Source organism: Fringilla coelebs (assembly GCF_963513975.1).
Source record: "Fringilla coelebs genome assembly, chromosome: 5".
NCBI classification, from domain to species: Eukaryota; Metazoa; Chordata; class Aves; order Passeriformes; family Fringillidae; genus Fringilla; species Fringilla coelebs.
The window spans coordinates 14,565,064-14,666,655 of NC_140033.1; the positions used below are offsets into that span (position 1 = coordinate 14,565,064).

General features: G+C 38.6%; 2 protein-coding genes across 2 annotated transcripts; one reads left to right on the forward strand and one right to left on the reverse strand.

The window, feature by feature from the left end:
• The first annotated feature begins 9,097 nt into the window (after window positions 1–9,097).
• ERGIC2 (ERGIC and golgi 2) lies at window positions 9,098–30,181 on the forward strand. The gene is made up of 14 exons (XM_084205836.1): window positions 9,098–9,271; window positions 11,428–11,573; window positions 14,322–14,430; window positions 15,928–15,974; window positions 16,987–17,057; window positions 17,625–17,665; window positions 18,375–18,476; window positions 19,851–19,946; window positions 20,722–20,777; window positions 21,738–21,836; window positions 22,937–23,034; window positions 26,347–26,509; window positions 27,336–27,415; window positions 28,203–30,181. Exons 2-14 carry the CDS (start codon window positions 11,468–11,470, stop codon window positions 28,266–28,268), a joined length of 1,134 nt encoding a protein of 377 aa, XP_084061962.1. The 5' UTR covers window positions 9,098–9,271; window positions 11,428–11,467; the 3' UTR covers window positions 28,269–30,181.
• A 7,555-nt stretch (window positions 30,182–37,736) lies between these two features.
• LRRK2 (leucine rich repeat kinase 2) lies at window positions 37,737–101,003 on the reverse strand. Its single transcript, XM_084205354.1, has 51 exons — window positions 100,834–101,003; window positions 100,663–100,748; window positions 96,614–96,720; window positions 93,432–93,520; window positions 92,914–93,048; window positions 91,127–91,261; window positions 87,532–87,663; window positions 85,063–85,182; window positions 83,815–83,939; window positions 83,188–83,267; window positions 82,344–82,450; window positions 80,583–80,712; window positions 79,906–80,030; window positions 78,148–78,281; window positions 76,464–76,608; window positions 76,046–76,185; window positions 74,596–74,724; window positions 74,344–74,514; window positions 72,837–73,092; window positions 72,421–72,609; window positions 70,915–71,036; window positions 70,110–70,179; window positions 69,432–69,652; window positions 68,656–68,906; window positions 67,342–67,490; window positions 65,520–65,613; window positions 64,301–64,487; window positions 63,735–63,916; window positions 62,987–63,216; window positions 61,858–61,985; window positions 60,588–60,806; window positions 58,323–58,524; window positions 57,612–57,700; window positions 56,856–57,043; window positions 55,784–55,938; window positions 54,777–54,923; window positions 54,432–54,623; window positions 53,544–53,690; window positions 53,108–53,208; window positions 52,745–52,935; window positions 51,940–52,100; window positions 50,958–51,128; window positions 49,511–49,611; window positions 48,864–49,058; window positions 47,688–47,881; window positions 47,325–47,397; window positions 46,474–46,658; window positions 45,539–45,691; window positions 44,619–44,827; window positions 41,333–41,407; window positions 37,737–39,438 (listed from the first exon to the last, which is right to left on the reverse strand). The coding sequence occupies exons 1-51, from the start codon at window positions 100,991–100,993 to the stop codon at window positions 39,317–39,319; spliced, it is 7,599 nt and encodes a 2,532-aa protein (XP_084061480.1). The 5' UTR covers window positions 100,994–101,003; the 3' UTR covers window positions 37,737–39,316.
• Between the last annotated feature and the right edge of the window lie 589 nt (window positions 101,004–101,592).

Consider the following 101,592-nt stretch of genomic DNA (forward strand, 5'->3'; position numbering starts at 1 on the left):
CAAAAAGCTCCAATTCTTGAGGTTCATATGGTGCCTCAGGGAGATATTTGATCCAGACACCCCATCCCTCAGTGGGACTGATAATGAATCGTGAAAAATCTAGAGAGACATTTTCTGGTATTGGCCAATTTTCAACCGGCAAGCCGACCAAGCAGGTTGAAAATGGCTTTTCTGGAACTTAATAAGACATACAAATGGTATCCAAGCCTGATGCATTGGCCAAGGTCACCCAAACATTGGTTTTTGGTTGACTCATGGGCAGGTTCACGTTACTTAAGGCAAACAACGAAGCAATAAGGAACAAGTATGATATTTGATGTCGTTTCATATTTCTTTTAGGTTTCCTTTCTCATTCAAGGCACCCTTTTTTTTTTTTTTTTCCCCAATTCCATCCTGGGACATTTCAAAAATTCAATGGCCTTATACCTTGTATGAAATTCTGAATTGTAACACGATCCACACTGCACTCTTATTAACAAGGCTCTATGATACCAACGATTCCCACACTTTTTGCATTGGCATATAAAACCCAAAGTTCACAATCTTCTGTGGGTGAAACACGTGATGTCAGAACCACCCCACAGTCCATATCTGTGTGTCCTCCTCTCTGCCTGTGGAGTGGTCAGCATTTTCTTGTATTCTATAGAGTTTCACATTCTTAACTGAAACCCTCCTAGACTCTGTACCTGTTAAAATACAAGCAAACCCACACCCCCACCAGGGACTGGAAGGTTTTCTTAAAATCCTGGAAGTGAAGAATGGGCCTTGATATAAGAAACAAAATATTGATTAATTCTCTTTTGTGAAGTTGTATAGAGACATATAAAATTACAACGTAAGTTGTCATTACTAGTCATTCTTTAGTTATGGGTATGAGGGAACAGCAGAGCAAAACAATGCATGTAGTGAAGAAGAAAGAGACAGCAATTAGGAATTAATCAGATAATACACACAATCAATAACAGATGTTATTATTTAATTAGCAAGCACTATAACACTGAACTGTCACCCCAGAGCCTGCAATAGCTGATAAACCACAAATCAGTAGAGAATTGGAAAATCATGTCCGAATAATGGTTCTCCAAGCTCACTTTAAAAGTAGGTTCAGCTGTCATATTGATAAGGTCAAATTGCCAAGACAAAGTGACTTGAATCTTATTTTGATGCAGAAAACATCTAAGTTTGTCATGAATCATCCCATCCAGGTAGAGGGCCTGGTCATAGCCCAAACTCTTAACTGGTGGATGTCAGTTGACATATTTTTAAATAAGGCTCTTAAGAATAGCAGTTATGAGTAAAAACCTTAGTGTCAAAAACTAATCAAACAATCTCGTAGTTGAATCCCTCCAAAGTTTCCTTCAGGACAGAGATTCTTTGAACACAGCAAACCTCTTCTTCAAAGATCTGAAAGTGGTCATAGAAAGGACTACGAGTCTGGATCTGGACACTGAAAGTGTGAAGGTGGAGGAAATACAGCTGAATGAGAGACTGATTACCTAGTACAACACCCAAAAAAAGAGAAGAGCTGGACTCTCCACTGGAGTGCTTCTGTAATAATAACTGAAGAAAGCCACAAGACTAGCTGTCTGGATAGAGGAGATGTATAAGCAGCTAGAAAACACAAAAGCAGGATCCTGAAGAGACATGTGTCTTGTACATGATCACACAAAGAGATGGTAAAGCACATGAAAGCCAGCTGTAAATACTATAACAATACCTTATAAATAATGCTTATCACAAAAATTAGTGAGTTCATATTATACAATCAATACATTAGCAGCAAGGGTTCAAAGGGGTTAAGACAACATTTTTTAAACATTCACGTATTATTAATAACAGATTATGGATTTACATCTATATTATATTTAGAATGGCATTGATTTGCATAGTGTTTTCCAGTTTTACATCTAGGGTATTAATTAGGTTGCTTTATATTTCTTGTGGGCTCTGAGCAATATTTGCTTATATGTTTGCATTGTGGCAGTCTATAGATTAAATGAACGGCTCAGATATCCCTTGTCTTATTTCTGTAAATGTGCCCTCTGGGCTTCCAGTAGGTTGGATTTGCAGGATTGCTTTTTCTGAATGAATACTTGATTTAAAATTCGAAAAGTCTCTTGTGTCTGGAGGAAATAAATTTGGTTCTTTCTCTGGATATAGTCGAGCTACATCCTGTGAATTTGTTTCCTCTGCGTGCGTTTCTGTGCAAAACTGTAATTCTTTTTTACTTGCATAATAGAAGTGACCAGAGGTGGCACTGTAGGGGGAGGTCGGCAGTCTCGATGGTTACAAAATGGGGTCCGCATGGGGTCGCCATCTTGTTGTACGGCAACTTCCTGTGGGCGCCGCCATATTGTCCCAAGAGAGCATGCTCAGTAATGCTGTAAGAGTTCTTGGTACGGCCTTCCCGGTTTAGGACCTGGACGCGAGAGTTTTTACTGAAATTTTCAGTTAAAACTTCAAGGGGGCTGCTGTCCTCCCCAGGACCGCCACTCCACACGCCATCAGGTTCGCGCACGGGGTCGAGGGAGTTACCCGTGGGCTCCATATCACTGGATGGAGCTCGCAGCCTCCCTACCCCCGGGCAGGGATTTTCTCTCTCCCTCCGTGCAGTATTACAAGCGGCCGCAGGTGGCGTGAGCAGTGGGGGTCAAAGATGGCACCTGCTGTTAACCAGGAAAAATTCCAGAGATAAGATTACTAGCTTTGCAGTTTAACGGAACGTCAATAATTACACGGCATGTTCGAAGGAAAACAGCTGCAACCTTATCTCTCTTAGGAGGAAGATAAAAAAGCCGAATATCAACAGAGTCCTAGAGTTCAGAGAAGTTCTTAATTACTCAAAGTATTAAATCTTTTAATCAAGAATTTAATGTTATCAGTCTTTAGTTTAGTATAACACATCCCTTTTTTTTCTGACACATCTCAACTCGTGTCTCTTTGCGAACTGGACATTACATTTCTCACTGTATCTCAATAATCCTGAGCGTACCTGACTTCTGCCCGCAGTTTCTCCTCCTCGGTTTCCGCATTCAGTGATTGTCCAGCAGTGACGCATCCTGGTTCCACCATTTCAACAGCCTCTAGGGATTTCTGAGTTCCTTTTCTTCCTTTTTTTTTTCCCCGACAATTTTTCCCGCTTCCTTCCAGCTGCTCATTATCTCTCTTTCTTCAGGGAGGTCCCGACCCTGATAGGCGCCCTCCTCACATGGGATCACCACTAAATGTGGATTCTTTTGCTTCTTTTTTTCTGCCAAGGTTGGGATTAAATTGTTAGATGGTATTTCTTGTTCAGACTCAGATGTTTATTAGTTCTTATCTATGTTACAGTCTCACAAGCTGTGAGTTCTACAGCACTTAACTCTAACAAGGTTAAAATAGAGATGTATCTCTCTCTTTACAAGGTCTTTTAAGGAGAAACTGACCAATTAAGAAATGACACCTAAATTATTTTTACTTTTAACCCAATAACCAACCACCCGTGCCCTGCAATGCGGACTTTTTTATCCAATTACACAATACCACCCAAACCCATGAAGAAGAAGGTAAAGAAGGACCAGCCTCTGCCCTTAAACCTCCATCTTGCTTTATATATATTACTATATTCTATAACCTTAAACTCTAAGTTTTCCACCATGTGATATTACACACTTCTATTCAAACTACACAGTGATAATCCCAGTTCTATCATAAATTTTGTAAGCTTTCTCAATGGCCTCAGGTCAAATGTAGTGTTCGCTTGGGTGTCTGTCTGTCAGCACAGAAGGTCTAAAATTCTCAGCAACCAGGGTTCCAACACTAGTAAAGAACTGTTATTCCTATTCCCATATCTTTGCCTGAGAGCCTCTTAGTTTCAAAATTTAATAATTTAGAGGGAGGGGGTTTACATTCTCCATTTCAAAGAAGACTCCTGCCCTCCCTAGCAGACACCTGTCTTTCAAACCAAGACAACCGTTCACTCTTAGGCTCCTCACCTTCCCTCACTCTCTTTCGGCCGCATATTCTCCGCAACTGGGGACCGAGTTTGCCTTCTGTGACTTGCAGTTTAGTTCTCACTGTGTGCACGCTTTCTTCCAGGAGTTGTGTTTGTTTCTATGAGTTCTGTGCCACCTGCGCGCATGCACTCGCTGCCCAGGCTCCTCTTCTCCAGCTGTCTCTCGTCTCTGCTTGCTCCGCGCTGATCCTGCAGGTGTCTGTAGCCTTAGCTTTTTGCTACTTTGTATATTTGCTGCTTGAATTTCTTTTTCCTGCTGATCCTGTGGCCAGCGATGCTGATGATGGTTGTGTTCATGTGCTGTGTCTCATCTTGCTGCTGGCTGCTGTTCGCTACTGCCTCGGCCATACTCGCGGCCAGCTGCAATCTTCCTTTTGTAACTTTGTATATTCTGTCTCTAAGTCTTGTTTGGCCACCCAGCCCCGTAGTTGGCTTGGCTCATTTCATCTTCTTTCTCAACAGGCTGTTTGTCTCGCATTGGTCACATCTTCAGGGTCACCATATGTTGGAATAAATCAGCCAAGACTCCATTTTCTTCATGCAGAAAGCCAATTCTTTATTCACAAAGCTCATATTTATAGGAAATATCAGAAGGCACTGTGTTCAATCTAATTGGTCAGCAATACAGTGAAACTCAGTTCATTGGTCACTAGGGGTTATTGTAAATGTCTATCAAATGTTCTCTCTCTAGACATGTTTACATTTTTCCTTTGTGGGTTCCCATGGGACAAATCTTATTGCTCACACAGGTGCATTTGTTTTTCACCCTCAGAATAGATTGTTGTGTTAAATGAACTTCTCATTCTCAACATAGCTTCACATGGGAACTTGCAAATTGCTTGTTAGCTGCACTTAGAAGAAATGACAGGCCAGCTTTGGCAATTTTAGCAGAGTGAGGCCTGATTTCATAGGGCCTTTGTTTTATAATCCTACCTGTCTACGACATTTAAAGAGCCCAAACAGATAAATGCACATACTACACAGAGTTTACAATAACTTGGGGGAAATATGCTGATTTCTGTTGACTAAGCATCACCTTATATGTATACTACAAATATAGAATTCTAACACCACAAGTGTCACTACAACTTGAATTTTTTTGATAAAATACTAGTAAGACTATGTCATACTATTTATGAATATACTAGTATCACTATCACCTCACATACGGCTTATCCAGACCTCTCCCAAACCCTGAGAAAGAATTTAGTGTCTTTAATGCAGTTAACAAATAGCAATGTGTTTCCTCTATCAAGGCAAATGGTTCTTGTCCCTCCACTATGCCAGCTAACACCATTCTCAACCAGCTAACCCTGCAGAAGGCCAAATACCTCCTACCATACATGTTTTTATGACTAGTGATATTTTTCAATAATAAGTTTATGCTGCGATCAAGCAAGCTTGTAGCAAAGGAGTAAAATATACTATATTTGTGAATACGGCTTCAAAGAAATTTTCAGAAACCTGCTTATTAATGGTCATGTGTTTTTTCAGGAAAACTGTGTTCCAAAGAACAGAAAATAGAACATTAAAAGAAAAGAAATACTGAAGGTCACAACATATGCTAGTGTGTCTTTGTCTCCTCTTGGCCTTGTGCTATATTTAGACAATTCAAGAACATTATGTGGAAGGATTAGCATTTTTATGTAACTTAATCAATTATCAAAATATTTCTGTTTTGTAATCATGATCTAATTACTAAAAATAGCCAAGCAGTAAAAGATTTGGTTTATTACAACCTGACATTTGTAATCTGGGCAGGAATTCAATTCAGTGAGCAATGCTCTTTTCCTCCCCCCAGTTACCATACAATCTATCAACAGCATACAGCAAATCTCTGCTGAAAGACAACTTCGAGTGGGTTATCTGTCTGCACCAAACAATTTAAACTCTTAGGAAAAGGACAAAAATCCCAGGAAGATTACACTGTAACATTTTTCAACCACAGCTTTCACAGTACTTTGCTGTAACACAACACAGTTCTTACCTCAGCTGACTTGTGAGCTCCCCATGAGCTTCATGAAACAGCTGTATTTGCTGCAATATATACATATGCAATATATATTCATATGCTGTATATATGCCATGCAGCTGTATATATGCTATATATAATTGCATCTTAAATTAGCTAAGTCACAGAAATATTCAATATAAGAATTAGGATTATTTATCTTTTAAAAAATTGTAGTGGTAAGTAATTATGTATGAAAACAGTGGTCACTATGTAGAACAAAGCCATTCTGTTTACACAATAGGGAATGGGATTGCTTCAGGTTGCCTCAGTAGTTTTAACACCGTCCTCCTTTCAGTGAGCAGGACTCTTCTTCTTCTGAGACCCTATGACAAGAAATCTTCACTAGGATAATTTTAAAAAAGATCTCTCAGAAGACCAGAAATCGGGTTGAGTTGGAAAACTGATGTGATAGAAAGACCAAGTCTTCCATCAACAGCTTATTTTTATTGGCAGCAGCTCGACAGACGAAGAACATGGCAGCCCGTGAGTAAACCCCGCGGCAGTGACCACCCGCGGTACCGCACTGTGCCCCCCGCTCCCTCCCGGCTCCGGGCGGGCACCCGCCGCCTCAGCAGCGGGCAGCGGGCGTGCCCCGGGCGGGGCCGCGGGCGGCCGGAGCTCCCTTCGCCTCCTCCCGGTTCCTGGAGCGTGGATCCTCCTCATTGGCCGAGGGCGCCCCGCCCCAGCCCGCTCCAAGGCGCCGGGGCCCCTCACGGCCGCCCCTCACAGACACTGCGGCCGCTGCTGGCCGCCCTCGCTGTCCCTTGGCTGCCCCTCCCTCATGCCAAATCCTTTCCAATCTTCCCAGCCCTCACCTCTCAACCTCCAGGACTTTCTTCTCCTCCACCCCCTTTCCAGCCACTCCCACCGTTCATCTCCATATTCGTTCTTTTGCACCTGTTTCCTCTGCCCCTCCTTCTCCTTCCTAAATGCCACCTCGATGCCTCCACGTTCCGGTAAAGCGGCTGCTCTCTCTCTGAATCCCTGCCTCGCCTCACCCCCTGCAGGCGCTCCTGGCCGATCCCACTCGTGCTATCCAGCCTTTCCCTCGCCCTTTCGCGCTAACAAAATGCTTTTTCAGCTACCATGAACCGCCTGTGCAGGCAACTGTAGCAGCAGTAAACGATGGGGCTTATGTGTAGTCTCGACATGCTTTATTCAGGTTTTGATTTTAGTTTGTATATCCTGCGCATGGTTTCCAGCTTTTTAACTAAAGCTGAAGTGTGTTGAAGGGCAGGTGGGCGATATCTGTGCATGTTTATATTTGTTTCTCTTGTTTGGTCTACTACTGTGCCCTTTGTTATTGTCTTTGATAATCAGCCCATACTCCTATGATTTTTTTTTTCTGTCCTACGTAATTTGTGGTTTGCTAAACCATACGGCCATGAGATGTGGTTTCCTCTTTACACACATCAAAGGACTTCATAAATCACCAGTGTTAAGAAGTGCTGGGGTTTTTGGGAAGACAGTCGTATTTTTGCATAGGTGGCTGCATTTAAGTCTGGGGGTGCTTTCGGATCCTATAAAATACTGAACTGAATCAAACGTGTACAGCAGCAGCGGAGGGGCAGTCTGTTGGCGTACCTGCATGGTTTGCTCTTGGCAGCTGAATTTCTTCTTCCTTGTCAGGCTCCCTGAGGTTATTTGGCAGATACTTATAGGCTGCCACGACTTAGGCGTGATCAGGAGAGCAGAAAACACATGGGAAAGGAGCAAGGTTTGAATTGGAGTAGTCTGGTACTTGATGGGTGCAGTGCAATTACTGTTGTGTCTCTTTAGCACAGTGCAGTCAAATCCATAGTGTTAGTGTAATGGAGAGTGTTATCATTATATAAATTTTCTCTGATTTTCCTAAATTCTGAATTTTTTTCCCTGTGTTTTCCCTCATAAAATCTCATGGAGACATCTGTAGTTATGAATAAGACTACAGTGGTGCAAAGCTGCAAGCAGTTTTGTGGCAGAAGTGCCACTTCTCTGTAAGAGGCATCTCAGTGTGATGTTGTGCACTAAGCCTGAGCCCATGTTTGTCTGTGAGCAGATGAGATTGTTTGCCTGTGAAAACATCTGTCGAGCATCTCTGCTGCACAGCTAATAACCACATCTATCAGTTTCTTCTTCCAAACCTCAGTGCCGAGAGCATTGCAAGAGAAAATAGGGCTTAGACAGAAAAATCCCTGGCTGCTGAATTATACCCTAGCCATGTCAAAGTAAGAGCTTTATGTGCCTAAAGCTGCTTGCTCTTTCTGAGATGAGGGAACAAATGCACAATAAACATATTTTTAGCCTGGTTATTTATCTCTTGTAATATTATACTTCCCCCCTCCTCTTTTTTTCTTTTTGACTGTCTGATCCAGTTGTTATTACAGTTCCTAAAATGATGGAAACAGACTGATCACAATTCAGTGGGTCAGCTACTTGTGGGCAGGGTGGCAGTAGCATGATGTGACTTGCTAGGATTGTAAGGAAAAATCTGGAGATAAACGAATGCTGCAGTTACTAAGGCAAAAAGCTTGTGGAGAGGCAGTTAATTCCACTAGCACAGGGAAAATAACTGAGATTTTGGGTAGATGTGAGCCCTCTTAATTTTTCCACTTCAAGTCTGAAGACTGGCTTGTGGGCTTAAAATCTTTCCTTCCCCACTGTTATAGGTCACTGTCTTAAAGCCTTTTTCTTCTTAATCCAAGATGCTGCCCCTTTCCAAACGCTGCCTGCTTCTATATCCACAGTGGCCAAACCAGTATTAACACTGCAAGCCGCGTGTCAGCCCTTAATCAGTTTGCTTTGGAAGGTACATGTCATCCATCGCGTTAAAAGATCACTAAGTACCTCGCACGGTCACGGATGCTCCGGAGCAGCACATCGGAGTGGCACTGCCATGCCCGGGAGCCCACGCGCCTGCGGGACCGGCTGCTGGGCTGTGCAGGGAGCCCTGCGAGCGGCGCGGGGCCGCACTCCCTGCGGCTCCGGAGGCTCCGCTCCCCGGTACGGCCCGCCCCCGCCGTGTCCATGCGCGCCTGCTCCGGCTCGTCCCGGGCCGCGGCGGCCGGCGCATGCCCGGGGGCTGCGAGCATGCGCGCAGGGGCGGGCGGGGCGCTCCGCCGCTCCCGTCGGCCCGCGGCTCCCGCCGGGCGTCGGCGGCGGAGCGAGCCCGCCCCGGCCGGCGGTGCCATGCTCAGCGGGGCGGGCGCCGGGCAGCGCGTTGTGGCTCGTCTCCCCCGTCTGGCCTCGCCCGCGGCGCTGCGCAGCGGCGGCAGAAGCGAGAGGTAGGGGAGGGCGGGGGCGCGGCCTGTCCCGTCCCGCGGGCTGCCCCGTCCCGCGGCTGCCCGGTGCGTGGCGGCGGTGGGGAGCGCCCGCGGCCCGCACAGGTGTGCGGGCTCCGAGCTGGCGGCCGGGGCCTCCCTCGGCGTGGGAAGCTGGGCCCGAGCCCCCGGCAGGGGGTTCAGGCGTGGGTCCGCTCCGCGCCCGTGGGAGCGGGTGTTGGGACGCGCCGCAGCGGCTTCGCTGCCTAGTTGTCTGGGGAAGAGAAAACTGCCCGAGCCCCTCAGCTGGGACGGAGTTGCCCTGGCTTCGAGCGGGCCTCTGGTCTTGAGTGGCATTTGTGCTGTGCTTTGTCCCTTATTTATCGTGAATAATAATACTTATGCTGTTTCTTAACGCAATTGGCTCTTGGATTCATAATCGGTTACTTTCATAGCGATGGACTCCATATTGCTGGTGTGTCTGTAGTACATGTGTGGAGATGGGCAGGGGGAAGGCATCAGGTCTCCATCTGGGTTTGTAGCTGAAAGTGAGTCTGTGTGGGATTAAAAAAACCAATGAACAGATTGCATATTTCTATCTGGATTACAAAAATCCACATACTTACTGATGCAGTGTGATTTAGAAAGCTTTTTAGTAAAGTGCTCTCAAATTCCCTGTGTTTATCTTTTGCCTCTTTACGGTGTGCTCATACACATGCGATAGCGGGGAAGATATGCAGAAGATGAAAGGGTGCTATGTTGGCTTCCTTGCTATATGTGTAGGATAACAGGCAAGCCCCACTGGTGTTTCCTCTGTGCTAAATCATGTTATGACTTCAGTTGTGTCCAAGCAGCTGCTTTGCCTAATCTGTGCTTCCTGATTATTTTTTTAACGCTGTATAACTAAAAGCCTGTTCCAGCACTTATCTTCTCTGCCCACTCCTGTTGGGGTTTCTTTGAATCCTGTGCAACACACACGGTACCATTTTGTTGATCTCTGCAGCCTGACCAAGTGCAGAGTCTGTGTCTGAAGTTAATTTGTGTAATGAGAAAGTTGAAGGCATAGATGATTTTTCTTGTGTGAACTTTCATTTCCAGTAGAGCCTATTGCTTTGTTATTACAAGGTGCAAAGCCTGCTCAGCACCAGGAAGGGGCAGAGCAGGGAGTAAATCTTGAGTAATTTCACTAGGACATGCCAGAGACTTGATGTTCTCTTGAAACAGGGTAGATGAGTTCACAGGTTTTTCTACAAGATGATGGTGAGAGCTGTCTCACTGTGTCGGCAGTGTAGTTTAGCTTGCCCACCTTATAGTGTTTAAATAAGGATGACATATTCTCAGTAGATGCATGATGGTTTTCATAGCTTCAGCAATTCAGGGTGAAGTTCAGCAGTTCCCCAGAAGAAAAACAACAGTGTCAACTTGTTAAAACTTGCAGTGTATTGGCAGGACCAGGCTGTGAGCATATTGCATGATTTGGAAATGGTTTGAGACAGTATTTCCAGGCCAAGCTGCTTTTCTCAGCATCTTGCTGCTTAACATGACTCCAAGCAGAGATCATATCATGTACAGACATTTTTCTGAAGGATGGAGTTAGGATTTGATCCTCGACTTGCTTTGGGAAGTATTTTTATAGAGGAAAAAAAAGTGGTCATTTTATGATCATAATATTCTACACTTGTAAAAATGTGAAATGCACCTTTTTTTTCCTTTAAGATATAATTTGTGCCCACATTGGCCAAATGTAGGAGCCCAGAGCTGTCTGACATCCTCTGAAGTTTATGCAGCCTGTTAGATATTTCCTCCTAAGTCACTGACTTCTCAGTGCACTCTCAGGTCTGTTTAGCAGATTTACTTCTGGACTGAGTTTGATTTTTTTTTTAAAACTTAAAATGTGATATATATCTATGTGATATATACTACCAATAAGAACTTAATTGAGAAAGAAATTATTATTAATTAAATGGTGGATGTGCTGGATGTGGCTGGACTGTAAGCAGCAGTGTCCAGGCCAATCTTAACAATTTTCTTGAAGTCAGAGTGACCATCCAGTTGTCCAGCATGTATTTCTTGAAAACATATTTCTGGGGTTTGAATTGCCTTATTATTGCTTATGTTAAAGCCAGTCAGTTTGAGCAATCTTGCTTGTGTCTTTTAATCACAATTTTTTCTCACATTAGAGGGGGTATATGAAGGAGGAGGTGGAGGAGTGTGCTGAAGATGAGGCGACTGAATCGGAAGAAGACCTTGAATTTGATGAAAGAATTGGATGCCTTTCCAAAGGTTCCTGAAAGCTATGTGGAGACTTCGGCCAGCGGAGGCACAGGTAGGCCTTGTTGAGATGCTGATACTGATAGAAACTTCAGCATGAGGAAGACAGGCATCTCTGTTCACTTGAACTAGCCAAAATTGGTTTCTTGAATGCTTTGGTGGACTGACTGAGCTCATCCCTTCAAGTAAAGACATAGTATCTTATGCAAGCTGATGCATCCATCTGTTCATCCAATCTCTCTGAAGGGAGATTTTTGTATAAAGCTGGTGAGACTGAACCCAATGTAAAAGTTAGAAATAAAAACTTCTAACCAGTTGCAACTGGAAGTGCACTGTGCCAAGGCTGTAATAAAACTTTCTCATTTGTTGTCTCACCAAGCTCTTTTCTTGGTGTCAGGTTTCTGCGTGAGACTGAGTGAGCATGACCTGAAATGATGGTGGGATTCAACACTATGCTTTTGTAAAAGTAGAATAATATTCTCCAGAGACAGATAAGTTTAGCATCAGGATGAAGAGCAGTTTTCGAAAGCTTTTCTCTTGAAGGTGTACTAGATTTTAAGAGTAAGGAAAGCCCTTTGAAGAACTAAACACTTTAATCCAGGACTTGAGCTTGTACTTTGCCTGTTTGTCACTTGAGCATCTCTGAAAAAGCTGAAACTGTAAAAAAGACCTTTCTTTATGTATCTGATCATAAATTTAAATTGAACTGAGTTAGAAGTAGCTTGATTTGAAAATAGTGACTTCATCTCTTGGACTATTGGAATTATTTGCAGATAGGAAACTGATAGCACTTAGAAGTGGAGGACAAAAATCTCTCTTGTGTGTGATTGTGCCTGAAACTCAGTTGAATAAAAAAGTTGAGGAAGCAATTGCAACCCACAGATAAGCCTTTGAAGTTGTTATGCCTCTTATAGTGTAGAAGGAAATATCAGAAGGTTCTATATTACTTTGCTGTTTCCTCAAGTGCACTGTTAATAATTAAAGGACTATTGTATATTAAATAATGTCTAAGAAGTATTTAAATAATTCTTTGTTAATGTCAGTCCCAGTTCCTGAGGAAACAAGTATATTGTTTCTATGTTGTAATTTGGATAAAAACACCAAATGCTTAAAGAATCCTTTTATGTAGTACAGCACCATCCTTCATGAGACCTTTGCTTTGGTGAATGGTGCCTTAAGGATTTCTCAGCCCCAAAAGTTACTTTAACATCTTTGGTTTTATCCCAGTAACCTTATAAATGACAATATAGGATTGTCTTTTTCTGTGCTATTGTGAAATCTGAGTGTAGTATTCCTGTTTAATTCAGGATTAAAGTGTCAGGCTTGCTTTCTTTAGATAGGGATCTAAAACATACCAAGACTCTATTCTCAGACTTTCACGGCCTTCAAATCCATTGCTGAAGGAGTACTGGTCTCTCAAACAGGCTGAGACTCCAGGTCTGGGGCTGGGAGACCCTTCAGGAAAGAAAATTCTGCAAGACTTTCTTTTCCTGTTCAGATCCACACATAAATTTGCTCAGAATTATCCAGACAACAGCTGTGGCTCTTACTGTGTTTCTGTGGCTCTGGATAGCTGATATGGCTCCAGCTGTCCTATTGTTGCACAGCCAGGGTGAGCCTGGCCTACTGGTTCCAGAAGGAAATTGAGAGCCAGAATAATTAACTGATTAGTGCAGTTGACATGAAGGGTTTGGTGTGTGTATTGTTACATAGTGCCAGCTGAAAGCTGGAACTGGAAACATTGCTGATCGATACAACAGCCAATGGCTTCTTTCCTGATCCCCAAGGACAGGGCCTTTATTCTCTGCTCCCACCTCTGGCTTGGGGACCACTGTGTAGGGAGTTGAAGCCTATCAACAATGGGCTTGTTTTTTCTCTAGTTGCCCTTCGCAGGTTCCATAGAGATATTCCGCAGAACGTAAATGAAAACACCTACAGTGCCAATAAGCTGTACAGATTGCTACTATGCTCCATAGCTGAAGTGTTTTCAAGCTTATAAAAGCCATGATTTAATAAAAGGGGCATAGCAGGTGCTTCTGTGCATCTATTACTGTGTTTCTGACTGTGCAGCAGGGTGATCTTCCCCTTGCACTTACAACTTTGCAAATGTGATGAGTAGGCTGCCTTGGAGATAAGTGAAGCACATGTACCACTAAAATACACCAATTAGTTTTCATTCTAAAAATAATTTCAAGTTCTTCACTCATTGGTGGAATGAATAGCTTGTTGCCAGAGAGAGACTTTGTTTGAAATATTGGGGTGGGAGTAATGACTATGCTGCTATACACAAGTAATATAATGCATCTTATTTCTGTTGTCTGCCAGCTTATTGAATCTAAAACCTGATATAAAAAAATTGTTATAAAAACTTAACTTGTAGACAAGTGGAGGAATTTTAAGATGTACTACCTTCTTCTTTCATGTTGGAAGTTAGGACTGAGTTTCCCTAGACCATCCCTGAGAGTGATTTGTGTGTGCTTTATATGTGGAGGACAATCTAGCCTGTTCTTAGATTTTCCATACAGGGATTTCACAGCCTCCTAATCATTCCAGTATTTGACTGTACTTTAAAAGTACTTTCTTGATGCAAAGGTAGGACTTAATCTTTTCCACTCCTGTCTGAAAACAAATACTATCATGATGAAGATAACTTTCTAAGAGCAGGTTTTGGATTTTTAAATCAAAGATAGCAGTGTTTTACTGGTAATGCTCAACTTCTGGAATTGTTAGAATTTTGCTCTGCTTATGTTTCTGAATAATATTTCTCACAGTCTGAATTTCTACCTTTTTTTCCTCTGACCAGTTTCTCTGATAGCATTTACAACGATAGCTTTCCTGACTATAATGGAGTTCATGGTGTACCGGGACACATGGATGAAATATGAATATGAAGTAGACAAGGATTTTACTAGGTAAGATTATTTTTTATAATTCTTTTTAAAATGTTAGTTGCCTGCATTTCAGGAAAAATAGATTTAAAATGTTCATGTGACTTGAAAGCAATTCATAATTGAAATTGCAAATTAAATACTGCAGGGATTTGATTTTTCATGTGTTGATTGTTTTGGGGCTTTTTCTTCTATGTAGTATATAAATAAGATAAATTGAGATTTCTGAAATGAAGAAGTCAAAATAGTATAGGTTTGTTATTGAAGGAGCTCCCTTAGGAGTTACTTGGTAACAATTCAGAGAACACAGTGAGATGTAACTCTGCATCAGGGAGGTAAACCCACCCCCTGTGGCTGGAGGCTTTCTCCAGTTCATGTGGTTAGTAGGTTGCCATTGTACTTTGTGCTGCTGGAGGTGAGCCTGAAGCACTTAGAACTCTGACGGCGTTATCTAGAGGTTGCTTCTAATTTCGTCTCCAGATACAGCCCCCCTGAAGATGTGTTTGCTCTTTGTTTCGTGTGCCTGTCAGGACTTGTTTGCCTTTCTTCCAGGGCTTGTTTGCCTTTCTTCCAGGGTTCCACTCAGTAGTCCCTGTGAAGTTAATGCAGATTTTGTGCCCTGAACACCTTTAAATATTATGTGTCTGTGTCATGGTTTGACTCTGGCACCCACGAACTGAACTGACTGAAACTGAGCTGAAATAACCTTAACAGCTGTTTGGGTAGTTGCTGTGGTAACAGGCTAAAGATACATATATTAATTGGATGTCTGGTACATCAGAAATAAAGAAGGTTTCTGTAATGAAAAACAAAAAAGGAAAAATTTGAAGGAGCTGCATCAAAAACTCAAATGTTAGTAACTCCATTCAGACAGCTGGGATTTCACATTTAGGTCTTTGCTAAAGTAGGTTATATCCCAAGTGAAGCCATCACGTGGGAAGGGTAGTCTAACAGTTAAGAGACTGTTACCTGTTTTGGGGTATGTCCTACTACAGATTTCGTAGTTTCATTGTGGGCTAATCACTCTGCCTGTGGTTCTTCACAGTTTGAGCCAATGGAGACTGGTATAATTTTAACTGCTTTTCTCCTCTCTACTGACCCTGTCTGACCCAAGTTGAGCCAGTGTTGAATCCCTTGCTTATGTGATTTGCTTGAGGTCAGCTAAGTCCTGGAAGAAGCTCCCTGAGAACAGAATCCTGTGACTGTAGTGAGGGAGTTTATTCCTTATAGTTTAAATTACTTTTGTGAAACTAACATGAAAACCAACAGGAAATACCCAGAATATTGGGGAATGCCACACACTCAGACTTTTGGTGCGATGGAGGTTATCTCTTTAAGTCACAAGTGCTTTAAGGTGCTCTAAAAATCCATGTTGCCTCACCCAAATTTTAAACAGCTTTATATTTATTAGTATAAATTTTGGTACTTTTTACTGTATTGCTGCAAGTAGTCTGAGATTTTTTTCTTGATATTTGTACTCAATGTTACTTAATGTATTTTTGCCTTTTTTTTTCTTTCCAGTAAATTAAGGATCAATATTGATATTACAGTTGCCATGAGGTGTCAGTGTAAGTATTCCATCAATGAAAGTTTTTAAACACTTTAAATTCTCTTCAGAGAGCACACTTGCTCACAATATAGTTGGATATTGTTCAGAGTATTTTACTAGTGTCATTTCTTCTGATCTTAATGCCATGTAGTGATCTTGATGGCATATGACTAATTGAAGAAATGTAAGAAATGTAAAGAAGAATATCTTTGCCATCTCATTCTTCTCTTGCAGAGCCTTGCTTTGTCTGTTAGCAGGAACAGGATCTGTTGTTCAGTCTCTCATTAGCTGAAAAATTCTAAAAGCTCATTGTGAGACACAAATCAGCAGCAGAAATTTATAATGATTTCTATTTATTTATGAACTTGAGATATATTAAGCTGGTCTGCTGTTCAGCAGCACTGAAACCATCACGTAATTTCATCCTGCTAGTGAACATAAGAGGGATGCCTTCCTTATTAAAGGCAATAGTCAGTGTTATTCTGACATAATTCAGGTAATGAACTTAAATTGTGTTCAGTCTTGCTTGTCCTGGACTGAGAGAAGAGAAAATACTACTTCTACCAGGAACGCAAGTAAATCTTTAGGATGCACTTTTGTTGCCTAGCTTAAACCTTGCATTAATTTTAATTATAAACCTTGCATTAATATTAATTAGTGTAATTAGCATTAATTGTATGTCAGTGGGTTTTTTTGTTATTTTTTGCAAATTAACTTTTATCCTCTGATTTGACTAGTCTTGGTCTCTGTTCAGTGCTTGTAAAGCAGGAGAGAATATTTATGCATAGCAGATCCTCGAAAGCTTGTATGTGTAGTTCATACAACTTCTCTGTAGGTGCTGTCAGTGAGAAAATACTGCAGATATGAAGAGGTTTTGGTCAATGTCCATCAGCTGATACTGAAGGTTGAATAGGTTGAAGGAACAATAACATATGCTGAAGTTTATCACTGTGAAACTTCATTTCAACTTGAATTTTTTTTGCTTGTCCTTGATCGTCTGTATGACTTCATATTCTCCCTGTTTAAAATAGATGTGGGGGCTGATGTTCTGGATTTAGCAGAAACAATGGTTGCCTCTGCAGATGGGTTAATCTATGAACCAGTAAGTTGATTCTGACCTTTTTATTTAAAAATTGAATTCCTCTTGGTGCAAAGCATTACTGGGCTAGTTAGCTTGCTTGTGTTTTTTTTTTCCTCCACCAACGTCTTGGAGGAACGTTCCGTAGTTGATCTCTGTTGGCCATAGCTTCTAGGTACATTTGAGCATTAATTGCAATTGAATTTACTGAGTACATTTGTGTTAACCAATATTTGAATTTGAACTTGGTGAACAGATGTTACTAGTGATCCTGTAATGCTGATGAAGGATAGCAAGACTGGTGGCTTGTCTCTGGTGCTTCATATGGGATGAACCTAGAAATATGCAATCTGAACCTGGACCCTTGTCTTTCAAAGATTGTTCCTTTGCAATTCTGGGTGGGAAGGGACAGAATTTTTTATACTTGAGCACAAAATGTGTTATTTAAACTGCAAAGTCCTTTCATAAACTATTCTGTGGTACCTAGTGTGAAATTGATTATAGCTCTGTACCCACACTGTAATTCTCTTCTGGGTTTCATGGAAGGGTTACATTCTGTGTGTTTGATTAGATGTGTTATTTTTGTTTCAGGTACCATTTGAGCTCACACCACAACAGAAAGAATTGCAAAGGTAAAGCACTGATAGGCATGTTTATGGTTTGTATTATTTGTACTGGAAGTGACTTTGAAGTACACCAGAAGTACATGACACAGCTCTGTCTTGAGTCTAATAGCTCCCGCTTGTAATTTAAGAATGCAAACCTGCAAAAAGATACTAAGTTACTTTGCTTTCCTCATCATTTAAGATCCCTATTATGGAAAAAGAAGATTGGCTTAGGACTTAGTTGTTCAATGGGATCATGTAGCTGCAAGCCAAGATGTATGGACTCGCTCAGCTTCTGTTTCCAAATGAATGTAATAGCACAAGTTAAAATCATGGAATCAAATGTGTAAAATTTATCTAAATGTCAAGGCCGAACCATTGTAACAAATTGGCACTTTCTTGCAAAAACAAATTAATTATTTCCTATAACTTAATTGACAGTGTTTATCACTTTAATATCTTGGTATTGTGTGTACCCACTATAGTGATAATCTTGTAATAGTACTGAAGCTTATTTGGGTGTCTGCCTAGTTTTAGTATTTTGGTAAAACACTGCTCTGAACACCTGAGCTTTAAATTCTGTATAAAATACTATTCCCAAAGTTTAATATAATGCTTTATTACTGTAGTAAATTTTGCTAAGTTCCTGACTTGCAACCTGCAATTGAAGGCAGTGATGAATTGTGAAGCTATATTTTGTTTTACTGTTGATTTTACACTTGTCTCTAATCTTTAGGATGCTGCAACTAATTCAGAGTAGGCTGCAGGAAGAACACTCTCTTCAAGATGTGATATTCAAAAGTGCATTTAAAAGTGCTTCTACAGCACTGCCACCACGGTAAGAAAAACTGGAATTTTGTGAAATTGTGAAATTATTGCCCTTTCCTCCAACCCTGTGAATTAGACTTAAGGTTTTATTGTGGTTATTATTCCACCCTACCCCCAGAAGACAAGGTTGTAAGAAAAGATCTCGCTGCTTTTTAATGAATTTTAAAATAGTGTACATGATACTTGCTTTGGAGAACTGTTGTTTTATGAAAACCTCTGGGGTTTCCAAACTGGAGAAGTGTTCCAGATTTTGTGTGTGGGCTTACATGTACAGATATAGACATGAGCAAATATATGCACACACCTTTTTATTCCATGTGGTTTGATGCCTCCTTCTTAATGGGAATTAGTAATGCCACAGCAATACTAAACAAGAGTCTTTTTTTAAAACTACCTTTCTGTCCACAGCTTTTAAAAGTAGTGCTGCTATTACCTGTGTCATAATGCTTCATAAATTTAAAAGAATCAATCTTTGAGTACACATATGTTTTGTTAATTAATTCCTGTCTCTAAGATAACACTTTTAAGATTGTGTGGAGAAAACTTGCTGTTTGCACTTAATTCTAGCTACTCAGAAATGTTAAGAGATTAGTGCATAAAATGTTTGGTCTGCTGAATCTAGATGCTATGTGATTTTACTTTTCCCCCCCCAAGGGAAAAACACTTTCTACATAAAAGCTGAAATTCTCTCTGCTTAGAAACAGCACTAAACAAAAAAATACTGAATAAAACAAAGCCAACACCAAAGCTGCCATACACACTTCCTGTGTTGTAATCTCCCTTCTGAGGATCAAATGTGTTCCTCCTTCCTAAGGCAAGCCTGAAGATGGCTCAAAAAAATCTTTTTTTCTTATTTGCTTGATGTCTTTAGATTAATTAAATCCTTCTGTGCCTTTGTGTTGCTTGTTAGTGCAGTATTCGAAATGGTATTTATGCTTGAGATGTGTTTAAAAAAAGTTGGTTTTCATCTCCCTCTAAAGAGCAGATTTGGAAATAGATTTTGTGGTGTGGACATCACAACATGAGTAAGGAGTGGAAGCTTTTGTAAAGAATGAAGTTGAAAGCTCTTCTTGCTACAGTGCTGTTCATGTGACCAAAACGTATTTGGTTCTGTTTATTGTAGCATTAAAAATAAGGCTTTAAAATAAGCATTAAAAGGCCAGATCTCCAAATACAAGTATGAATGAAAGCTCATTGATTTCATCAAACTGACCTTTACTAGTTTCCCTCCCTTCCACCATCTCTGCTATAATTCCAGAAGAATGCAATAAGGACAGGTAGATGACAATGCTGTGTCTTTTTTAGAGGTCTAACTGTACTGCTGTTATTTCTGCAAGACAGTGGATATTTTCAAGTACTTTCAATGTTGTTTTTATTTAAACAGGGAAGATAATTCATTACAGTCTCCAGATGCATGCAGAATTCATGGTCATCTCTATGTCAATAAAGTGGCAGGGAACTTTCACATAACTGTGGGCAAGTATGTTCTGTGCAATTCCTGAAAATAAAAAAAATCCCTTAACTTCTACATTCTATATAGTGCATGTATGTATATGTGTGTGTGCTTTTATGCTTCAGTTAATGACTGGGTTTTATTGACTTTTCTGTACTCATGCTTGGTATTTTTTCCTATGTAATACCTATTCTTGCACTGCTAATTTTCTTCATAAATTCTTCATAATGCAGTGCAGTGCATTGTTGCATGTAGTGTAGTCATTACGAATTTCAGTGTTTTATAGGATGGAAACTCTTGAAATGCTTTGTCAGAGAGCAAATACAAAGTGAACAAATATGAACAAATACGGTCAAACTTTTGTTAGTCACTTGAGCAGTTCTGCAGCTTTTCCTATCATAGGACTTGGTGACTCTTCCAGAAGTGTAGTGATTTGATGAGTTCTTGATTTTCTAAAAATGCAAGACAGTAGTTTTGTGTAAGAGGGTTTTGGTGAGTCCAAGATTCCTGACCTTACTGTTCAGTCTGTCTGTAATTGACAATAATAAAAATGTAATATTTAGGTTTTATATAGATATATGCAATAGATATCAGTCTTTAAAACATACATACATATATCTATATCTAGATATCTTTTAATATATATGTATGTATGTTAAATATACCTAAGCCATATATATGTTATATTATACATATGAGAATATGTACATATTTTATAAAGTATTTATTAAAATAGAGGAGGAAAAGCAATTTTTCTACATAGTCCTCTGTGGATTCATAAAACATTTGTTGCTTTCTTTAGGGCAATACCACACCCTCGAGGCCATGCACACTTGGCAGCCCTTGTAAGCCATGAGTGTAAGTTCCTTCTGTCATCTCCATACCAACATGATTTATTTCAGTCAGAGTGCTGCCTCCTAGTTCATGTTAGGTTGCTGTTTTAAAGATGTTCTAGCTGTGCAATTGCACTGCAAAAACAAAGTAAAGAATATTCTTTGCAATGATCTGAGTCTGTAACAATTTGCTTTGCATACATTTAACACTATTGGGATTATCTTTAGGTTGCTTCTATAGTACTGATAACACTGGACACTCAGATGTACTTTGATGATACATAGATAGTATATGAAATTCCTGTATTTCAGTCCAAGCTACCTCTTTCCTCGAAGACCTTTTTAAAAGGTTAACAATTTCTAAACTTTTTCCTTAGAAACTTAATTTTTGGATTATGAATCTAGATATTAAATGTGTTTTGCTGTCTTATTTAATGTGAAGCGAAGGTGACTTACTGTGAAAAATTAACTTGACTAAACCAGTTACAGTTGGTTAAGCCTCCAAATGTCTGGCCATGAATTTATGTTAACACAACTTTATTAATTTTATGCATCTTAAGTACCAGCCAAATAGGCAGTGTAGTGACTTGGCAGCTGCCTTATACTTCCTCTGTACATTTGATTTACTAAACTTTTATATTTTTGGTGCAATTGCTTACAAGAACGTGAACTGTAGAATAATGGAAGTATTTGGCCAACTAGAAATTCTCAGTTATAAAATTATAACTCTGTTCAGCTCCACTGTTGATTCAAGTATAGTTGCAATTTGGTTTAGAAGCTCTTTTCTAGAAAAATTTAACTTTTTTGCTAAGTATTTTGGATTTGAGTTTTCTTTGAAGTGTGGGTAGATCCAATGATGTATACAGTGTTTTTTTGTAAATGCATTAATTAGAATATTTCAGTGTTGGAAAATGGGTGCATCTTTTTCTCTAAGTACAGAATCTCATAGTTTAAAAATGCTTAATTTCTCTATATTGTCTTTCAGCCTATAACTTCTCCCATAGAATAGATCATTTGTCATTTGGAGAGCTTATTCCAGGAATTATTAATCCCTTGGATGGAACAGAAAAAATTGCATCAGATCGTAAGTGTTGTGTGTTTTAAAAAAATCTTGTTTTGTTGAGTTTCCCAATAGTTACATTTAAAGTATTATCATTTCTCATAAATGTTGTGATTGACAAGCAGCATGTCAGGCTAAATTTGGTAGTGAGCAATGCCCTGTTTAGTTACCTACATGACATCTTAAATGTCATTTCTTTCTAATACTTGAACTGCTGTTCTGTGCTGTTTCCTTGAAGATGATTTATGTTTTTTCCCAGGTTTGTTATGTTGAAGTTACACTATGTCTGGCCATATTGCAGCAGTATGTTACAGTGGAGAATCATAGATCTGATTGTTGCCATGATGGGGAAAAAATAAGCCTGATTTGGTTTAAAAAATAGCTCCAGAGTCTTGGTTTGTCCCTTCCAAAGTGTGTTTTGTGATGAAACATGATGGGTTTGTGTAGCACTTTGTTTCCTCATGTATAAATAAAGGACCGTAGTAACCTACTTCATCCCACCACTGGCATTCCCTGTGAGAGTGAAGTCCAGAACCTTCTACAGCCACTGTTGTCTCAAAGCTAATCAGTTCCTTGGCTCTTACAGCCAGAATGGTTTAGTGTAGCTGACATGCATTGCTTCAGTCTATTTGTGTTAATTCCCTTAGGGAATTGCAGAAAGAGCAAATGGATGAGCATGCTGATGGCTCTAGAATGGAGAGAAAATATTTAACCACGTTAGAACGGCTTCCAGCAATGTAGATACAATTCAATGGCCAAAATCTATTCAGACCACTTTGAGATTTGTATATATCATGAAACATGTGACAGTGTGAAACTTGTTGTAGAGCCCTGGAAAACACTACTTGTGTGTTTCATTTGAAGCTTTGAGTGGCGTGACCTTAGTGAGTCTTTTCATTACATGGAAAAAAAGTAAATTTCTGAGTTTAAATATGTCTTTTCCATGGAAACTAGCTTTGTGCAGATGGTGCTGAAGCAGTTTTGGCAGTGCTGGCATTCCTTGAAGAATGTCCCTAGTGCAAATGGCTTAGCTGATTTATTATTTCTATGATTTATTTGTGAATATCTCAGATGGCCTTTGACTCTATTCCTGATTCAACAGTCTAAGATTTTTTTTCTTCTAGACAATCAGATGTTCCAATATTTTATCACAGTTGTGCCAACCAAACTCCATACATACAAAATTTCAGCAGAAACTCATCAATTTTCAGTGACAGAAAGGGTAAGTAGAAGAAAGATAAAAAATCTAAAAGTGATTGTTCATAACAAAAGTTCAAACATAGTACCATGGTTTTGAAAAGTACTCTAGCAGGAAGAGACTGTTTGTAGAACATTCTAATACACTAGATTCATCTGTAAATCATACAGTGGTAATGGTAGAAAAAATAAATATATATGCTTGTTGACACATGCAAACTACTTCTAATAATGTTTTGTGTCTATAAATCTGGAGTCTGATATTAGAATTAATGATAGATGGCAATTTCCACTTCACTGGAATAGTGGTAGTGGTGAAATCCTCCAAATTGTAGGTCTGTAACCTAGAGTGTAGGTTAATTCACCTTTAGCTTTTTATCCATGTGGGAAGCCAACAAACATGCAGCTTCCTTGAATATCCTGAACTTGGTTGTGGAGCATAAGAAACAGAAACAGGTAGTTTGTATGAAAAACTGATCACACAGTAAGTGTCTCAGCTGTCTTGTTTAACCTTTGTTGAACCACCAAATTTAATTACTCTCAAGACTAGAGAGCTTCCACTTCTGGGTTTTGAGAGGCTTTTAATTCTGAATCCATAACAAGGGTAGTTAATGCAGCATTGTATATATCATAAAGTACTAATTTAAAGACTGCTGTGAATAGGAAAAAAGCCTTGCATGAACTGGCTAGATGTCTGATTTTCAGATACTGAACTGTGTTTTCATGTTTTATTCAAAAGCCAAAGGAAAAAAAATTTTGTGAAAAGTTAATTAAAAATGACAGATAAAGTGAGAGGTGAGAAGAGAGCCTTGGGCTGAAAGAAAATGTGGGTATTAGTAGGATGGAAATTAACTGTATTTACAGCTTGTGATGCTCTCCAATAATTTTTTATTTCCTCAAAATTCCGTGTTATGCTTCTGAAAAATACTGAAGTAGGGGAAGTAGGATAGAGGCGATGTCTCAGTGTTCAACTTCAGACATGCAGGCCACTGAGGGGAAAGGTTGCTCCAGAACTCATGAAAACTGGACTAAGGAGAGAATGAAAAGGAATTTCATCATGCAATATACTCCCACCTCCTGCTGGTTTAGCAATATGCTTTGTGTTTTCTCTGCACAATCTGCAACACCTAAGGCATCCCTTAGACTTCTCTAAGCCAGTCAACAGCTTGTCTTATTGTTCCTTTTTTTTCATCTTGTATTCAGTTTTTTTCTCTTCCTGTGTAACAGTGGTTCTTTCAATTAACTGTCCAGTCCAAGTTAGCTCTTCAGTTTTTAGTGGGGATGTATTTTTATAAAAATTGCTACAACCACGCATTATTTTGGAGAAGATCCTGTAAGTCATGGAGATAAAGTGTCCATTAGTACTTGTTTGCTCTTGCTGCCTCAGTAGGCAACCCTGTTGCTTCCAAAGCTTATTTGTGTTTACTCTTAGGGAACCAAATACTTCTGTTAGATGAGCTGAGAAAGGTTACTAAGAAGAATAATTCACTGAACACCTTAGTGCACTTATTTTGAAAGTGTAGGCACATATGCAGACATGGAAAAAGGTGGTCAGACAGCCATGGCTCAAACTGAAATGCATTGAGGTTTAATTACCAGTGTTGGGCACATGGGGAAGCAGAGTTTGAGAAGTGTGGGCTGAATCTTCTCCACTATTCTTGATGGTTGAGGTACTGTAGTTATTTATGTTAAAAAGATTTAATTCTAGCAATGCTTCACTGAGCTATGTGATGCAAGGTTAGTAATTTTAGAAAGACTTTTAGAAGTTAAATCTTCAGCAGTAGAAGCTGGAAGCAGATCAAAATGGTTTGCAGAAAAAAAATTATGTTTCTTTTAAGGGTGGAGTTTTGTATGTTCTATTTAACTTCATATTCTTTTCCCACCACTTGACCTCAAAAGACCAGTAAGGCTTAGGGAAATAACAGAGGAAAAACAAACAAAAGTACAGTTTTGTGCTTTGCCAGTGGCAAGATTCTGTTTAACTACCTTTAGTCTTCTCTTCCTTTTTAGTATGACTGATCATCCATCTCCAAATGCTGACAGTTGTCATGCTTTGAAATATGGAAAGCGTTTCCTACTGGTCTGTTTTATTTAACTATTGCAAAGTTTATGGGAACTGTTATCATTACTGATACATTATTTTGGCATCCTTTTAATTTTGGTGTGGTAGCATAAAAAGCAATATGGTTTTTGACAATGTTAGCTAACTGAAGAAGTTGCTTAACCTGCAATTTCCAAAGTGGTATTTTGCTTTTTATTTTGTACCATATTTATGTGTTTTTTGAGCACAAACTGTTAAATATACAGAGAAATGAAGCTATGATATATTGCCTTTCTGCTCAGTCCTTTTTATCTTGTCTTTTTGGTTCTTACTTGCTTAGGCATGGCTGAGTTTGTCTTCAGTCCCTTATGTTCTTTTCTGCTGTCCTTACGTATTTTCAGCCAGACTTACCTGGCACTGCATGTATCAGCACCTTTCACTATCAATAAAACAGACAGCAGACTTTTGAAAGAAGCTTGTGTTGAGGTGTGTTCTGTCCTGAAACCTTTTTTAAAAAGTAGGTATTTATAGCAGCCACACTCTCCTCCTTGGTGTCTTTTGGTTTGAGAATTTGGCAAATGAAAAGAAACTAGAAATTTCTCAGATTAGGACTGAGGTGCTGGGCAGTCATAGTGAGTTTGGGGTATTTATTTATTTATTTATTTATGGAGGTGTATTTCTTGCTGTGTGACTGTTGTCTGATATGATGTAATTGACAAAAAGTTTGAAAAGAGGCTTTTGCCAAGAAAGGTTGGACCAAGTGTTCCTCAAGGTGCCTTCCAACCTGGTATTCTATGATTTATTTAAATCCTCTGGGGATTCTGTCATTGCTAAGGCTGTTGAATAAAGTAAATCTCATCAAGGCCTCACACTGAGTTAAGTGATTCATAGTGGCTGATAAAGTAGGAAGAGCTGTGGCAAGTATTACACCAGTGCACTCCCCTGAGTTCACAGGCTAGGCCAGGAATGTGGCATTATTCTCATAGGTACCAACACCAATCCAGTTATAAAAATCCTGTTTAAAGGACTATGTGAGCAAGTCTTGAGAAAATAGTACCAAAGCACAATAGTGAATATTGATATGCAGCACAGCAGACCAGTGACCAGGAAAGTAAATTTTTAGTTCATGATGTTTGACTTTTAGAAGGTACTGATCAAAGTGTCCTTGATATTCTCCAGTCTTCTGTTCATTCCTAACTCTGATTAAATAACTCACTGTCATCCCATCTTGTAACACTGATTTTCTTGTGACTAATAACAAGTGTGACTAACAAGTGTTTCTGTCTTTTCTTTCAGGAAAGAGTAATTAACCATGCAGCTGGCAGCCATGGGGTGTCAGGAATATTCATGAAATACGACATCAGTTCACTTATGGTGACGGTGACAGAAGAACACATGCCTTTTTGGCAGTTCTTAGTGAGGCTCTGTGGCATTATTGGGGGAATTTTTTCAACTACAGGTGATTATCAGTGCCTTCCTTCTTAAATTCTACTGCCTTTTTTTTTATCGTGGTGATTGCTATGGATGAGTTACAGGGAGTCCTATTAATAGGTTTAAGACAAAGTGCTTGTTTGTGTGCATTGAAATGTGCCATGAATGCTGCTCAGTTTTGGTGTCCCAATATGGCATTTCTGGTGTTGTGAGGGCCTGTTGTTTCCTTTTTGGTAACTATAGCAAAATTAATTTACTCCTGGAAGAGCAAGGCTATATCTGTCTATATATATATAGATATCTATGTATATGTGTGTACACACACACACACACTGATATTCTGTGTATTTCCTATTGTTGGGATCCAGTAATTAAATCCGTGACAAAAGTTGAGATAAAATTTCCATCTGAAGTAATTGGAAGATTTTCCTTGTCAATGGATTTACTTCATCAAAGAAAGTGAACTAAGACAATTCACTTACTGGTCAAGACACAACAGGGAGTTTGGATTACGAGTTATTTCTTTCCTTGGCTCTAATTGGAAGAGAGCTCAGTAAAGAGGCTTCAAGCTAAGAGCTGCTTTCAAAGTAGATATTTCTGTCCCACACAATATATTTTCACCCATGAAAGCTGGCAAAGGGAATTACATTTACTTGGTAGCTTTGCTTTCTTGATGCATTTCTGACTGTTAGAATTTTGCCCTGCCCTGCTTTTGATATATCCGTTCTTCAAATTAATTTCTCAGTGTTTTGTGTATGGGTTTACTGCACTGTGTCCTATCTAAGTATGGTACATAGCTTTCTTGCAATGCTTCCATAAATACTTGTTTGTTTAAATCTTGTTTGATGTTGCAGGAATTTTACATGGCTTTGGAAGATTTGTAGCAGAAATTATTTTTTGCCGTTTCAGACTGGGCTCTTACAGATCCACATCGGTAAGGACAACTTTCTCTAAGTATTTCTCTAAGTTATAGAGCTGAGGATGGATGATAAGGACAGCTTTGGGACTTGGTCCCAGTAGAATTTAAGATATTTACAACAGACCCTCCCCTTGACATTCATATTAGCAGAGATTCAACATCTTTTAAAAATAGCTGGAAAACTTAAAATGTAAGGAAGTAGAGTTCTCTAACAAACTGAATTAATGCAGCTGAGTCTCTTTAGATGTCTTACATTCCCTTCACTGTCTTTACTATATTCTTTTTATTTTCATATTGCTCCAAAAATTACATGTTTCCCAGGTCTGGTCAGTCTCCCTGTCCTGGTTTTGGTTTTACATCTCCTTTTGCTTGGTCTGCACACTGAAGAAGAGGCACTGTGTGCTGGAGGGGTTCGGTGGTGCTCCTTATTGCTCTGCAGGCTACTGCCAAGCTGTGTGAAAGAGCTGAGCCTTCACCTTTCCCTTCTTTAGGCAATAAGAGAATTGCTTCTCTAGCAACTACTTGATTTTACATTACTTTTATTTTTCCCATTTAAGCCTGTAGATACCTTTGAGACTTCTGCCTTTCTCTCAAATTTGGCTGAAGTTTGCCAGCTGGCAAGGTTATGTGAGAGAGGAGAGAGGAAAGAAGGCAACCAAATTTGTATAATATTTCTGTGAGAGGCCGGGTAAAAGGGATCCAGGAAATGTGCAAGGATAAAGAAATGCGTGCTTTTGAGGAGGGAGGGTTGAGATTCTGTTTCTGGTCAAGCCATTAATAACACCTTCTTTTCTTTCACCAGGTTCCCCTTCCTGATGGCCACACAAGCAACCACTTACCTCTAATTACAGACAATAATACACATTAGCCTCCTGAGAGAATTTTTTTCTTCCTGCCTGATACAGACTTTTTTATAATAAAGAAAACATTGTGCAATATCCCGAGACAGTGCTGATGGGCAGCAAAAATTGGAGCCTTTACAAAAAAAAAAAAACTCCAACAAAACAATTTGTGTAATTTCTGTCTTTGAGTGCACATGGAGACATAGGAAATTGTGAGACCAGTGAGGTGGATGATCTTCTGGAGAGCGAAGGAGTGTTGCTGCCAATACAGTATTCGTGGTCGAGCTGAACGTCTTTGTGGTGGCTGCCCGTGACCACTGAAGCATCTCAGTGATGCCTGGGAAGGCTGCAGGCCCCAAGGAGAAAAGAGTTCAAGTGGGATGTGTGGAAGGGCTGGTAGCAGCCACAGAGGGACAGTAACAGAGCTGGAGTTTCTCTTAAGTGTGCAAATGAGGGGTTGGCTTTTCTTGTTTTTTTATAATGCCGGGGCTGAGGGCTAAGATGTCTTTTACACATCTGGGGAGCGATCCTAGAAAATCCTGAAGAAGATAGAACAAGAGAGTAAGTAAGGTGGAGCCCAAGCTGTGATGTTGGGCACAACCATTGCCTTTGTGCAGCCCCACCATTCCTTAGTGGAAGAAACATGGAGCAGAGGAGTTCTTCTGTGTTTTCACACAGCCACTGTGCCAGCAGTGAGTGTCACTTCTGGCATTGGTGCAGAAGCACCCAAGGACTCCAAGAATGTGCTCCAGCCTGGACAGCTTTTGGACTTGGAATAAGAAGCCCTTTAAGTAAGGCATTTGACTGTGGTCTTGATAGAAGCCAAGACTCCCTAGTAAAAAAGTCAGGAAATCTTTGTATGCCTCTTTCTTGGTAAAGAAATTGCTCTGATGGAATCTTTGTTGTAGCTGTGCTGCTCATGTGGGAGCCATGGGAGCATCCACATCCTGGAAATGGAGAGGGGAAGGGAGAAGGGGACAAGAAGCTGGCAGTTCAGGCTGGTTGGGAAGTCTGCTAGGCCAGGCACGGGGGTGTGGAGCTGGTAGTAGGTGACTTCAGGGAATCTGAATCATATTGCTGCAGACAGGTGAGGAGACAGGATCTGCAGAACTAATCCTTGCTGTTCGTTAAGGTTTTTGTAAATTAAATGGAGAGAGCAATATTGTAAATAGGCTACTGAGAAAGAATGTTATTAATGCAAATGGTGCTTTGGGAAATGGAACATCATGTTACTGCTGAACTACTGGTGTACACCTGTGGTTGAACAGTTACTCCACCAGTGTAAAAAATTATTAATATGATTCCTTCTCAGTAAAACTGATTTAATAATATGTTAGAAGATGATGCTGATCCTGGCCTTACTCACCATGGAATTAATATTTTAATTAAGAGGACTAATTACAGAAAAATAAAAAACTCTGTGGAATTGTCAGATTTTGCTGACTTTCATTAATGTACTTTCTAGGACACTTGGACTTTGTTGATTAGCATGGTGTTAATAACACAGCTGATTTGCTATGCAAAGTGAAGGGCTTCCTAAAAAGAAATGAAATAGTAAATAAAATGTGGGAAATAAGGAAAGATTGTTGAATTTGGCTATTGAGAAAAAAGTTCAAGGAAGCTGGGTCCTTGGGGATGACAGCCAGGTTTGAGGTTTTCTCTTTTGTGCTTTGTTTTTTAACATTGATTAATCAAACTCCAGCAGCTTGAGAAGCTCTTTGGTTCACGTTTCTTTTTGGGATTTCCTTCTGAGGTTTCTTTCCTGCTTTTGCTGAGACTGGTTCTGCTTTGGGCTTTTCCTAACACTTGTTTCTTATCTGCCTGGAACAGACTGTACTGGTGGGAGAGACTGATCTCCATTGACTTTCTGTAGCAGAACTTTAAATGTTTTCTATTCTCACATAAAAGAGCAAAGCAGCTTGATGTGTCTTAAATCCTTGTGTGGCATATTCATGTTGTTTTATCTAAAAAAAGCTTGTGTGAGGGCTGGTTGCTAATGGAAGAAAATTTATGATCAGATGTGAGGTACTGTGTTGCAAAGTGAATGCAGGATCAGTTTGACCCTGTGCTTTTTGCTCTCTCTCCACAGCAAATTTGGTAGTTGGAGCAGTACTGCTGACTCTGGTACCATGTATTGTCAGCACCTTAACCAGCATGTGCAGCAAAGTCCTGAAGAAAATAATATAATAGTTTATTGCAGGGACTTTCTTTTGGGTAACATTTATTTGCATTATGCAAAAGTGAGTGTAGGATGAAAAAAATGGGAGGAATGAGTGTCCCAAGGGAAACAGAAGCCCAGAGGTTGATGTGATGTGTATTTTCTGAAAGGGGGTAACAGATAAAAATACCCTTTTTGGGGTTAGGAAAGATGGTCAAAATTATGGATTTTTATCCTTTGCTCCTACACAGTGGTGAGGAGAGAGAGCCCAGGGGAGGACAGTTTTAACCTTTATCAGGTGTGTTTGCAGCACACCATTTGCACACCGGTGTCCGTCTGGCCAACAACTCTTCCTCTCTCCCAGCCAGTGTGGTTTAGGTTGTGTCCTGCTGCTGCCCTGCTCCCCCAGGGAGAGGCTGTTAGCAGAGCCCTGTCACCGTGCCTGCCTCTCAGACCTGGAGTGCTGTGCCTGGGAGGGGTGTCCCCTCAGTGCACCCCAGTATTGTAGGAAGCTGTGCCAGACCCAAGGGGTGGGCAGGGGATGGGAACAGATTTTGCTCCAGTGACAGTTTTATGGCTCAAGGGGAAGCACCAGTCTGGGTTTTTAACAGAACAGACCAACTTTGGCCACCTCACCTGCAAGCCAGCACCACACAGCATTGACAAGACGTTACCATAAAATCTCTGAATTACGACAATACTTCTTGGGTGTGGAAGTATCTTGGCAAAAGGTTTCTGACTAGAGAAAGGAAAAGGCAAGACTGTAGCCATCTCTGGCACTGCAGGAGTCCCTCAGTAAGGGCTTGCTAGCCCTTATGGTACAGCAGAAGGTGGGTTGAGATTTCAGTGTGCAGGGAGGCTGTTGGGGGCAGGTACTGGCTCTGTGGACAAGTCAGCAAAAGCAAACAGGCAGGGCAGAGGCAGACTGTGATCCAAACCTGCAGCTGTGAGAGAGAACATCAGGGGGGAAATCAATTGTGAGCTGAGAGAAGGGGTAAATTAATGTAAATTAATGTAACTTATAATAATAATAGTGCTTCTAGGTGAGTGTGCTGTGCTCTTGAGTTGTGTATGAGGGGCTGCAGTGGGTGTGGGTGGGCAGTGTGATGGGGAGGCTGTGGGAGTCAGGCTGGCATGGATGCCGCTGTACTTACGGCTGCCATCTTTCTTACCACCTTTGTTTTGTGCATTGGTGCCTACTGCAGCCACAAGAACACAGTGAAGTGGGGATAGGAATGGAAATTTCTCTACATCAGGCTCTTTTCATTCTTTTCCCTGACTTTTCTAGCAGATGTTCTGGAACTCTTGCTAGTAGAGAAATGGGGAGGAAATGAATGTCTGTCTGTAGCTGGAAAGGGATTTGGTTAAGAGATGTAGCAGGCATTTTTTAAAAAAGCAAACCCAACCTGCTTTCCCCTGAAATTCTCATCCTAGATACAGGGAAGTAATTTGAAAGAAAATTCACCTCTTTCCCTCTCAAAAGCTCTGTGGTGAGCAGGTATGGGGCTCAGCCTTTCTCTGCAGCTGCTGGCTCTTGGGATGGTCCATGGCAGTACAGGGACATGTGCTGATGGAATCAGTCTGCATAGAACTGAGCAATGACCTTCCTTCCTGCCCTGCGCAGGATCTTTCTAAGCTTTTCAGGGACTGATGTGACAAACCAAGCCCTAAGTAGAGGGCGTAGTTGCTTAGGAAGGGTCAGAGGCTGATTGTATTTGGTGTGTAAATGCAGCTGTGATTAACTGAACAGACAAAACCAAGGTCAGGGAGGCAGCTGTTGCCTTGTCCTTTTGCTGTTGAGTTCTCTGTGAGAGGATCTGTTGCTAAGGATGTCTTGTGTAAGGATGCAGTGACACTGAAGCAGGAGGAGGTCACATCTCCAGTGGCACTGATGATACTAAAGCTCTTTGCTCCCTGTTTCTTCAGAGGCAGCCAAATGCTGCAGCTTTCTTCTGGGAAGATGAGAAAGGAGAACAGCTAATTTGGGGATACTTGCTTGCCTTTTTTAAAAGGTGCCCCTGAAGCTGGGGTTTATTTGCACCTTCCTTACTCAGATTGGTGCAAAGATAAAGACATTCTTGTAAAGACATTATTTTTCTGCTAATGCTCAGTGAATGCAAATTGTGTCTGATATTTGGCCTTGGCAGTGAACCTGCTGGTTAGAGAAAATGTCCTTGCTTGCAATATAAGGTTAATGTTCAGCAGTTAATGCTTCAAGGAGCCTTAAGTGACTTTGCCTACTGCCTTTTGTGCACTGGCAAGGGTTTGACAGTGCAGGTCTGTCCACCATCTGTCCTTCCACGCAGTGCTTGCTAGAGCACTGGCATGCCTTTGACCTGACTTAGATAAAAGCATGTGAAATACTTCATATTTTCTGCCATAGTTTAGCATCATTTCCAAAGCATTTCTGGTTGCTGCTGGCTCAGGAGATAGGCAGCATCACCTTTCCCTGCCTTCCAGAGGAGTTTTGTAAGAGCTGGTACATGAATTAATCAAAACATCAATCTTCAAGGCTGGGCAGTATAGCCTTCCCTGGGTGAGAGCTGAAGGCATGCTTGGAAAACATATGTCTCTGTGGGGCTTCCACTTACCAAAATTGAAGCAAAATCTCATTGTGGCTTGGTTTGTGGGTTTTTTTGTTATGCTCTGCATGAAGAAATATGCAGAGTTGCAGGACCAGTAACTTTATTTGTGAAAGAATGAAACAAAGACTGGTTTGGGGTCAGGAGGACCCTGGTGTGGTCTGGGTACAGGAGGCCATGGCAAACAGCTGCTGGCCAGGCTGGCCAGCAAAGCAGATTTCAGACTCTTTCAGTGGGACCAGTTGCTCTGCAGCAGCTGCTTCTGAGTCCCTGCAGAGCCCAGGTGGTTTTGTCTCTTGCTGGGTTTAACTGTAATAGCCACAAAAATAGAACTGAAAGGGTTTGGCGTTGTTGGGTTTTACCCTTGAAAATTTTCCTGTAATTACAAGGTGAGAGTGTATTTTGCCATGAGATTGTCTAGTTGTAGAATGTTCAGCACGTAGGACTATTTTGGAAAAGAAAAAAAAAAGCAGAGGGAGCTGAGTTTTGACTCATGGATTACATTTGAAAATTACTGTTTATCAAAGCATAATTCCCTGGCTGGTGGTTATTAAATGTGACTGTGAACAACAGTGGCATTTAAACTGAGCAGGGCCACTGCACAGGGCAGGGTGGCCCCAGCCTTTGGCTCTGCATGCATCGGGTGCTGCTGTTGCTGTGCTTCAGCCGGTAGTGTGGGCTCTAGTGGGACCTTCCTTGAAGTCTAGAAATTCACTTTGCAAATTTTGAACTTCACTGGAATAATAGGAAGCTCATTAAACCTTCACTTACGCATATGTGGTTTAACAGCATCCTTTGAGTTTCACTTGAACCTGATGGTGCTTGACTAATGCAAAGGAGTAGTCACTGTAGCAGTCTCTGGAGGCTTGTGGAGAGAGAAAATACTTTTTACATGGCCAGCATCACCTCAGGGGGAATGGACTGGCTTTCAGTCCTCCACCAGCAGCACCTGAACCCACCCTCTGCGTGGCAAACTGCAGCCTCTGCTGCTGCTCATCCAATGCCTCATAGCTTTGAGACGTCCTGCAGCTTTTAAAAAATATTTATTTCTTGTGATCTCTGAGGATACTGGTTTGAAGCTGTCATTTCTGGGCCTCAGCCTTAGCTCAGTTTATTTAAACCCAAATGCAGAGCCCAGGCGCCTGGCAGATGGCGGCGGGGGTGGATGTTTCTTGTAACTCCACAGAAAACAGATGTTTTCAAGGCAACTGCAGAGGTGTCGTGGCAAGAAAAAGCAGAAGTGAGACTCTCCGACTTTACACTGGTGTATTTATAGTGAAAAGTGCCAGCTGTTTCAGTGGGTCACTCTCCATGGCCCGTCGCAGCTCGCTGTGTGCTCAGGGCACGATGGCGCTGTGCGGGCCGGGCTCTGCCGGGACCCCGAGCAGGGGAGGAGGCGGCGGTGCTGCAGCCGTGTGACCCCGTGAGCTGCGCCACCGCTCCCGGTCACTGCGTGCGGCTGATGGGGGCCTCTCCCTCCCTGCTGTGTGAGCCTGTGGCTCATCCTTCGCTTAAAAAGGGAGCTTGCCGTGAAGGGCTGTGTCCCCTTTGCAGCCCGCTTAAACAGCTCTGCAGAGGCGAGGTGGTGCAGGGCCAGCGCGGTGCCCCAGAGAGGGAGCCGCGGCCGGGGCAGGCCGGGCTGCTCCTGCACGGGAGGTGTTGGCACAGAAGGAGCTGGAAGCGCCCGGTGGGATGCAGCCCCATGTCGCTGGAGGGGATTCCAGCCTGCTCGCTCCTGCCCAGGCTCCTTGAGCACCGGGCAGCGTTTGGCCGCCTTTCCTGCCCGACCTCGCCGCTGGGGAGGGCCCTGAGGGGATCCGTGAGGCGGCACTTGGCAGCACCAAAGCCGGGCCCCGGCCACCGCAGCGCTGCCGGCTCGGCTGCTGAGCACCGACGCTGCCAGCTTTTGCTTGTTATTTATTTCTCTCTCTCTCTCTCTCTTTCCCCCCCTTGCTTTCTTTCCCGACTCCCTTTCCTACAGAATGGTTTCAAAGCTTCTCGGCTGGGTGGCAGCGGTGTCACAGCCCCCTGGCCAGCAGAGCCTGCCCCTCGCCCAGGTACAGCTGTGCCGTCAGGAGCCAGGGCCAGGCCAAGGCACGGAAAAAAATGGTTCAGAAAAGGCAAAACACTAAAATGGCCCCAGGAAATTTTAATTTCTTTCCCTTCTTCTGTCTGCTTTAACTTTTCAGGTCAGTAACATTAATGGGCTGTGGTGAAGTAAATAATCACGTACGCCAAAGACAGCGCATTGATTTGTTAAGTCTCTCCTCACTAATTAGTGACAGCCTTTGTAGGGACTGACAGCAGCACTTAAACCTCTGGCAGCAGAAAGGCAAAGCAACACAGTAGAAAGGGAAAAAAGAAAAGACCTTTGCTTGCTTTTTGACTTTCATCCTGTTTTTACTAGAATCATATTGGTATAGTTTAAAAAATTGCTGTTTTAAAAATAGATCTATTGGTGTATCATAAATTTTAATAACCTTTAAAAAATAATTCCAGTTTATTGCTCAGATGAAACAACCCATGTAAAAAGGTAGGTACCAGTTAGCATCAAGGTCACTGCAGAGGAAAAAGTTATATCACCATTTAATAATTCTTGTAATTCTGCTGCTTAATTGAACAAGGACCAGTGTAAGTATTGAGGAGTCTTGCTGAGGTGCCTAAAGCTCAAGGCACAGCTGTTCTCATCTCACAGGTGCAGCAAAGAACATTCCTGACTCTGTCTGTTAGAAATTCCACCTGAGTTCACTTCTAAATTTTTGGTAAATGAGGTTTCCCGTTGCTAATACAACAATAACTAATACATCTTGTGGTTTCTTTCTCTTAAAATAATGAATTTAAAATTGTTATGATTCTCCATTATCATGTGATTATGCTACTCTGTATTTATAAACTAATTATTGCAAAGACACATGCCTATCTAATTAAAAAAAAAAAAAAAGAGAAGTTACCAAATAGTATGCTGGCAGCTAGTGAGTTATACCTGTTCAAAGGCCATGAAGAAGGCTTTATATAAGAGAATGTGCAGGTCAGTACAGTCCTGGGATGAGTTCATAATGTGGATAAAGAACTAATTGAGACAGAAATAACAGAATACTTGCTAGTTTTGATCAGGAAATTTGGTTCTCTTAAGGCAGGTAAGGGGAGCTCTTTTCAGATATTTTAAATTAATGACAAAAGCCAGCTAATAAGTGAGAAAAATTGTTCATATGCTTTTCTACTTGAAAGACTAATACAAAACTACAACTGTCACTGTCTTTTCCTTATTCACTGAGGCTCATTGTTTTCCCTTTCTCATGTCTCTGGTATCTGAAGTGTTCATTGTAAAATGGATTATTTGTCTTGCAAACGCCCACATTTGGGTGTTAAACCACACCTGAGAGGCCTCATTCTCTCTCCTCCCTTATATGTCCCAGTTTTGCTCCTAAGTGGTGCATGAAGAAGTAATAGGGTAATAATATGGACACTAAAGAGAGTTCAGAGGAATGCCAGAACATAATACCAAAAGTGCATAAAATCAGGCTGTGCAGCTTGTTTACAGTGGAGTTGACAGGAACTCCTTGTAAAAGAAATGAGGTTAAAATTAATGACCAGGTGAATCTGCATATGTAATTTATCAGAGCAAGCAACCAATAAAAAAGAATTACGCTAATTATAAAGTCAGTAGCACAGGAGGGGAAGGATACTTTTAAAAAACCCCAACATATCCAATCAAGCATTCAGCTCACTGTGTATGTTTAGTCTCCTTGCCTTTAGGTTTAAAGCCCAGTACCCTCTAGGGTAGTGAGGGACATGGGGTTACTCACCTGTCCCAGCTCAGCTGTTCAGTCACACCACACCACTTGTTTCCCATGAGCAAAAAGGCTCTTTTCTGAAGTAAGGGTTATCTGTTTTCACATGTTGGATGTTATCATAAGCATGCAAAAAACTATATCTGACAGAACTTGTTCTCTTATGTGATCAACTTGCACTGATTTTCAAACAGCTCCACTGAAACCGGAGTGAACACAAATTTATGGATTTTTTTTCCCTCTTTCCTTATAAGTTTGTCGTAGAGATGTTCCTGGGAACAGGATTCCTTATAGTGCAGGTTTCAATGGTGCTGTTCCTGCCCTTGGTAACAGGTGCCATCTGGGGAGGGGATGCCAGTTCCCTGAGTGCTTCGGACAAGAAGCACCAAGATAAGATGTTGTCTAAATATTTTCTTGCAGTACTGAAAAGTGTTTGGTGAGGATGTAGTGGGATCACTGGGCTCTGTGTGAATGAGCACTGTATTGTTAAACAGTCCCAGTAGGTTACCACCATGACAGAATTTTTCTCTCCAGCCACAGATAAATCAGCAGTGGCCAGTTGAGTTGGGTTTGCAATGAGCTCCTGACTCTCTTTTGGCTGCTGTTTCTTTTATTCTTTGCCCTCCCTGTAATACTGAATGCATGACCCAAATCAGTCTATGGATCAATGTTATCCAGAGTCTTGGAGAGGTGAGGAATGATTCCAGGGGCAATTCTCCTTACAGGTCACCTCCCATCTCAGGGAGAAGGGGAAAGGGCTCAAGACGTGCACTGCAACAGAGCAGTGTGCAGCAGGAATGCAGCTGTGTCAATAATACCTACAGAGCCAGGATTTTGCATCATCCTGAAGGAATTAAATGCCACAGAAGCTGCACAGAAAAGCCTCTCCTTAAAAATTCAATGATGAGAAAGTAGACTTACATTATTAACAAAGCATGGTTTTAATAGAAATGTTTAGGCTTGCATTTCAAAATTACTTACAAATAAACTTAATCACAATGCATATATTCTTTTCTTTTAAAAAAAACAACAATATTCATTCTAACATAATATATATTTTCTGAGTTATAAAATCCCATATAAATAGCAAATTCTTCTCAGTACACAGATTACAAGAATTCATAGAAACTGGGATGCATATCTGAAAAGAATCCTGAGTATGCATTCCACAACTGGCAGAAAATAGAACAATGCTAGAGTTGGACACAAGAAATGCTGTTGTCCCAGTATGTAATTTTTTAAAACAAACAAACAAAAACCACAAACAAAACCAAACAAAAAACTGAGAACTTTTTGGTTGCTCAACCTTGTTCAGCTCCCTAGACTCAGGAATGGCTCTGGATGCTCCACTCCCTGAGATTTTTGGGAGCACCTTGTGGATTCTTCTGGCACCAATAAAAGAAAACAGTGTCTGTCTTCAGGAGGACAGAAGCAAGGCACTTCCTTTGAGCAGGTCAGTGTGGGCTGTAAGCAGCAGCTTGGACTTACAGCCAGAAAGCAGCAAAATTGGCTCTTGAATGATGATGTGTGGAAACAAATTTGGAAGAGGCAGCCAGTTCTTATACTCCTCAAGGTTCCCCTGATTATCCCACAAAACAACATAAATTCAAACAAGAATGAGTAAGTGGAAACTTTGCATGTTAGAAAAATCAAAGCAAAAGTTCCCCTTTTTTAGACTGAGGTAAGCAAACAAGCAAGTTGGACTAAGAGCAAGTCATAGCAGCATTTAGATCAGAGCATTGACCCCGTGCTTTCTCTTCTCTCTTCCAAGAGAGCAGCACCAGAGAGCTACGTGCCTGGCAGCGCTCCCGGCGGTGTGACTGCATCTCCTCGGAGCAGGCAGACCGCAGCGCTGCACGAGGACACCGACGTGTGGAAGCCTCAGCCTGTGTTTCATTTGGAGCTGTTTTATTACAGTAGCACAATGGGGTTTTTTTCTGGTCATAATGAAAAAAGTCAATTATTCATGAAAGAAACACAGACAATTCTGCCTGCTGTTTTCAAAGAGTAATGTAGTAATTACATATTCCTTTAAACACTGCTGTTAGATAAAAGATGATGTTTTTTCATAGGGTCACGAGCTCTGACATTACTAAACCATGAATCATAGGAGCAAACTCATACATGCAAACTGCAGTAAACACACAGCGGCTTAAATTTTGCTTCTTATTAGAGTGTCAACTCATAGAGATAATGAAGTAAATTAGAGCCATTTATAGTCTCCTGGCTTATTCCCAGTTTAACTGGGATCAAAAACTGGATGAATGATGTTATACTTAAGTTGAGCCATAGTTGCAGAGAGCAGAACTTCACAGGTAAACAACAAATCCATGATAGCATTTTAGAATCAGAAATTCCCAACAGTTTTCTGTCCTTTCAAATATTAAAAATAAATTCTTTCTTCTTGGCATCCTATGAATACTCTCATGGTAATTTTCTTCCTGCTTTAGGTTAAAAACAACAGGAAGAAGAAGTTGTAAATATTGCACAGTATGTTAGGATGGAAGACTAGAAAAAAAAAATGGCACTTGCAGGGTGACTTTTCAATCCAAAGAAAAGCTCTTCATTTTTTCTGCTAATTCCTGTCTCATTTCTATGTGTTTTTTCAGGTTCTGCACTTCATGGGGCAGGTTAATGTCCCACACTGACACGCAGGATTGTAACTCTGGAGAAAAAAAAAGAAAATTTGAAAACTGCAACAGAGATGAGTTATTGCATAATTAGAAATTATTTTGCTTATCTGCTTGTTCTCAATTATTCATAAATTTACCCAATGAAGCATGATTTTTAGGACCCAGAAGACAAATTCCATGACACTTTGTGTGTGAGATGATGCAGTTATGGGTTACAAGCTGTTTGTACTGCCACAATGATTTGCATTTTAGTTCCTAAATTTAGAGTATCCCATTTAAAAGTACTTGAAAAAAACATTTCTGGTGCCCATGGGCCTTAAGGAACTGACCCGAGCTACAGCTAATGCCAGTACTGAGGTGCCTGCTAAAATTTTATCTTTCCAAGCAGATATACCCTAAATGCCTATGAGATTCAAACCCCATTCACTGTAAAATAAAAACTGATTTCATAAGCTAGTGAATATACTGAGAAAAGGCCACTTCTTCAGTCTCTATTCATGCAAACAACTCTTAATTCATGAAGAATTCCCAGTGCTTTTAGTGGAATAGGGACAACTGAGAACACTTACATGAACTGAGGCTTACAATCTAAGGCCTCAAGGATTCTGGAGTCTCTGATTCTTCTCTGTAATTAATGTCACTCTTAAATAAAATAAAAATGCTAACAAGCCAATAAATGTTCTTATGGTTACAGGAATTGGGGAATACCACAATGTAAACCCAATGCTCTAAAGTTTGACTCTTTTCAGTCAGCTCATCTACACCTGCTCTTCTTAACTTTATACTGTCATTGCCACATTTTTACAAGTCACTGAAATTGGGATGAGATAAAGATGAAGAAGAGCATTGATCAGAGCATTAACTTTAACTGTTCTTAGAAAAATCTAAAGATGCAGATCTTCTATCTTCCAGCACTTTCCTGTCTTAATTGTCAGGAAGATTTTACTGATGTCTGACCGAAATCTCCCTTGCTGTAACAGAAACCTGTTAGTGCTTATCCTACCCACAGGGAATACGAAGAAGTCTTTATTCTCTTGCTCTTCATTTACATATTTGAAGCCTATTATCATGTCCTCTCTAAGCTTTATTTATTTTAACCAATTTAACTCCCTGCAACATTTCCTCACAGGCTGCATTTGTCTCCTCTGCACTATTCCTAATAGTCCAGATCATTCAGCAATAAATGGTTAGGCTCCTCCAGCAGAGGCCATATTAACACCCAGCAAAGAGTAAGAATTAGCTCATGTCTTATAGACACCACTTTCATGGTGTGAGAGTGGTGTTTGCCTCATCTGCACCCACGTGACAGGGCTGATTCATGACCAGCCTCTGATCAATTCTGACCCATTTTCTGCAGCACTGCTGTTTAGGCTGATCATTTCCTCACGCTGGTACAGCAGATCATTCCTAATTAAATAAAATGTCTTGCATTTTTCCTTACAGAATTGTATCCTATTTCCTTCCAGACCATTAGTTCTATTTGTCAGAGTCACTTTGAGCTTTAATCCTTTAGCCCTCTGGGGAGCTTGTCTTAGTTGTAAGTTCTCTGCAAAACCAAAAAGTACATTCACTGTTCTTTCATTCATATCACCCATGAAAATACGGGGGATTCCTGACCTAGCACAGACACCTCTGGAAATCCATTTGACACATTCTCCAATTAGGCAATGACATTTACTCTCCAAATACAGTTTTGCAACATATTGTATTGTATCCTTCAAACAGTGGCTTCCTCAGATCCATTTTTGGAAGTTACTTTCAGTTTGTATGAGCCCAGATATGCAAAAGAAAACAAAAACTATTTAATAGTAGTGTTTCAATAAAATTTTGTCAAATGATGATCAACTCTTCACTCTCAGTGAGTAGTCAAGCCCAATAGTGTCTCCTCCACTAATAATACAAGTTAGTAAAACACAATTCAGATACCTTTGTGATTTTTGTTGTCTTCGGTGTCACTTTTATAGCAATATCCCAAAACAAGGACCACATTCTTGAGACTCCCTTTTTCAAAGAAATAAAATGTCAAACCTTAATTTTAATGTGAATTTTGTAATTTAAGGACAGAAAGAGTAAATGGCATCAAGGCATAAGAGCATACATCAAGGCATAAGAGCATACATCAAGGCATAAGAGCATAAGAGGACAGAAAGCAGAGTTCAATCAATCAGACCCTTTATTCAAAATCATTAACCATGAAAAACCCAGACACAAAGACAATATAGTTCCTAGATCCATTTAATGTCAGGGTCTATCAGGGTTCCAAGGCATAAGCACAGGATCAGCCGACCAGCCTGCTGAACAAGCCCAAGAACAAAGCCGTCTATTATACAGCACAGGCAGAGGTGGTAGAGTCACAGGAAACAGATGTCACAGCAAAAGGACAGCAAAAGTGAAGTCCCAGTGCACAGCAAAACGTACCAGTTCAGTTATGAAAAAAACAAAACCAACCAAATATGACAAAAAACTGAGTAAAAACTATGAACTAAAAGTTTTAAACTTATGATGGCATATGGGTGGGAAGTGGAAATGGATAGATCATAAGAAGGTGCCTACTGAATAACACAAAAAAAGACCTGTAAGATGGTAGCGGTTGGATCACAAAAGGATAAGCAGAATGTGCCAGTGTTTCAATATCAACTTCCTGCTTATTTCCAACATGACATGTCTATAAATGTCTTGCAAAGATAGACAGAAGCTGTCACGTGTTCTCCTGCCACAGCAGCTCCTTGTTCCTACTGGCAGCACATGAGGGTGGAGAGCCCTTGGCTTTCAGCTAGTAGAGGAACACAGGGCCCAGCCTAGGTCCTGGTTCCTGGTTCCCTGGTGAGGAGCAGGCCAGGGAAGGAGCAGCCCCCACTGCGCAGACACGCTGCTGCAGCACCACACCTCACACCGCTTCAACACGGAGCCTGACGCTCCCAGGGCACAGATGAGGAGGGGAGCAGCTCCTGGGGCATAAATAGACTGGATTGGGCTTAACCGCGAAAGCTGCAGTTGGGAAGTCTTTTAACATGCCCCGGCACCTCTGCAAGAGAGAGGTTTTTCCTGCCCTGAAGAGGTCAGCACTATATTCTCCTCTGAGAGTGATGGAAATCTGGTTATAGTCGATGAAGGATGGTGGGAACCATACTCATGCTCCATGCTCAGATTTTTCATAAATTCCATTTTTTTCTATAGCCAGTCCTATCTATACTCTTTACAAAAGTGATTGGAACTAAAGTATAATGTTTCTTATTTAGACCTAGGTCCTGTCTTACCATATAGAAATCTAAATTCGCACTTGCAAAATAAACTACAGATTTACATCTAAATTATTCTCTATGCTAAGTCTCATGCCTATTGAACATCAATGTATTAGGTGACAGGGTTGGAAAATGACATTGTATTTCCATATTCATATATGAAGTACAGATAAAGTTAATGTCTCAAAGTCTAGCAACCTCTTTTTCCTGAAATATATACTTCTGCTAAACATTACATGTTTTAACCTTAAATGAAACTATTTCACACAAATATTATAATAAATATTTCCCTTCATCTTCTCTTTTTTCATATAAGCAATGTGGTACTGCTGAAAAACTGCTCAGCAGCCTCAGTGCCATTTTCAGAGATTCCAGTAGAAACCAAGTCCTTGAATTTAGGAAAAAAACCCCAAGCCCTTATAAATAATTGCTGCAAAAAGATGATCAAAAGAAAACAACTACACATCAAACTGCATATATCAATCTTATTTGCTGTTCTTGAGATTTGTGCAAATGCAGCTGAACTCCTCAATATTAATTTTTCTATAAATAAAATTTTGATTAAAAATGTTGACGTGACTGAGCCTCAAGGCTTTTTAAATCACACATTCCCAATCAATGACAGCAGCAAGGCAAAAATTGTTGTGTTTTCATAGCAACTATTCTTTACAAAATGCTGAAAATAAAATGTCCCTTTATGATACTAACATTGTAGCTATCAGGACTAGATGGAATGATAATGCTGTGCTATAGCTGACACGATTAACAGCTGGACTCTAACCAGGCTCTGACTCTGTAACACTTACTTTAGGCAAAGGAAAGTCAGAGGAAGGTGAGGTATGTTTGACTCATACAATGTTGCCAGCACTATGACCTAACTGCAGTCTATGGATTCTTCTGGTGCCAGAAAGGAAGGAACAGCCTGCAGAATAAATTCCTGATGGTAAGGAGAAAACATCCACAGCCTGCAACTGTGATATTTGCTAGCAGAATTATAGCGTGTTGCTGAATTCACAACAACTTCAGTGTTCGGTTGTTTGTTTTTTTTGGACAGCAAACACACTTTAAATAACACTGACAGGGAAACTCCAGAGTTTTTTCCAAAACACAGTGGAAGGTAATGGGAATCCACATATTGTGCCACAAAGTACTTTTTGAACTAATGTATATTTTGACTGTATTCCCAACAGCAGTACCACAAGCTTGAGTTTATATGGCCTTTATTACTTTTGGAAAAGGTGCAGGACAGTGCACAGGTGAAGGAAGTTTCAAAAGTGAAGGAGTGTCCCTTCCTCAGCTGCATTCCTGTGGCTGTTGGTGGTCACCACTGAAACCTCACAATTCCCATCTGCCTACAGCAGCTCAAAACAACTGTCCCTGATGACAGCAGCAGCACATCTGTACAAGTCCACACCCCAAGTCCAGCTGTGTAGCACTTTACCAGCTCTGCTGTGATTTGCCTGTGACCCAAATCTAAAAGAACCATTCCTGAATGAGGATGAGAGAAGAAAACTAGCCAATAAGCAATGAAAATAAGCCAATAAGCAAAAGAAAAATTATTAAATCCAATATAGTCTACAGAGAAAAAAGGCAGAAGAGTAACACTTGAGATGGAGAAGGAACAAAGGCAGACACACATAAGAGAAGACAGAGTGACACGTGACAGAGGATGGTGAGAGCTCTGCTGAAGCGCAGCACAGGGATGCAGGTAAGGTGGGGAGTTCATGTGCAGACCAGTGACAAGCCAGGGAAGAGCTGCTGATTTATGTGGGCACAGGTATTCAGCCTACTGGTGTTCAGCTTACACCCTAGAGTCTGACAGTGATGGAAGACGACAGCCGTGGAGTAGAATGAATGAACAAATCCTGGATAATGGTAATCTGTTCCTGGAGCACCGCAACAAGCAGTATGGAGCAAACCTAAACTTAGCAGTGATTTTAAAGTACTCATCTCTGGAAGGTTTTACTTACCCAGCTGAGCTGTTATCATGACTCGAACAGAATCACAGAACTTGTCTATAACTCGTACAGGACGACGCGTTGACAAATCGAGCAGCAAAATATGTCCTCCTCCTGTCCCTATCCACAGTGCAGTATTTTTCTGCAGACAAATGGCCTTCACTCTTCCAGAATAAGCCAGTTTGTGTTTTGATTCCTTATTTAATTTTTCCACTTTGTTCCTATAAGTATGGAATGAATTTGTATTGTAATTTGGTGGCACCCTATTCTGCACCTACTAAAACGACACTCCGAACACCAGACTTTTAAGCAATCTCTCACCAAGCCAAACACAAAACTCTCATGCAAACTGGGATGAAAACTATTGTACTCCAAAGAGCCATCTGGTCTGCTTCAGACAACCTTTAAATAGAAGGCAGGAACACTTCTCAGTTCTCCCCCAGTCTGCAGGAGGTTAATGTCACAGCAAAGCACAAAGAGCACACCTACACCTGCTCCTAACCTCACCATAAAAAAGAAATGGATGGGGCATGCTAAGGCAGAGGAACAATTTAAATGCAAATGAAAAAGTTGTCACAGTTAATAAAAATCTGACTTCCTACAGAATTTGTGCACTGAAAAGATATTCTTGTTCAGGGGATGCAGGAAGTAACTGGATTAGCCTTAGTACCTAAAGGACAGCAAAAGACTTTCTTCCTTCTTGAGCTAAATGAGCCTTCTTGACATCATAGAGAAATTGGGAAATACAGTAAGAGTCTTTAAAAAGTGGGATTCTGAAGTGCTAGGCTAAATGACAGGATAGGAAATCCACACTTGCCCAACAAACTGGACAAATGCCTTACTTCTGGCAGGTCAGGGTAGCATGCTAGAGAAGGCAATCTGATATTCCCCTTCCTATCCACCAGGCCAAAAATCTGAAATAAACCACTTACTTAAGAAAATGTGCACAGTCAATTAATTCAGAAAGTTTTTCTGTCTTCTTGTCCCAGATTTCCACAAAATGGCTGTTTTTCTTTGCCAAGTAGATGGATTTGTCTATTGCTATTGAAATGATGTTTGCATCACTGTAAGCATTATGACAGAACCTAGAAGAGGGAAGAACTCCAGTGAGATATATAGAAAATACCTAGTAGAAAATCTTCATTCCTTTGAGTGGGATTAGTTTCCCTCTGACTCTTGCAGAATCATTCAGCCTTAAAATCAAATTAGGCTAAGATACAACTGAAAGACTTTGCTTTAATCTTCCTACAGTTCAACATAAATTCTCACAGTAACAGAGTTAGGCTGCTGACATCCTTGGAGGCACATTAATGCTCAAAGTCTATTAATAAATCTTTCTCATCAAACACTGCTTTCCCTGCTTAGGAAAAACTCCCCTTATTTTCAGAGTAGGACTGGTCCATGTGAGAATTACATCAAACACTCCCAAACCCTCAGTCAATAATTTCTAAAGAGTGAGAAGTCAGCAATCAGATGTGATTAAACATGTATAAGGCAAAGATATGCACACATATCATACTGACAAACATGGAAGGACAAATACTATGATAAATATGTATGTGTCATTCTAAATAAAGTAAACAGGGCCTGAACTTGACCAACTGGAGATGAAAACTGATCAGTTACATAGATATTGACTTCATCAATCCTTTATGGAGTAAAGATGTATTTCCTTGCTGAAAAGCAGCAACAAATACTTTCAACATTACTCGCTGATACTCCATCTGCATTATGGAAAGAAAATAACAGAAACAAGCAAACTCAAAGAATGAGCTCTAGAACAAGACATTACATCAAAGTACTGTCAGAAACCTTTGATGAAAACAAATGAGCCAAATAACATCACTTAGAAAAATCAGAAACTTACAGTTGACTTGTCTTAGTTTCAATGAGCTTTTGAACAGAGAAGTCACTGGTTAAAGCAATGATTTTTGTTCCACAGCCTCCCCAGATTACATTTTTTTCAGATAAGCATGAGGATTCATTTAAGCACATCAGGGGTGTGCTAACATTTCCTATAGTCAGTATCTTCAAAGGTGTAGCACCCTTACACTGCAAGAAAAAATATGTTCTGTATTAGAAACAAGGAGGATGCAGACACTCAGAATGCTGTTAAAACAAGGCCACACAGCCTGCTGAATTAAATTTACTCATCCAGATTTTCTGATGGTCCAGACCATTTCCAGAACATTACTGACTGAAAAGCACCACATTCCCATTATAGATGTCCCACAGGAGACAGCCTGAGAGCAGTAACAGGCCAGAGCAGGGGCTGACACTTTCTGCAATCCCTGGCACAATTCAAGGACTGGCTGGAAAGATACATCTGTGTCTTTGAAGACATCCTACACTGGACCGTATTCTGATTCTGAAATGCACTGCAACTCCATAACTTCTCTAAATGCATATGGTCAGGAACTAAACCTTCAGGTGCCAGATGTTAGAATATTCTTAACAATAACCAATAATGTCAGTCTCTAGACAGTTTGCCTTTCAAAGGAATTTTCCACCTCTTAAATGTTTTGTTTATAGCAGTTATTGTAAAGTGTGCAGTTCCTTTCAGACTGCAATAGGAAATAAATTTTAGTTTTAGAGAAGCAATTAATTTTAGTTTTAGAGAAACAATTAAAAATAAGTGGCATGAAATAAAGCTACTCTTGCTAGCTGCTTTAGATATTACTGATAACACTCTGTAGAACAGACAGCAAAGTTGTCTACCTTTACTGCTCTGTCTTCAAAAACTGCCAGTTTGCCATCAGCTGTGCCTACCAAGAAGAAATTCTTCTGTTTGCTGAAATAAAATAAAACAATTAATTCTAGAAGTGCCTTTATCAGGTAAGAAAAATTAAAATGAGAAGTCTCTAGTATTTCAAGTATTCAATTAAACACTAAAAGCAAACACAACCCCTGTGATCATGAAGGTAGTCCTGAGTTGCACTGGGTGCAAAATTAAGTGGAAACACAGGCAAAATAAGCAGTTGTCAAAACAAAAATGCAGTGTGTACAGATGTCATTTTCTGAACACCTCAGTTTAGCAGTATTTTCAAAATGTAACCCAAAACATTTAAAATTCATTTGTACCTTTGTTTTGAGAGAGAATTACAGTACAAACAAGTGATAGAATCTGACATTTTCTGCAGACGATGTCTTCTTGTTTCATCTTCTGTGTTAACTGCCCACAGAGAACCAGACTGGGTTCCTGCTACAATCCAGTTTTCTTTCTCAGTAGGAAGAGTCACTAAGGCCAAACTTATAATTTTACTGTCTGAAATATCCTGAGTCAGAAAAGAAGAAAAACAACTTGGTCATTATTTCAGTAACAGTAAATGCTAGAAATTACTGATGATAAAAATGTAGCGCAATCTTCTTGGATTCTGGACAAACCCTTGGCCTAACTTCCCCTTTAAGAAATCTAATTCCCTATTAGCAGAATACATCATCAACTGGGCCACCCATCTTCCAAGTGCTGGGAAGGACCCTTCAAACAGTACACAGGAAAATCTCCCAGCTGAATGCTGACAAAAAAAGATTCTCTTTTATTTATTTAGAATTAAAAAAAAATGGAACTCTTGCAGTACTAATTGCTAACAATGAAAATAGTGGCCTAATATTTCTTTTTCTCATTCTATTTTTAGAAAAACAACCCATATAATTTACACCAAAGCTACCAATTCAGATGTATCATGGTCAACAGATGGCAGATGGAAATAGAACTGAAACAACTTTGATGACGAATCATGCTCAGTTCTGGCACACATGTTCATCACAGCACATCAGTCCTGGGTAAAACCCTTCCTCTTTGCTGATGGGATAGGACTGAGATCTAAAAAATCAAATGAAAAGAACTGGAAGGCATCACCAAAGTGGCACAAGATGGCATTTGTGAGAAGTGAGAAGTTGTTAAGAGACAACCTGGATAGTAAAAAGGAGGTAGAGATATGAAGGTCTGCCTAACTATTAACTCCTTTCTGTAGTCTCCATGCTAGAAATAGTTTCCATCTCAGTAGAATAAAGTAATCCAGTAGTAGAAAGACAGTATTACAAGAAAGTTCAGGCTGGATAGCAGGAAGAGAGTAAAAAGCAACTGCTTTTCTACTTAATTTCATGGATATAGTGATGACTCACTTATGAGCAATCTTTGTTCTCTCAAAGCTTAGCTTTCCAGAAGTAATATCCTGCTGTAAAAATGCAATTAATTTTTCTGAAATATATCTGTCTGCCAGAAAAAATAGAATAAATGTCAACTTTCCCACATACCTCACAAGTATGTCCATCTGTGTTTAGGTTAACAAATGAAAGTTGTGCCTTTTCTGTGTTCCCATTTCCTATCCAGACTCCTGCCTTCTTGCAGCTTTGATTGGCAGCCACCATGCACTCTGCTGTAGATGTGCTAGGTATGGAGACATATCTCATCAAACAGATAAGCTCTGCAGAATTCAGGATCTCATAAACCTATAAAGAAAGCCACAGCATGCCCATGGTGACAACAATGGCGATAAATAACAAACAGATAACAGCATTTTTTAGATTTGGACACAGTGTTTCAGCAGCTCTGGTCATTTGTACTGCCACAGAACAGAGTGTAACTGCACTGATACTACTTAGCAAAGGCTTTTTGCATAGCTCTAGTAAAGACCAAGAAGTAATCTGAATTGCGTTTCATGCCAATCGCTCCACAGCAACACAGAGGAAAATAGCAAGCTAGAACATGTGGTTGGTAGATTTCAATGGAACAGTTTATTCTGGAAGGTGAGAGCAGGCAATATTTCATGGCAGTTTCCATTCCAGAAAAGAACAACAGAAAGAAACCTGTGCTTCTCATTAACTTAATGTCCGATTCATTTTCAGAAACCACAACTTTGTACTACCATCTATCATAAAAAAGCAAATAAACTAAGTAATACCTGGCAGGATGTTGGTCGCTCCTGAGGGTTTTCCTTCAAACACTTTTTAATTAGGTTTTCAACCTCAGGCCAGGGGGAACACCCATATTCTTTGACAGGATCTAGAATGTGAAATTATGTAATTTATTAACCAGCATTTACCATAGTTCTAACTAACCTTATTTTTAGAATTCATCTAACTTCTTACTGAGCTGCTCTAAGAAATATCACATTCTTAGGTAAAATGTCAGCATGAACAGCTTGAAATTGCTCATCTGTCATTATAGGCTAGAGCACGAAATGCTAGAACTAGAGTCCTTTTAATTAATAGCAGTTAAAGGAAATGGATTTTGCTTTATCTTTTTTTTGATGTCCCTGTGCCTGGGGCTGAATTGCAGATATACATGGGCTGTGTTTCCATTAATGCTGACCATTCAAGGCTACGGCACTTCAGTCAACAGTCTTTCAAATTCCTGTAAAGACTGTTTTCCACATTTATTCTTCTGAGTATCTGGAATACAGATGAACTTCCAATAAAAGATACAGCAAATAGATAAGCAACTCCATATAGCATTTATGAGATATGGAAATTTAAATTCCCACTTAGTACTTGGAATATGTATCTTATGACTATAGCTGCTGAACTCTCTGAGAATAAATCATTCATGACGGTGCCTGTATTGCTTTTCCTTTTAGTTTCTCATATTCCACAGCAAATGTTCCAGTCCTACCTCAGACACAGGTAACATTAGTGATGAATACCTGCAAATGAACATAGTCAGTGCAGCAAAAGACAGGCACTGTTTGCTTGTGAGATCAGCAAGCCCCTCTTTTGGTGGAAATACACAAATTATGAGCATAGGTGGAAGGAACAGTACTATCTCCAGAAACTAATACTTCAATTATTCCACAGGGCTTACAATACAGTCAACACAGCTGCATTTAAGAGATACTTAGTCATCAGTTCCTAGGATATCCTCTTCAGGAAGGGGGTGGAAACTGTCTGAGCTTAGAACTGGACTGCTCTCCTTAAGGAGCAGATAATGTATGAACACTCTGTCTCTCATAATGGAGACGCTATGCCAGACTGCGTGACGCTGTTCTTTCCTAAATGGAGCAAAACATTCCTTAAAGAATGTTTCACGAGTATACCCACTATTGCTGGGCAATAAATAAGAACACCAGACATTCAGCTTGTAGTGCTATAAAAATTCAACAGCTCTCAACACTGGCAGAAGTGGCCCAAGTTATACTGCCCAGATGATTACATCATGTCCAGCCTGATAGCCTGTTTAATCTTCCTTCCAGCAGCCAATAATTACGTATTGTAATGCAGAAGGAATATGAAGAATGTTGTATTTTTCTAAGTCTCCTTCTATGATCACTGTTAGATACAACATAACTCATAAAATATGCTATTTCTGGAGGAGGCAGGACAAAAGCTAAAACTTTTAGAAACAAGGCATACCTGGTAATTTTCCTTGTATTGCTAATTCATCAAATTCATTTGGAAACTTCAAGCCTTCCATTATTCTACCTCCTCCTGTTAAAATGTCATAAAGCAGCAAGCCAAATGAATAAACATCAGCTTGCTGATTGTAAATAACATTTCCTCTGGCAACTTCTGGTGCTCGAAATCCTGCAAATAAATCATTCATTAATAAGTATTCTTCATGTCAAGATGAAGCCATATTTGTACTTTAAAAAGTAAACAATTATTGATAAAAATGGCACAGGAAGTGCAAGGAAAAACATAAAACTATTTCTGGGCTGGCAAGAGCTTGTATTTGGCAGATGTCCAAAAATAACAGCAGTAAGTGTAAAAGAAGGAGACAGTACATCAGTTACAGAGTTCCTGCCCCTTTAAATGTAAAATAATTACTTTATCAATGAATACTGAAAATCAAGGGCAAGTCTGCGGTCTTTATTGACGGTCTAACATTTAACACTTGAAGTGGCACTCCCAAGCACAATTTAAAAGACCTAAAGGAACTTTTTAAAGTGATTGAGTTGTTCAGGGATTTAGAATGGATGCTAATAGGTTCTCTCTAAAGTTGGGTATCAGTGAAGATATTTATTGCCTTAAAAAAAATTAAGACTTATGTACACTTTACTGGAAATTAAAGCAAAAAATTTTAGCAGTATAATTTCAATATCACAATAACCATATTAAAATCAGACAACAAAAAATTGTTATGAATGCATGTAATTTAATTTCTTATTTTTAAAACTTTAAGATACTCCTTGATTCTTCTAAAAGGTGTCAGAACATGAACAGGAGGCATGGCCAAGAGGTACAAATCTGGCATTGCAACTTGTAACATGATTAGGACTACTTCTTGTGATTTTTGACTAGAATATAGATTTCAGTTATTTCTTACAGACTACATTAAAAAGATATTCGCTATTTTTGGACATAATGGACTTTAAATCAAATCCTATTTCCATACCTGGTGTGCCTTCTGAGGTTTTTATTCCCATTCGGCAGCAATACTGGGCAATGCCATAGTCAGCTATTTTTGCAATAACAGCTGAGTTGGGATATAAGGTAAACAGCAACACATTGTGAGGCTTTAAATCACGGTAGATGATCATTGCTGAATGCAGGTACCTAGTAATCAAAAAATATTTACTGAAAGCATTCACAAGTTAGGGATGCATCTGTATACACACACATTATTCTTGTAACAGTAAATTGTGCTTTCAAACATGAAATATTGTGTTAAAAATGTCAAACATCACCAACAGGACACAGCCGTTCTGGATAATGACTTTAGAATTGTTCTGAAATACTATTTACTGTTCACTACTTTACTATTTACATTGCAGTATTTTAGTACCATGTTTTATCTGAAGAGTCACTGATAGCTTGAAAAATGCATCTTAGAACCGTAAGATTAACCCTCTTGCAGGTTTTGTCATTTTAAAGTCCCACTGCAAAGAGGTGAGATGATTAAATGACTTTCAGAACTTGAAAAATGCACTAAATTAATTTCTTTGACATTTCAGTAAGAAATCAACAGCCACATGGAAATTGCACCCAGAGTCTTCCAATTTCACTACTTATATGAGCATTGTTAGCAGGAAAAGAAAAGGTAGTGAAAATTCACTTTATATATCAGTCAATCAACCATAAAAATACAAACATTTGTCTGACCCAGGAAATATTCTGCTTGAGATGTAAGAGAAAGAAGCTTTTCATTCACAGTACACCATCTTTATCCTGTTTTATAGCAATGCAGAAGTCACATTTACCTTAAGCCATCTGCTACATGTAGAGCTATCCTGTGCTGAAGTGTTCTAGTTAAACTTGCATTGTCCTGTTGAAGCAAACGATCAAGAGATCCTTTGAGGGCCAATTCCATCACCAGCATCCGGGGACGGATTGCAGCAGCCAGCAAAGACACCAAACTGGGGTGGTGGAGGTGACAAAGCACTGCAAGCTCCTGTAAATTGTTAAATCAAATGAAACAGTGCAAAAAGCATAATCTCTACATCTGACGTAAACTGAGGAATGTTTTGGAGCGAGGACTTGCAATTTACTTCAACTTTTAAAACTCTTTGCTAGGGCTGGTATTCCAAGAGCAGCACTACAGAAAAAAAGGCAGGATTTCTTACTTGTCTTAGGAGCCTGAGGGAAGTATGCTTATTGAAAATCTTTACAGCAACCTCTTCACCACCATAGGATGCACGGTACACAGATCCAAACCCGCCATCACCTTTTGAAGAGTAACATTGAAGAGTATTATTAAAAAAGGGATAACAACCATTTCTCAAGAATAACAACTGAAAGGGCTCAGTTTTAAAATATGTGGATCATCTGCTGTGTTAAGATTCATGAACAGTAAACTAAACACATAAAAACCAGTGTCTTAGTGCACAAATTAATGGAAAATTCAAAACTCAATAACCTGAAATTCAGAATACCGTAAAATAATATATTTCTTCAGAAAATAAATCTCTAAAATGCTTTTCATATGTTGTAGAACTGACTCCAATATATTTATTTACATAATCTCTATTAAAAAGCCACACACTACAAAATAATGCTTACCCAAGAGAAATTCAGGAGCTTCATCAAATTCCAGGTCATCATTGTTCAACATAATATTTCTAGGCAAATCAGCCAGTATCAGATCAGGAGCAATCTGAGCAATTGGAATGGTCTGTCTTGGTTGATCTGGATTTACCAAAAGGTCACCTAAGAAAAACAAAAGAGAAAATGAAAAAGTAAAAGAAAGAAGGGTATCAGTGAAAAAGCACTGAAAGGCATGAGGACCTTTGAGAATGCATAAGATCAATGTACCTAAAATAAGATTAATCTATGTGCTTATATATATACATATATATGTGTGTGTGTGTATATATATGTATACATATGCATGCACACAGACATACATACTAATTAAGTTTACCATTCAAAATCCTGGCTCTTACATGTATAAGTATTTTCAAGGTTCTATATATGTACCTATCAAATACGAAAAAAAAGGCTGCAATGTAACACTAACCAAGACATCATTTTTCTGTCTGTAAAAAGAAAGAATGCTGTTAGCATGTAAAATGCCCTACTGAATATTGTATTTTAAATTACTGTGCTATGTGATCCAACCAAAGGATCAAATATCAGTTTCTGGATTCAGTTCCAAGATTGAAGGTGCATTATCACTATTATGACAAAATTATTCTTTGTATTATTGCTATTTTTATGTAACTACACAGAGTAGATGCAATCTATCTCATATTCTATTCTTATATATACTAGACAGTTCTGACATGAAAAAACCCCAAGCCGCTTTTGACTTACAGTGTAATTTTTTCTTATGGAAATGAAACATTTTAAAATAATATTAAATACCCAAATGTTATAAAGGGGATGTTGCATAGTATTTGTGTAGATACAAGTGTACCTCTATATACCTCAAATGGCATGAATATATACCTTCTTCAGCCTTTCTAAGCAAGTCATCAAGTAGTATTTTTTGGTGTTCTTCACCATCTTGAAAGCTGTACAGAGCCCATTTCTTCAACAGTGTTTCCCCTTCACCACAAACATCGATTTCCAGCAAACCTGGAAACCATTCTTCCATAAGAGAATCTATGTGATCCACAACTTGCCCCAAAAGGATGCACCCTTTAAGAAACAAAAAGAGGGAAATTACAGACCCAGTCTGCTGTACTTTTAATTGCAAAGACAAATTCTATATTCCAAAGGCAAAAGCACAACAAACCAAAATGCCAAGCTGCAATCAAACTGGAGCAAAATTCAGGCTCAGGAATAATTAACCTTTTCTGCAAGAAGGTGCTGTAATTTTCAAAAAACTGTCTGGGTTGTTGTCAAATACTGCTGATTCCACTAGACAATAAGCTTCAGGAGACCAGTTCAAGTAGATGCCTTGCCTCCAGTACATTCTGTTAGGACGAAGAGCTCGCTCTAGAAAACACAAAATTAGATTAAAAGTCTGATCTCTAATATGAATGCCAATTTAAAAATATTCAGAATAATTCATGGTACTTTGAATATGTAATTATGATTGTAGGGTTATACTTACCCAAATAACAAACAAAATAAAGGCTGCAACCTTGCAGGCAGCACAGCCCCACAAAAACTAAATATATGTCAACTTGTGTTCAGTTCTAGAAGGAATTACAGAAATGCTTAGGTATGTTCACGTTCAAGCACAGAATATCTCAGGCAAAATATGAAAAAAAGCTGTGATTTAAATTTTTCCTGTCACACACTCATGAAATAGAAGGATGCAACTGGAATTTGATGCTCAGAAGAAACTCAAATGCCAGAAAATCAGACATTTACAAGGGATATTTGTAGAGTATTACCATATGAAAGCATGGAATTCTTGGAAAAAAAGTAAAGACATATCCCCGCTTTCTGATAAAAGCAAAGCTTTGAGACTTAAATAAAGGGGGAATTAACGAACCTGAAGAAAAGCAGTTGGTTTTTCTGTGTGGAAGACATATCCCTTCCTGTACTCTTTGTGGAAGCAAATAGCAGTAAACATAAGGATTTCCCCTATCTCTATCTCTAGCATGTGAAGGAGAGAAATGGACCACTTACAACCTTTACTTTCTTTTACACACAACTCCAAGATCAGGCCCTATCTGTTCCTGGATACTTCTAAATTACAAAAATGACCACTGTCTTTTTCTTACATTTGTGAAGTGTTCAGAATTTAGCTAAAGCAAAACAGTGTTGGGGACTAAAGCTTTAACATGCAGGTGTTGGCATTAGAGGCAAACTTGCACACTATTCCTCTTGAAGATAAAGATTTGTACCTCTTCCTGATAGCATGTAAGGAGATATCTCAAGCAACCTGTTGATCAGCCTGGACCAAAATCCCATAGGAAAGTATGGCATCTCATAAAGCCTGATGATAATCTCTGAATTTTCACAGTGGGGAAGCTCTATAACAGGTCTGTGATCAGACAAGCTGAAAAAAGAAAAATATTTGATGATGTAATATATCTGAGTTTATGACATATATTATTTATAATGTAAAATGTATTATTTATTAATGACTGCATGATTCAGATGGTCAGGGAGATAACAGATAGTGTGTTTATTATGCTTGCTTTGTCAAAGTGAAGTTCTGTCTGTAATTTAAACCCAACAGTACCTCACTAATGGATCATTAGATATTTAATGCAAATATGGGAAAAATCTGAGACATACATAAGGCAGGTAAGACATTCAGATAAAATCTTTCTATCTCAGGGCTTTGAAGGACATAAAAATCCTAATCAGTGCAGCCATGCAACACTCTCTCCACTAGGCAACAAACATTAGTAAACACATTAGGGAAATCTGTAACTGAGGCAGAGAAACTGAGTTATTTGCTTCAGATAAAACAAAAATACCACATTCAAAGTCATAACACTTTTTTGTCACCACATTTAGTATATACACTTTTTGAAGGAGATAGTGCTTCTGAGTAACTTGTCAGTGGTTCTCACTTCATGCAAATAAGTTATGGAAATGTTTTGTAATCTTTAAAATTTCAATAAATATCTGTAATGCTGCCCCAGTGCTCTGAAGCTAAATTTTAACCTTCTTGCTGTAGTCTTGAAGCATGGTAACTGTAAAAGAAGTACTATCCTCATAAAGTGTTCTATCATTTATAGTTTCCATTTATCCACCATGCTGATACAACATAAGCTTTATCTGCTATAAGATCAGCTTAACATATCTCTTCTGAAAGCATTTACTAAAATGTAATATACAAAGAGTATGTCATGCTTTCATGTACCAAACTGCTCTGATGATCAGTGAAACTAGTTAGCCTGATGGGAGGTTTCAATTTTGACCTATCTCTATGGCTGTCATTTGTGAGTTTAGCTCCTTGCTTACCTGCTTGGGATTAGCAGTTGGTCCTCTCCTAATGGCAAAGCAATCTGAAACTTTTCCAGAAGCTTGAAGTATTGTGACATATAGATTTTAGGAAACTTGCTCTTTTTCAAAAGGAATTTTTCCACATCTGAACGCTTCACAATTCCCTTAGGGTATTTAGAAGAACCTTCCACTTTCACCATCAGAATCTTTAAAAAAAAAATGAAACAATTTCAGGCATACATTCATCATTAGATGAAAGTTTCAGAGGTTAGAAAATTTGAATCTAAATAATAACTTTTGGGAGTGTTTCTAGATCAATATTTCAATGATGATCTCACTTAAACAGTCAGTCTCTCCCATTCCAACATCATATCCAATCACTTGTCTCTGCCATCTGTACCTAGCATACAATTACAATTTCCCCCTCATTCTTACAGCCTTTAGCCCAAAGTTCCAGCTTTCATCCCAGCCTGTGGCAACATATTGCAGGATTACCTTGCATCCATGGGGTTTTTCTGTTCTACATGTATTCTTGTGTCTGTTGCAGTTTAAATGATATAGGACATTACAGTTTAAGAACAGACAAGCAATAACACAGGTGTCCAAAAAGCAATAGAAACAGAAAGAATCAGGTTAAAAAAATATGGTCCTTGAGAAAATTCTAGATCATGAAACAATAAAGAAATGGTGAAGAAGGAATATTGATGAGTTACAGTGGCTTTAGACAGGGGAAAATGTACCATAAATGCATACACAAAAAGTGTTCAGTCTGACCTGTGCCATGATTTTACACAGCCACTTGGGATCTACAAAATACAGATCTCTTAGCTGTAGTGCTGGGTCTTGGAAATGAAGGAGAACACCTGCACAAAGAATACTGTAATTAGCAATGCATTGCTCAAGATCAATATTAAGCAAAGTAAGCACTCCACCCTGGGCTGTTTTTATTATATAACTTGACATAACCAATTTAAATAATAAATACAGCTATATTGATGTCAATATCTCAGAACAGTACAGTGCAAGCACAGCATGCTCAGCTTTACCTATATTTTCAGAATTTTTGTTAGATTTTTAATCTGACTTGCTTTTTTACTAAGATCTGTGTGGTTTATTATTTAATCTTAGGAAGTCAGTACTGCACTGAGATAAGCGGTTACATGTACTCCTCTAACCACTGTTCTATCTGAGTGATTGGAGCAATTGCATCTTTCTTCAGCAACTGTGCTGCCTAACTAGCAGTAGAATGTTTTCAAGGAGGGGTAAAAGAGAGCAAGAGATATAAACTGTTACAGTACTGATCCTTCATGTCATGGAATTCCCTTCTTGATAATGTGGTTTAACAAATTGATGTTACCCAAGCTTAGACACCTCAGCTTACCATTTTGTGGCTACCTTGTGAAAGATGTAAAATCATGTACAGATCTGTCAGCTGCAGACTTACAACAAAGTGCTAACAAACATACATTGAAGAGAATATTTTACCTGATTCATTTAGAAAGTGAATTGCATGAGGGAGTTCATTTTCATCCAGCTGTAACTGGCCTTCTTGTACCAGTTCCAGCAAGCGTTTCTGATCAATTACGGGAAATTCCACTGGGACATTTTTACGTTCCAGCAAAATTCTCTTTTCCAGCTCCAGGTAGCTGTCAGGAATTAGCTGACCAACCACTGGCTGATCTCTGATCTGTAAAATTATGAATAATAATCTTAAATGTATTAATTTATTCTTGTGAAATGAAGAACATAAAACTAAGATATAAAATATATGTCCACTCAATAGAAGCAGAAAGGAACAAGAACACTCATTTATTGAGTAACATGGCTTCTGAAAGGTAGATGTAAGTAATTATTCTTTCAGAATTATAACGTCTTCCTGTAAATAACTACTCAGAGAAGAAAATATTTCCATATCACTTGTACATAAAAAATAATAAATGAGGTCTCTCAGAAGATATTATTTCAAAGAGAAGCTTTGGTTCAAAGTAAAAAGAAAATATTCACTGTATGAGCAGATTATATCATACATCTTCAGTTAATACAAAGCAATGGACAAATTAATAATAAAAACCTATACTTCTTGTAGTATGTAATATCTGTAGCCATGTCTTTAGGGAAATTGGGGGGAAGAGTGTAGTAGCTCAATTAAAAGTCTCCACTGCCCTGTGCCTCTTTCCTGAGCCTCTGTTCCTTCCTGCAGACATCCCTTGATATTTGGCAATCACTAGTACCCAATCAGGTTTTTCTTTCTCCATGCATGCTGACCTATCAATTTTTTAAGGAAACGGGAAACAACTTTCCCAATATTTACAAACTGGCTTCTTAACTGTAATCTTTCTCTCACCAATGTACTGTGATGTTTTTAATGTGTCAAAAATATAATTGGTACCTTGTGCAGATGAAATTAGTACCTTGTGTAATTTCAAAGACTCTGGAGTACTTGATGACAATGCTGAATACTTAACTAATGCGGTCTAATCTCTAAGCAGATACCTTGTAACATTCCTTTCACAAACTACCTACATCATTTATGGTAATTATCTCATTTCCTTCGGGCCACCTTACATCTGTGCAGAAGTTTAAATATCAGTTTAAGCCATAGTCTCAAGAGATGTAGACTTTAAAGGAACAACATTTTTCAAAAAGCAGAACTTCTCTGGCGTGTTCAATAAGTATGGTGAGACACAGCCACATAAAAACACCAGCTCAATTCATGCCTACTAGATGCATGAGAAGAGGAATTAACCCATTTTACTTGAGAGGACACCTCCTTGCCATTTAGGACTGGTTAGCTGTTCCTTGCACTGTGGAATGAAGTTAGAGAGAATTTGGATATAGCTAAGCTGCTAATTCCTGAGAGAAACAAGAGAGGTGTGTACACTTTAACTCATTTGAAGCTCCACTGTTGTGAGGCTAGTCATAAATACATCATTTGCTCTATAAAATCTTCCAAGCAGTCATTTGAAAGAAATTTGGGTTCTGGTACGATTTATGAAGCTCCTGACCATTGATTTAAGTAGCACAGGACATCACTTTTTCTCTTAAATGTGTTATGGCATATATGAATAATGTGTTGCATAAATTTAAAAAAAAAAGTATATTCTTTTTGTTTCAGATAAGATCCTGTCTTTCTACAAGCTCCATGCCTGGGCTGGTCTCTTCATTCATACTTAAGGCTTCATGTTGTGGCTAAGGAGAGAGAAGGAATGAGTTGGGATGACTGGAGACAGAATTACAAGTGCAGGTATTCCAATCGAGGAAGATCACTCAGTCCACAGGATCTTCCTTTCCTGCTTTAATTCACTTTCCTCTTTATAGAAATAGTTTCATGCTATGTAAACTGAAATCAGTAAATGAGAAATCAGTTGGTTTTAACAAACCACAACATCCTATTTCCTGTCCCCTGAAATCTTGCAATACTTACTGTAATTACATGATGCTGCCCAAGAAATCAAGGTTTTAATTAAATTTCTTTGTAAGACAAAGATGGCTCATTTTTAATTAAATACTTTATTTATGGCCATAGTGCTTGACAACAGAACTTTGCCGGGATTTTAAGTTAATTTTCTTGGAAGAAAATCAAATTAAAACAAACCTAGTGATTTTCCTTCACTATTTTCCTGTAACATTTTACAAAAGGCAAGATGACTTTGCTATCACATGGGAATTTATTTAATTATGCATTAAGGCTCAAAAATGCATTAAGTAAAACAAGGATGTTTTCAACATTAAAACCAGTATGTATCTCACCTTGAAGTGAAGACTCTCCTTTATGATGATTTTCCGAAGTCTGATAATGGAATCAGATTCCTCTGTGGCATTGACAAAGTGGTAATCCTGGATTGCTGGGAAGCCTCGCTTGTTCAACAGCTCTCTGGTAATTTTACTCATGCAGGCCTTACGTTGCATTTCATCAGAAACATCCAGATGAGTGCCAACAAGAATCACAGGGGATGTTGATGCTCGAGCCTGTTAGTGAGATCCATACTGTTGTTTAACTCAATAACAAATGTTGCTTTTAGTGTTTTATACTCACATAAAATGCGAGCAATTTAGTCAAACATTCAGAGAGCTGCCTATTTCAAAAGAGAAATATTAAAAAATCAGCTTTTTCTAAAATGAAGGAGTGTACATCTGTACTTCATTCTTTGCAGATTAACACTATTGGCAGTAAAATAGAGGGGCATTATTTGTTAAGAACAACCAACAAAAAAGAATAGCCAAAATAAATGGTACTTTGCTAGTCATTGGAACAGGACAGCAGGGAAACATCAGCAGGTACTGCACAGCAAAGGAGATCACATCAGAAGTGATTTTCATCAAAACTAAACTGATTGCAACACTGTGTCCTGTATCACTGCCCAAGCTGAAAAGAGTGGAAAAGACAAGTTCATTAACAGGAACAGTAAACAAACTCCTATGTGAGTGTATTGCCCAGTCATGGCTAAGCATCCTATAAAAGAAAAGACAAGTAATGCTCACTCACCATGGAATGGCTCCATTAGTGGAGATAAACACTTAGAAAAAATGACAAATACACAGGCAGATTCTCAGGTCAATTCCCTACCATAGTTCTGGAATAATTCCTATTATTAATAGGATAGTAAGCATACACTTAATAGCATAATTTCAAGCCTGTATCTAGTCAGTTTTAAATTAGTCTAATTCTGATTTCCCCAAAATTTATACTGGTGTAAAAGAAAAATGCAAGTTTAACTCATTATTTCTTTAATACTATTTCTTTCTTATTTTTATCAGTAAATTCAAAATATTGCCAGAATATACAAACTGTTCTTTTCCACATCACTTTGTACAATTTTAAGTCCAAAATGGTGCTGATCATGTCTTTCTATGTCTAAAATTACTGTCATATACAATACATGATGTATTTCAGCTCTTGTTTAATATTACTGTTCTTACTTTTTGAAGAATTTTTTTTTTCCCATACATAAATATTTATGGTTAATTTGTGTTCACCTACAGCTCCCTGGAAAAGAGAATTCCATTCTGTAAGTCTTACCTTGATGTTAAAAAGCCATGGCTTCATAGCATCCACTTCTGCTTGTCCTTTGCTGAGATCATAAACAGCAAGATATAAAGCCCTCTGGGTCATGAAATGAGGATGGGTACTGTAGAACTCTTCTTGTCCTAATGATCAAAGAATTTCCATTGTTTAGTACTTCCTTGACTGAACATCTTCAGACCACAAAAAGGCAGAGGCACACATGTCCCCAGACCACGAGTTCACAAGTGTAATTAATGCTTACAGAAATTTATATAAATCGACAGGAAACCATAAAAACTATGAATTTTAGGAAGGCACTCTGTGGTAGCTCATTGATTGAAGTTAATGTTAAAACACATGCACTGGTTTTATATCAAGTGTAAGATTTAACTGGATAAACATGGTTGCAGCACAGACAACTTAAAAGGTAGTGATTCTCTTAAAACTTCAATACTGAATTTCTCCTTCACTCTTTCCTTTCTCTTTTCTTTCTTCCTTTCCTTTCTCCTATACTTTCAGCAACTTCAAATAATTAATTTACATAATTAGGCACTTAAAATTACAACTAAAGCTGGACATCCAGCTTGAATTGCACGGGTCTGTGCTTATGCATTGGGATAGACTGTATTTAAATGATGACAGACTTCTGTTTAAAAATAACTTTTCTACAGCCTCAATTAGCCCTGGATTCTAGAATTGCTTCTGTACTCTCTCAAACTTAGAAAGTTTTCCAGAAACACAAGGTTCAAACACTCACCCTAAGTGCTTTGCTGCCTGTGACCCTACAAACCTGTGACATTGTAGAGCCTAGAGAGACCTGGACTACAAAATGAAGAAACAGAGTTTAATGAAAGTTGTAATCTTCTGGTGATTACAAGCAGTTTCTTACTATTCTGAAATGATTATTCTAAGTATTAGAGTTGAAATGAGTGGTCAAACCACATTTGGTGATAAGAAATTCCTGAGGCTTTGAGGGATTAGCTGCTAATTTACAGAATCCACTAATTTATAAGTGGTCATTTGACTTTGGGTGTACATTTGTGATTCTACTGTTTCAAGTTTACCACAGGCTGACTCTAAGAATAAGTAATGCATTAAAATATTAGAAAAGACAATAATAAAGTAAAATAAACTCAGGAAATACCTCCAAAGTCCCACACATTTAATATAAGCTCCTTCTTCATTTTGCCTTTCCCTTGAATGATCCAGTCTTTTACATCAATGCCTACTGTAGCTTTTGGAGAGCCCAACTCTGTTCGTTTGCTTTTCATGAGCTGTTGCAGCAGGGTAGTTTTCCCACTGCCAGTGTTTCCAACAATCATGAGCTTCATTCTGTTATAAGGCACAGCCTTCTTCAGTCGCTGCTGAAGAAACCTGGTAGAAAAAAGTTTGCAAAACTCACAGAAGTGTGTAACAAAGAAAAAGATGAACAGAACTCAAGAACAAAGAAAACTCTAGAACCATACCATTTTCTCCAAATTTTCAGTATCTGATTGATATCACTGTTCTTTTAACCGTCTACTCTAATTTCTGGTTTGAAAGCTAAAGTTTAATTCAGAATATGTCTCTTTTTGCTTTGTAATTATCCCAAAATTGTGCTCCATGCAGTGCACAGAGGAATTGGGGAAGACAATAAACATATTACAAATAATTGGTAAGCACCAATTTATTGCACAGTTTGTGGAAGCATCAAATTCAAGAAGTAATACCAGTATGGTCTAAACCACTCAATTTTATCTGTCTGTGTTATCATAACCTCCCACACAACAGCATGCTGGATTTCACATGACAAACCAGCATGTCTTTTCAAAACAGCATGTTATTTCCTCAATGCTTACTGCAAATCCCAAGAAAGCAAACCATGAAAATTCAAGAACAACAGGGCAACAAACCTGATAATGTCTCTGGCTTTGCATCCCACATGCTTGAAGTCTAAATTAAGATGGAGTCCTTCCAAAGGAAGATCCCAGACTTTGGACAGTCTTCCCATTTCATCGGGAAAGAATCTCAAATCAGGATTATGACTTACATCCAGAGAAGTCAAGTTCTCTAAGAAACCAATCTGAGGAGGAATCTAAATAAAATAACATTTCATGGGCAATGAAATGTTAAAAAAATGAGGATTATGAATACATTAATTATTTAACAGAACTAGGTATTACTTTTACTGCTGTTGTTCATTTTTTGTAATAAACAGGCCTAATATCCCACAGTAAGAGAGAAAAGACCTTATAAGTCATTCAGTATACAAACTTATTATAAGACACATTCCAGGCAGAAAAGCTGAATAGCACATAGCAATTTTCCTTCACAGAGGAAGGAAATATTTGCACTTACATACATTTCATCAACACAATGCAATTGTATGAGAGGTGACACAAAAATCAAATAAACATTGAAAAACTGCATTCAACTGAAAAGCAATTAAATTTTCTTTAGATAGAATCTTACACTTTACCTCCTTTAGCTTGTTGTGGGAGAGGTGTAGCTTTTCTAGCCTAGACCATGCAGATGCCTTTTCACTCAAGTCCAAAACATCTATTTGATTATGATTAAATAACAGCTCCCTTAAATTTAGTGATTTCCAGTGCATTGGTCCAGGCAGGCTTGTGATCTTGTTTTGGCTTAAATCTACTGATCTCAAACTAAAAACATGAAAATAAAAAGAGAGAAGTTAGCAAATGAAAAAATAAAACCCAGATTAGCTGAAACCAAAGCTGTATTAATTTTAATAAACAAGTTGATTAGCTATCAGAAGAGATGGTTTTCTGACTGAAATCCAAATACAAGTAGGTATGTTTGCAAATACATGTATGTGCAGAAATCACATAGTTCACCTAGACCTATTGGACAAACATGCTGTTTATGAAGCACACAAAAATGCATGCAATACCTTCTTCTTAATTTTTCTGAGCTGGGAGATACAGAACCTGAAAACTGCATTTTTTTCAGCACATCTATTAAATCTGCAGCTGTGAATGTTAGCATGCTGAAATTGTGCAATATCATGTAAATTTCATTAATATAAATTCCCAAATCTGTGGACCTGCTCTCTCTGTGGTGCCATCAGCACTCACATCTCCCCACACCTATTGGATCACCCCTTCCAAGCACTCCCTCCACAATCTCATTCTAGTGATCTTTTAAGGTCAGCAACCTTTATAAAAAAAGCAGAAGTCCAATTTTCACATAAGTAATGCTTTGAATGTATAGCAAAATAAATGTCACATGCTTCTTTACCCCAACTCCTTCTGGAGGAAGTGTTTTTCTTTGACAATAAGTATCTCATGTTATTTAGGAAGTGAAAAACTAATCTCAGTAGTCTGGTGCAAAAGTCTGCAGAACTCAAAAAGGAAAAACTTCATATTTATTGTTGGTTCCAAGGAAATATGAGATTAATTCTAGTATTCTCAGCAAGAATTGTCAGCTTCAGCTCTCAAGGAATATATTCTCAACAATAGTGATTTGAATCTGAGGAACAGAATTTTTCAGAATCATGAAGAAAATGTGACTAATTTGTCTTCAGTTTAAAAGCTACCAAGTTCTGGATTTAACCAGTGAGGATTCCCTGAAAATCAGTAAACCATGCAGAATTTTCTGCATACAACAATTTTGCAATCAGATTTTCTTTATCAAGAACTTGACATTAACATCAATGAATAAAAGAGTTCACTTACTGTGGTAGAAGAAGAATTGCTTCTGGAACATTAATAAAACAATTCTGGGATAGTTTTAAACTTGTTATGCTGGATGACAAGTCAGGTATCTTTTCTAGAGCAGAAAAAGGGATTAATCCTATGATTTTAAGAATGGTTTAAATGATTTTAAAGACTGGAGTTTAGACAGAGTAAAAAGGTCAATCTATCATTTTCATACAAGGGTATCACCTACCAAAGGCAGAGTTTAAATCCTTTTTCTTAAAACTTATTAAAAATTAAAGTCCCAAAATTAATTAATATATCATCTTTTAACAAATTATACATTGTTATCCTTCATCTCCTGGTGGCCTTAAACGCCAAAATAATCTTACTTACACTTTACTGTACTGCAAGTATACAAAAGATTCCCATGTGGCCTAGGATTTGTTGGGTCTTATTCACTTATTCTTATAAAAATGAGTCTAATCATTCAGCTTGTCAAATGCAATTCTAAGAGTTACCTTCTAAATAATGTGACGTAATTTCTAAATGGAAGATTTTTTGTCTTGAAAGAATAAATTCTAACAGTAATTTATGAACTCTCACAGTATCATTGAAAATCCAATTAGTATAATTTTTATTTTGCATAAATAAAGTGATTTTGATACCTTTACAAAAAATATGCTAAGTCACTGATCCACACTCTGGATGGACTCAAGTCAAGCTTGAGTTAAGGAAACTTTAGTTCCTTAACACTGGGTTCTACTGAAGGGGATCTGCTACCTGAGCTGCATGCACAAGGTTTGAAGATAAAACACAGGAGCTATGAAAGATCTGCTTTTTCTGGACCAGAAGCTGAAAGCCCAGGGGGATGATTCGGGGCATCTCAAATGACACCTGCATGCAGGCGACTGAACCAAACATTCTCTCTTGTTCTGAAGATAATGCTGGATATAGTGTGGTAAATATTTAATCATAGCATCATTTAGGTTAGAAAAGACTATTGTGCCCAACCATTAACCCTACAATGCCAAGTCCACCACTAAAGACCTAAAGGCCATTCACATGTCTTTTAAGACATTTTCAATACCTCAACCACTTCTCTGTGCAGCCTATTCCAGTGCTTCTTTCAGTGAATAAATTTTCCCTAATACCCAATCTAACCTAACCAGGCACAACATGAGGCCATTTTCTCTTGTCCTATTGCCTGTTGCTTGGGAGAAGAGACCAACCCCACTGGCTGCAGCCTCCTTTCAGACAGCTGTAGAGAGTGCTAAGGTTCCCCCCCAGTGCTCCCCATCAGACTTGTGCTCTAGACCCTTCACCAGCTCCTCTGTCCTTCTTTGGATTCAGTCCAGCACCTCAACATCTTTCTTGAAGTGAGAAGCCCAAAACTGAACAGGATTGAGGTATGGCCTCACCAGTGCAGAGTACAGGGGGACAATCCCTGCCCTGGTCCTGCTGGCCACACTGCTGCTGGTACAAGCCAGGATGCACCTATGTATTCCAGTACAGTATTAAACCTGCATTAGCAGTAGGTTGGCAAGCTAAATCTCAATGATTTTCTCTTCTTTGAACCTTCCTCAGCAGTGTGTACAATCTCAAGTACACTCAGTCATTTTTACAGCATCCACTCCAAATGCAGGAACAAGAGGAGTTAGGTGAGTCAGATCAAATGACTGGAAGCATACTTTATGCTTCAGTGATCAAAAGCTGATGCTTAGGAAACTGCATAAACAAGGACTAGTACATGTGGTATTACTCTTTTCTCTTCTCCCAAGACTCCAAATGTTGGTGGCAGAGGAATTTTCTGACTTGAAATAGTTTCTAGAAGGTGAATCCTATTTTCACAGATACTTACCAAGAACGTTCATTCTGGCATTGAACTGCTCCAGTTTTGTACAGCCCATGAAGACATTGTCAGCAAGGGATGAAATACTGTTCTTACTAATGTTTAAAATTTTCAGGTCTTTCAAGCATAGGGGAGAACATAAGCAGGAAATCTTGTTTCTATGATAACAACAACAAAAAAGACAATCCATGTTTTATTTAGAAACTATTAGGTAAAAGGTGAAAGTCGTGTTGATCTGACAAAGTCATCCTTACACCAGTAAAGCAAAAATAAAACTTTATCTACATCAAGACTGACCAGTCAGCAAAACCACTAGTACATGTGGCAACATGGAATAACATGACTGATATTAAAATCAGTTTAATTAATTTGGAGACCAAGAATCAAAGCATATTGCAAGGTTTAATTTTCTGATTACATACTGGAGCTCAATCCCATGCAAAGAGGACTGCTGCATTTATGAGAGGTTCTGTGTACTAAAAGTAAGTGTTTGCAATATTACAGAATTACTAACAACCTACAAAATTTTTTTAAAAATAATTCCTGTATGGAATGCAATTCAGGGTGAGGATATAATTTTACACAATGTCTTCTCTTCTGGGGAGAAGAACACTAGTAAGAGGAGGGGAAAGATCCCAAAAACACAGAGATAAAAGATCCATCCACTGTTATGCCAGGGTAGTATTACTAACAAAGTTCACCATCTGATTTAGCATGAACTGTAGGAAATAAATGAGACAGTCTCTGCAGTTTACAGAGCTCTCACCAATGGCATTCTTAAGAACTCCACATGGGTATGAATCACCTCACTAAGAAATACGACAATAAGTGCTGGCAAACAAAAAGCTAAATGTTTTAACTGTTTCTGTGGTTTAAAACATATCAATACCAATACCTAAAATTCCATTACTACTACTACTACTTCCAGAAAAGCTTTTATGCATATGAAATAAAGTGGAAACTGTATTGTGTATACAGAAAACCTCGTTGAATATGTCAGACTACACAGCCCCGTGGATTAATAGTGTGGAGCAGAAAGAAACTGAACAACACCTTATTTAGTATGTTAATAGAACAGTAATGCTGTTTCATAAGACTCCAACAGAATCTAGATTCCAACAAGGTCCAAAGTCACTCCCATACCTTGTACTTCTCAATCCAACTACAAAAACTGTAGCAATTTACACATTTGGAAGACAATGTCAGTGTTTCACCAGTGACTAAACAATCCTTTGCATGCTATATAGTCATCATTCTGCATGACAAATCTATTATTTCCTATTATGTTTGTTATGCTACAGTCCATTTACTCATGCTACTCACCCTTCCAGCGAGAGCTGCTCCAGATTTTCAGCAACACTTGTAAGAAATTCAGGAGTGCACACCAGCTGATTGTATGAAAGGTTGAGTTGCTTTAGAGTTGGACATCTGAGGCTGGGATCCAAAGCAAAGGAAGGCCCGATGTCATTTCGCGAGATGTCGAGGTTTGCGATACAATTCATCTTCAGTAAGTACGGCGGGAAAGCAGTAAATCGGTTACTGTGCAAATCCAGGTAAGTCAGGCATTTCAAGTTCTGAAAGAAAAGGACGATTTGCTTGTAAAAAGTTAAAAGAAAAGATGAATTTATATGTTTGCAATTGAGTTGTATTTTTATACAAATTATTAATTTATTTCTATTTATCTCACATGGAAAAGTAGCAGAAAATAGCAATCATACCAATGAAATCTATAATATTTCAACAAAAAAATAAAGTATAGGGCATTATTCAAAAACAAGAAGCTCCATTTCACAAAATTTAAGATATTAATTGCCTACAGTTCTCTGTTCCGTTGCCATTATTATGCTACTTAATATCACACATCTTAAAGCAGTTCTCTGCAGTAAATTACTCAAAACAATCCCATGAAAACACTTTTATTTCTAATGAACATGAATCCACTAAATGAAAGTTAAGTAAATGTATGAGGAATGCCAAAATATACACCCATATTCTTGAGTAATATTGCTATGGATACATTATCTATGGATCACATTATAAGAGATCAACTTTATTTTAACTAATTTCAACTTGTGTTTAAAAAAATCACGGAGAATTACTTCACACAGTTGTTCTGGAATGTTTGTAAGAGCATTTTGGTGGAGCTCCAGTTTCTCAAGGTGTTCCAGATGACTAGTTAAGCAGCTATTCTGGCTGATGGCATCAATGTTCTCCAGCTCATTTGATGAAAGATCTAGTGATTTAATATATTCTTTCTCTGAGATCAATGAAGAAAGACTGTCCGATGATCTTATATGTGATGACAATTTTGAGACGCCTTCTATTAAAACAAAAATGTGAAAACACCATGATTTAATTTATCACTATCACTTAGGTAAAACTACAACCATTTAGCTTGGGATCTAAAGATGCAGAAGAGAGTGAATGTTTGGATATTGGTTAAGATCCAAATCTGTGAAGAATTCTATTTTGACAAAGAAATTTATAAGACAGTAGGGAAGGGGAAGAAGTGGATGTTTATGCACTGCAGAACAGAAGGAGCTTTTGAAAGCTAATAAGGGCACTCATGACACTTCATTGCCTACATAAATTATTTGTGGAGTCCAAGAAATAAAAACCTCTATATATGCATTATTTGTACCTTACTGTAGTATTTCCAAAATGTATCCTCCTCTTAAACAAATACATAATGTGTCTCAAATCTTTGCATGCTATGCTTGTGAAAGCATTAAGGCTGCAAAATCTGTTATATACCTTAAACTGTTCAGTTTACTTACTGAGGGATTCATCTGAGAGCAAGAATTTTCGTCTTTGTTTCGTTAATGGCTCATAATCTGAGCCAGGTCCCTGCAAAATCCAAGATAAAAAGTATTTAGGAACATATGCATGTTCTGAAATCATCCAAATTCAGTAAAACTCTTTTTATTGTGATTTCTTTTTATCAGAGCTTGTAGGGAGAACACAAAAAAGCTATACACTTGAACTCAAAATAACAATAGGTCACATCTTTATAAAACATATTGATCCATGAAATATGAAAGAATGGTAGATTTAAAGTGCAATGGAAGTAGTGCATTTCTGGCAACCCAGAATGACTTTTACTAGGGTGCAGAAATAGAATGGAGCAGAGTATTACAAAACATAACTTTCTCTAGGAAAGCCAGTCTCTCCAGTTTCGCTTTACAGTCAATGGAAAGAGACAAGCTCCTTCCAAAGGAACCTGACTTCTATTCCACCAGTTTGTCCTCTTATGTCTTCTTAGGGAATCAGTCTCTCCATTGATCATTACTGAAGATCAGCTTCACTAAGGGGAAGTTAAGTCTTTGTGACTGAGCCCATGATTCCTGTATTTCCATTTGAACACCAGACTGGAAATTTGAACACTTCAAAAGGGTGTCTACTCTTTAGTGATCATAAATTTTTTCTGACATAAAACTCATCCACACAGTGCACCACAGCAGAAGGAAACACTGAATGGCAACAGTGGTTACATGACCTTTCCTATCCCTTGATTATTAACAATTTTGGAGTAGGCTATGTAGATGGACTTAAAAACCTGGAATGAGCATGGATCTGACTTACCACAGAGTAGGCATGTCGCAGCAAAGTAGGAGAACCTCTCTGACATGCCATTTCCCTACAATATAAATCAGCAACTGCAATGGAATTGGACTTCTTTTTTGTAAAAAGTGAACCTTCACTTCCTTGAACATAGAAACAGAAATAGGTAAGAAAATGTATTTAAAGACGAGGCTCAGAATTCAACTGTACTATAGATGCTGACATACAAAGAAGAGATGCATTTCAAAAGCATCAATACTGGCAAGATCTCACTGGTCAGTTCTGTGTGCAGTAGGCCAAGAATGTTGTCAGTGTGTTTTAGAGCAGAGGGGCCATACTCACTTGACATTCTTCAAGCAGGACCTGCAGGTGATTGCAGGACCTGCACTGATTATTTATGATACAAAATTTCCATTGGTTTCATAGCACATGTTTCTGCTACTTCAGTGTAAATGACTTTTTAAAATAGAAAAGAGTTGTATTTCAATACATAAATTTGCACTCCCACATTTATTGAGAATGAAACATCAAATGTCACTCTGGATTTGGTGATTTAGGAGACATTTGGTGTCAATATCTGGAGACATTTGATGTCCCTCTTCTCAAAGCTACTTTTAAAACTCCCAAAATCACTCCTGCATTTTTTTAGGATAACTACTTTTCTACATGGGGCAACAAATCGACCTTCAGAAATTAAAAGTGGTCCTGAATGATATAAGGAAAACAACAAAGCAGAATAAAAAAGTTCCTTAGCATTCTTTGATTCCAAAATTCAAATTCTTCATCTATGTTGACTTTAAATAACCAACTGTACTAAAACAAATGCAACATTTGAACAACAAAAAAGATACATTAATAATTAAGGCTACTTTCATTATTAAGTTGCTGGTATTATAGACACAAATGCTTTCTGTAAGTTAAAGGCATTCAAATGTCCTGGTTACAAAGAATGGTGTTGGGCTGAACATAAACCCGTCATTTACATTTTCTGATCAATTAGTTATCTTTGGGATAGGGCTTGTTTCACCTACTTTATTTGTTAATAACATAGTCCTCTATACCAGATCTGGTTGTATGAACTTTATTGAAAGACTCCCCAGGGAACAGGAGTTTCTAGATCACAGTACACCTGACTTCATGATGAGACACACTGGGCTCTTGAAGCTCTTGCTTTTTGTCATAGACTATGAAGGCAGCTCAGAAACAGACAGAAAAAGTCAAAATCGAAATTCAGTTGCAAGAATCTTACTCTTTCTCTCTAAGAAACACTGAATGCATGACAAACTAATTCTAAATGTATAACTGGGTAAAATTCTTCAAGGTCTTAGTTTCATAGATGAAGAACATACCACAAACTATTTTCCAATGTTACTCCAAACAAAATTTTAGATAGAAGTTTTTTTTCTTTATGGGAGGTGTTCAATCTCAAATACAAATAAACAACTTAATTTGATTTATGGCTATAGTCTAGCCCAAGTACATTAGATTTGGATTATTAAAAGCAAAAAAGAAAAGAAAAACACTTACCTTCACTATCAATATCATCACTCAAAGGAAAAATACTGTCCACTAATGGGTCAGGTATGAAATTCCAGTCATAGTTTCTGTCCACTCCATCTTCAGTCGAGTTCAGATCAGAGCAGGCTCTTGATCTATCCTCTGAAATGTTCTTCATCTGGAATTTGAGCACCATCCTTGCCAGTGCAGAACCTGCATCTATATGTACAAGAAATGGAAAAGATAAAATAATCTCCAAGAAATCTAAGTAGGTTCAAAAAAAAAAACAGGAATAACTTTCTTTATTTTCAAGTTTTGCCAAACTTTCTATAGCAAGCTGAATGCTATGAAATGATTCTCAACTGAAAGTCTTCACCTAACACACATTCATAGTATCATCAAAAGATATTGACACATTTTGTACAACAATTTCTATATATACTCACTCTGTTTTCTTGTTTGAGTAAGTTTATCTGGGAACAAAGGAATGAGCCAGGAAGGCTCTAATCTGCCAAAACCAAATCCTCCAAGACAAATACTGCTGTTGGTGACATCAAGGCTAAGCTTCTTTAAGAGCAAGCTGATGATTTGGCTATCGCCTTTCTTTATACTGATGGTCAAAGCACTCCGAACATCCTGCTCTCGAGCACCACTGGCTAATAACAATTCCACCAATTTAGGATTACTTCCTTTCTCACAAACCTAATAGAGAAAAGCAATTAAAACAAACCAAGAATATGAAGCATTCAAGTAACAGCTCAGGCTGCCTTAAGACACTTGTGTGAAATTCTGAGTGACTTCATTTTTAGGATTGTGTCTCTTTCTCAATTATGCAATTCCTTACTGCCTGCCTAAGGTGCCTGAGTACCAATTCCCACTTTCAGGAACGCTTTGCCCAAATGTATCAAAAGCTTTAGATCTGCAACTGTAATTTTGGTCATGAGTGCACACAATTTTAAGGCAGAAACGAATGGTAACTTATCTAGTTTGGTTACTGTATGCGGCCTATTGCAACTCCACTTATTTGTCTGTTTAGTGGAAAATAAGACACTTAGGGGTTATCATCTGGGTATTTAATGAACAGGCAACAGTAGTCAGTCTCATCAAGCCTTGCCTAATGATAATGAGCTCAGCTCTGCTGGCTTGAACTACCTGAAAGGAGGGTGTAGCCAGATAGAGATCAGCCACTTTCCCCAGGCAACCAGTGACAGAACAAGAGGACATGGCCTCAAGCTGCTCCAGGGCAGATTCGGGCCGGACATCAGGAAGAATACCTTCACTTACAGGGTGGTTAAGCATTGAAACCCTAAGTGGTGGAGTCCCCATCCCTGGAAGTGTCCCAGAAACAACTGGATGTGGCATTTACTGCTCTCTCTTAGTGGACAAGATGGTTTCAGCAAAAATTTGGACTTCACCATCATGGAGGTATTTTCCAACCTTTATGTTTCTATGGCTCAGTCAGCTCCTCCCAATCTCCAAGCCTACACTGCTACACAGACCAGTGCTGATTGTGAATATTAAAAACATTAAAAACATTTTCTAGAAATACTTTCAGTTACTTCAATAAGTCCACTGTGGTTTCCTACACTGATTTGCCTACCTCACACTCTATGAATGGATGGTCAGTTCCAAACCCAGCTGCGCTTCATCACCCAGAAAGTTCTGCCAGCAGAACTGAACACTTCCTAATTCCCTTCAGGCAGTATGGGTGGAGTTCTCTCAGACTATTTAAGACTGTGACAGTGAACCAAAATAAAGAAGTGCTTGTGCAAATCACTTAAAAAAAATTAAATTTAAAGGTGATCACAGCTAGCAAGCAGCACTGGTGGGCATGTGGGAGCAGTGCCTCTGTTCTCTGTGTTCAGCCAAATAAATATTTACATGGCAACAGAAAGGAACCCAAAAGCACAAATTTTTAAGCAATAAAATTGTATATATATTTCCATGTATTACCTGATAGATCAAAGAGTTTGTCTTTGTCTTCTTATTAATATCAGCTCCCAGTAGAAGTAAACATTCAGCCATAATACTATTGTACTCCATACATGCTTTTTCCAGCATTGTATTTTTTAACTCATCATTTTCAGCTATTTTAGCAAAACATCTACAACACAGGCTTTGAAACTGAATGGGAAAACAATAAAAGTTAGGACAAAAAAAGCACCAACATTTTTCAGCTGTGGAACTGTCAGAGAAAGAAGATACCTGTTGATCTCGCTGGTCAGTGAAACACATAGACATCTGGTAGAAAATGACTGTGTCAAATGATTCATTTACCAGCAGCTTTGCAAAACAAGGTGACAAACCAAGAATGGCCAAGATTGCATGAAATCCCTAAGAACACAATGAGAACATTGAAAGAAGTACAGTGTTAAGAAGTGTCACTTTAAAACAACAAAATCAAATTTCAACCAAAAGATTTGTGCTTTAATTTTTTTGTCTTACTGTTAATCATGCAATAATTGACAAATAGGAGAAGTTTGGGAGAGAAGGCAGAAATAGCAGGTGTCTCTGATTATATAGCTGTAGTTTCATGCTTATTAAGCTGACCTACTTAAACAGATATTAACTGACACTTTGAAAAGTCAAATATGCAACATTATATCTGACAACATCCTGCCTGGCAGTGACAAATGTACTTGTGATTTCCTGAAAATTTAAAGAGGAAACAATCTCCTTCTAAGGAGAATGAAGATACATCCCCTGTTCCAGTGTGTTGCTCTGTATTGCCTAAATTTGGAAAGAACTATTAGACTAAATGAAACTATTAACAGGTGTATCTAATAACTAAGAAGAAATACAAAATTATCCCATGATTCTGCAAGTAAAGTTCACCTAGAAGGATGAACTGGGTAAATTACGGACTCTTTGTCCAAACCCAATTGAAACTAAATCACTTAAAGTAACTTCCTTATTTAGCATATTGTTTTTATTTCTCGCTATATTGGTTGCTAAGCTAAATGTGGAAAGGCTGGGCAAAAAACAGCAGCAAAGAAGGGAGGCTGCATTTGCAATATTTTCATATTCATCTGAAAGAGAAATACAGAAACTCTCACAGAAAGCTGATGTCACGTGCAAACTCTATCCCACTAGAAAAATGAAACTGGTAACAAACAGGGAAAACGTCAGAAGCAGAGGAAACAGAACTTCACACAAGGATTAAATGTGTGTTTACAGACAAAGAACACTCCTTGCATATACAGATGTGGCTCCAAAGTCTGACAGTAATCCAGTATTATCTTTTCTTAAATACAGCATTCCTACACTATGTTTATCCCTGGTGACAAGGCTGGGAACTAAGTTGTCTTCTATGACTTCTCAAAGAAAGGCAATCACTACTCTAATGATGGTTACAGATTGACAGGATGATGGATCATGACAGAAATTTCTTCTAGTTTGCAGATCTCAGAAGTTTGCAGATCTCAGAAGTTAACCTATGCTTACACATTCTGGATTGAATATATGCCTCAAAGAAAACCATCTCTACAACAAATGTCACAGTTTGATTACAAAGGTTTATACTAGTCTATTAATTTCAATAAAATCAAAGTCAAGTAAGTAAAATAAGGAATTATACTTCAACATAACTATATTAAAATAATTTTCTATGGTTTTGAGTTTTGTTTTCATCTTCATAGACAGAAATGACACATACATGCATCTGGATTTCAATGACTTCTTTAAATCGTCGCAGAGTAGAAACCAGAACTGCTGACAGGACGTGCATGGTTGCAATACACAGACTCCTCCGTGTAATCAGAGAGCGTAGAAGACTCAAACCCAAACACTGTATGTCTAGAAGAAAAATAAGTATTATTCAGACACTGATAATTCAGACATTCTAAGTGGAATAAACCCATGACTGAAGTAGTCTTTCATTCCAGAAAGTTACTTGCACAAGCTATTATAGGGCCAGGCAGAACTACAGTGTGGGTGAATCTGAGGACTGTGCAACACTATAGCCTTCTCTTGCCATGCAACCTACACCACATCCAGCACTAAAGAGAGCAACAGATCTGGAACAAACCTCCTACCATGCCATTCTCATTCTGCTGACAAAACACCTTCCCTACCTTGTTCATCTGGATACATCTGTAGGGTGTGAAGCACAGTGTCAGTAGCTCCTTGCTGGGTTAAAATTTCCAGTGCACCAGTGCACTCAGCTACAGAACCAAGTAGTTTTAATCCACACTTCTGAATGCTAGGATTTCCAATAAACTAATGGAGAAAGGAAGATAAAACCAGATCAAGATTGTTCTGCTTACAATGGCAATAGAGGAGTTGCTTGTTCTTAAAGCTGCTCTGTAATACCAAGTGAATGTTGTTCTTAAGTGAACAGTTGCAGCTGATGTAACAATAAATAACAACAATCACAATTCCAAAAAGATTTTCTTATCAAATATCAGTTTCAGCTGCTCATAACTTTCCCAGATTTTAATCTTCGATTCTGAAAATATTCCCTAGCTACTTTTCTGATGAAAAATTGGATTTTTTACCCTCAAATTCTCATTGATAAGTTTACACCATTTTCTAGGTCAAGCAGAGGGAGAAGATGTACTTCCTTTGTGGTTAAAAAGGAAAAAATATGTGGGTTTTTCGTTTGGTTGGTTTTTGGTTTTTTTTGATAACTGGAACAAGTGATAAACTTGCTGGCAACTGAAAAATATTAAAAGAAAAAATATAAAGCAACATACCTATTACCACCCCCCACCTTTAGATGGAGGAAACCTAGATGAGGTCTAGATCTGTGTCACAGAGAGTGTCACAGCCATCACATATCTGCAGAATTACTTCAGAGGAGTCATGTCCATCTCCTCCTCCTTATTCTGTCTCTAGTTTTTAATTAAATGTGTCAATTTCTAGCCCTTCTGGCTGATATTGTAGTACCCCAAACCACAAACCAGCTGCATTGGAAAATGCAATCAGGATGATTACAAAATATTGAAGACCTTCTGGAGCAAAAATTATTTTACCTCCTTTGTTAACTTCTCTGATACCTTCAGGTCAAGATGTCCTTTAGACACTCTAGAACTATTTCACTGATACATTACTTGCTCTGACTTCTATAGCAAGAGACATAAATTTCCTTGACTGAATCTGTTTGGCAAGCTTAAAATTCCTGAGAGGGACTTCTAAACAATTAGGAATTGCTACATTTTGATTGTGATCACGTGAACCTTGAAAACCTTGAAGAGACTTGAGAAAACCTTGAAGGCCATGAAGTTAAGCATTTCCAATCAATAGGATTTGAGGTTAATTTGCTGTGCAAAGTTCCCAGAGTTTCCTTTGCATAGAGTGAGTCTGCTTCAGCCTTTCATTTTTCAGCTTCTCCTTCTACTGTGATCATTCTATTTTACAGGGGCTCGAAAAAGTTGAACAGTGAAAAGAATGCAGACAACTGAGTTGTCCACTCAGTTCTCTTTGTAGCTGACGTGTAGGCATGAGGACACTTTTCATATATACACTAGTCTGTTTTAAGAAATTAGAGATACCAAATAAACTGTATCCTTGAAAAAAAACCCTACCCTTTTTTTTTTTTTAAATAAATATCCTTTGGAATTACTGTATAAAGAATCATCTAATACACTCTAGAAAATAAAGTAAGAAGAAACTCTAAAAGATTCATGCAACTTGGGAGTTAAGATTGATTCTATAAAATCAGCAGGAAAATCAATGCAGAACTTAAACTTACAAATGATTCACTGTTTCAAATGTAAAATAATGACAAAATCCATTACAATAAAGCTTTAACTATACCCTGTTTAAAGCATTAAGCACCAATGAGTGAATTCCCTCCAAAAGACACTGGCTTTTAATGACTTTTCCTGTAAGTGCAAAAGCAGCATCTCCCACATCTCTGGAAGAACCATTCTGGTGTTCATTCTTTGTACCTGCAACAATGGACAACAGCCTTCCTCAGAACAGCAGATTTCATATTCTCCCCACCATTAACCCAATAATACAATCTAACAGTCAAATGAACACTGAGGTGACTCAGAGAGCATATTTCAGATCTTATGGTACTTTCAGAACACCGTATTGCAGAGACTGGAATCCCTCCAGATTTACATTGTAATATGAGTACATTGTGCTTGAAAGGAAAATTTCACCACATATTTGCTCACTGCTTACTGTGAAAATACAAAACCATGCCAAAGGATCTGTTCTAAGGTACATTGCAATCTATTACTTTTTTTGAGCTATGGAGTTCCTGATACCTACTTCAGAATGTCTCTTCCTTCTGGTAAGGAGACACTATAGAGAAGCTATAAACTATTTGTTCTTGCTCACTTGGCAGCACATCACAGGACAAATTTTACACACAGATGACATTAAGTGGAATGTGAGCATAGACAAAAAAAAACAGAGAAAGGTTTTTCAGATTTGCCCTTTATGTAGGATTTGGCACTTGCAGTCAAGTGACACTACAGAAAGTACCCAGAGATCCTTTCAAAGTCACTTCAGCATTCAGATTTATTGTGATTATTTTTTTCCCCATGAATTACTTTTTTATTTCCTAATTAACCTGCAAGTTCCAACATCCAGTTGGTGCTCTCTGTGTTTGATTACGCTTTAGAGGGCCTCACTTTCAGGATGCTGGCAAGCAAAGTGCCTTGCCTCCATGTTAGAACACATACATCAGATCTAAATATTGCTCTTCATTGAAAAAAGAGGAAAGTATTAGGATTAGAACTCAAATAATAGAAGGAAACTGAAAACCTGCCATCAGTCTGCATATTGATCAGGTTACTATTTTCAGAGTGATTAGTTTTGTAAATGTTCCGCTCAAACTGCTGAGAGATACTTGCAAAAAGTTGCTCTGAAAAAAAATCAGTACCCACGTCTGTACTCCTACACTCAGTATCAGAGTTAAAAAACAAGATTTATAGCACTATAGTGACAAAAAGAGATAAACCTTTTCCAAAATTCTACTAAAGCCATAAAATTAATAAATAACATTTTTCCACCCTCTGGATTGCTGATAGAGAGGGTTTTCTTCAGAAAGGAATTTCTAACTAAACTAGTCAGTTTGGTTTCTCCTTATTGATAGAAAGTAGTATATAACTGTATATTTTACATCTTTAAATATATAGATCACTGTCCAGTTTTTATGCTCCGTTCAAGAGACACTACCAAAACAATTGCATTTTGTGGTACAACAATGTCCATGTCACTATCATGATTTGCTCTCACTTAAAGGGCATTGATGTTACAAACCACAATGACACTGACAGCTCCACACTCATTCCCTGAATTCCTTAGAAGGAATGGAGCTAACTCTTCAATGATGAAATCAAGGGGAAATCAGCAGTGATCAGTTTCGTCTGTTACCTTCAATATCTCAAATATTTTCTCCCATCTTGTATGTTCCTAAAGACTTACAGCTGTTCGCTGCAGCTGTACTGCAATAAATTTTTGAAGTCCCATTAAAGGCTGTCTCATTAGATAAGAAAGACTAAAACCCAGCTATCTGATTCTATTCTCCGATTTGGTGTATGCCTTTGTTTGACTTACTGGGCTTCATGAAGCGTAAAAGGACTCGAAGTGCTTCCAGTTGTACACAGAGTGATTTTTCATGTTTCCTCATGGCTTTTACAACTTCTGATACTGCTACTGTGATTACATCCAGATGTGGGAAACTGAAAATATTGTTCATAAAATAATTAAAAAGAATGCATTTCCAAATTTTACATGTATTTGTCCTTAATTAACACTGTGTGATAACCCTTTGGAACACTATAAATCTGAAACGTAAATTAAACTGTGGTACTCTTCTTCATCATAGCAAACTATTTTCATGCCATTCCATTAATTCAATCTATGTAAATAGCTGGATCCTAGCCAACAAGAAATTAATATTAATAAAATACTATTTTAATAATCAGAGGTAATTTTGTGAGAAATTTCTTATCTCTCAATGCAATTCAGGGTGGCTAACAGAAGGGGAGACCACACAGAGATTGTCTATTTGAATCTTACTGCTCAAGAACCAGAAGGGAAGAACATGCAACTCCCTACACACACCCACTTGGGCATTTGACTACAGGGCTTACAAAATTCCGTATCTTAAACAGGGCTGTGAGTCTGTGGTCAATTTCACTACCAGACAACAACTTAAATGTAATCACTCTTGGCACAGAATCTCAAAACTCTTCACCATGAAAGTGGACATGCATTTCTGATTGTATTACCTTCCTTCAAAAACATGATTCAGAATCCTGCAGGCACTTTCAACCATTTCAGGAGAATGTGGATGTTTCTTCATTATATCCAGAACATTCATATGTATGCCTTTTGCCAGTAGTGTCTTCCTAATATTTACTAAAACACAGAAGAGCAAGCATCCTATAGGTAAATCTTTCTTTCTGTGTAGTTCTTAAACACAACTTTTCTCCCTCCTTTTTTTTCTCTCAATGTTTTCGCCTCATCAAACAGACATTATAGTATAAATTAAAATGGGAAACAATTTGAGCTGAAGCTGACATGTTTGCATAGCTTAATCAAACACCTTATAATTTCTGAATGTCTATTAAGTTTCTATACATGTGCTATTTTTACTTAGGTAAAGTTAACATATGGGAAGAAGAATGTATAGCCTCACTTATATTTTCAGAAAAGTTTATTCTTAAACTTTTTCCTTGTAATTGAATTCTGTGATCATGTAGGAAAGCTAGAGCTTAAAAATTAAAAAAACCCCTTCTAACTTCCAAAATGAAACTTTAAAAATGAACTTATATTATTAATTCTCTTTACTTTGTTAATTCACTTTTTGCAAATTCAAATATCCAAGCACATGTTGTAGCTATAACTGTAACTAATAAAAATTAGAACATTATTAAAATAATCATAGTAACTATCACCAAATCTTGTTATTCCCAGTTCAGGATATCTATTTCAGATGGTTAGTTCAAGCAATACTGCATTATGCCAGAAGGTTTTACTAAGCTTCTTTATGTCTATCATTTCTGCTGTAAGCACATCCATTCAGGGGGAAAACAAAAATAATAATAATTAAAAAAAAAAAAAAAAAGAAAAACTTGCTTTAGACTTCCAAAAGGAACCAGAGGCCCACTTGTCAAACATGTTATGAAAGTATATGTCAATTGTATGCATACATTTATGAGATCTGTTTCTCGGTATAGATACATATTGATCTCATAAATAATTATAAAACCTTTTCTGTGTTAGGTTTTATGTACTTGGATGGCTCAATAAATTGGTGATAAAACGATGCTTTCTCACCTAGAAAATGGTAATTAATTGCTAGGATTTTTCTTCCTATCTAGCCAGTGGTTTTCAATGTGCAGTCTGCAAACCACTTGAGGTCCATAACCATTTCAAAGGATTCTGTGAAAGTTATCTAATAAAAGCAGGCCAACTGTCAGTAGGCTTAAATACTCTACTCAGGGGTCCACATCTCCACTGAAAAATTTTGAGGGGGTCTGCAAATTGAAAAAAGTTAGGAAACCATGTTAGGGACACAATCAGGAGTAAAGCAATCTTGAAAACTGTCATGCACATGCTTAAGTTTCTACACAATTTGATCCACTGAAGTCAACAGGACTGTGTTAAGCAAGAAGGTGGTATTTGTTGGGCTGTGGTCCTTATTCATGTGATTTTTCAACAAATGTTGCTCTTGACGAAATTCAAACATGTGATAAATATTTAAACAAGCATACAAAGAGAGCACAGTTTTTTTCATGTCTCCTGCTCCAAAAAGTAGCAATTGCAACACGTAATGTGGTAGAGAGCTCTTCATTTCCTCATATTTTTTGATACTAGCCAACAGTAACTTTTTCAAAGCAAGGAATAAGCTTCCTACTTATCACAACAACATAATATTCTAATCACAGGAAGTACTGTATTCACTCAATAGTACACTAAATTCCCTTTAATATTTTTGCAAAAACTTTCTGCTGAATAAGAAAGAAAAGATAATTAAAGTCCCTTACCATTTTGTTGTGACAAAATTGCCAAGGTACTAGCAGCTGCCTGAAACACTTCTTTTGAAGAGGAGTGCATCAGCATGGAGAGCATCACTGCTCTGTCTATTGGGAACCTTTCAGAGAGAAACAAATCACTGCACATTGACTGTGTTACAGTAGTTACTTCATAACTGCAGTTCACTTTCTTAAAGAGGTATTATGTAACAATGAAAATTTCAGGTGATTGCTCTTGGTCTCCAATGTTTCCAGAGCAACAGCTGACAGAAAACCCTTTCTAACCTATGCGATTTTGTCAAGTCTGAGTCTCACTGAATTCCTTGGAACCATGCTTTCCAAGGGACCTGAGGTCCAGAAGGAGAATGAACAGGCTTACAAAAATTGAGTGACTAAAGTTTTAAGGAACTCTGATAAGTAAAATGGAAATTTGTGTCTTGTCCATGCCCAGTAGATTCTCCCTAATGAGGCAGCATTCCCTCTACAATGCCTTTTCATCTGTTTTGTGGGAAAATGAGCGCTGCTTTTCTACACTCCTTACATGCTAAGTATCTTAATCTCATCTGTTTTCCTAATTCTTACATTCTTTATCCCTATTGCAACTGAAGACAAAATTCCTCATGAACTGAAAAATTAGCTCAAATAGGCTGTGCTCTGACCCTTTATGAAAACACTAGCAGATTTTCCTGAGTCAAGGTTAGCACACTTTGGAAGAAACTTTCCCAGGTGTGGCTGATCATCATGCATTTAATTTACTATAAAATTAAACATAATTGAAAAGTGACATATCAAATGGCTTAATAACAGGCACTCATTTTTTTTCATTTCCAAAAATCCAGTTTAAGACAACACTGACTGATTATCTCCATCTCCAATCTTCTCATGAAGGTTGCGTTGATACAGAAACAGATTTTTCAAAGCCCAGCATGCAGCCTCCTAAATATAAACCAAAACAAAAAGATTAAGAAAATATACCTCTAGAAGATTAAAAATAAATGAAAAAACTTATACAGTTTGACTGCTTTTCAGTTCACAAAAGTGGTACAAGGCACTTTATGTAGAAATAGAACAAAATGTACACTGTAATGTTCTTTACAGCTCAGACAGGCCCGAGTTACAAACATGTGTGACAGTCTCATTATTTGATTTGCCTTTTGACGTCTATTTTAGGACAAGATTAATTCTTCTGCTGAGGGGTCTGTGTTTGACTGTTGGATACAAAGGAGGTATGTAAACAATAATCTTTGCATAGCCAAAGTTTCAGGTATAAGCCTCATCTTAACTACCTAAATTTGATCTGAAGAAGTAAAACCTCTTAAGATGAACAAAGAAAGGCAAGAAAGGTAAGATTTATTCTAGATCTAACCCAGACATTACGGCCTTTTTTTTGCCTGAGGATATAGATGAGAAAAGCATGTTTCTAAATATTTTATTTAATACATAATACAGTCTTTCCATATTCCCATCACTCATAATTTCTCACCAGCACATCTGTATTTTTTCGGTGCAGTTCTAATGCTCTGTAACACGCTTCCAACCAGCATAACTTTTCTTCCTCCTCCTCTTCTTTTCTTTCCTCTAAGTCCCGGTTTAAGAATATTGTTTCAGCTGGAAATATAAAATATTTACAATAAATTCTTACAATAAATTCTTTGTGAAAACAAAACACCTATGTCTTAACCTTTCTGTAGTCAGGGAGGCACTCACACTGTCAATGTGCAAAAATCAGTGGGAAGATAAGCCTTTTCTGGCAAGGGAGAAATCTTTTGCTATAAACTCTGAGACAGACTTGAGAAATGTCTTCAAGTTCATTAAGGGAGTGAAAAACTTAAGTGTGGTGTAGTAAATATCACATAGTTACAGATCAGCCTAGGCTTTGGCTCTGAAAAGACCTGCAAGTACCTCTTTCTGTTGTGTATTTACATACAGAATATCACAGACATAAAATATAACTGTGAATCATTTGCATGGAACCACTCATTACAGAGCCATCTACACTCTGAAGCAATGCTGTTTAAAACAAATGCAAATTGCAGTTGCTAAGAGAGAAATAGCTCAGAAAGTGCAACAGAATTTGAAATATATAATTTTCTACCTGTGATTTTTCAGCAATTAAGGCAAAGAAAGAATACCAACACTGAGCATACTATCTGAGGCATAATGGAATGTGTATTGATATATAATTTTTGCTATTTTGGGGACTCTTAAACAGTATTTCTACTGACTTTTATATGGAACAATTACAAGGACAAAGAGGATCAGATTCTTAGCTTTTTCCCACTAGCTAACTAATTTCTGTCTGAACTGTACTCAAGAAAAAGTTTACATCTTTTAAGTGATTCCAGAACTCAAGGACAAGCATTGATTTGTTGCTATCAACTGCCACAATATGAGTACTGTCATACCTGGCAAACACAACATCAAATCAGTGTTGGTATCACTGGAGACTTTATGTTAAGAAGGGATTATCCAAAATTTGTCAATGAATAAACAGTTTGCTCTGTTCAGATCTGTCAACATAACTTACCAGCTCTGAACACGGTGCAGATGTTGGGCATATGATATGAACACAGACTTATCACAGTGAAACAGCAAACTGTAATCATGTAGGAAATTCAGCTTTGTTCAAGCTGTCCTGACTGAGGCTTTTGTGTTAAAGAAATGGAGTTTGAAATTATTACAGGAAATTACTAGAGTGAAAAAATTAACAAGTAGACAAACATTTACTCACTTAGAAGAGCTAAACAACTGAGAGCTGCAGCTTGTAACTTTGCATTTTCAGGATATGTTGTAACAGCCTTCACAATGACTTCTGGAACCTTATGTAATACAAGGATATTGAAAAAATTTCCTGAAACCAGATAAGATATCAAATTAATACAAACACATATATAGAGCTTTACATGCATTTAACATAAATTTCTCAGCACACAATGCATAAACTTTGTAACAAATGCTCTTGTTCTTACTACAGGACTTGACATCAAAATTTTATTTGTGGAAAGAAGAGTTAAGGATAAAAAAAGTTGGGATCGACATTCTTCGTGGAGCTTTTTGATTTTTTTTTTCAAGAGGCAGAAGTTTAATGCAAAATGAAACACACACGATCATCAAAATAAGAAAAATACAATTGGTGCATCATTTGCAGACTTCCTGCCAGGAAGCAAATGCAGTCCTGGTCCTGGATTCCTGCAATGATTTGATTTATCCTCTGACACAAGTAATTTAACCCTAGTTTACACTCTGGTTTTGCCCTCCTCATTAAATAAATCAAGGCCAGCATTATAAATACACAATAGAGTTCTTCTGGAACAGAAGAAACCCTTTGGATAACAAATATATTTAAAGCATAACAATTATTCTAAGTTGTACAGTAATTTGTATTACTGAATATAAGGCACTCTCCAAAAAGCAAGCAAATTCAAATAACTTCCTTGTTTGGAAGTATTATGCAGAAAATAATAGACCAACACTCTGTCAAATATGGTTTGATAGCTATGGCTTCTATTTTGATATTCAATTTCATTTAAATCTTGATAAGCAAAAATGAGAATCAGAGTAGTAATGTGAAAGATCAGTTCTGTGGTCATGTTATATCAGCACCCCTGATTCTTATCATATTTTAATGGAAAAGGTATGTTTGTGTAAATGCATTATTTACCTAAAGAAACTAATAAACCTAGGCTATGTGATGAGCAGTTCTGTTGTACTTGGGCTGGCCAAACAGGTATCAGCCAGTTAAAATTCCAAAGACAGTCAAATCTAGGATAGCCATTACCAGATTAGCAAGAATGCATGATGATTTTGGAAGCTAGTACATGCTAACTTTACCATTTCACTGCCACTTAACATGGGTTTAGGAAGACAGTGTCCATCAGAATAATCTGGGAAACAACACTGGCTATACATATGAAAATCTTCCAGACTATTTCCACGAGCACCTAACAATTTTACATCTGTTCCCATAATTGCATGGTGCTGTGAACACCTCTTCCATAACTCTACTAAAGCAGCTTTTTGTTAAGATGAAGAGCTCAAAGAAGAAATGGATCTTGTGGCTGTTTTTCTGCCACTCTTTGTTGTTAGTCAGCATAAACACATGGCAAACATCTGATTGAAACCAGGCTGGCTGCCCTGACAGCAAGATCAAGGCCTGTCAACCAAGCTGCAGTGTCCCCACAAGTACTTGGTTTCCCTGCCTATCTTCAGTTAGCCTTGCACAGAAAACTGTTCAAGGTCAGCATCACCACCTGCCAAAGAAACCCTGCAATTACCACCAGCCATCACATTTCCTTAAAAATCTTGTCTGGCTTTCTGAAGGGGAATGGGAAATTGCTCCAGGTTGCACAAAGGTCTGATCTGTATTTTCTACCATATCTGCATGAAGAAGTGGAACAGATGGTGAAAAGATGGGACCAACATTATTATGGAGAGTCATGCACTGGTACCAGCGTCTGCAGTAGCTTCCGACCACCACCTGCAAAAATTGGGAAGTCTAACTCTTAATGAAATAAAACTAGCCATGGAGTGAGGGCTGCTCAGGCAGCTGCTCACAGTGGGCTTACATGCAGAAGAGGGAAAAATAGATTTATTTTTATTTGAACTTCCTATTACGTGGTTCTTGGCAAGTGCTCAAATGGATTTATTACAGTTGCAAATGTGAGAGCTGCTAAGAGGCACAACTTTTTGCCACTGACATAATTTCTCTTAATGTGACACCAGCCCATTTTAGCCCAGACAAGCAAAGTACTTTTGCTCAAGTCAAGGCAAGTGCAGAACCCAGTGATTCATTCACTGCTGCAGAAGAGGGGGGCCCCAAGACAGGCATCATCACTGTCAGGAATGCAGCACAGGTCTCTGAAGATAAATGCACTGCAAGGAGGAAAGCTAGAGTTTTACAGAATACTTTTCAGCGAATTTTCTACTGAATTCCCATTCTCCTATTGTGCTTCTCACCCTTTTTTGTCTCATTACTTCCCCCTAACTTGAGTCTTTTATGGCAGCTGCTCATTGTTAGTTACATTTACCACATAAGGACACCATATTGCCTGTGGTCAGGGTCATCATTAGACACAGGGATCTATGCACCACCCTTAGAATTTATGGAATAGCAGTTGCTGTCTGTAAACACTCCCAGTTAACTCCAACTCTTACATAGTCAGAATAAGCTGACTTTACATAAACAACTTTGTGAACTTACCCAATGTAAGCTTGTGCAACAAACAGCAACTCACTTCCTGAACTGCTTCACTACTGGGGAAACTTTTCATCATTTCCACTATAACATTGTAACAGCGAACATTTCCCGACATGAGCACTTCAACATTGCTGGCTGAAGAAAGAAACAGAAACAAAAACTACTTCTTAAGACAGATGGAAAAAAAAATTACTGGATTCTAATTCAGACTTTAGCTAAATCGATTTATTTAAGGAACTGTGACTATATTGCAATTTTAACCTTGCATCTTGAAAGAAAGGTGGCTTTGTTTCTTTATATGGTTATAAAATGATGAAGAACATTTGGAAACTATTCATTAAAACAATGCTTTCTCACCTAGAGAATGGTAATTGACCGCTAGGATTTTTCTTCTTATCTAGCCAATGGCTTTCAATGTTCAGTCAAAATTCAGATCAACATTTCTGGTTTTTTCCCATTCTGTATCAGGCCATGTAACAGAAACCTCCTCCCAAACTAATCTTAGGTAGCTTTTTTCTTAAATGTGAACAAGCTGTTTTATAAATATTATATTAATCTTATAAATGGTGTTTCTAACATGATTATAAACAAGCACACATTTTACAATATTTCAGTAATACTCCCGGGGCATAAAATTAAGAAAAAAAAATTAGAAATTTTTTTTCCCATAAAATTTATTCTGTAGTAACTTATTTGATTTAATAATGTATTTCTGAGTTTTCCTTCTTTTTTTAGGGGGCAAGTTAGGAAGTTATTATTTTCATACAAATTAGTTCTACTGTACACCTGTTGTTCAGTACCTGAGGGCACTGAAATTTTCATCTAATGTTCCTGCAATATTTTAAAAGCCATTGCACACCCTGTATTTCACAGAATCACAGAAGACTGACATTGGAAGCAACAGCTAAAAGGTCACTGTGTCCAGTCCAAGTGGTCAAGCAGGGCTGCCCACAGCAGATTGTCCAGATGGCTTCTGAGTATTTCCAAGGATAGAAACTTCACAGCCCCTCCAAGAAAACTGTGCCAGAGCTTGGTTACTCTCCCCCTGTTTACTTTTTATTACTCAGACCAGATACAGAAACCAACAGGACAATCACGAGAGCCCATATAAAGACAGAATGTAACCATTCCAATGGAGGACAGAGTGATCTCACATATATTGATTTCAGGCAAAACAGCATCATGGTAGTTAAAATACAGTGTATTAAAACATCCTTGTAGTATTTCTATCCAGGGTATGAAACAGAATATGAACCCAAGAAATCTCGGCCAAAATCCTGGCCCAAATGAATGAAAGGGAGACCTGTCACCAGCTCAAGGGAGTTAGCATTACTCTGCTGACTCTATAAATTTTCTTAATTGTTCTTTCAACAGCTTGGCTTCCCTGGATACAACATAAGAGAAATATTCACAACTGTATTATTAAAGATAATTACCCTTTTTAAAAGAGCAGCAAATCTTTAAAATAATACAACTCTACATACTAAATCATGACAACTTGCTAGATGAAAAAGCAAGCTCTGAGTGGGAAGCATTTCTGAAGCACTCGACTTGATAGTGAAGGAAGGTACCTTTCACAATGCTTTAATAGGACAGCTATTTATCATGTCATTCTCAACTGAAAACACACATTCCACAAAACAGTATTGCATCAGTACACAGTAAGTTATGATTTCAAAGGTGATACTTGTGCATATAGTAAAATAGTCAGATGATTCCAAAATTGATCTCTAGGGAGACGGCATAATAAACTGCATGTTAAAATCTGCAAGATCCAAGCAATGGCACATCTGCAGTGAATCACCATATCCCAGAACAAGTTAGAGAAAAAGGGGTGAAACAGATCTCATTTAATCTTAACCACCAAAACTTGGTCATCCAGGTTCTCTCAACAATTGATTATGAGATCTGAGCACTCTGTATGGAGACTCATCCCAGCTGGTTTGGGGTTAGGTAAATTTCCTCTGGAAGTGACTGTTCCTCCCTACTAAACAGAGTCCAAACCTGACTGGCTCCCTATGCCTGCCATTCTGTGATCCACCACTCCACTTTGGAGGACAGTCAGCAGCAAAGCATTTTTCTCATGCCACAAATACTACTGAGATTAAAGAGTTCTTGTACACCCTTATCCTACAATTTCTTATAACATGAGCCAGAACCAAGTCTAAGTATGTATTAATGAAAGAAGGCATAGTGAGGTACTCACTCAGAATAGAGACTTGAACTTCAGGGTATGGGGAGACATTTGCTACTGGATAAGTTACAGTGTGTACCTAACACTGAATTATCTTCTCCATGATGGCCTTAAAGGAATATATTTCATTGAGTTCTTGAGGGATGCCACCAACCAAGGGTATGAATACCAGCTTTGCACACTCATAGGCAAGTACTCTATGTTCCTCTGGCTATTTTCAATCTTTCATATTAGAAATGACAGCATTAAATACCTACTTTAGAGAAGGTCTTTTTCATGCCTTCTCTTGTTACACTTTGTATAACTATTTACTGTTTTGAAAAGGACCTAAAATCTGGCATCCTCCTACCTAAAAAAACAGCAGTAACTTTTGGGCTAGGTAAAATTATTTCTTTCTCAAGGGATACAAAACTTTTAAAATACTAACTGGAACAGCAAGAATTTTAAGAAACAGGAACTAGATAGCTTGGAGTCTGATGAAATGCAGGACACTAGTTCTTGTTCAGTGGGCATTCATAGGGTGAGCACAGTTCCTATAGAGCCTGACAGGATGTACAAGCAAGGCTTTGTAAGTAAACACATTTGCAGGAGGTACAACATTATGCACCTCATGAAAGACACGAAGAGCAGAACCCTGCTCTGTGCTTCCCTAAATTTGTCAGCAGGAAGCTGACAAAACCTGCCTCTGTGTCAACAAGATCAGATTGCTGTCAACATATTGACCCAATCATCAAACACATTTCTCAGGATCTGATTTTGCACAGAACAGGGACTGCTGCTATTGGAAGACAAGAGATAACAAAGACATTTTCTTCCAGTTTTACTGCACAACACCTGAGGACACTGTAAGACTACCACAGGCACAGTGCTACCAATGCTACCAATTGCCATTGCAGCCACCACTGAATGACCACAGCAGATGTCTGAACTCAGATATTTTTTCCCAGGCCTGGCCACTGAATTTGCACAGGCAATTTTCCTTTGTGGGACAGACTTTGCCAAGAATATTCTTTACCTGTGACCCAAACTCACTGAAGATTTATTTATTCAATAAACATATCTTATTTTTCAAGTAATAAAAGATGACAGGGCAGGGTCTTGAAACTTCAATCTCTACAACCACGACAAGCATCTTTGCTACCACTTAACTCCAAATGGAAGAAAGTATCTTTCTGTTACTTAGGAAAGATTGATGCTCTAATGGTTAAATATAAAAAATAGCCCATTTAAAAAAAACAAAAGGTATTTCCCAAAGAAAACAGGAAGGTGATTTGTCTGGCAACTCCCAACCAGTTCTCAATGTTTTTTTCCAATCACACAAAGATTACATTTTATAATTACAGAAAGCAAGAGCTGATGCACTCTGTGGGAGAAAAGGAATTGAAAATAACTTCTAATACTTACGTGGACCAGCTAAGGAATGTAATGAATAAAGTGCAGGAAGAATCACCTCTTCTTTCTCTGGAAACTCTTTAAATACTTTCAGTATGATCATATGATCTTTGCTTTCAACAAATTCAGTCAGCTGCTCTTCTGGAACTAAAATGAAAGGCAAGTGATAGAGTATGTTTTGAGGAAATAATTCTTATCCTGGTGCACCATGAGAAAAGACAACTGTTTTTATCAAGTTTCCTTGTATTTATTTTCTATGTTTCACAGAAAGTAAAGTACTCTCCATACACATAATCTTCCATGATTATGGCTTTTTTAACTAAAAACTGAGCCACTTTATAAGCAGCTTTTTCTAGCTTATACTTTATGTAATTGAGTTCTGACTTTTAAATGCTACCTTGTGAATCTGTATTTCAGAAGTCTTAGCCTTTTTCACAAAATGCTAGTCCAAACCAAGTTTCCATAGATAGTCCAAACCAAGACAGTATATAAGTGAGGGAAAAGCTAAGCATATAGTGGAAAAAAAAATAAAATTAGGGAATGTCATTTTGCATATTCTGATTTTATTTAATGTGTTTGGTTTTGTTGTTTTTCATTCTTTTTCAGACTTCTTTCCATAAAGCCAGACTTTAATAATATCTTACCTTAATGGCTTAAGGTTTTTCCCTTCCTGGCCCCTGTTATTCATACTGACATAACTGTGTGGCTGTGCAATGACACAGATAAGGGAACAGACCCAGGATGAGAAAGAGCACCTCTTAAATTTCACAAACAGAATTGTTTTCTGAATCTAGTTAAAGATAAGGTTATGCAAACATCCACATAACAAAAACTGACAAAGTGGCTCAGAGGCAGAGAAAACAAGGCAGGAGCATCCTAGGAACTTGTCACATTGGCGCTGCCATCAAGGAGAAGGTATGCAAGCCTGTACCTGCAGCCACATCTGTGAAAATCTAGCACTTACAAAAAACATGCACAGGAAACATAAGAAGTTCAGACTGTTATGGAGACTGAAGAGAAAATATAGGAGGGCAAAAGTATTTAGGGACAGGAAGAGGAAAAGGAACAGAGAAGATTATTCCAAGCACACATGTGGGAGAAAGACTTAAAAAACCAATATAGAATGGTGCCAAAAAGAAGCAATCTGAAGAACTGAAGACTATCTTGAAACAAAGGAATACAGCAGAGTGATAGCACTTCTCAGTATTTATTTTGAAACAAGAAACTCAATTCAAAGCAAGGGGACTACAACAAGGGGACTTCTGGCTGTAACATGCACAATTTCTGAGGTTTCTGCAAAAATTCAATACAAGGTGACTTCATCTTTCAGAATAAATGGGAATATTGTATGGATACATGATGACCTTTTAGCATTGTCAGGGTAAAAAGCAGAACAAAGTATTTTTCTAAATCACAAACACTTGTTTGATTTTAGAACTGTTCATATTACTAAATTTACCCGTCTTAAATACACAATCCTCTTTTCAAGAATTAAAATTAAACGTCGCTATTCTTTATTCCAGTTACTGACCAACATTAAATCCCATCTTTGCAGTTAACTCTGGAGTTAGAAATGAAGGGACATTTTTAGTTTTTAAAAGAGGTCATATTCATTGCTCTAATTTATAGAATTTGTGATATTTCTTGGGAAGTCTGCCTTGTGCTAGCTCATTTAAGAACAGACATAATCCCCAAACCAATCTGGAATGCAAAAATTCATTTATTGCCTTTAAATTAATATCTGTCATCCCTCCCAATGTATAAATTTTTCTAATGTCATAAACTAGAAGATAAAATACCTTTCTCAAAAAGTTTGTGTAATGCTTTACATCCATGCTGCTGGATCTCTTCATTTTTAGGGAAGGTGTGCATGGCATTAAATACCAAGGAAAACACATCCACTTCTTCTTCCAAGAGCAGGAAAGCAATTATGTCTGAACAGCAGAAGAGATTACATGTTGCACTGATTATTTCATTGAAACACCATAAAATTCAAAATTATTTAATACTGTCCTTAAAGTTTACTCTAACAGTTCAAATCCAGTTTTGTATAACCCATGACAAAGTTATCTCTAAAGGCAGCATTTTACAATAGTACTGATGTTCTAAAACTTTACCACCAAAAGACAGTTCATACTTACCTGGTAAAAGAGGTTCAAAATAGCACTCCTTATTTTGTATACATTAAAAATGACAAGTGACTTCATGGAGTAAAACAAAGAGGGAAAAATCCAGTCTGCCATGTACAATCACACACTTCGAATCAGCTCTGTGTTTTAAAGGCTTAGATGAAATAGGAAAGTAAAGCACACAATACCTGACATGAGGAGTAGATTTAATGCTTTTAGTCCTATTACTGAAAGATTTATATTTCCTTTGTGGACTGTAAGCATTTTAAGAATCTGCCTAAAAATTAAAGACAAAAAAAAAGGGGAAAAAAAGTGTTATAGTTAAAGAAATATTGGTACACACAAATTTTTATCAAACATTTACTTTGAAAACAGAAATAGTTATAGAAATTCACAAAAATTAAAAAGCTCCCAAATAATTTAAAAAAACCCCTTTTATTTCAGTTTATATTTTTTTAAGTTACCAATGAAGTAATACTGGAATTTGAACTATGATCATAGTTCATTAAAACAGTGATGTATAACTTATCCAATTTACTTTTTAGTCAGTTATATGAATTAATTCTGCAGGGTCATTTAGGAGGTGGTTATCCTGCAGAGCACTGGTCTGTGGAGTATCACAGAGTGAGGACAGGACAGTACAGCACTGCTCTGCTTGCAGCAAGAGCTCAGTTACACTGAACAACCAAGGGTCTGGTGGAAGAGAAGCAGCAGTTTCCCAGCTGAAGAACTTGAACAGCATCTTGATAAATTCTACCCTATGTTTCAGCCCTACAGCACTTACATGATGTTGGACAAACCACTAAAAATTAACATTTCCTAGACTGCCAGTTGCACTCTGTGTATTTTCTGTAAGTCTGTTCTGACTTGTTAAACAGAGAGAGCCAAACAATGCCAAGTACTGCAAAATTCAGGTCATGTATCAAACTGGGCACAGAAGAATCAGTAGATATTTTCAACATACTTTACTCAAATTACTATCTGTAAAATAGTGACTAAAAATCTATAACCCCTCTTCAAAAAAAAAAAATTTAAAAGTATTGATATCACACTGAATGAATACTATATCAAAATGGGGGGGAACTGTAATTTAAAACTAAATTAAAATGCATAGACTTACAGATAAAAACTAAAGAAACTTTATTTTTTTTTTACTTTTCCTTATTTTAGAAAGCTTGATTCTGCAATTTTAGTAATATTCAAATGTGAATCTTTCCATATATCATATCTAATAAAAATAGACTGTGCAGTAGTTTGTAATGCTTCAGTTGATATTCTTGACCTGTCTTGAAAAACAAAAGCAACACTTCAAGTTTCATCCAAATTTCATACCCCAACCCTGGCAGTGATATTGTTTGCCTTGCTGAAGTATAAATTTACAAGCTGGAAGGAATACTATGATGCTGCTAGTTTCTCTCTCCTCTGCTGTAGCAATAGTGTTGGTGCTATGATGACCAAAGTAGACAGAAGGGGCAAAATCTCATGAGAGGAATAACACCAGTTATAGGCATAACATCCACTTTACAAATTGACTTTCAGAGAATTCCCTCCCATATATCCTCCCATTTCAAGTATAACCAAGAAGGATGTATGCCTTCTAAACTTCTTCTGCTGTAGGAAAGTTTAACATAAGACATTACAAAACATCTCAAAAAATCTATTTAAGCTTGTGGAAATAATGCAAATACACTAAAGGAAACTCTCTTCATAGTTATAGCAACTATTTAATTATTTATTACACTGTCAAAAACACCTAAATCAAAAGCAAACTACCATTTGTAAACATAACTGCAGTGAAATCAAGTTGGATCATAGCTGAGAGACAAAAGAAAGAAATCCTTTTTCTAGTTTAATATTCCTATTCTCCCAAAATAGTTACACACACAGAAGGGAAAATGACCTTTTCTTCTCTATTGTAACTGTTTCCTGCCTTGCTGTAAACAGCATGTATTCATTATGGTGTTGATTCACACAGTACAATCCATGCTCAAGGAACATGAGACATAATTTAGTTGGCTTGGTCTGTCTTTGGCACTGACACAAATGCCTGGGCCCACTCCCCCACTCAGCCTCTCCACAGCAAGGAAAACTGTCAGCATGTCAGACAGGGATACACAGTTGGCTAAAATATTGGTACTGAGAAGGAATCATGTACAGCAGTGCTATCATCAAATCTTTAGTGAAGTTTGAGTTTGAAAAGGATGCTTTGTCAACTCCACACACTGCATGGGTGCTGAGGAGGCTGTAGGAAAGATCAGTCCCAGAAAGTAATGTTTCTGGGACCTGAGAATGAGCAGGAGCATCTCCAGCTCTCAGGAGAACTTTCAGTCAATTAACAAGGTTTTAAGCAGCCCAAGAAATTGTAGCCAGCATGTGCAGCTTCAGCTCAGTTATTTCTTGCTCATGAAAAGCAACCCAAAACACTTGCTTTCCAACAAAAACTGCCAACACATCTTTCAAGGGAGTTCATTCCCCTACTGACCATGTATTCTATACTATAAAACAAATGCCCACAAAATCAAAATGCATCTTCATGCTATTTTTCAACAGCAACCTTTCCAAGGAAGGGTGTGGTAAGGACTATGGAGGCAGATTAATGGGGTTATAAGGTGCTGTCATTATCAGCCCTGAAGGCAGCATTCTGCCCAAGAGTGAGAACACCTAACCAAGCCCCCAAACCAACCCCCATGTGCATCATGCCTACATCTACAATTAGCATTTGTGCTACTGGGCAACAATTGAGCCAACCTGTGTGGGTGTTCATCCCATCTAACCACAGACATCCAGAAAACACTTGCTTAGGCTTCCTTTGAAAGCTGATGGATGAGAGCTGAGCAAGTCCAAACCACAATTTGCCCAATTTACTAACAAGACAGAACAAACCATCCCTTCTGAAGGTAACTGTATCCACTGAATTCACAGGTAGTTGAGGTGATCAGTGTAAACACTTACCTTTAGACAATAACAGGTGTGACAAAACCTCCTCTTCTTGATTTACACTACTTTAGGCTTGTGGATATAATTCCTCACATTTGAAAAAAACACACACAAACATCCAGGTAATAGTGCATCTGCCAAATGTGTCTCTACATTTTTTTTAATGTGTAAGTGGAATTTTCTATATTTCAATTTGAGCCCTTTGCTTCTTGTTCTGTCACTGAGTGTCACTAAAAAAGGCCTGGCTCAATCTCCTTTACTTTCTGCACCAGGTATTGAAATACATGGATAAGATCCCTCTTTGTCCCATGTTCTGAAGGGTGAAGAAATGCACTAAAATAGCTGATGTAATAACTTTATATATTTCATTGCATATATATGCTGCCAAAATGACCAAGCATTCTGGCAGACTCTTTGTATACAACATACTTACTGGTGAACACCCAGTACTTCCCAGTCCTTCCCAACATCCTTAGGAGCTATGTTTTGTAGAGTACTTGGACAAATTTCTATTAATTTACAAAGAAGCGACCAGCCCATCTGTAAAACAAAAATGCAGCTATTTTAGAATAGATATTCTGCTTGGAACTTCTACATTGTCTTCTAATATCCTTGGCTTTTGCAAGAAAGCTGTTCTGTTACCTAGCTGAATCAGTGAAAATTAATTAACACAAGACAAATGGCATGGAAAGTTAAAAGATGGAAGTAAAACATAATGTTACTGATTCCAATTGCATTGTGCAGGAACACATCACTCTCAATCTGCTTCAGCACTGCTTAAGGATAAAGGGCACATAGTTAAATGAGCTGCTGACAGACAGAAAGATATGATGTGATCCATAGTATGTTATCATTGGCCAGGGGAAACCCCTGCACTATTGCAGGTGTCTTTTAATGAAAAATGTGTGTTTTTGTAAGAACTTGCTATTTAATTGCAAATTGTAAGGATAAAGTATAGCTTTTTTAAAGGGGGATGTTTTAAATAGGGATGATATACATACACACTTATCGTACATTTCATATTCTTGCCATCAACCCTCAGTAGTGTGTGCTTTCAAAATGTAATGAAGGCAGAAGTTTTGAGACCATAAGGAGTGAAAGACAACTAAACCAAATGTATTTGTTCTTAATATCTACCTATTTCATCCAATGCAAATTCTTTGACTCTCAAACATCTGTAAATAATGCCAAAAGCTAAAAATGCTCCTCTTTGATCTTCTGTATTAGAGCAATCTGCTCTCCTATGAATTTTTACAGGCTGATATGACTGAATAGGCTGCAGTAAACAAAATCTGTACAAAGAAACAACTGATGAAAGAAAATCCCTCTATATTGAAAGAAAAGTAGTGAACTGTGAAATGTCAAAAGTCAAGACAAAGCAGATTTTACAGAAAGGAATAATAACAAGGCATGTGAATTTCCTTTAACCTATAAGTAAATAAAAAGGTGGAAACAGGCCTCTGTGCTTTAAGAATAGAATCAAGGCAGAAGATAATATGTTACAAAGACTCTCTACATAACTGGATCATGTTTTCACAGAAGAGTTATGTAAAGCAAAGAGGTCAAGATGGGACAGCCAACAACAGGAATGTAAATGGCTACCTCCAAAGAGTTTAACAGCAAAGTTCATATAAAGTGCATGATCCCTAACCCTGTAATCAGGAAGACTAGAGACATGGAATTACAAGCCTGGGAGTGTAGAGTCATGCACAGGAACAGCATAAACTTGAATTTAGACAGCTTTCCTGACAGCTTTGTAGAGTGCGCAAAAGGTGCTGTAGCTCCCTGGGGACCGGAATTCCACTTTTGTCTTTCACATACTTGGTTGCAGTGAGAGCACAGCCCATATTGGCGTTACTTTTGTTTCTGTTTCAGTTCAGATTTGCAGAAACAAACATTTTAAGCCAGTTACAGCCTCAATGTCTGCAGATTGAGCTTGACTATGAGCCAATTTCCATACACTTATTTTCCTCGGATAGCAAGCTGCCTTGCTATCCAAGACTACAAATCACTTACTATGGACATTCAGGGTGGTCTGTGTAACTGAGTCCTAATTAAATGTAGGCACAATGAATATTAGTAACCATCAGTCTAAGATGAAGATATAATTCCCTAATTTTCCATATTCCAAGCAAAATAGAGTTTATCGGAGACAGTCAATCAGGTACAAATTTCAAAAACATTGTAGAAGTGACTATCAATTGATAAACTGCTAATTCATTAGAAAACATTTTATTTTACAAGTCCCACTTTATAAGAGCATCCTAACTGTTCTTATAAAATTTAAAATCTGATGAAAACTTGCTTAATTACTTTAGAAAATTCCTTTCTGTATTAACTGTTTCTGATGAATTTTATATTCCCATTGAACATTTTCATTTGAATTCTTAGGACTCCAAGTATTGACAAACATTTATCAGAACTGTGGATCCAGAGAAGACCAATGGAAACATCTAACCTGCTGATATGTGGTCTATTTTACAACATAAAAGTCACAACCTGAGGTAACAGAGAGCTTATTAGCTATTTGAAGATCAAGTAAGAAAGCAAGGGTCTTTTAAAAAATAGAAATCCTAAAGGTTACAAGGAAGGGAAATAAAGCAAAAGAAGATGTCCTTATAAAGACTTAAATGGGTCCCTATATACAGAAACAGTTGGGAGCAGCAATGAAACTCATTATTTTTAAATCCGACCCTTTTTGTTGCTAGCACGCAATTAATTTATATTACATTAGGTCCCACCATTTACATAAGACAATACAGCTCTGCTGACTGCTCTTTACTCAAGTGCACTCATATTTTGCTCTAGAGTTTCTAAGCTGCTCCAATCATTGCCAGAGAAACTGCAGAAAACGACCCTATTTACTTAAAGACATATATTTTACTTACAGGAACTACTGGCTTTCCACACCAGTACCTTCCTATTGCTGAAGGAGCTTGTAGGGTTTATGCCTGCACTCTGACTTGGGCCAGACTTGCAATACTGATCTACTAAATTAATCCTGTACAAGTTAGTGGAACAGCATCTAGGGTTCCAACATCAACCCACAATGCTTTGTAACCAGTTAAGGAGGGGAGGTGAAGAAAATTCTCACTTCAGGTATGTCTCTGGCTGTGTTTATTCTCTTATGTGAGTCAATTTTTTTACAATGCCAAAAGTAAAAGGAGGATTATTAATTATTCATTCAATAAAAAAATCATTAAAAATGCAAACAGGCTGCACTGAAATCAGGACCTCATTATTTCCTCACTGCTGTGAAGTGAGAATTTATTCACAAAGATTTATTCACAAAGCAAGAAGACAGACATCTACTTACATAGTGTGAATGTTTGCAAACATCAGAACTGAATGTGAAAGAAGCGCTGCTCAAGACATTTTATGAGGAATGGGATTTGAGCTTTGCACTGGCTATGAATTTCCCACTGCAACACAACATAGTAATGCAAAGGAGGTCCAGAACTTCTGAACTGAAACATTGTATGACTGCAAATGTGGGCAGGTAGAAGATTAAAATTAATTTTTAAATTCTGCATTAGAATGAAGTATTTTAAGAGAGTTAAAATGAAAGTTAATCACTATCTTCTTTATGCAATTCTGAGAGTCTCGTGCTATCATTTCACGCCTACTCCTTGTTATGATTGATGTTTTACTTCCAAGTTTAGACTTCTGGGCAGAGGTTTTATAAACTAATGAGCTTTATCTTGAAAAAAACTGCTGCTTCATATTTATACTGCTTAATAATTAAAAAAAAAGCATCAAGCGAGTTGCACAGAAATCTGGAGCTTATAAACATCCTCTATGCATAGCATAGTCAGATATTTAATATATGCCTGCCAGGAAGGAGCTGCTTTGTACAACAAGTCTGGCAGCTGTACCGTAAGTATAACATCAAATTGTGCAAGTGCCACACCTAGTCCAAATGGGCCAATGTTAAATTACAGGAGAAGGTAAGCAGAACCTTAAATTGCAGAACTTACTCTTAGCTAAAATATTCCCCCCATCTGTAAAAACGTGTGCTAGCACAAGTCTCAAGGATATGGCAACATGTATACGAATTCATAGTATAAAATCATGCTTTCCAGAAGTTTATCTAACCATGGCAAAATTCAATGTGGACACGTCAAAATTATATTAGATAACACTGGTAATTTAGAACCCTACATTACACAGTATTCACATGGTTTAATTTTTTTTTCTATTTCGCTTCCTTCTGCCGATAAAAACAGAGACGCAGCCAGTGGCGTCTGCAATAAGTTGGAACGCTTGGTCCCTTTAAATGCCAGCAGTGACAGCGCCCTCCTAGAGTTCAGAGCACTTCATGAAGTGGCCCAGGAGACACACGGCAAGTTAAGGAGAAATCAACAAGCGGAACGAGAACTTTTATCCCGGGAAGGGCCCGGCGCTCGCTCGCTCATCCCGCGGAGCGCAGCGGGAGCGGGGCAGCGGCCCCGGCCCCGGCCCCCGCCCCGGCCAGCCCCTGACCTGCTGCACGCCCGCCGCTCCCGGGTACAGATCCACTACCAGCAGCAGGGGCACATGGACGTTTTTGCCGCTGAAGAGCCGGGGGGCTGTGAGGGGACAGAGACAGAGAAACCGCGTTAGCGACCGGTGGTGGGCGGGACAGGGCAAGGCAGGGCAGGGCAGGGCGCTCACCGCTCTGCCGGGCCGCCAGCTCCAGCAGGTCGCTCAGGGTCTGCACCAGCGTCTCCAGCCGCTTCCTCTCCTGGACGTTCTGGAGCCGGACGACCAGCTTCCTCAGGGCTTGTTCCTCCCCCGCCACCGCCTCCCCCTCCTCGGGGCCGCCGCTGGCCATGGCAGAGCCGCTGGCCTCTCTGTGCCCATCCGCCGGTCGGCGGGACGAGCGCAGGGCTGGGCTGCGAGGTGCGGGCCCGTCCCGCTGCTGCAGCCCCGCAGTGCCGCCGCCCGGCCGCCGTCACCCGGCCCTCCCGAGCCGCCCCTGCCGCGGCCTCCGGCCCCTCCCACGGCGCCGCTCCATGGACACGGCCAAGAACCGGCCCCCGCGGGCGGGCGGCCCCCGGTAACCCCTGGGAAACGCCCGAGGGCCTCGCGCAAGCGCCCGGCAAGCAGAAGAGACCCGCGGGCAGCTCTCCCTCACAGTGATTGACGAAGGAGCTGCCCAATGGAGCTGCCGAGCTGGGTACGCCCAGCAGCGCCTCGCCGTAAAATCCGGCCAAGGGGGGCTCTGGAGTGGGTGATTGTGGTTTCTGGGTTGGGCGAGGTTTGGGAGCGCGGATCCGCGGCCCCGTGGGATACCTTGTCTGTTCCTGAAAGGTTGTATGTACCCTGTGGAAGGGTGTGGAGTTGAGCCTTGGAAGAAGGGAGGGGTGAGGTGAAGGTGATTAAAGACTTCATTTCCATCTCTAATTGCCCTACTCTAATTTGTTTGGCAAT

What these genes read in the sequence shown, in the direction of transcription:
- LRRK2 (XM_084205354.1), bottom strand. Translation starts at nt 100,993, where the DNA reads ATGGCCAGCGGCGGCCCCGAGGAGGGGGAGGCGGTGGCGGGGGAGGAA. An exon ending in GAAAAAATACAGATGTGCTG is followed by an intron (nt 83,268 to 83,814) that starts GTGAGAAATTAT and finishes GTTTATATTTAG; the next exon opens with GAGGCTGCATGCTGGGCTTT. An exon ending in TGATGATATTGATAGTGAAG is followed by an intron (nt 71,037 to 72,420) that starts GTAAGTGTTTTT and finishes TCTATGTTCAAG; the next exon opens with GAAGTGAAGGTTCACTTTTT.
- ERGIC2 (XM_084205836.1), top strand. Translation starts at nt 11,468, where the DNA reads ATGAGGCGACTGAATCGGAAGAAGACCTTGAATTTGATGAAAGAATTG. An exon ending in TTCGGCCAGCGGAGGCACAG is followed by an intron (nt 11,574 to 14,321) that starts GTAGGCCTTGTT and finishes TCCTCTGACCAG; the next exon opens with TTTCTCTGATAGCATTTACA. An exon ending in TCTACAGCACTGCCACCACG is followed by an intron (nt 18,477 to 19,850) that starts GTAAGAAAAACT and finishes TTATTTAAACAG; the next exon opens with GGAAGATAATTCATTACAGT.